Below are 127,844 nucleotides of genomic sequence, written 5' to 3'. Positions count from 1 at the left end.
GATAGTGATTACGGGTATCGATCCACAGGGATTGGGGTACAGTTGTTTTCTTAAAAAAATATTTAAAAAAAAATTTGTGAAGACTTTTAAACTAAGCAATTTAATAAGAAATGCAATTAAAATGATATCAGTTTGAGAGAACCTAGGGTAAGGAATTCACCACTAACATCGGAACAAGGGTTATTTGTAATTTATTTCATTCTTAGATTATTATGCAAATTGGCTACAAGCCTAATAAGCATTCGAATAAAATTTCACAAAAGTAATTTAGGCATAATCCATCTTTAGTTAGCATGAAAGTCTACCCTAATCTAAGGTGGCAGCACATCGCATCTTTCTTAAGCATGAACTATCTTATTTTTACTTCAATGATCATGAAAAACTTTTGTATAGACTTCATACTTAAAATCATAGAATTTAAGCATGAGGTGAAAGATATTTATTAAGAACAAGAATATCTATACAATTCCAAGAACATGAGATTAAATAAACAAAAACCCGTCTTCCTTTGTTAGGGCTGCATCCAGCTCTAGTGCAGAGCTTAGCCTTCCATGGAGTCGTGGGTGACAGCAGCAGTGGTACAGCAGTGGGCTTCCATTTCTTCCTTCATTATTTCTTCCTTTGGGAAATATTCCCAAAATACCCAAACTCTTCTCTCACTTGGTTCTTCGGTGGGAATTTAACCTGAGAACCCCCCGCTTCATCCGATCAACCGGCTCCCTTCGATGGGGAAGAAGGCCTCTCCTAGCTTGCTCTCTCCCGGTGAAGCTCCCTCCTTTTATAGCCTTAGGATAAGGTTGATTGAGCTGATCCGCCGTTGGGAAGATAAGCTGGGATTTTTGATTGCGTGACTGCTTGCTCTCATCCGGCCGCAGAGAAAAACTCGGAACATGGGATACAGATGGGACAAGGCAGAGAGGACGCGTGCTGGATGAAGAGTTGGAACTCGTCGTGGATGGAGGGTTGTCCGTGATGCTCGGGATGCTATGAACAGATGCCTGGGACCTCTCCCATGGATCTTGGATGCTCATCATGAACGGGATGTCGCTTGGGACTCAGCTAGCAGCTGGATAAGGATAATCATGCTGAGATGTATAGAGGAAGCGGAAGGGGTCATGAAAAAATTGCTGGGCTGCGATCTGGACGGTTCGGACGCTGCTGAAACACGGAATGGCTTGCGGATGAGGTTGATCCGGAAGCAGAGGAGATGAAGATGAATCGTGGGGTTGCTAGGATTTTGTGGAATGACTGGAATGTGAACGTGGGATAATCTATGATGACGCGGAGATGAAGATGCTGGGAACAAACACGGACGGTGGCTGGCTTGATTCGGCTGGGAGGGAATCGTTGCTCACGAAGTTTGCTGGGGTCAATCTGACGGAAGAGGATGGGTTGGTTGGCTGGGATGTGATCCACGGAATGGGAAGATGACTTTGTTCTATTTCTGAAACAGGGGAGGATACGTTTGGTTGCCGTGAAGCTCGCAAGGATGGAGCTGATCCGTAGGATATTGGGAAAGAAAAGGGTCTCGGCTGATGGCTAGGGGGTTTGGGATGCTCACGGGATGAGGATGACTCCCAGGGATCAAGCCGGAAGATGGGATTTGGGTTCATCCCGTGGATCATGGGACTCTGTTTTGGGATGCAGGGAATCCGGAAGAAGATTGCTGGGAGTCTGGTTCTATTCTGTGAAGCTTGGAACCAATCCGAACGGGAAGTGAATTTATCGAGAAGAAGAGCTAATGCCATGTCATCGTGGAGGAAATACGGAAGAAATTCTTGGACATGGGAGATCTCTTGCAGATGGAGTTGGATCACGGAAGAAGAGGGAATGAGCTGGAGCTTTATTCTGAAGGAAGAGGATGCTGGGATCTAGCGGAAGAAGCTGGATTTTTGAATCCATCCCGTGGATCATGCGGGAAGTCCTGTTTTGGTTTTGTTCGTGGGACTCGGGAACTGAGAAGGACGTGGAGGAGTCTGGAAAATAGCTTTGTTTTGAAGCTGGGAAGCTTGCGGACGCGGGATGGATTTCGTGGTAGAAGCTCATGGCTAGGGACTCGGAAGGATGAGATGATGTGAATTTAATTTGGCTGGGTTGGTTCGGAAGAGGGAAGACACTTGGAAAATGCGGGCGTGGGAAGTATGGCAAGGCGTGAACAGGAAAGTTGGTTGTTGAGCTCAATGTTGGGAAAGAAATAAGAGAATTGGAATGGACGACTGAATCAAAATATGGGAGGATCTGATTCGTGGGGTGCATGCGATTTGGGTTCAGGATTTATCTCGAATGAGTTTGACTTGACCTGCATAGATTAGATTCGACCAAAATAATTAAACCAATACTCGAATTTCCTAATAATTTATTAAAATGTAATGATGAAGGGAAACATATTTTCTTATGTTTAGATATAAAGTATGTGCATTAAAATGATGATAAGTGCTATGAAAGAGAAGTTAATTTATGCATTATTTAGCACTTATCACACCCCCCAACCTACATTTTGCTAGTCCTCAAGCAAAATAAAAACTAACTCACTTTCGCAGGATCGCGATTGCATTTACCGTATGCAATAAGGATTTAAACCCTTAGGTGGCACTAGTGGACGAGTTTGGTCTCGTGAGGGTTTCCGGCTCAGATTCCCACAAACTGCTGTCTCTACCCAAAAGATTTTATTTTATCGTTTCATAAAATCTAATTTCAAATGCATAAGTGCCAATAATTTCAAAAGCACACAAAGTTTTAATTACTAAGTCAGCCCAAATCCAAGGTCAGTACGCAACTTAAGTTGAAATTATTAAGTTTCTGTTAGAGAGTTGTAATACTTATTTATACTTGGGTGCTCGGTGATATCTGGACCATACACAAGCTAAGACTTTAGATCTCCCAAAATACTGCTAAAGCTAGTAGTTTCCAAGAATTGCTCAGATAAGACCTAATCACTGATTCAAAATCATCCTATCTTGCAGAATTTCGAGAGTTGTGGATGTTTACTTTAATATCTTATGGGCTTTATCTGTAATATTCCAGTTTACTCGAATTTTTACAACGATGGTTTTCATACTATCGTCTTTTTTTCAAGGTCAATATTATTTTCTCTTTTTTTTGTATTTATAAATTACGCACTTTTACTCTTGTAATGATTCCTCCGTATAGCAAGCATTCAGTCAACACTCCCATACCAGATGGCATAAGGTGCATTAAGACTTTCCTACGGACCTATGCTCGGGTTCATCATACAAGCCCGCTGACCTTTAACAAGAAGTAGCCCTTTTCGATGTATCTGACTAACTTCACTTTTTTTTTAATAAAAATAGGATAATAGTGAATTAGATAGGAATGATTCATCAGGACTCAAGGTTGCTACCAGACTTAACAATATAATATTGAACCTAACTCTTAGAAGTGCAGGCCATGTGTGCTGTGAAATTCCAAAGTAAAAATTATCTTACAACTCACTAAAAGAACTTTTAATGAAAAGAACTCAAATTGCCTCCACCTGTGCCTAGCCTGCGCGCCCGTGTGCGTTTACTGTAGCCACGGCAAAAGGCTCGGCCGCATTTGACCAGGCGCGCCCTGCGCGCGTTCCGCCGAGCCTGCGCGCGCCTTGCGCGCGTCTGGCCATTGTCAGCCGGCCGTGCGCCCACCTGGGCCCGGCCTTCTCTTGCGCGCGCGCGCTCTGCGCCTGGCCCGAACTCGGCACAGCCTCTGCCGCTGCGCACCCGCCTGCGCACCATTGCTCTGCGCACGGCCCGGCCGCGCACTGCCTGCGCATGGTCCGCGCAGGGTCAAGCGCCTGGCCCTCGGCATGGCCAGTCCATCGCGGGCGCCTGGCCTGTGCCCAAGCCAACGCCCGTGCCTACTGTGTGCGCACAGCCTGTGCCGCGCCCGGCCCTGCCGTGCCTCCTGCGCACGGCCGAAGCATGGTTCGAGCATCCCTGCGCGCGTGCCCGCGCGCGCTAGGCCTGGTGGCATGACAATCCTCCTCCGACTGAAGAGGTCGACGCCCTCGTCGACTCCTCCTGCAAGAAAGAAAAAATCCGCTCCTCAAATTGCCACAAGTCAGCCGCTTGCTCCCATATAGCCTCCACCATGCCTTCGCTTTGCCATTGCACCAAAAATTCTGTGTTTCTCCCCACCTTGCGACGCTCAAGTATCCTACGGATGGCTTTAGGATACTCTTTCCCAATAGTTGGTGGTACCCTCCCTGGAACCACCCGGTCTTGATCATGACTTACATGGTAAGGCCGCAAGAAACTTACATGAAAAGTTATATCTTCAATCTTTCAAGCAATTTAAGCTTATAAGTCACTGTCCCAACTCTTGCCGACACCTTGAAAGGCCCGTCATACTTCGGCATAAGTCCTCAGTGAAGCTTGATCTTGCCCATTTTCTTCCAAATAGGTGATGTGATTTTCAACAACACAAGATCACCCACTTGAAATTCCAATGGCCTCCTCTTCCGATCAGCAAATTTTTTCATCCTCTGGATTGCCTTGGAAAGACTTTCCTTGGCATTCTCAATCCACTTCTCCTTGTCTTGGGCCATTCGATGAGCAGCTGGGCATTTGCTTGTCTCATCTTGCAGCACCACATCCAAGGGGGACATGGGCTGAAAACTCATGCTCAACTCGGCTGGGCTCATCCCCGTGGAGGAGGACCGGTTGATGTTGTAGCTGAATTGTGCCGGTTCCAACAAATCCACCCAATTCCTCTGGCTGGCTGTCACATAATGTCTTAAGTATTCTTCCAACAGCCCATTGATTCTCTTCGTTTGGCCATCTGTTTGGGGATTGTATGCGGTGGAAAAATGCAGCTAAGTGCCCATGGTTTTAAAGAGCTGCACCCAGAATTTTTCCGTGAACCTTGGGTCGCAGTCGCATACCACATCGCCCGGCACACCGAAGTACTTCACCACGCCATTGAAGAACAAGTTTGCTGCAACATCTACTGGGCATGGGAAAGGCACAGCCATAAAGACTGCATATTTAGAGAAGTGGTCGACCACCACAAAGATCGATCTCTTTCCCCTCACTTTCGGGAACCCGATGATGAAATCTATGGACAATGACACCCACGGCTTCACAGGGATAGGCAGTGGCTGCAACAGTCCGACGCTTCTTTTCCTCTCTACCTTGTCCATTTGGCACACATGGCAAGTCTTAACATAAAGCTCCACATCGGCCTCCATCCTTGGCCAGTAATAAGATCTTGCAAGCAGCACCGTCATGCGCTCCGCTCCTAGATGGCCTGCCCACTGTGGGTCATGGCTTTCCTTTAGCAAAGCTCTTCTAAGGCCACCACCCTTTGGCACAAACAGTCTCCTCCCACGAGCCAACAGCAGCCCGTCCTCAATCCAAAATTTCTGGATTGTGTCCGCCTGCACCTCTTGCAGCACCTTGGCACAATCTGCATCCTTGGCCGCTGCCTCCTTCAGTTGAGCCTTGAAAGTGCTGTGAAATGCAGTGAGGGCAGCAACATACCCTTCTGCATGCTTCCTGCTCAAGGCATTGGCAACAAGGTTTTGCTTGCCCGGTCGGTGCACCCAATCGAAACAAAACTCAGCGAGGTACTCTTGCCATCGGGCTTGCTTGGGGGTGAGCTTCTTTTGAGTGGCAAAATAAGTGTTTGCCACATTGTCGGTGATGATCTTGAAGCACGTCCCCAATAAGTAATGGCGCCATTTTTCCAAGCAATGGATCATGGTCGGCATCTCCTTCTCATGCACCGAATACTTTTGTTCCGTGGCATTGAGTCCGGCTCTCAAATGCCACCGGATGCCTATCCTACGTCAAAACACCTCCAATTGCAATATTAGAAGCATCGGTACTTACCTCGAATGGCTTATCAAAATCAGGGAGTGCAAGCACCGGTTCATGTGAGATTGAGGACTTCAACTCCTCAAAGGCTTCATTGCATTGGGTAGACCACGCCCAAGCCACATCCTTCTTTAGGAGATCAATGAGAGGACTCACGATCTTGCAATATCCTTTGATAAACTTCCGATAGTAGTTTGCAAGCCCCAAGAAGGCCCGCAAGTCACCAATTTTGGTTGGAGCTGGCCACTGTTGAATGGCCTTGATCTTGTCTTCCTCCATGTAAATCCGGCCCTTGCTAATTCAGTGTCCCAAGAAGGAAATCTCCTCTTGGCCAAATTGGCACTTTTCCCTCTTGAGATACAACTTGTTGTCCCTTAAAGCTTTGAATACATGATGCAAGTGTTCTAGATGTTCTTCCAAAGAATTGCTAAAAACAACAATGTCATCTAGATACACTACAACAAATTTATCTAAGAAAGGATAAAGCACATCGTTCATAAGATTGCAAAATGTGGCCGGTGCATTGGTTAGCCCAAAGGGCATTACCAAAAATTCAAAAGCTCCATACCTCGTGACGCATGTGGTCTTGGCTTCATCCCCTTCGGCAATTCTCACTTGCCAATAGCCGGATCGTAGGTCAAGCTTTGTGAAATAAGATGCCTTTGCCAACCTATCAAAAAGATCCGCTGCATTAGGGATGGGATAATGGTTCTTTACCGTAACCTTGTTGAGTACCCTATAATCGATGCACATCCTCAAGGATCCATCCTTCTTCCTTTGGAAGAGTACCAGCAGTCCAAATGGTGCTTTGGATGGTTGAATCAGCCCGGCTTCCAGCAACTCATCAAGCTGCTTCCTCAGCTCTGCCAGCTCCAAGGGAGCCATTCGGTAAGGGGCCTTAGCTGGTGGCACAGCCCCCGGCATCAGTTCGATCTGATGATCCACCGGCCGTCTTGGTGGAAGCACCTTTGGCAGCTCCGTTGGCATGATGTCAATGAAATCCCCCAACATTTCCTGGACTGCTGCAGGAATTTCCTGCGGTTCCTCAATCTGCACCTCCCGCAAGGCAGCAAGGAAAGTGCTCTCGCCTTGCTTCAAGCCTTTCTTGGCTTGCTTGGCTGTGATCATAGCACTCTTGCCCTTGTCAGCCGGCACCCATGCTTCGGTTGGGACAAAGCATGGTGCCCTCTCGTCACCCAACATGACGCCCCTCAAATGAGGCATCAAGCATGCCTTAGCCGACAGGAAAAACTCCATTCCAAGTATCAAGTCGAAGTCGTCAAGAAGTACCACCATCCAAGAACATGTCCCCTTCCAAGACCCAAGCTCAAGGGTGCATTCGGCCACTCCCTTGACCGGCATAGCCCCCGAATTCACTGCTTTGATCTTGCTGGGACAGTCGGCCACTTTCAGCCGCATCAACTCCGCTTGCCGCTGCGACATGAAGTTATTGATCGCGCCGGTGTCCAGCATGGCTCGGACCTTCACCCCATTAATCTTCACCTGGGTATACATCAAGCCTGAGTAAAGAGGGGGTACCTTTCAGCAGGGAGCGCGCTGACCACTTGCAGTGGGTTCACTCTCGGCGTGCTCCCCTCATCCGGCGCTGCCGAATCCTGCACCGGCAAGGCATTGACAGTCTTTTTCTTCGGGCAGTTCCTTGCAAGATGAGGCTCGCCACATATGAAACATCCCCATGGAGTCTTGCCCTTCTCGTGCTGCTGCTTTCGGTTCGGCCCAGCAGCAGGTGCCTTGTTCTTTTTGGCAGCAAAAGGCTTCTTCTGTTTTGGCCATACCTTGGCCGGCTTGGCGCCTGTGTCCTTTGCCTTCTTCGGCCCGCTGTTAGAGTTGGAAGCTCGGTAGTCCACCAGCCCCTCAGCAACCACCATGGCCGAAGGAATGTCCCGAACTCCTTGGCGTCGGAGTTCGGTTTGAGCCCATGGTTGCAAATCGCTTAAGAAGTTAAACAACTTATCCTCTTCAGACATGTTAGTAATGTCAAGCACGAGTGAACTAAAGTCCTTGACATACTCCCTTGTAGATCCGGTCATCCGAAGCTTTTTGAGGTTCTCTCTTGCAATCCATGAGGTATTGCAAGACAAGAGTTGGTCCCTCAACTCTTTCTTCAAGGCTGCCCAAGAATCGACGTGTGGACGCCCCGCGCCCATGTCATCGGCCACACGAGTCCGCCACCATAGTTTGGCATCCGAGCTTAGGTACATAGTGGCCTATACAGAAACGTAGTAACAATTTTATATTCTATGGCAAGAGATCTACCCATGACAGATTTTGTTAAAGATTCAAGGCTCAATAATGAATAATACAAGCAGAACATCAGTGAACAATGCCATTTCTCACTGGTTCGACCATGTTTAAATGATGGATCCCATGTTGAGTGGGTTGGCTGTTACTAAAAAAGAATCAGATTTCGTAAACAACATAGAGGAAGAATGAAGAAAATATCTTGTCAAGGCAACCATATTTATACGCTCTTTTTAACCAATAGCTACATAAACACATTAAAGACTTTGTAATCTCGATATCTTTATTAATGAAGTATGTGCATATATATAGTGGAAGGAACAACTGAATAGGAGTGATCGAAGGGATAAACAATTAGTCATATCCTTGTAGATATACATGAGCAACGAACCATATACAGGAAGATCGGATGAGAGTGTGGAAGTTAAAATATCATTCGATATCTCTGTTACGCCCCCGCGAGATGTGTGTACCTTCAGTTACACCGATTTTGGAACTGAGTAGCTAAAACCGTCGACGGGGAAGAACCTTGGTGAGCAGATCAACCAACTGATCAACTGTGCTGATGTGAGAGACGACCATGATGCCCTTGGAAACGAGATCACGAACAAAATGAAGGTCGATAGCAATATGTTTCATGCGAGAGTGCATGATAGGATTGAGACTGAGTTGAGTGGCACCGATGTTATCACAGAATATCGTTGGTTTGGCGGGAAGCTGTTGTCTGAGCTCTGAAAGAAGAGACCTTATCCAGACTAGTTCAGAAGAAGTAGTAGCTAGTGTGTGGAGTGATTGATTAAAACCCCATTTGATTTTGATGAGCTCAAAGCATTTGAGTATATCTTTTGATTACTAATGAATTCAATTGAGTGTTTCAGTGAAAATCCTGTCTAAGTGTCCCAAGACTTGGTTCATAATTTTTGGATAAGTTAAGGAGTCTGTTTGAACCAATGTCTGAGACTCGAGTCGACTCCCGAGTATCACGAGTCGACTCCAAGCATATCAAGTTCACTGGCACGAGCTCGAGTCGACTCCAGATATGTACGAGTCGACTCCGACTGAGAACAGACAGAAGGACAGAAAGCTTCAACTCAAAACCTGTCAGCGAGTCGACTCCCGAAGTGCGCGAGTCGACTCCGATGTTCACCGAGTCGACTCCAAGGAAGTAAGAGTCGACTCCAAGCAGTCACAGGCAGAAAAGTCAGAGAACAGTTTTCGGGTCTGAGATTCGAGTCGACTCCAGTAGAACGCGAGTCGACTCCGATAGGTGGCAAGTCGACCCCAGAGAAAGCAAGAGTCGACTCTCAGCGGTACACAAAGAAAAAGTCAGAGAGCATTTTATGGACTCTGAGATTCGAGTCGACTCCCGCAATACGCGAGTCGACTCCAAGACACCGCGACCCCAAGACAGACAGAAAACCAAGTTACTGCCTCTGAGATTCGAGTCGACTCCCAGACAGCTCGAGTCGACTCCAAGACAGCTTCACGTCAAAAGGCAGAAGACCATCTTTCGGAAACTGAGAGCCGAGTCGACTCCAAGGAAGTTCGAGTCGACTCCAAGACTGGACGAGCCAAAAGACAGAGGATCGGGAGTTCGGGCTCTGAGATTCGAGTCGACTCCCAGGACAGTCGAGTCGACTCGAGTGGACAAAATTCAAAATTGGATCCACGGACTTCAGTGGATGAGCCGACTCCAAAATTGCCAAGTCAGCTCCAGAAGTTGACGAGTCGACTCCAGGTCAAGACGAGTCGACTCCCAGTCGTGAAGGCAACTTTAATTCAAATTTGGAACAGTTGCCGAGTCGACTCCGGAAAAGCTTGAGTCGACTCCCGCTACAGCCGAGTCGACTCCTGATCGCACGAGTCGACTCCAACCCACCAACGGTCATATTGTCAGGCTGCGCAGAGTGTTCAGAACGGGCAGAAAAAGCACTCTAACGGCTAGTTTCCGTGGGGGTTGGCTTAAATAGCCACAGAGGACTGTAGCAAGGTAGAGAACAACCATTCCACTCCAACTAATCAAGCATTCAAGCTCTGCAACGTACTCTTCAACGAAAAAGAGGAAGATCTGCATTTACTGCTTCCAACTACATCTTCCCAGCAATTAAAGCCTCCTTCTCCTGCATTCAAGTCGACTACTCTTTCAAGAGGAGACCAGAAGTTTAAGAAGCCATTCCTCATCTCCAATCTAAAAGCGTTTGAGGCTTCTTAACTTCATTTATTGTTCATATTGTTTTCATCTGCTTTTTGAGAAGCTCATTTTCTGTTTTCTTTCTACAACTTGTATTTACTTGGTTCAATCGGGGATTGAATCAAGGGGATTGAGGTTGGTTGGTGAGCCGAGTTAAAACCAACGTGTGTAAGTGTTGCTGAAAATTGGACCCGGGGGCCGCCGTGAAGCCGGGTAAGGAGGAGCTCCGCTGCTGCAGGGGGCGGACGGCGGTGCGCCGGCCGGCTGCGTCCTCCGCCGCGGGGGGTGTGCGAGTCCGAAGAGGGGTGGGCGTCCAGTCCTGTCCTGTCCTGCAAAAAAGTCGGTGGCCGGGCTCCCCGGCGCCGGCCCTCCGATGCCTAAGTCAGAGGGGGCAAATATGTGGAGAGAGCAGGGGAGAGTATGTGGAGAAGACAAAAAGAATCCCGTGTTCAATTGTGTCTGTGCTGTTTTCTTCCTTTTTCCCCCGGTCTAGGAGGGTTCTCTCCAGCTCCGGGTTTTTTCTCTGGTTTTTTGGTCCTCTCTCCCTTTTCCCTCCAGGTTTCCTTTTATAGGAGGATTTTTGTTACCTGGGAGGTGACAGGAGGTTTGTCCTGTTTTGTAATAATTGGGCACCATGTGGCCCATTAATGGCGTAATGGAGAACGGGACCGGATCAGACCGGAATCAGGGAGTTGTCACGGTCGATCGGACCTGTTGGAGTGGTTGAACCGTCGGCTGCGGTGGGCCTGGGGTCCGTAGATGGTAAGTGCATTTATTACCGAATGAACCGGCGGTCAGGGAGAGCCATACGTTCTGATGGTTCAGTGATCCGGAGATCGTCTTGGGCCGTGTTCATTAAATGCCTGAGTGCATCGGAGACTTGAGGGAGTCTCATGCATTAATGGCAGGTCGTGCCGAACGCCTGAGGAGATCTTATGCCTTGATGGCTTGGAGATAGTGACAGGTCGCAAGCCGTAGGAGTTGTCAAGTCCCTTGGACTTTAGGCGGAGGTTGAACATTTGGTTAAGGCATCGGCTCGGCGAGGGTGCCGAGCCGAGCTGATCGCCCAATGGGGCGCCCTGTGGCGGGGCTGCTTTGAGTACTCCTGGTCGGCGCCCTTTAGGCGAGCACCTTCTAGCAGAGCGCCTCGACGCTGTCTTTGGTCGGCACTTTCTAACCGAGCAGCTTATTTTGGTTGGGCACCTCTTGGCGCGCACTCTGGTCGGCGCCTTCTAGTCGAGCGCCTTCCTGGTCGGCATCCTTTGGCCGAGCAGCTTTCTGGTCGGCGCTCTTTGGCCGAGCGCCTTTTCGGTCGGCGCTCTCTAGCCGAGCGCCTCCGTGGCGGTATGACTTGGGGTTTTTCCCCCAACACTACCCCCCGACTTCCGAGTTCCAGTTGGCTACCAGCTGGAGCGTGGGAAGTGGTTTTAGTTGGGGCATTACGGATTCCGAAAATTTTAATTTGTTGCGCGTTTTGAATTATCGAGCGCTTCGAGGTGCCTTTAATAGGCGACGTCTCTTCCTTCCCGAAAAGCCTCATTATTGGGACACTTTTTGCGAAGCGTCCTCGCGTCGTGGGCTCATGATGGGGCCGCACGATCTTCGATTGCGGACGCCTTTCCGCACGATCCGATGGGGCGCTTCAATGTTCAAAGCGTTAGCCCTAATTAAATGCGTCGTTCTGTCTTTTAGACCGACACGTGTTATCATCTAACCGGGACGCAGCGTTTTCTTCGCTGATCCGGGCCGTTGGGGAGGTCTATATAAACTCTCCCCCGGCCCCCTGTCCTCTTTCTATCGCTTTCTGCTTCCAGCTTCCTATTCTTCCAGTCTTCCTCAGACCGAAGTCCCTTTTCTCCGGCATCTTCCCCAGGTCCCCCTTCTTTTTGACTTCTCTTTCTTGCAATGGGTTCTTTGCCTAGTGAAGTAGTGTCCACCATGAGTGTCCTGGAGGTCGAGATGACCGAAGAGTGGTTTTTCCCTCTTCACGGGTTCCGTTTGGAACCCGCCAGGCGAAGGGATCGGATAACCGATCCTCCGGTGGGCCGGATCGGAGTGCACTCGGAGTCACTCTGGGCCGGCCTCCGGTTTCCTCTTCACAGTTTCGTGAATGAGTTGCTGGCGGTATGGCAGTTGGTTCCGGCGCAACTTACTCCGAACGCTTGGAGGACAGTGATGGGCTTCCTATCACTGTGTTTACTGCAGGGGATTCCTACCTCTGTCAACGTCTTTCGGCGACTTTTTATTTTTAAGTCGAATCCGGGGGACGGGGAGTGGCTCTACATTGCCCTTCGGGCGGGTCGGCCACTCTTCCATGGTGCCCCCTCATCCATTCATGGTTGGAAGGAGAAATTCTTCTTCCTGGGTTCTGAACGGTCCTGGGGGTTTGACCCCAGGTGGAGGCCGGCCCAGCTTAAGTCCATCAACAGGCTCCCCTAGCTTTCTCCGCGTGAGCAGGAGATCCTCGACACCATCCGCAGCCTTGGGGACGGGATTTTGCTGAACGGCCTCATTAGCGAGGACGCTCTGGTGAACGTGGGCCTGAGCTCGGCACGTCCTCAGAGTAAGGATAATTACAGCAACCTTTTATTTCCTTAATTGTTCTAATGTTCTAATTTTGTTCGTCTTTGCAGACATCGCAAAGATGGTGACGAAGAGCGAAGTTCTTTATGCTCGCTTCCAGAAGAGAGCGGCCGAGCTCTCAGGAGAGCCCGCCGAGTCGAGAAAGAAGCAGAAGGTCTCGGCAACCTCGACTCCCTCGGCGGCGGTGGTGGCCGAGGCGGGTCCTTCTCGCCCCGCGCATCCCGAGGCGGGGCCTTCTCGCCCTGCGCATCCCGAGGCAGGGCCTTCTCGCCCCGCTGACTCCGAGGCGGGGCCTTCTCAGCCCGCGCGCCCTGAGGCTGATCGGAGAGAGGGCGCGGGCTCCGGGGGCTCGGGCTCCAGAGCCCCGATGGCGCCCCTATGCCCGGCGCCCTTGGCGCAGGTCCCTGGTCGGCAGGACGCTCCAGTTGCCGACCAGGGGAGGAGTTCAGCGGGTCCCGTGCTTGCACGCCCCGCTATAGTTGTGCGGCGGTCAGATCGGCCGCTCATCCGACCCCAGCCCCCTAGCTCCGCGGCGGGGAGCAGTCAGGGAGCCCCGGGGTCGACTCTGCCTAGGCCAGCCGATGCTGGCCTTCCGGGCCTATCAGGCTCGGAGGAACGGGTGCCCTATGCACCCGCCTGGTCAGTGTTCGAGGGTGACTCAGCCCTCGAAAACCCACAAGTGGCGCGCGAGGTATTTCGGCTCGCGCTGCTCCCGGCTGACCGGGCCATGATGCAGTCCATGAGCTACAACACTTTCATGGACTTTACCCGCTGCAATACCGTCCGGGTGAGTAAAATTTTCCTCTTACGTGATTTGTAGAGATTTTTTACTCGTGGCGCCTTACGTCTCTCTTTTACAGCACTTGCACGAGACGGAGATGCTGATGCACCTGGTTCAAGAGTACCGGGAGAAAGCCCGGAGGTGCCAGCGCAACTACGAGGAGGCCCAGAAGAGGTACATGGCCGCCGAGGCGAAGTACCTGGCCTCCGAGGAGAAATACCAAGCCTCTGAGGCCGAACAGCAGGTGCTCCAAGGGAAAGTCGGAGCATCTGATGAAAAGATTCGAGCTCTGACCGCTGAGCTCGATGAAGAGAAGGGCGCGCACGCATTGGCGAGGTCCGAGCTGCGCGCCGCAGAGGCTCGATTGGCCAAAGCCGAGCAGGCGTTGGCCTCCCGCGAGCAGGAGGTGGGGGATGCCCGCCTCCGACATTCGGAGCTCGAGCAGGAGCTGAGGGGCCTCGAGCGGAAAGCCGCGTACCACGAGGCCCGGGAGATAGAGGCCCGGGAGAACGCCCAAAACGCAGTGAAGCTCTTCCGCGAGTCGGAGGAGTTTTGCGAACTCATGGCAGAGGAGGGCGTGAACGGGCTGATCCAAGGCTTCCGGGATTTCCGCAACCAGTTGCGGCGGCTTCTCCCGGACTTCGATGTAAACCTGCTCAAGCCGGGAGCAGGGGTCGAAAGGCCGGGGGCGGAGGCGGAGGCAGAAACTCCGGAAGTCGACCAGAGAGGTCTGGCCGAGGCGGCCGAAGCCGTCCCCGAAGTTGCCGAGGTCGCCTCCGAGGCTACCCCCATTGCTGCCGAGGCCACCGAAGAGGTCCCGGGTGCTGAGCCAACCAGTCCCGGTACTGCCGAGGCCGAGGTGGTCGAGCTCGAGCCTTCGATGTAATTTTGGTTATTTCTTGTAAAGTCGGGATGGCCTCCCATACTTGTAAGGGCCAAACCCGAATTTTGTACTTAGCCTACGGGCCTTTTTGAAATGAATATACATTTCTTTTTGGAAACTCGTCTGTCATAATCCAAAGTTTTTCTGCTCGGATCCGTTTTAGGTTCTGAAGATATAGGCTCTAGGGCCTCAGCTTTTCCCGCCACAGGGTTTGAGTTTAAGTTTGGCTTGCCGAGCCCCATTGCTCGGTCCTTCAACTAATGGTGTAGCAACGCTTGTGCTTATACCAAGGGTTTGGGCTCGGAACGTTTTTCCGAGCCTAGTCCAGAATTCGACTAAGCCCTAGGGCGGTCGTTAGGACTTGGGACTTCTTAATGCGACGAATTTCGAATCCGAGCCTCGGGTTGCCGGGGCGAACCGGATTCTTTTCTTACAAATGGACTGCATACCCGTCAGCCCGTGACGGGGATTCACCGGACTTGCAACAATGTGTCGGTGTCATGAGCATCCAATAATGGGTAATGTAAAAACATTAAATAAATGGGTACCTTGTACCGTATGCGTCCTTGCGCCGAGGCGACTGAAGACGCTTCTCTGCTCGGACTCCGTTCTTCGAGGATGTCGGCAGAGAAATCCAATAATGCGTAATGTAAAAACATTAAATAAATGGGTACCTTGTACCGTATGCGTCCTTGCACCGAGGCGACTGAAGACGCTTCTCTGCTCGGACTCCGTTCTTCGAGGACGTCGGCAGAGAAATCCAATAATGCGTAATGTAAAAATATTAAATAAATGGGTACCTTGTACCGTATGCGTCCTTGCGCCAAGGCGACTAAAGACGCTTCTCTGCTCGGACTCCGTTCTTCGAGGACGTCGGCAGAGAAATCCAATAATGCGTAATGTAAAAACATTAAATAAATGGGTACCTTGTACCGTATGCGTCCTTGCGCCGAGGCGACTGAAGACGCTTCTCTGCTCGGACTCCGTTCTTCGAGGACGTCGGCAGAGAAATCCAATAATGCGTAATGTAAAAACATTAAATAAATGGGTACCTTGTACCGTATGCGTCCTTGCGCCGAGGCGACTGAAGACGCTTCTCTGCTCGGACTCCGTTCTTCGAGGACGTCGGCAGAGAAATCCAATAATGCGTAATGTAAAAACATTAAATAAATGGGTACCTTGTACCGTATGCGTCCTTGCGCCGAGGCGACTGAAGCGCTTCTCTGCTCGGACTCCGTTCTTCGAGGACGTCGGCAGAGAAATCCAATAATGCGTAATGTAAAAATATTAAATAAATGGGTACCTTGTACCGTATGCGTCCTTGCGCCAAGGCGACTAAAGACGCTTCTCTGCTCGGACTCCGTTCTTCGAGGACGTCGGCAGAGAAATCCAATAATGTGTAATGTAAAAATATTAAATAAATGGGTACCTTGTACCGTATGCATCCTTGCGCCGAGGCGACTGAAGACGCTTCTCTGCTCGGACTCCGTTCTTCGAGGACGTCGGCAGAGAAATCCAATAATGCGTAATGTAAAAACATTAAATAAATGGGTACCTTGTACCGTATGCGTCCTTGCGCCAAGGCGACTAAAGACGCTTCTTTGCTCGGACTCCGTTCTTCCAGGACGTCGGCAGAGAAATCCAATAATGCGTAATGTACAAACATTAAATAAATGGGTACCTTGTACCGTATGCGTCCTTGCGCCAAGGCGACTAAAGACGCTTCTCTGCTCGGACTCCGTTCTTCGAGGACGTCGGCAGAGAAATCCAATAATGCGTAATGTAAAAACATTAAATAAATGGGTACCTTGTACCGTATGTGTCCTTGCGCCAAGGCGACTAAAGACGCTTCTCTGCTCGGACTCCGTTCTTCGAGGACATCGGCAGAGAAATCCAATAATGCGTAATGTAAAAACATTAAATAAATGGGTACCTTGTACCGTATGCGTCCTTGCGCCAAGGCGACTAAAGACGCTTCTCTGCTCGGACTCCGTTCTTCGAGGACGTCGGTAGAGAAATCCAATAATGCGTAATGTAAAAACATTAAATAAATGGGTACCTTGTACCGTATGCGTCCTTGCGCCGAGGCGACTGAAGACGCTTCTCTGCTCGGACTCCGTTTTTGGAGGTCGTTTGACAGAGAAATCCATCGATGAAGGGACGAGCCGAGCTCATTGGTTGAAGCTGGTAAAGAATGAGTCGTGCTCGTTTGGCCAATAAAGACAACATCCCAACATATCGGGGCATCCCGATGAACCGGGGCGTCTCGACGTCTCGAGGCATCCCGGCCGAGGTCGGGGTAGGAGCACGAGCCGAGCTCAACAATCGATGGAGCACGAGCCGAGCTCGTCCGGTCAGAGAGGACCGCTACTCAATAGTCGATGGAGCACGAGCCGAGCTCGTCCGGTCAGAGAGGGCCGCTACTCAATAATCGATGGAGCACGAGCCGAGCTCGTCCGGTCAGAGAGGACCGCTACTCAATAGTCGATGGAGCACGAGCCGAGCTCGTCCGGTCAGAGAGGGCCGCTACTCAATAATCGATGGAGCACGAGCCGAGCTCGTCCGGTCAGAGAGGACCGCTACTCAATAGTCGATGGAGCACGAGCCGAGCTCGTCCGGTCAGAGAGGACCGCTACTCAATAATCGATGGAGCACGAGCCGAGCTCGTCCGGTCAGAGAGGACCGCTACTCAGTCGATGGAGCACGAGCCGAGCTCGTCCGGTCAGAGAGGACCGCTACTCAATAGTCGATGGAGCACGAGCCGAGCTCGTCCGGTCAGAGAGGACCGCTACTCAATAGTCGATGGAGCACGAGCCGAGCTCGTCCGATCAGAGAGGACCGCTACTCAATAGTCGATGGAGCACGAGCCGAGCTCGTCCGGTCAGAGAGGACCGCTACTCAATAATCGATGGAGCACGAGCCGAGCTCGTCCGGTCAGAGAGGACCGCTACTCTAATCGATGGAGCACGAGCCGAGCTCGTCCGGTCAGAGAGGACCGCTACTCAGTCGATGGAGCACGAGCCGAGCTCATCCGGTCAGAGAGGACCGCTACTCAATAGTCGATGGAGCACGAGCCGAGCTCGTCCGGTCAGAGAGGACCGCTACTCAATAATCGATGGAGCACGAGCCGAGCTCGTCCGGTCAGAGAGGACCGCTACTCATGTCTCGACGCCTCGAGCTTCCCGGTAACCGGGGCGTCCCGACGTTTCGGGGCATCCTGACCGTGGCCAGGGTAGGAGAACGAGTCGAGCTCGCTGATGGAGAGCGCACCATAAACTCATGGACATCTTCAGGGAGTCCACGCAGGTACTCCATCCCGAGGTATCAGGGCATCCCAACCGTGGTTAGGGAAGAAGAATAAACCTGATGCCATGGGATAATCAAGAAAATTGGTGAGCTCGGAATAAGTCCGCAAACCATCCGTTTATCGTGAAATGAAATTCATAGAGTGAAATTCATAGAATGGAATTTAATGGTTGAATAATGAGGGACCCCTTAGGGTTCTACTGGTGGTACACGCGGAGATTTTCAGAGCTCCAGCTCCGCGGAATGGGAGTCCCATTTAGAGACTCCAATTGATAAGTTCCGGGTCGGCGAATGCGCGTGACTCGGTATGGTCCCTCCCAATTCGGGGCCAGCTTCCCTCGCTCAGTTGGTCGGGAGGTTTCAGCTCTTCTTAGGACAAGGTCCCCTGGTCTGAAAGATTTGACTTTGACCCTGGCGTTGTAGTACTGAGCTGTCTTTTGTTGGTACCTCCCAGATGGCGTTGTAGTACTGAGCTGGCGTTGTAGTCTGGAGTGTCGGCCAATAATATCCTTGGCGCAGAATTTTATGGGCCAAGGCTCGTCCTCCCAGATGGTTTCCACAAATTCCTTCGTGGACTTCGCGCAGGGCATAATTAGCTTCCGTTGGGCGAAGGCATCTGAGAAGGGGAGAGGTGAAGGATTTCCGATAGAGCTTTCCCTCGTATAGTATGTATCGGGTGGCGAGGCGCTTGATTCGGCGAGCCTCTCGTACATCAGCAGGGAGGGTTTCGTCTTGCAGATAGCTGATGAGTTCATCCATCCAGCTTGGCTCGAGCTCGGTGCAGAGGGTCTGCTCGGGCTCGTCTGTGCTGGGCTTTTGGAGATATTCCAGGACTGCCTCTTTGGGAAGCTCGCTCATGCGAGAGGATGCCAGCTTTGATAGCTGGTCGGCCCTGAGATTCTCCGACCTGGCAATATGTTGAATGTGGAAAAAGTCCAAGGTCGAGGCGAGATCCCGTACCTTCTGGAGATACTTCTGCATGGTCGGGTCTCTAGCTTCGAAGTCGCCCACAATTTGGTTGACGACGAGCTGAGAATCACTGAAGGCCTTCAAGTCTTTCACTCCTAGCTCTTTGGCTAGCTTAAGCCCGGCGACGAGCGCTTCATACTCCGCCATATTATTGGAAGCAGAAAACTCGAGGCGCAGGGCCTACTCGGCGACCACCCCCTCCGGGCTGGTGAGAATAAATCCTGCTCCACTACCCTCCGAGTTTGAAGAGCCATCGACATGTAGAGTCCATGTCAAACTTGGGGTCTGTTCCAACGGTGGCTCAGGTTCAGGCTCGACCTCATCTGGTATGGTGCACTCGGCTATAAAGTCTGCGAGTGCTTGTGCTTTGATCGCCGGTCTGGGCCGGTACTCAATGTCGAATTCCCCAAGCTCAATGGCCCATTTAGTGATCCGACCCGCACGATCTGATCTCTGCAGGATCTGCTTGATCGGCTGGTCAGTCAGCACAGCCACTGTGTGAGCTTGGAAGTAGGGTCGGAGCCTCCGAGCTGAGATGACCAAAGCGTAGGCGGTCTTCTCAAGCTTGGAGTATCGGGTCTCAGCATCTCTTAAGACCCGGCTGGTGTAGTACACCGGTTTCTGAAGTTTTCCCTCCTCTCGAACCAGGACCGAGCTTACTGCTACAGGGGAGACAGCTAAATACAAGTAGAGGAGCTCACCCTGTCGAGGCTTCGTGAGTAGGGGAGGGGAAGCCAGCAAGTGCTTGAGCTCTTCAAAAGATTGCTGGCACTCGTCCGACCACAAAAAGTTCTTCGGCTTCTTGAGGGCTGCAAAGAATGGAAGGCAGCGCTCGGCTGAGCGGGAGATAAACCTCCCGAGGGCTGCCACTCGGCCCGTGAGCCGCTGTACCTCCTTGACCGTCCTGGGAGGCGTCATCCTTTGGAGGGCTCGGATCTTCTCTGGATTGGCCTCGATTCCTCGTTGTGTAATGATGAAGCCGAGGAATTTGCCGGAGGTGACCCCGAATGCACATTTAGCTGGGTTGAGCTTCATCTGATACTTTCGGAGTGTGGAGAATGCTTCATTGAGGTCGGCTATGTGGTCTTGCGCCGCCTTGCTTTTCACCAGCATATCATCCACGTAGACCTCCATGTTTCGGCCTATTTGGTCTTTGAAGATCCGGCTGACCAGCCTTTGATAAGTCGCCCCGGCATTTTTTAGACCGAATGGCATCACTTTATAGCAGTAGGTTCCCCCGTCGGTGATGAAGGCTATTTTTTCCTCGTCTTCTGGCGCCATGCGGATCTGGTTATATCCGGAAAAGGCGTCCATGAATGCCAGCAGCTCGTGACCCGAGGTGGAGTCCACGAGCTGGTCAATGCTGGGAAGTGGAAAGCTGTCCTTCGGGCAGGCTTTATTTAGGTCGGTGTAGTCCACGCACATACGCCACTTTCCGCTAGCTTTTTTGACGAGGACCACATTGGCGAGCCATTCCGGGTAGGATATCTCCCGGATGAAACCGGCTTCAAGGAGCTTGCCGGCCTCCTCGGCTGCTGCTCGTTGTCGTTCAGGGGCGGCGCCTCGCTTCTTTTGCCGCACGGGCTTGCAGGTCGGCTTCACCTGAAGCCGGTGGACCATGACCTCCGGGTCTATCCCCGGCATATCTACAGGCGACCAGGCGAAGACATCCATATTGTCCCGTAGGAAGTCGACGAGGCGACTCCTCTCGTTTTCGCCAAGGCCAGAGCCGATCTGCACGGTTAGCTCGGAAAAGTTCTCTCGTAAGGGAACTTGAATTAACAACTCACCAGGCTCTACCCGCTCTTTCTGGGGGTTGACCCGTGCCTCCATAACTTCAGTTGAGGGCTGGTCAGTCATTGGGGCGGGCACCTCGGCTGGTCGTCTTGCCTCGTGGGTCGCTAGGTAGCATCGCCTTGCCACCATTTGGTCCCCTCGGACTTCACCGACTCCCTGGCTGGTGGAGAATCGCATCAGCAGGTGGTGAGTTGAGACCGCTGCTCGGAGGGCGTTGAGTCCTGGCCTTCCAAGGATGGCGTTGTAAACCGAGGGCAGGCGTATCACAAGGAAGCTCATACCCACGGTACTTTCACGAGGGGCGAGCCCGGCTGTGACCAGAAGGTCGATCTCGCCCTCTACTGGGACTGAATCCCCAGTGAATCCAACTAGCGGAGCATTCATCCTCCGTAGCTGTTCTTTTGTCATCCCCATTTTACAATAAGCATCAAAATACAAAACATTCGCCGAGCTTCCATTATCAACCAGGATGCGTTTTACATCAAATTTATTTATGATCATGGAGATGACCATGGCATCATCATGGGGAGTTTCGACTCCCTCTAGATCGTCATCTGAGAAGGAGATGGCTTCAGAGGTGCGCGGGCGCTTCGAGGAGGCTCCTTCCCCTGAGGCTTCCCCAGCCGAGGTCCCTCCTCGGATAGTGTTGATGACGCCGGCGATGGGCCTGTTGGCATTAGAACCTTCAGGCTGTGCTGCTCCTTTGGCTGGCTTCTTTCCTTCACGCCAGCCTTGTACAAACCGATCGAGCACCCCTCGGCGAATGAGTGCTTCGATCTCATTTCGGAGCTGATAACAATCCTCGGTATCATGGCCGTGATCCCGGTGAAAACGGCAATACTTCCGGAGATCACGCCGGATTCTGGTGTCTGGCTTTGGAGGGGGGAGCCGGATGCAATCCCGACTCTCAATCTCCATGAGGATTTCAGCCCGAGGAGCATTGAGGGGAGTATACTCTTCATACCTCCCTTCAGGTGCACGGGCCTGCAGTGGGAACCTCGGGCGGAGTGACCTCTGCTGCGGCGGTCCTCTCAACCGGGGTGGACTTTTCGGGCGGGGCGGATTCTTAGCTCGTCGTGGAGACGGGCTTCTGGGTCGGCTGCGTTCCTCACGGCGCCTCTTCTTGGGGTTCTGCTCGGTCCCGCCCCGCCTGACGGCCACGGCTTCCTCAGCCTTGGCATACTTCCGGGCTCGAGCGAACATTTCTGTAAGGTCCGCGGGAAAATTCTTCTCAATCGAGAAGAGGAATCTGTAGGACCGGGCTCCAGTCTTCAGCGCCGACATGGCGATTGACTGGTCAAGCTCCCGGACTTCCCATGTTGCGGCGGTGAACCGGTCCAAGTACTCCTTGAAGGATTCTCCCTCCTTTTGTTTGATGTCAAGGAGGGAGTCAGATGTCCGCCGCTGGGGCTGGCTGGCGGCAAAGTTGCCAGCAAATTGTCTGCCGAGCTGCTCAAAGGAAGAGACAGTACTCGGCTTCAGCCCGGTAAACCAAAGCCGGGCTGGTCCTCGGAGTGTCGCCGGGAAAGCCTTGCACATCATGGCTTCCGAGGCTCCTTGTAGGGCCATTAAGACTCGGTAACTCTCCAGGTGGTCAAAGGGATCTGCCTTGCCGTTGTAAGGCTCCATCTGGGGCATCTTGAACCGGAGGGGAACTGGTTCATCTTCAATCTCCTGGGAGAAGGGCGACTTCGTATTGAACTCGAAGTCGCCGTTACGTCCCGATTTTCTCCCGTGGAGTGCCTGGATTTGGCGCTCCAGCTTTTCGACCTTCTTGTCGAGTTCATCATTCTGGAGGATCGCTACAGCGGTTCCTCCGGGTGCAGGTTGCCCTGGAACCGACTCAGCTTCTGAAGGCTGTGGCCAGCCTCCGTGATTTCTGACTGGGTGCTCTCTCCAGAGGGAGGCCTGGACTTGAAAGTCCTGACCTCGAAGAGGAAGCCCGCTTGTAGGGGGCTCCGGTTGAACTGGAGCCGGGGGAGGCGGCGCTGCTGGGATGCCCCTGGGTTGCAAACTTTGGACGGCGGTAGCCAACGTCTGCACTTGCTGCACCAGGGCATCAAATTGTTCCGGTTGAACTTGAGGTGCTGGCTCAACCGGGGGTGGTGAGTTCCAAACGGAACATTCTGGGCTTGGTGGAGGACGTCGAGAGGCGTTGGAAGCCCCTTTGCTTCTTAGCTTCATGGTAGCGAACTCGGTCCCTTCCTCTAGTGCCAACTGTTGCTGGAAATTGGACCCGGGGGCCGCCGTGAAGCCGGGGAAGGAGGAGCTCCGCTGCTGCAGGGGGCGGACGGCGGTGCGCCGGCCGGCTGCGTCCTCCGCCGCGGGGGGTGTGCGAGTCCGAAGAGGGGTGGGCGTCCAGTCCTGTCCTGTCCTGCAAAAAAGCCGGTGGCCGGGCTCTCCGGCGCCGGCCCTCCGATGCCTAAGTCAGAGGGGGCAAATATGTGGAGAGAGCAGGGGAGAGTATGTGGAGAAGACAAAAAGAATCCCGTGTTCAATTGTGTCTGTGCTGTTTTCTTCCTTTTTCCCCCGGTCTAGGAGGGTTCTCTCCAGCTCCGGGTTTTTTCTCTGGTTTTTTGGTCCTCTCTCCCTTTTCCCTCCAGGTTTCCTTTTATAGGAGGATTTTTGTTACCTGGGAGGTGACAGGAGGTTTGTCCTGTTTTGTAATAATTGGGCACCATGTGGCCCATTAATGGCGTAATGGAGAACGGGATCGGATCAGACCGGAATCAGGGAGTTGTCAGTCGATCGGACCTGTTGGAGTGGTTGAACCGTCGGCTGCGGTGGGCCTGGGGTCCGTAGATGGTAAGTGCATTTATTACCGAATGAACCGGCGGTCAGGGAGAGCCATACGTTTTGATGGTTCAGTGATCCGGAGATCGTCTTGGGCCGTGTTCATTAAATGCCTGAGTGCATCGGAGACTTGAGGGAGTCTCATGCATTAATGGCAGGTCGTGCCGAACGCCTGAGGAGATCTTATGCCTTGATGGCTTGGAGATAGTGACAGGTCGCAAGCCGTAGGAGTTGTCAAGTCCCTTGGACTTTAGGCGGAGGTTGAACATTTGGTTAAGGCATCGGCTCGGCGAGGGTGCCGAGCCGAGCTGATCGCCCAATGGGGCGCTCTGTGGCGGGGCTGCTTTGAGTACTCCTGGTCGGCGCCCTTTAGGCGAGCACCTTCTAGCAGAGCGCCTCGGCGCTGTCTTTGGTCGGCACTTTCTAACCGAGCAGCTTATTTTGGTTGGGCACCTCTTGGCGCGCACTCTGGTCGGCGCCTTCTAGTCGAGCGCCTTCCTGGTCGGCATCCTTTGGCCGAGCAGCTTTCTGGTCGGCGCTCTTTGGCTGAGCGCCTTTCCGGTCGGCGCTCTCTAGCCGAGCGCCTCCGTGGCGGTATGACTTGGGGTTTTTCCCCCAATAGTAAGGATTTGATTGTGATCCCGGAAAAACAATCGGGGCGGTTCTAGTCGGTGAGCCTGGGAAAACCGACCGAGTTCGTTGTGAGCTCGTAAAACAACAAGTTTGGTTGTGGGCTTGGAAAACAACCGACTGTAATCCAAGGGGGTTATAGTGAATTCCCAAGTGAGACTTGGGGAGTGGACGTAGGAGCAAAGGTTAGCTCCGAACCACTATAAAACCTTATGTTTGTGTTGGATTGTCTCTCTTCTTCTTCCCCTCACATCACTCACAGCACTTAGCATTAATTAAATAACTTGCAATAGTTTTTAATTAGTCAACCACATCGTTTTAATTATTCAAATTATTTTAAAACCCAATTCACCCCCCCCCCCTTGGGTTGTCTATCTGGGCAACAAGTGGTATCAGAGCCTAAACTCTTCCACCCAGGAGTTAAAAGATCAAAATGACAACCCCATTTGGATCTTTCCACATTGAGGGTCAGTCCACCCAAAGACCTCCTTTCTTTAATGGATCCGACTACTCATACTGGAAGGCTAGGATGAGAATATTCATCCAAGCCCAAGACTATGAGATGTGGACCATTGTAGTAAATGGCCCATACATCCCATCCATATATGTAGAGGGTATCAAGGTACCCAAACTAGAAAAGGATTGGGATGAACATGATATGAGGAAGGCACAACTAAACTCTAAAGCTATGAATGTGTTTTATTGTGCCTTGGATAGGAATGAATTCAATAGGGTCTCTACTTGCAACTCTGCAAAAGAGATTTGGGATAGACTTGAAGTGACCCATGAGGGCACGAATCAAGTTAAAGAATCCAAAATTAATATATTGGTTCATAAGTATGAACTATTTAAAATGGATTCTAATGAGACAATCACTAGCATGTTCACTAGGTTTACTGACATTGTCAATGGCCTAAAAAGCCTTGGCAAGAGCTATACTAACAGTAATCTTGTCAGGAAAATACTTCGCTGCCTACCAAGGTCATGGGAAGCCAAGGTGACGGCAATCCAAGAAGCTAAAGACTTGAACAAGCTTCCACTTGAAGAGCTCCTTGGATCCCTAATGACTCACGAGCTAACCATGAAGCAACACAGCGAAGAGGAGTCCTTCCACAAGAAAAAGGTAATAGCTCTTAAGTCTACTTCATCTAACAAGGACTTGTCTTGCAGTAGCAGCAGTGACGAAGAAGAGAATGAGGAAGATGATGGTAAGGCTCTTCTTGTGCGCAAGTTCAAGAAATTCATCAACCACAAGAAGTCCTATCATTAAAGGAGAGGCCCCTCAAATTCCTACCGCAAGGACAAAGGTAAGGAAAGGGAAAATGAGGGGATTGGGTGTTACGAGTGCAAGAAGCCGGGTCACATAAGAGCTGAGTGCCCCTTACTGAAGAAGGGGAGTAAGTACAAGAAGAAGAAGGCTCTTGTCACAACACTATCCGACTCCGACTCATCATCCTCCTCATCAGATGATGAACAAGAAGAGAAGGCCAATTTCTGCTTCATGGCCAATGAAAACGAGGTAACTTCCGATACGCATCCTGATTTTTCTTTTGATGAACTTTATGATGCATTTAATGAATTAATGGTAGAATATAAGGCCATAAATCTTAAGAATAAAGAACTAAAAATAGCTAATCAATCATACCTACATAAATACGATAAATTAGTTAAGGATAAGGATTTAATCATCAAAGAAAATATAGAACTTAAGACAAGCAACCAACTTTTAACTCAAAAGACTAGTACCTTAACTAAAGATAATGAAAAACTAACTAAGGAACTTTCAGAACTTAAAAATCATAAACAAATCTTAAATAAGGATCTCACAAAAGAACTTAATGACCTAAAAGCAGAAAATCAAACTCTAACTAAAGAACTTAACAAATACAAACCCTTAGTTGAAAAATTTACATATAGTTCTGAAAAATTAAACATGATACTTAATAGTCAACGAGCCGTATTTAATAAAGCGGGTTTAGGGTATAAACCAAGAAATAAACAAAAACTTCTTAGTAACTTCTTTGTTAAAGCTGGGGAAACTAAAACTAAGAAAATAACTTGCTTTTGCTGTGGTACTATAGGTCATAAAGCGAATGTGTGTAATTTTAGGAAAAATAAAACAAAAAGAAAAATTAAAAGGGTATGGGTTCCAAAAGGAACCAACTTGACTAACCATGAAGGACCCAAGAAAACTTGGGTACCTAAGATGACATGATTTGCTTGTGTAGGAGTGTCTTGCAGCCAAGGTCAACAAAAACTGCTGGTACTTGGATAGTGGCTGCTCAAGGCACATGACGGGTGACAAAGATCAATTTTTCACCCTTGAAGCTAAGAAGGGAGGTGCTGTGACTTTTGGAGACAACAACCAAGGTCACATCATTGGTATTGGTAAAGTTCAAATCACTCCTTCTACTTTTATTGATAATGTTAGATATGTTGATGGTCTTAAGCATAACTTATTAAGCATTAGTCAATTATGTGATAAAGGGTATGATGTTATGTTTAAGCCATCACTATGCATTATAACAAACCCTAATGATAATAGTTTAGTTTTTAAAGGGATTAGACGTGAAAATGTATATGTTGTAGACCTAGAAGATCTTGCAAAACATAACCAATGTTTAGTTGTAAATGAAACTAAAGATAATGATGCTAGTTGGTTATGGCACCGTAAGTTAGGTCATGCAAGCATGGACACAATAACTAAACTAGTTAAAAGAGACTCCGTGATAGGTTTGCCAAAATTAAAATTTGAAAAGAACAAAATATGTGAAGCATGTCAATTTGGCAAACAATCTAGGAACTCTTTTAAATCCATAAAATGTGTCTCTACCTCTAGGCCTCTAGAATTATTACACATGGACCTATTTGGTCCAACTAGAACAACAAGCCTAGGTGAAAATAAATATGGTCTAGTTATAGTAGATGATTACTCTAGGTACACATGGGTCATGTTTCTAGTGCATAAGGATCAAGCATTTTCTATGTTTAAGAAGTTCCATAAGGAAGTAACAAATGCTAGAGAGTCTTCAGTCATAGCCATTAGAAGTGACCATGGTACCGAATTCGAAAATCAGTCATTTAATGAATTTTGTAGTAAGAAGGGGATAACCCATAATTTCTCAGCACCTAGGACACCACAACAAAATGGAGTGGTGGAAAGGAAGAATAGAACACTAGAGGAAATGGCTAGAACTATGTTATGTGAAAGTAACCTCCCTAAGTACTTTTGGGGAGAAGCCATTAATACCTCTTGTCACATACTAAATAGAGTTCTATTGAGACCCATTATAAAGAAAACACCTTATGAACTGTGGAAAAACAGAAAACCAAAGGTTAATTATTTTCATGTGTTTGGATGTAGGTGTTTTGTGCATAATAATGGGAAAGATAATCTAGGAAAATTGACCCTAAATCTGATGAAGGAATATTCTTAGGTTATTCTACAACTAGTAAAGCCTATAGAGTCTTTAATAAAAGAACCTTAGTTATAGAAGAATCTATACATGTTGTTTTTGATGACTCTAGTGACATCTCATCTAGTAAGAAGGTTAATTTTGATGATGATATGGAAATACTTGAAGAAAAGATAGATGAGATGGGATTACAAGATGATAATCAAAAGTTGATTGAAGGAGAATCATCAAGCCAAGAGGCTATTATGGATCATGGGCTAACTAAAGCTTGGAGGTATGCTCATGGGCATCCTAAGGAACTAATTCTAGATGATCCATCTCAACCCGTTAGGACTAGAGCATCCCTTAGGAATTTGAATAACCATCTAGCTTTTGTTTCACACTTTGAGCCCAAACATATAGAAGAAGCCGAAAATGATGTAAATTGGATAAATGCAATGCAACAAGAACTAAACCAATTTACTAGAAACAAAGTGTGGAATCTAGTAGAGAGACCTTCTGAATATCCAATTATTGGTACTAAATGGATTTATAAAAATAAACTTGATGAAAATGGAATTGTTATAAGGAATAAGGCTAGACTAGTAGCAAAGGGGTATAATCAAGAAGAAGGTATAGATTTTGATGAAACCTTTGCTCCCGTAGCTAGACTTGAGGCGATTAGACTACTATTAGCATATGCATGCTCTAAGGACTTCAAATTATTTCAAATGGATGTAAAAAGTGCATTTTTAAATGGGTATATTAATGAGGAGGTATATGTAGAACAACCTCCTGGTTTTGAAAATCATCAATACCCCAATCATGTATATAAGCTAAATAAAGCACTTTATGGTTTAAAACAAGCACCTAGAGCATGGTATGAGAGGCTTAGCAAATTTCTATTAGAACATGAATTCTCTAGGGGAAATGTAGATACAACACTATTTCTGAAAAAGCAAAATAAGGATATGTTATTAGCACAGATTTATGTTGTTGATATCATTTTCGGTGCTACTAACAATCGCCTCTGCGAGGAATTTGCTGATTTGATGCAGAGTGAGTTTGAGATGAGCATGATGGGAGAGCTGAACTACTTTCTCGGGCTTCAAATCAAACAGTCTGAAGGAGGCATCTTCATCAATCAAGCCAAATATATCAAGGAGATGCTCAAGAAGTTTGACATGGAGGGAAACAAGTCAATCAGCACCCCCATGAGCTCATCATGCAAGTTAGACCAAGATGAATCAGGTAAATCTGTAGATCAAAAACTTTATAGAGGTATGATAGGATCTTTACTGTATCTTACTGCAAGTAGACCTGATATTATGTTTAGTGTGTGCATGTGTGCTAGATATCAGGCTAATCCTAAAGAATCACATCTAGTTGCAGTTAAGAGAATTTTTAAATACTTAATAGGAACTAAGAACATAGGGCTATGGTACTCTAAAGAATCTAGCCTAAACTTAATAGGGTACACAGATTCAGACTTCGCTGGATGTAAGCTTGATAGAAAAAGTACCAGCGGGTCGTGTCAATTTCTAGGAGAAAACCTTATCTCATGGTTTAGCAAGAAACAAAACTCGGTTGCATTATCCACTGCAGAAGCTGAATATGTTGCAGCCGGGAGTTGTTGTGCTCAAATCTTATGGATTAAACAACAATTAGAAGATTATGGCATTAAACAAGATAAAATTCCCATTAATTGTGATAATACAAGTGCCATAAACCTAACTAAAAATCCAATTCAACATTCAAGAACTAAACACATTGAGATAAGACATCACTTCATAAGAGATCATGTATTGAATGGTGATGTGACACTCCAATTTGTTTGTACTGATAATCAATTAGCAGATATTTTTACAAAACCCCTAAGTGAAGAGAGGTTTAGTGTGCTTAGGAGGGGATTAGGAGTGATTGATCCATCCTAGTGGTTCCACTAGATACATTGATTTTGATGATTACAATGTGGTTCAAAATAGAGTTTCTTTCCAATGATCATCAAATCAGATCTTAATTAAGTGATTTTCCGTCATTCGGCACGATTATAGCATGAGTTTTAGGTGTGTGCCAAAGTTAGAGACGACTCGAGTAAGTTTCAGAGCTGGCTCCTAAGGGGGAGTCGACTCGCGCATTGGCGGGAGTCGACTCGCAAAGATGGCAGCAGAGGGGGAGTCGACTCGCATACTATCGGGAGTCGACTCGAGGTCCACAGGCGCATAAGGAGAGTCGACTCGCGCATATTCTGGAGTCGACTCGAGGTCGAGTCGACTCGCGACTCAGTGGAGTCGACTCGCAGTCGGGATCCGACTTTTTAACCCTAGATTTGTCGTTTCGAAAACACTTTTCTTTCAAGCCGCCACTGTTCAAAAAGCCCTAGAGCCGACTCCTAGGTCATCCCCGATCGTCTCCAAGCCATTTTTCCGTCGATTCTTCGCCGGACATTGAGTTCTCCTCCCTTCCTAGGTCATTCCCGGTCGGTTCCGAGTCTTTTCCGTCGGTCCTTCACCGTCCTCTAGGTTTTTCCTCTCAGTTTAGGTCAAAATGCCGCGTAAGACCGTAGTTAGGAAGAGGTCCCGACCCGAGGCCGGTCCCGAGCGGCGCTCCAAGGCGCGGCACGATCCCGCGAGGCAACCACCTCCAGCTCGTTCCCCGCCTAGGGCGGTTCCCGCGAGGCCATTGGCCGGGAAGGTCGTCTCCACCGGGAGGTATGTCGATTTCGACTTCCTCTCCCGGGAAGGGTTCACCATAGGTGATAGACTTAGGGCCCAGGGCCTAGAGTACTTCCTTACACTGGACCTCCCCACATACCCGGGCCTTATTAGAGAGTTCTATGGTACCGTCCATCGGGAAGATGGAGGTATCGAGGGCACAGTAGCCGGTGTCCCTTTGCGTGTCACGGAGGATCTTATTGCCCACATCCTCCACCTTCCATTAGCAGGGGTGGCTCCCGTACACCCTGAGGATAGGGTTGAGGCCCTTACGGCCGTTCTAGGACATCCACCCCAGTCACCTCTAGACGAGGTATCCGCGAGCTCACTACCGATTGAGGTGCGGATCCTCTTGAGTATTTTGTCTAGATCCATCTTCCCTAAGACAGGGAGATTTGATTTTGTAAATGAGAGAGACCTAGCTCTTATGTTCTATATCCTTCAGGACACCCCAATCAACTTTCCTAAGCTCATCTATAGGTATATGTGTGAGCCCCTAGATAGACCTAGGCTCACCCTCCCATACGGCATGATTTTCACCCTTCTTTTTAGGGAGTACGAGGTTTCCATTCCTGAGGGGGAGCCCTTTCGCGCTTTGCGATGGACTGATCGCACGCGTGTGGGGACCCTACACAGGATGGGGTTTCGGAAGAGAGAGGGGGTATGGGTTAGGAAGTCTACCCTCACCGCTCAGACCACCAGACCTTCACCCAGTCCTGAGCCCGATTCAGACTACCCAGACCTTCCAGACCATCCAGACCTTCCATCCACTCCTCCTGCTACTACCACCTCCGCCGGACCTTCCTCCTCGGCTCCACCATCCATGGAGGTCCGGATTGATCCTGAGCAGCTCCGGGAGCTGCGACAGGAGATAGTCAGAGATGTGAGGGATGAGCTGCTTCGGGAGCTCCGAGGTGCGGTGCCTGCTCCCACTCCTGCACCCGTATCTTCTCAGTTGGTCCCTTCCTTGACAGCCGTGACTGACATGACGGCTCATGTATGGGAAGAGATCTACAATGTCCGGAGTTTGGTCCAGGCCCAGTTCCACAGCATGAGTGAGGTCACGAGCACCACTCGACAGATGCGAGAGGACATAGATCGTGACATGCACACCACCACCGAGGGGGCCGAGCGCTTGTCGAATGTACTCATCGACAAGCTGGACGCACTTCAGACGTCGGTGACTGAGCTCTCCACTACACATAGCAGAGCCACTACGTCTATTATCACGCAGCTTGGCCATGTTACAGATGCAGTCACCCTCCTCATGGAGCAGAGCCGATTGAGAGGAGGAGCCACATCCACGAGAGGAGGACCCACATCCTCGAGAGGAGGTGCCTCATCCTCGAGGAGGCCATAGATGTTTTTGTGTTTTGTCTTGTTTTACTTTACTTATTGTATTCTCACATGTATTCACATTCATATCAATACAATGAGTAGACATTTTATCTTCAATTATGTGCCATTTGATGATTGGTTGTGCCATTGATTGTGTGTGATTGCCTCTTTTTTGATATGATGACAAAAAGGGGGAGAAATAAAATATGTAAAAAAAAAAAGGAGAGAAATATGTATAAAGTATGTAAAAGGGGCGAAATATGTAAAAGAAATCAATGGAAATCAATAAAAACATAAAACTCTTAAAAACACACAAATTTGTTCTAAGTGGATTCGGTACCTCGAGGCTCATTATCTCTCTTTTGGGGCTCCTAATGGAGTAATCTCCAGAATCTATTCAAGGGATATTCGGAGATTAGCTGAATCCTACACAAGAACAAATTGACAAATTTTCCCTCTAAATACAAAAAATTCAGTTCAAAAACTTCAAAGCATTAAAAGGAAATTCAGAGAATCAAAACATAGTTGAATGCATATGTTGAGGGGGAGAATCTGAATTTTAATCAAACTAAATCATTAATGACATATAAGCCAAACAATTGATTGCATAATATGAAGGCTTATATAATTCCAAATGAAAGGGGGAGCTTTAACTCCGAAATTTATTGTTTCACTCCTTTCAAGCTTGGATAAATTGAATTACCAGACATTTGAATTCATTTATGGATTTTATTTCATTATTTATTGAGCAATTCATTTTACATATACTCAAAGTTTTGTCATCATCAAAAAGGGGGAGATTGTGGAGTGATTGATTAAAACCCCATTTGATTTTGATGAGCTCAAAGCATTTGAGTATATCTTTTGATTACTAATGAATTCAATTGAGTGTTTCAGTGAAAATCCTGTCTAAGTGTCCCAAGACTTGGTTCATAATTTTTGGATAAGTTAAGGAGTCTGTTTGAACCAATGTCTGAGACTCGAGTCGACTCCCGAGTATCACGAGTCGACTCCAAGCGTATCAAGTTCACTGGCACGAGCTCGAGTCGACTCCAGATAAGTACGAGTCGACTCCGACTGAGAACAGACAGAAGGACAGAAAGCTTCAACTCAAAACCTGTCAGCGAGTCGACTCCCGAAGTGCGCGAGTCGACTCCGATGTTCACTGAGTCGACTCCAAGGAAGTAAGAGTCGACTCCAAGCAGTCACAGGCAGAAAAGTCAGAGAACAGTTTTCGGGTCTGAGATTCGAGTCGACTCCAGTGGAACGCGAGTCGACTCCGATAGGTGGCAAGTCGACCCCAGAGAAAGCAAGAGTCGACTCTCAGCGGTACACAAAGAAAAAGTCAGAGAGCATTTTATGGACTCTGAGATTCGAGTCGACTCCCGCAATACGCGAGTCGACTCCAAGACACCGCGACCCTAAGACAGACAGAAAACCAAGTTACTGCCTCTGAGATTCGAGTCGACTCCTAGACAGCTCGAGTCGACTCCAAGACAGCTTCACGTCAAAAGGCAGAAGACCATCTTTCGGAAACTGAGAGCCGAGTCGACTCCAAGGAAGTTCGAGTCGACTCCAAGACTGGACGAGCCAAAAGACAGAGGATCGGGAGTTCGGGCTCTGAGATTCGAGTCGACTCCCAGGACAGTCGAGTCGACTCGAGTGGACAAAATTCAAAATTGGATCCACGGACTTGAGTGGATGAGCCGACTCCAAAATTGCCAAGTCAGCTCCAGAAGTTGACGAGTCGACTCCAGGTCAAGACGAGTCGACTCCCAGTCGTGAAGGCAACTTTAATTCAAATTTGGAACAGTTGCCGAGTCGACTCCGGAAAAGCTTGAGTCGACTCCCGCTACAGCCGAGTCGACTCCTGATCGCGCGAGTCGACTCCAACCCACCAACGGTCATATTGTCAGGCTGCGCAGAGTGTTCAGAACGGGCAGAAAAAGCACTCTAACGGCTAGTTTCTGTGGGGGTTGGCTTAAATAGCCACAGAGGACTGTAGCAAGGTAGAGAACAACCATTCCACTCCAACTAATCAAGCATTCAAGCTCTGCAATGTGCTCTTCAACGAAAAAGAGGAAGATCTGCATTTACTGCTTCCAACTACATCTTCCCAGCAATTAAAGCCTCCTTCTCCTGCATTCAAGTCGACTACTCTTTCAAGAGGAGACCAGAAGTTTAAGAAGCCATTCCTCATCTCCAATCTAAAAGCGTTTGAGGCTTCTTAACTTCATTTATTGTTCATATTGTTTTCATCTGCTTTTTGAGAAGCTCATTTTCTGTTTTCTTTCTACAACTTGTATTTACTTGGTTCAATCGGGGATTGAATCAAGGGGATTGAGGTTGGTTGGTGAGCCGAGTTAAAACCAACGTATGTAAGGGTTTGATTGTGATCCCGGAAAAACAATCGGGGCGGTTCTAGTCGGTGAGCCTGGGAAAACCGACCGAGTTCGTTGTGAGCTCGTAAAACAACAAGTTTGGTTGTGAGCTTGGAAAACAACCGGCTGTAATCCAAGGGGGTTATAGTGAATTCCCAAGTGAGACTTGGGGAGTGGACGTAGGAGCAAGGGTTAGCTCCGAACCACTATAAAACCTTATGTTTGTGTTGGATTGTCTCTCTTCTTCTTCCCCTCACATCACTCACAGCACTTAGCATTAATTAAATAACTTGCAATAGTTTTTAATTAGTCAACCACATCGTTTTAATTATTCAAATTATTTTAAAACCCAATTCACCCCCCCCCCTCTTGGGTTGTCTATCTGGGCAACATAGTGCCCGATATTCGGCCTCAGTCGAGGATCTCGCCACAACGCGTTGCTTCCGTGTACTCTAGGAGATTGGGCAGTCGCCAAGGAAGATGAGATAAGCAGACGTGGACGTCCGATCATCCCGATCGCCAGCCCAGTCGGCATCTGAATAAGCTCGAAGATGGAGAACGTTTTTTGCGACGAAGAAGAATGCCGTGATCAATGGTGTGTTTCAGATAGCGTAAGACGCGTTTCATGGCTGTCCAATGCTGTTGGGTGGGTTTGTGCATGAACTGAGCCAGCTTATTCAAGGCAAAGGCAATGTCAAGTCTGGTGAAGGCAAGGTATTGAAGAGCGCCAATGATGCGATGATACATAGTGCCGTCTACTGCTCGAGACCCATCATCCAGCACAAGACTCTCCTTCGTGCCAAGAGGAGTAGTGATGGCCTTAGCACCACTCGTGAGAACGATTCAAAAGGTCCCGAATATATTTGTGCTGAGAGAGAAACAAACCTTGTGGAGTGGGAAGAACTTCCACCCCAAGAAAGTAATGCAGGGACCCTAAGTCTTTGAGGGAGAAACGGGCGCGTAGCTTGGTGACAACATGAGAGACTGCAGCCAAATTACTCCTAGTGATGATACGATCATCAACATACACAAGAAAGTAGATAAAGATGGAGTCCTTGTGATAAATAAACAGAGAGGAATCCGCTTTGGAATTGAAGAAGCCAAGTTCCAGAAGATATGAGCATAGTTTCTGGTACCAAGCACGTGGAGCCTGCTTCAACCCATAGATAGATTTCTTCAGCCTATAGACATGGGAAAGAGAAGCCGGATCGATAAAACCGGGAGGTTGAGCCATGTAAACAGATTCAGTGAGAGTCCCATGAAGAAAAGTATTGTTGACATCCAGTTGCCATAAACTCCAGCCCCGGGAGACAGCGATGGCGAGCACACTGCGAACCGTGACCGGCTTTACAACTGGACTAAATGTTTCAGCATAATCAATCCCCGGACGTTGATGAAACCCCTTTGCAACTAGCCTGGTCTTGTACCATGCAATAGTTCCATCTGGGTGTCGTTTGATTCGGAACACCCACTTACAACCAACTAGGTTACCAGATTTCGGGCGCGGTACTAGGTCCCAGGTCCCATGACGAAGTAAGGCATTAAACTCTTCAGACATGGCATGTCGCTAGTGAGGATCTTTAAGGGCTTGGGAAACACAGGTGGGCTCTACTGACGGAGAAAGAGGATGTTTGGTTACAAGATAAAGATGCTTAGGTTTGAAGATATTGTTGCGAGATCGTGTAACCATGGGATGCAGGCGAGTTGGTTCTAGAGGTGGAGAGGCAGCAACAGGAATTAAAGCTGTGGGCACGGTGGAAGGTGGGGAAGCAGAAGAAGGCAATGACTCATGTAGTCATGGAGAGGTGTCTGAAAGGATCGGTAGATGAGGACCTACAAGAGAAGACACGTCATGAGGAGAAATAACTATAGGTGGTACCGGTGGGATCATGAAGTTTGCTACTACTGCACTAGATGGAGAGGAAGAGGAGTTAGTTTTGGTGGCGAAAGAAAATAGAGACTCATCAAAGACCATGTGCTGAGAGATGTAAATTTTAGAAGATTCAAGATCCATGCACTTATAGGCACTCTGAGACGTGGAGTAACCAAGGAAAAGACATGGCTTTGACCTGGGTTGAAGTTTGTGAGAGAGGTAAGGTTTTAGCCATGGGTAACATTGACAGCCGAAAACCTTGAGCTTTGCATGAGTGGGTGGTCGTCCAAAGAGCACTTCAAAAGGACAATGATTGTGAAGAAGGGGTGTAGGCAAGCGGTTAATGAGATAAACGACGGTTTGAAAAGCATGAGACCAGAAGGATGGTGGTAGAGAGGCCTGATAAAGAAGGGTAAGACCTGTTTCGACAATATGTCGATGACGCCGTTCACTCGTTCCATTTTGTTGAGGAGTATGTGGTGCGGTGGAATACCAGCTTATGCCATGTTGGAGAAGATAAGAGTGGAGCTTTACAAATTCACCCCCGTTATCAAAGTAAAGATTTCTGATTGGGAGACCGAACTGTTTTTCAAGCATGGGTTTCAGGTGCTGGAAGATAGACAGAACATCAGATTTGCAAGCGAGAGAAAAAAAATCAGCAATATTTCATAAAGTGATCAATAAAGATCACATAGTAACGATGACCATCAATGGAGTTGTGCTTTGTTGGTCTCCAAACATCAGTGTACAAATATTCTAAAGCACTCGTAAGAGAAGTGGATCGAAAAGGAAGACGATGACTCTTAGTGCATTGACAGAAAACACATAAAGAGTTTTCACCCGACGAAGATCGTCGAAAGGGAAGAGAGGAATGACGAAGGACATATGAAACTGTTTTATTTGAGGGATGGCCTAGGCAACGGTGCCAGACAGCAGTGGTGGTTCGTTGATGGATGAGTGAAAGTAGCATAGGCAGAAGACACAGGTGCCGATAGTGGATAAACACCATCCTGACAGCTACCTTGAAGGAGTGTCGCCCCCGTTCTCCGATCCTTCACCAAAAAATGAAACGGATGAAATTCTAAGAAAACATCATTCTCCTTGGTGAAGCTATGAACAGAAATTAAATTCTTATGAATGGACGGAACACATAGAATGTTAGATAAGTTGAAGGAACGAGTGGGATGAAAAATAGTTGTAGAGCCAACATGGGTTACGCGCAAACCTGATCCATCACCGATGACAACCTCATCTGTACCATCATACTCCGAATGAATCGAGAGATTAGAGAGGTCAGAAGTTACATTGTGAGATGCTGCCGAGTCAACAAGCCATTGTTGGTTCGAAGAGGAATTGGGAGAAGCACAGTTGACAAAGACGCTATGCTTCGGCTTCACTCGACAGGTTTTGGCTGAATGGCCATGGAGATCACAGAGTTGGCAAATAATGGACGCCTTGTCATGACAAGAAGCATTTCTAGGCCTTCCAGAGGGAGAATGAGAGCTCTTGTTATGGAAAAACTGTTTGGAGTTGGGGTTTCGACGTTGAGAAGAGTTTGCAGTTGCAACCAAGGTTGCAGTAGATGCTTCCAGGCGATGGATATAGGTATCATGACCGAGGAGCAAATCATGAAGTTCCTTAAAGGTGAGAGGAGTCTCACGTGCTCGGATTGGTGCAGCATTATCCCGATAGTCAGAGCTGAGTCCATTAAGGACATGAAGTGTAACATCGTCTGCTGAGAGGGGAGTGTCAATAACAGCGAGCTCATTAGCAATGATCTTCACAGCATGGAGAAAGTCCGTCACGGAACGAGAACCATGTTGGATGTAGGTAAGCTCCTCTTTCAGCTGCATGACTCTGGTACGAGAGCGGTTGGCATAGAGCCGAGTAAGTTTCGACCAGGCTGTATGAGAGGTTTCCGACGTTGCAATCAGTGGGATAATTGCTTCGGAAATAGATGCTAGGATTGCATGAAGTAGAAGCTTGTCCTGTCGGAACTAGAGAAGATACACCGGCGAAAGAGACGGCGAAGCTGAGGAGGATGAAGCGGACGCATCTTCCTTTGACGGACACGGGGTTGTACCGTCGACATAACCCATTAGGTCATAGCCAATAAGAAGGGAAACAAATTGTGCACGCCATGAAGCGAAGTTGGACGATGAGAGCTTCAATGGAAGTTGGGTGGCTGCGTTGATCGAGATTAGCTGAGACATGGTGGTGGTGGGACTGGTAACCACAACAAGGGTAGCACTGGATGAATCACTAGAGGCCATGAGAGGAGATCGATTTCTTCTCGTTGGAGGAAAAAAACGTGCTCTGATACCATAAAGACTTTGTAATTTCGATATCTTTATTAATGAAGTATGTGCAGATATATAGTGGAGAGAACAACTGAATGGGAGTAATCGAAGAGATACACAGTTAGTCATATCCCTGTAGATATACATGAGCAACGGACCATATACAGGAAGATCGGATGAGAGTGTGGAAGTTAAAATATCATCCGATATCTCTGTTACACATACCACAGTATGTCTTTCTCAAATAATTAATTCTCAATGATGGATCCTTAGTTCCTAAAACTGCTTTTGCAAGCACAGGGTTGATTGTTTGCGACAAAAGCACGCAACAAACTAAGGCAGAGCCAGGGGCAACGGCAATTTCAACAATCAATGCTTTATGCAAGGAGGCTTAGGCTCTCCAACTCCTAATTAAGGAAAGGAATATTACAAGAGTCATCCTGATAGATTATAAGTACGAGTTGATAAAGCTAGCATACGTTGTGCATGCTCTCTTTTTTTTTTCCCTCGAGCAAAAGGGTGAAAAGCTTGCACCTTTCGTTTGCTTGTTTTCTTATCATTGCAAAATCAAATTAGTTTATAGATCAAACTTAGGTTTTACCATCACTTGGTCTCTTTAGAGATATCCGATAAAACAAAAATTTTCTAGCGCGTGGTGTTTGTGCTCACATTCCAATAACCCACGAAGCTATAAACGGATGGCTCCATGATCATTAAACTAGATATTTGCACAATCCATGCATGCAAGTATTTGATATCGAATGGTTGCAACTACACATTAAAAGTTCACACCGAGGTGTACTATATCTCAACGAAGCTGCAATACATGCTATATTGGTATTTACTTAGCAACAGGTGGAGTGTAGCCAAATCAATGCCTTCCACGGTTCCACCCGCATAAATGTTTACGTTCTTGTAGATGGATTGTAAAGCTTTTATAGTCACGGAGAGATCAACTTGAATGATGCGATGTGGCTCGAGATTATAAGCTTGTATTAGTCCGGGCCAGGTGAGGCTGCAAACGACGGCTAACTTCTAGAGCCATTTTTCATTTTTTTCTTTAGAACTTGATTGGTCAATGAAATATTTTTTTTAGAAAGCTGATATTTGGATATATGCTAATGAGTAGCTTTATAATGCTAAACCTCCGAATCAGGACTGTCCCAACTAGTTAGATAAGTTATCCGAGTATATAGTATTGCACGAGAAATAAATAGTTGAGTATACTTTATTCACTGCCTAGTTCTGACGCGCTGTATAAACTGATGTCAAGTTTAAAGAATCTCTCCCAAAGGAAGTGCTTTTATTATTGTTTAATAGGTGTCATAGAGAATCTCTAAGCCATCTCCTACCCTAGGTTGAACATTGGACTATACCTCTTACCAGTCTTGATGGGCGAGGGCAGCCAACCAGCTCTAGCCTTCCACTAGTATAGTTGTATGGAGCCTTTTTCCATAAAAAAAGCCAAACTAAGTGATAAGATACCCCATATCACATTCTATTGAAAAGAGTTGGAGCAGCCTAGATAAGAAAACCCAGAAGCCACAATTTGATCTCTATACGAGAATGTTCATCTTTGGTGGAGGGTAACTCGAGCATGAGAAAGTAACTTTTACATATATGTTTGGCTGAAAAAAATAATATATTTTAGAGTAGCTTATGCTGGGTTGAGCATATATATATATATATATACATATATACTTTCGTAGAAAAATTTATAGGACATCTATTATATTTTTAATAAAAAAATTTGTTCTATTCTATCTAAAAAGTTAAATATTTTAAAAAAAATACTTTAATTTTTCTTCCTCATGAAATAAAAAATTTGATTTTTATAAAAAATATTTTTTAAAAAATTAATTATATATATATATATATATTCTTATTTTCCATCGATCTAGCCAACCAGACGAGTCCTTGGCGGTCCACAGTCCGAAAAACTAATCGACCAGCCTGAGTTTCCAGCATACCGTCAGCTGAAACCAAGGGGCGGCTCAATACATCGCAACTCCACAATGTGCAAATTATTTACTCTCCAGTGTATATAAATCATTCTATGCGGATGCGTAGCATTACCGTCCACGTAGCTCTCGAACTCATCTCATCCGCTTATGCTCCGAATTTGTCTACCCGCTTAGGATTTTCTACGCGTCGCATTTGGACATCTCCGTGCTCAAAACGGGGGCTAAAAACCAGCAGCCTCTCCACTTCCTTCTTTCTTTGTTTTCTTTTTTTTAAAAAAAATACGTAGGGCCCACAAAGTCCTTTCCAAATACAAACCAGTTGGTCCTCTCAATGGCTTCACGTCAGGGAAGGGATGCCGGATGGGTATTCCTTCGGAGTTGAGAGACGCTTGGGCGAGCAGGAGGAAACCTTCTGCGATCGCTTCTCCTAACGAGCCGACTGCCCTCCATTCCAAGAGCTCCGTAAGAGGTCGGTCGGTCGCATAAATTTCTCTATTATTTTCTTTTTTGGGGATGAAAAATAAAGTTCTCTATTCATTAAAACAAAAATTGTCCTGATCCTTTTGCTTTCCATTCTCCAATTTGGTAAATCGAATTCTACTTTGCCCGGAGAAATCACTGTAAAGTTCCTCCGTTTTGCTAATAAAACCAAAATAATCGTATTTCAAATATTGATCTGATCTTAAGATCAGAGGATTACTAAATTCGATGCTAAATCCGTTTTTAATGTCGTCCCCTCCATCAAATCTCTGTCACAAACAGCACTTCCTTTTACGCCTGTTATTAGCTATTAACCTCGTGATCAAAGCCAAACGATTAGGCATAGCAACATGAGTCACTACATAACATGAAAAAGGGGGAAAAAAGGATCATATTTCCTTTTGAACGGAATGGATAAGGGTGTTCCCCGCCATTTTTTTTAAAAAACTATAATGCCATGGATTGCTGCTGCAAATTTCATCTCTTGTTTAATTCTTTGTTCCACAGAAGCCGTTCGGTCAGGAATTAAGACAGCCTTAATTACAGGTGCTGTAGCTGCAGTGCCAACGGTAAGCTTTTTCCTCTCCTATTCATGTCATGTTAGTTGTTAAGGAATATGTGATCTCTAGTTTTCCTTGCTTTCAATTCGATCATTGTCACAAATATTGGAGTATAAGGCAGCGAGGAAACGGGTTTCACTTTGGCTATTCAGGCTCTTTTTCTGAAAGAAATAATTCTGGCATGAAGGTTTTTGATTTTTAATAGGCTGCTGCAATCTTTGTTTTACTTGTATCTAATTCTATTATATGTTTCAGTTGGTTGGCTGTCGTGTTATTCCATGGGCTAAAGCTAACCTTAATTACACTGCACAAGCGCTCATCATATCATCAGGTAAGTTGCGCTGGAGATACTTGAGTTTTTTCCTGGCATGATTTGTCAACACCTTCAGTGTAATGTGATTTAAAGCATGATTGTTTCGGAAAGTTAAAAAGAGTAGGAATGCCACCATTTGCTGTCATGTTGTTGGCTAGTTATCTTCCATTATTTCTTACTTTGATTAAAACATAATGAATGTGCTTGCTTTTGCATTTTTGACGTATGCGAAGCTATTTTGTGTTGGCTGTATGTCTCTTCTGACTATCAGCAAGATTTGGATGGATAGGATGGAGCCATGTCAATGTCCTCCAAATATGTCTCCTTTCATTCCAGACATACTAAGGAACCTGGTTTTTATCTTAATTGTGGTGTCATATGTTTGACGGCTAAGGTTTATGATGTATCATTTGATGCCGGCAAAATCTGGAAAATTGATATCTGCTGAATGACCCCAAAAAGATTCAAGGCAAAGTAGAATCTGAGTACCAAACCAAGAAACAAGCCTAGAAGGTGGTCCTGTTGATCAGTGAAAGCTCCTGAAGCTTAGGAACACCAATAGATCCTCATAAATATGTCAAGCCCTTTAGGCTATTAAAAATGTCCCTTTTGCTTTTTCCTAAAACTCCTGCGGCTATTTAATTGACCATGATTAATTTTTTATCTAGCTAACCTTCAAAGCCATTCTTTCTGTGAAAAAAATAAATATTGCTTAACTGTCCAACCCAAAGAATGGCTGTCTGCAGAACTTTGCTCCAGATTATATAGGGTCTTAACTTCAGACAGCCCTCCAACTCCATTTTGAATGAACCTCAAATTACGGGTCACTCAAATTGGAATGCCAGGAGGTTTGCAACAGTGACTTGATGGGTGATTTATTTATATAGAGTCTACCAGTGAGCCATTTAGCCTTCTACTGTATATCTTCACCACCAGACTTCAATAGAAAATTATCAAATACCTTGTCATTCACATAGTAATTCTAAGTAAACAAAGTGTATTTCTAACAAAAAGAGTTTAAAATGTTTGGCATGTTAAAATAACTCAAGGATTTGAAATAATATTTATTTGCAACAAAACACCCATTTAACTTGAAGTGATCATTGACATAGCTAGGTTTCATTTTGAGTTCATGAATTTCTATTTTCACTGGAAAGGACAGATTTACCTTTTCAGCTTGAGCTGAATCATCTGTGAATTTTAGAGATACATGTCTGCCTGTACAGCGAGTCCTGTTCTGTCTCTCATGCTAAGATATTAACCTAAGAATTGTTTCAATGTACTGAGTTCTGTTCTCTCTATCATGTTAAGATATCACCCTAAAGCATTGTTTCCATGTTACTGTTAGTTGGCGAGTATACTGATTGCTGTACGTTAATATCGATGTTTAAGTCTTACCTTTAGCACCATAAGTCCACGTGTTAGGTTTCCCCAAGTTTGCATGCTTTCTTATTGAAGTGTGTTAAAGACTATTCCTGCATCTATTCATGTCCAAGCACTTGCAAAACTATGCTTTAATCCGAAAGCAGAATGTTATGGAGCTTACTTGAAACTCTCGTTATGCAGCTTCCATTGCTGGATTCTTCATTGCTGCTGATCAGACTATTCTAGAGAGTGCAAGGGAAAATTCATTCCAGAAGTATGATAAAACAACTTGATGGGTTCTCTTTCCCCTTGGTGTGGTCGTTACTGCTCGGAGAATCGACCTGTTTTCTCAGTTTCAATGCATTTCATATCTAAGCTTGTGTCTGAGATTATGCTTCAACCAAACCAGTTGCTGTTCATATCCTTACCCTCTGAATAACTATAATAATCATATGAATTATGCTGCCTTATGTTTCTTTCTATCTTTTCTTTTTGGTTACTGTATTTGGCTCTTAATCGACCACCTTTGTTTATTCATTTTTGTGAGTTTCTTTTGTTTTCTCTTCCTCTTTACACCAGGTTGTTGGATGGTAAACGAAGATTTTTGTCTTCATCAAGTACAGTGATATTCTGCTGTCTGCTAAATATATGTATGCTAATATGCACATATGTCATCTTGTTGTCAGGACTGCTGATTTCTTTAGTTATAGTCAAGTTGTTTAACTTCCATTTGCTGTCTGAGGCTGATATTTGGGATAATGGGAAGAATTCATTAATCCGTGGCCGTAATAATGGTGAGCTTTGTTAGTTTATCAAGTAGTGATGGTCATCCTATGTATCCACAGATGCAACAAGGCCGAAAAAATTCTTTAAAATGTTAAAAAGATGCCATGGTCACATCGGATTAGGTATTACAAAGCATAATCTAAGAGGGTTAGAGGCGCTGGATGGGATTCAATGTTCTTGTGTATTGTAGTGTGTTGGAGCAGGAAAAGTGAGTTGCGTCCCATCCAGAGATATTGTCCGTTTTGAAAAAGAGCTCTCACTTTTTCAGGATGGTGTTCCTCTTCACGGCTTTGCCTTTTAAAAGGCGCCTCTAGGAGGAAGGGGTGTTACTTCTTCATTTAAGGTATAATCCTTTCCACTACTCCATCGATGTGGGACTAAAAATTTGTGGCCCCTCTTTACACCCCTAACACTACCCCCCGAGTGGGAAGGATTGTGCGGGGGGAGGTCCACGCACCCAGGGGCGCCTTATCTATTGGAGCAGGAAAAGTGAGTTGCGTCCCATCCAGAGGTATTGTTCGTTTTGGAGAAGAGCACCACCTTTTCAGAGCGGTGTTCCCTCTCACGGCTTTGCCCTTCAAAAGGCGTCTCTGAGAGGAAGGGGTGTTGTCCCTCCATTTAAGGCACAATTTGTTCCACTCGGAAGGTAATATTAGGGGTGTAAAGGGAGTCCACAAACCTTTAGTCCCATATCGGTTGAGTAGTGAAAAGAATTGTGCCTTAAATAAAGGAACAACATCCCTTCCTCCCAGAGGCGCTTTTTGAAGGACAAAACCGTGAGGAGGAACACTATCCTGAAAAGGTGGGCGCTCTTTTCCAAAGCGGACAATATCTTTGGGTGAGACGCAACTCACTTTTTCTGCTCCAACACAATATATCTAAATCTTGATTGAAGCATGGGACCCCTAATCCTTGTGGCCTCTCCTCTGACCCCTACTAACCCATCGGCTCCAATGGCACCCCCGCCCTCACCCTGAAATCCTTGTCTTGTCCTTGGCCCTCGCCTTCCTACATCTGCCGTCTCCTCTGCCTTCGCCTCTCCACCATCAAGTAGCTCCTCTTATCCAATTTTGACCTTGCCCTCGCCGCTATCCTTTATGGATCTAACACCATCACTAGATCCGCCACCGTTGCTGATATCTCCCTCCTACCTTTCTACCAAGGAAAGGGGACCACCACCACCACCACCGTCCCGGCGCACCTGCTGGCAGTGGGCGAGCATGTTGAGGATCATCGCCGGTCACAGTTGCAAATATGATGTTATTAACTTTTACGTTAGGGTTTCGGCCTGGATTAGGTTGCGGACTGGAGTAGGTAGTGGTGGTGGGGCGTTAACCATTGTTTAGTAATTTATTTTAATACCCTTTCCAAAGGAATGCCAGGATCCATCCTAATGTCTTGATAAAAATACTGTAAAAGTGCACCCCAGCAAGATCCATAAAGATTTCGTTGCTTTTATGTCAAAATGAAATCAAGAAATGATAAATTTTACGTGCAAAATGCTAAGATAAAAGACGTAAACAACAGCAGTACCCAACATGGGCTTTATTAATTATGATTTTCGTGCTATTTGGCATTTTCGTTAACCCCATTGACCGATGGGGGCGGTGTGTTAGGCGTACGGTGACCGGAGGTGAAATTTAAAAGAGCGAACTGCCGTTAGGAGTCTCTTCCAACCAACGGTGGTGATGGTGGTGGGGCCGCTTGCGTGACACGTACGGCTGCCAGCTAATCTTTCTCTTGGACAAGAGTTAAGAAACGGATCCGTTAGGTCTGGTGGTTTTGAAATCCGGACAGCTTGTAAGGAGTTTGCTTCCGAGGCATCAGCTTGATGGACGTGTGGCTCAAGGAAGAACAAGCGGCAACCCAACTAAGCTCCTATTTACCCCCTAACAAGCAGATCATCACTTGGGAACCCCAACTCCTGGTCATTTCTAAGTGAATTACGATGGTAGTGTGCTAATAGAAGGAGATATCCGCGAGCACAACTTCAGATTGATTGCCGCAGGAAAGCGTTGCATATGTGGTACGACAGTTATATGAGCGAAGCTTAGAGCGGCATGAAAAAGCATCACCCATGCGAGAAGTATTTTTAGAGCTAGAGAGATCACTCTGAAAAAAGACTTTGCTATAGTGATCAATTGGATTTGGGATGCTGAGCGATAAGCCGACGGCTATTCTCTCCTTAGAGATATACAATAGATAGTAAGAAACTGTGATTCTTTTCGGGCTACTTATATGTACTAGAAGACGAACAAAGCAACTGATTGAGTTATCTTCTTTGTTGTCCATTACTGCGAATAGGTCTCATAGACATAAACTGATACTGCACCTAATCTTTATGCCATGTAATATATCTTGACTTCGAAGAGGTCACATAGTTGTGAACTGATTGGTTAAGGTGAGGGTGCAACTGTTGGAAAACATAATAAAAATAATAATAAAAATACCGGGTCAGATCCAACCCGGACCTAACTTAGCTCCTACTTACACAAGTCTGCCACGTGTCCAAGATCCGGCGGTGGCCAAACCCAACGGATCCGGGTTTTATGCATTTATTTTAATTTTTCGTTGCCAGGGGAAGTATTTTATCAGGGAACAAAGGACTGGGGTCATCGGTAGTTTGAATTTATTATCGAGCTGTCTCTCTTCGTCGAAAAGTCGCTGCTTCCTCCTTTATTTATCTTTTAAAATTTCTCTTCAGCTTTTCCGGTTTTTCCAATCCCAGTCTCCTCCGTCTGCACGCGCTCTCTAGTGCCCCCCCCCCCTCTCTCCTCGATTAAACCCTAGAAAAATAGCCAGGATTCGACGCCCTCGCGAAATCCTAGATCATGAAGGGCCCGAAGCCGTTGAAGCAGCTCAAGGTCGCCGTGCCGGCTCAAGAAACCGCTGTCGACAAGTTCTTGTAAGCATTCCTCCAAGATTCTTCTCTTCCTCCGTTTCTTTCGAGAGATCCAAGTTAAGTTTTTTTTCCCTCCCTTCCGAGTTTTTGTTGGCTGAAATTGGCGTTCAAAATCGAGTCGAAGCTACTCTGTTCTTTCAGGATTCTTTAATGGCTTTCCAAATATGGCCCGATCAATTTTTCAAGATTCTTTATGGGTTTGATCGTGAGAAAATTGGGGATTTTGGGATTTCAGGACAGCGAGCGGGACTTTCACGGACGGTGACTTGCGGCTCAATCAGAAAGGGTTGCGGTTGATCTCTGAACAACCCGAGAGTCGCGTAAGCTCATCTTGATTTCTTTTTTCTTTTCCTGAATTATACTTGAATTATCTTTTTTATTGTTTAACTTTCAGTGCTGCAGCAGCATAGAGAGAAGTTTGTGCTTTGAAATTATTACATTAGATTCTCAAGTCCTACAGAGTTCTTTATGCCGACATCACGATTTACAAGCACTTTTAACTATGTTATCAGCTCGATCGTAGGAATCAGCACAAATCTTGAAGTTTTATGTATTCTTCCTAGACCTTCTTCTCATTTTTGATTTTCCTCAAGCGCTGTCAAGACTAGTTTATAACTAGTAATTTAGCAAAGAATAGTATAGGTTATAAGAAAACAGCATGCTCTGGACTAGTTGCATGAAAAAATTGAATAATGGTGAGACGGTATCAGGATTGTAAAGAAGCAAGTGAGAGAATTTCAGGTTATGATCATACTGACGAACTATCCTTTTGCACGTTTGGAGTACAAAGATGTTAGGTAGAGTCCAAATGAAGAAAAAATGATGCCTAGAGAAGATTATATGATAAAAATAAAACCAGATAAAATAACAAACTGTTGAAGGTTGGTTACTGAGAGCAAAACTTTATGTGGATAATGGCTGAACCAAATCAATGTCTGCTGAAAGAAAAGGCAAGGGATGGAAGTTCAGTTATAATCATATCTACTGGTAAGCAATACTTTTGGTGGATTCCAGAATGCAAAGCATCGAGAGAAGAATACAGAAAAACTCACACTATATACTTATTTTTGATATGAGACAACTAGAGAATTGTATAAGAGAGTACCCATTGCTTCGTTCATATTGGAAATCTTAATATCAATATTAACAAATTTTTTAACATATAGAATTTGACACCAATTAAATTTACTTATCTATTTTTTTGGGATAATATGCTACATAATATGCTCCAATTTAATTTACTTATCTGAATCTTTTTGGATATTATGCTTCACAATATCTTGCATTTGCTTTATTATTGGGTACTTCTGAAGAGCGAATTTGGAGAAGAATAATGTGCTTAGTACATGGCTATTATTGCCTCTATTTTTATGTTATTTGTGGTTGCTAAAGAAAACAATAAAGTTTAGACTTTTATATCATGCCTGTTGAGTGCAATGTAGGTAACAGCATAAAAATCCCAAAATTTTAGGACTAGGAGCGATGGGGGCCTCTTTGATCCTCTAGAGCTATGATCCTGTCCTTTAGCATAATACCATAATTAATGCATTGATTTCATTTTGTTCTCTGAACTTGATTTTTTATCATTGATAGCTGGTTTCAGAAGTCAATTTCTTGTGATGCTTGGAGTCTTCAAAGATAAACTAAAAATTGCTAACTGGTGCATGTTGCTGGATCATCTAAATTGGCTGGCAGGATGTTGTATCAATATGACCGAGACAGATACTAACATTCATCTATTTTTGAACCTTGCCATCATTCATACTGTAGATTATGGTACGTTGTACTGGCCCAAATCGGACGGTATAGGATGTATCGTACTGGTTTGGTACCGGTACTTGGTATGGATGGCATACCGAGTGACAGTATAGGGTGTACAGTACTGGTTTCATATCAGTACCTGGTACGGGTGGCGTACCGACACTCGGTACGTCAAAAAAAAAAATCGTACCATACCATACCGACACTGTGCTAGTGTGGCACCAGTATGGGGTTCGGTACCGAGATGGCGAACCTTACTACAAACACTGCAATTTTAGTTTGATTTGCTTTGGTAAAAAGTGGATGAAACATCTTCATATTGACCATGTCTTTTTGAAACTTGAACATTAAAGTAATCAAGCTTAAAAGGGTTTTTGGTTGATCTTTTATTTTTCTTCCTTCTCTATTTTCTATTGTGCTTTGTAGCCTTTAGATTCTGATTCTGTGACTCTCTAGCTACTTAGTTTTTCTTTAACTTATATTTTTGTTACGATGATAGTTATATATGTTCTACAAATGTCTAGTGCATAGAGTAGTGCCAATGATGTGTAAAGAGCTTTCTCTTATTAGATAATTGACTAAATTTGTACAAAATGATGATTCAAGGCTACATCAATGTCAGAGGAAGATTGTATAAGCCCGATGATTTGATTCTTTTGAGCTCTTCTATCAGATTTACTCTTTAAATGCCACCTTTGACATTATGCTTACAGGTGTCACTGATTCTGGCTTAGCAACTTCTCCGCCTATCTTTTCTTAGTAAAAATATGCACTTCCAAATTTTATAGTTTTAAATTTTAATGCTATTTTTACAATGCATGGATAGTTGGATAATAAATAGAGTTCAGGATAATATGTTTACTGTAGCAAAGTGGGAATGTTAAAATGGATGTGTTAATAGAATAGATTGAGAAATTAGTGTACTAGAGGAGCTGTTGGAGTTGCAAAAATTAAGGATGAAGTGATGGAGAATCTGTTTAAAAGTTATGGGTGCATACAGTGAAGATTTAAGATGGCTCCAATAAGAAGAGGAACTTTAGTTTGGAAGGATGTAGGAGAAGAGAAGGTTGTTTGAAGGATGTAGGAGGGAAGATCTAATGTTACATGGATGGAGATTGTGAAAAAGGATATGAAAAGCTTGAAACAAAATTAGAGGTGCCCCTAGATAGGAAATCTTGGTGAATAAAGATCCAAAAAGGAGACACAAAATAATTGGAATAAGGCTTGATGGGTATGGTTATGACTTTATGCATGCATAGATGCAGGTTCGATGTTAACTTGGTAGCTTTCTTGTTTCGGTTCAAGTGAAATTTCTAGTTATCCATAATTTTACAATTAAAAAAGGTGTTCCAGTGCACGAGGCTTTTGCCGTGGTGGGGTCTGAGGAGGGTCAGATGTGCGAAGCCTTTCTCCCTCATGTGGAGAGTCTATTTCCATGTTTCGAACCCACGATCTCCATGTCACAATGGAGTAACCATATTGTTGTGCGAAGGCTCATCCTCATCCATAGTTATAGATAAAATATTTCCAAAATCAATTAAATTGTATTTGGCACGGGCTTCAATCTTTATTAAGCTTGAACTCTTCGTTTTACTTTTTTTAGATCCTATCCATAACATTTATCACTTGTATCTATCTATTCTGAAGCAATCTTTCATTTTTCTTTTCTTTGTCCTTTTGCTGATGTTTATCTTTATGGCCGGTTTTTACCTTCTCAGATGCGGCAACCAGATGTTAAGGAGGAGGATATGCAGTTCTTGTTGGAAGACCTTGAGGCCATTAAAGTTATTGGGAAGGGGAGTGGAGGTGTTGTTCAGCTTGTGCGGCACAAATGGTTGGGAACACTGTATGCCCTAAAGGTATAGAAGTAATAATGATGTTTATATCTAATATCTTGTTTACCTGTTTCATGTATATTGGAAGAGAGCGTGTAACTTTATAGGAAAATAAGAATAAGGGAAGGATTAGTAGATTCTCATCTGAAGGCATTAATCAGTTCATTCTCATCCCTGTCTTTCTGCAATATTCGGTCTCTCATTATTTACAGAGTGAGATTGAGCTAACCATGGGGTATATTCTTGTATATATTATAACTCTGTGGCCAGACAATTTTACTAAAGCAATAACATCCTTTATCTCAGTATTCTTAATTCCAGCCAACCAAATCTATCGGTATCTTCTATCTTTCAAGAAAAGGCTTCCTTTTAGAAGGGTAAACTGGATGAGGTTCATGAAGTCCTGACAAATAATAGGACTGGTCAGCAGCTAGATGGAGGGTAAGACCTGCAAGATTTTTCCGGACGCTGTTACAGTGGATTTCAAACTGCTGCTCTCATGCAATTCTGCCACAATATCTCTTTGTAGAGTGGAAGAATATGTAGAATATTAATCTTGGTATGATTTGAATGTGGAATTACCTATTAGCCCTCTTGGCTCTATCCTTAGTTCATTAACAAAGGATATGCAAACGCACTAGGAGACAGTGCTTGCCTGACACTTGCACGTATTATGGCTGCTTTAAAGATTTCTGGCTGGTCTTAGTAATCAGTGGGAAATTAAGGCCTTGAATCCATATTTGTTTTTCCCAAATAGCATTATGTAGGACACAATGAATTGATGGTAAGACATTGCATTTTGCAGGGCATTCAGATGAATATTCAAGAGCCAGTTCGTAAACTAATAGTTCAAGAGCTTAAAATAAATAAAGCATCACAGTGTCCGCATGTTGTTGTTTGTTACCATTCTTTCTACCGTAATGGCGTAATTTCTCTTGTCTTGGAATACATGGATCGAGGATCTCTGGCTGATGTAATTAAACAAGTGAAAACAATCCTTGAGCCATATCTTGCAGTTGTTTGCAGACAGGCAAGGATAATTTACAGAACTACAATATGTATGCTTCTATGCAGCTGGTGGCTCATAATGTGTTCAATAACAGCATGTTTTCTCTTTGGCGTTCAGGTTTTGAAGGGTTTAGTATATCTGCACCATGAAAGACATGTGATTCACAGGGACATAAAGCCATCAAACTTGTTAGTAAATCACAAAGGTGAGGTAAAGATAACGGATTTTGGAGTGAGCGCGGTGCTTGCTAACTCCATGGGTCAGCGAGATACATTTGTAGGCACCTACAATTATATGTCGGTATGTTGATCTGCTATCTGATAATCCTCTTGTTAATTCCATGATATGACTATTTTATCACTTCTATTAACTTTAATCATTCTAGTATTTTGTTGCCTTTTCCTTCAAAACATAGTTGACCTTAGAAACTGATATTACATCATTGTTTTCCATTTTTGCTACCAGCCTGAGCGGATCAGTGGAAGCTCATATGATTATAAGAGTGATATATGGAGTTTGGGCTTGGTAATACTCGAGTGTGCTATAGGCCGCTTTCCTTATATACCATCTGAACAAGAGGAAGGTTGGCCCAGCTTTTATGAGCTTTTGGAGGCTATTGTAGATCAGCCACCACCTTCTGCCCCATTGGATCAATTTTCTCCAGAGTTTTGTTCGTTTATATCAGCTTGGTATGTCAGTGTTCTTGTATCAAGCCGTTTTATTGCTTTTATTGCATTGTCGCATGCTATCATATGGCTGATCCTTTTACATTCATATTATAATAAAATTTTACTACTATGGAGCATGTTAATTTTCGCTTTTCAGTTTTTACAAATTATTCTTGTAGAGTTTTTCTTCTGCTGATTTTAACTTTTAAAAAAAGAATAGAAGCATGCACCTAAAAAATTTCAATGATTGGTCATATCACATTTTCTTTATTTTATTACTACTTGTTTCTTTTTTTTCTTTTTTAAATGTCAGGCGTCATCATAGCTGATGAACATCAATTGAATCTTATCTCTCATTTTCTTTGAGAATCATTATATGTTTGTTTTCTTTTTTGATATGGAAAATGGAATTAAAGTCTGTTTGTAAAATGGGATGAATGTTAGACATATTGGTAGTAAAGGCATTTTTTAATCTACAGAGGACCATATCTTTCTGTTGAAATTATTGCTACATGCTCTATCAGTTAAAAATCTTAGGGCTCGTTTGGTTCGCGGGAAGCATTTTTCCTCCTAAGAATATGATTCCTGGGAAACAAATTCCTAGGAAGAGGATGCCTAGAAAAGTACTTTTGGCATGTTTGGTTGACTATAGGAAAGTGACAAATTTCCAAAGTGCTTATGTTTGGTTGGCCATCCACTTTTCTGGGAAAGTTATGTATAGTTCCTACTATGCCCTTAATAAAAATTAGGTCTTTAATGCCTCTTTAATGCTTCTTTAATGCTGAAGGGCTTTTTTGGAAAAAAATAAAAAGGAAGTGATTTCCGCCTCATGAAAAAGTAACTTTTTCATGTTTCTCATGGGAAAGACTTTTCCATGAAATGTGGGAATCATATTTTCATGGGAATACAACTTTTCCGTCTTTCCCCTTTGAAAACTCCAACCAAATAAGAGGCATCTCATTACTTTCCCGTTGACCACACTTTCCCCCCTTCTTTTCCCGCGAACCAAACAAGCCCTTATAGACATCTACCAAAAAAGAAATGCACTTAAAAGGATTTACCAAGTTTCCATGATATACGCCTGCCACCTTCATTTTACTCTGCATGCTTAGAGATTAGTGGAAATGATGGCTCTTCAAAGGCAATGTTTTGCTATATAAAGAAGATGTTTTCAGCATATTAATATTGAAGGCTCTTCACATCCTCTCTGATCAATGATCTCTTGCTCTGCGACATTTGGATTGCTCCATTGCTCCATAACGACATTGTTTTTCTTCAGGCTTCACTAAATCTGCAAACACTGTCAGATTTTATCCCTTGTATGTTTTATAAGGCGAGTTGAAAAGGGTAGCGGTCCTGCCTGTACATTCTTCTGATTTAAATTGCTCATCTTGATTGTCCGTAAGCCTGTTTTCCTCGTGGAGCTCTGAATGCCATCTGTTCGAACCATGATCATGGCAAAAAATCCTTTCATCTCTTATTAAGTACCCTTAACTGTCGGGTTATACCATTATGCAAGTTGAGCCTCTTCTTGAAATCCTGAGGTCTTGGGCATACTTGAATTGATCTGGTACTTCAAAGATTTGATTCAGACATAGAAGAGCAGATTTTAGAATATGTTCGTACTGTTTTTTGATGATGGCAATAGAAGCAAATACAAGAATACAGCCACACTGAGGTAGCTCATATTTTTATGTGACTTAGGGTTACAATTTTGCACTTCACACTTTTAATTAACACTTAATATATTATAATACTTCTTCCTAATTCCATTTATAGAAACCCTCCAATAGTTTGGAATCCATATGATCCTTGGCATCTATCTAGTCTTGGGCTATGGTGATCAAATATGTCTTGTTGTATTTGTTTAAATAATCAACTTCCTCTCTAAATGAGGGATTTAATATATTTATAAATATAAAGCATCCTATCAGATTCTGTTGTCGAGGGATTTGAGCCATTCAACCTCATAATGTTTACCATATTATTAGATGACAAGCTTGAAACCCTTGTTGAAACATACTTGGAAACTGACTCAAATGCAACCTGTGATAAATATTTATGAGATGCTCTGGAGTCCCCTATCTCCTTTTAGCAGTATATCTGAATTTTTTTTTAAAAAATTCTCATAAGATACACGAAGTCATTTCATAGAGTGCAGCTCTTGGTGGTCTCTCAAAGAATCATCTTAGTGATGCGATTAGACATTTAAGAGTCCTTGCACGTGGACAACCATTTACTGAAAGTTTCATACGAGTACACATCATCTAATGAGTTAATCTTTTCTGACTTAGACCTGTCATAATGCCTTTTAAAATAATCTAGGAATAATATATCTGTTATTTTATCAGTTTTGTGGACTCATTTATTTAAGAAATTTTTGTCGTATTATTGTCTGTCTTGACTCGTGACTAGCTTCTCTCAATTATAGGTAGTTAATGAAATTAAAACAGTTAAATTTACAACTCTACTATCTTGACTGTGTGCTTGCGCGTGCATGTGTTTATATGCCCTTTTTGTGTTTTTTTTTTATCAGCATGCATGCATGGGCCTGTCAGTGTGTGTGGCTACTCAGTTACTTGAATCAACACCATACATATGTCTTTTAATTTATCTGCATTTAAATTAAATATTCCGAACCAGATTCCTGCAGATGTCTATGAAGTACTTTTGGGTCGTCAACATGCATACTTATTTCTCTCAATTTAAATCAAATGTACTGAATTTGATTCATCTGGATGTTTTTGCAATTTGTGATGTTTGCTGAATCTGCACCCTTTTTTTTCATAAATGCAAGTTTAATTTATAAACTTCTACACAGTTTTTTCTTTGGATCATCACCTGTGGCAGCAACATTTAACTAGCAGGACTTACCCCATACATATGGGTTGGCTTAATTGATCATCGTTAGGAGACGTATCTCAAAACTTAGAAAAACTGTGGCTTTTTGGCAAATCTTAATATGCTTAAGTTATATCAATCATACTCTTGCTGTGCTCTATCTAATTGGACATTGTAGATTCAAATGAAGTAGTTGTTATTGCTTTTTTTATTCTGTTTTTGTGCTGCAAGTTCTACCACAGTATATTTAACACCTCATTGAAGGCATATGATGTGGGGAAAAAAAAATTATTCCTTCTGTTCTGTCTCGTGTGCAGCATACAAAAGGATCCTCATGAAAGAATGTCGTCTTTGGAGCTCCTGGTTAGTATCATTTTCAGTTTTTTTGGCAATTTTTATCTTAACAATTTTAGTGTGCTTCTTACTGAATCGCTTCACCTGGTTCCAGAGTCATCCATTCATCAAAAAGTTTGAGGACAAAGACATCGATCTAGCAATCCTTGTTGGCAGCTTAGATTCTCCTGTAAATTTACCTGGTGATGTGTAATTATGTGATGGTCTCTACATACGCATTAAAGGTAAAATAAAAACCGGGAGCTAAAGATGCTGCAAGTTCACTTTGCCCTCCTTCAGTCTCTGGTTTGTTGCTGCTCCAGTCAAAATCATGCATATACTTAGTTTTCCTCCAGCAAAAAGCTATTAAAATCCATACTGCAATTTATGCGGATCGAGCCATGGTCGAGACCGGCAATTTATATTCCAATCAAACGCAAAACATCCGAGCAGTGGTGTATTAATTTATCAGACTGGAACTTCTGAGTGCGGCATAAGAAATTTTTCATGTTTCTTGTTGCGCTGAACTTGTTTCCTAATCTATTATCTAAAATCCCACCATTTGGTTGTATCAGGATTATTTCATGCGTGGATCATACTCAGCTGCACCAGCTGAATGTTTTTTCGGGTGATGATTTCTTAGTTGCTAAATCATTCTATTACTGGCCTTTGTCTCCTGCTAAATTACATCTAGGAGAATGGTAACTTAAGGCAGGCGATACAGCGAAACCATTTCCAATGAACAAAAGGCGATCCTATGAGCTCGTGAATTGTTGGCCCATCCCTAGACATTACGGTAACCTGGACTGAGATGGGGGATTCAATATGGTCGGTACTCCTTTCATTTATGGTCCTACCGCCAGGGAAAAAGTTCTTGCTTTTGGAAAATTTACCAAGATTCAAGATGATAACATCATCCTCAGGAGATCCCCCTGGAAACTATGGCTCCTGCAGCTGGAGGGAAGTAGCACCAACTATTTATCAGCATCATCGTTAGAGTATCAAACTATTTTGTAAGTTATTGTCAACTTATGGGCTATTCACATTGACTAAGCTATTTGCAGATTACTCAAGAATATTTTATGAATGATTCCGTTGGCCAAGAAATTAATCTAAAGTAGCATTTGGCTCAAAGCTTACCTTATCCTCCCGCCCGGCTGATGTCAAGATTAGAGTTCACATGTATTTAAGAAGGGTGATTAAGCTTTGAATCCCACTAACAAAAATATTCATCAAATTATCTAAAAATGATTAAATTTTTTTTTTGGCTGACCAAATGCCTCTCGTTTATTCTTTGTAAAATAATTGACGAATAATAATTTAAAATTGTTCATGGGGTTCAAGAGATCTTCATGCATTGATAATTAATGATGCTACGTATATATTTTTTTTCAAAGTTTGAATGCCCTTAGGCTAGTTTCATTCTATTAAATGTCCTCGGCATAGGAAAAGTGGTTCATATCCTTTTTAATTATAAAAGTTAAAAATTGGGGACGAGAGAAAATAAGAAGAGATACCACAATTTTTGGTGGCATAGTTGCTAATAGATGAGCATAATTGTTGTGGTGCGCAGGGAGTATAAGAGATCAGAAAATGACGTGAATTTTGGAGGAGACTTTTGCAATTGATGATAACATAAGAAATTCACCAAGAAAGATTGCTAGATGCCGTCGATAAAAGCTGAACCGTTAATGATAGTGCGTCTCCTTAGAAAATGGTATGTAATAATTAGATCCCCTCTTTCAAGGCATAAGCTTCAGCTTTTTCAGCAGAGGAAGGTGGAAAGTAAATAAAATGGCTAATCATGATATGATCACCACCAGAGTTTCTCATAATTATTACTACATTGGATCCCATATGATGTGCTACTGCATCCCACATTATGTGGCATCTAACCCTTAGGAGAGGCTACTATAAGCAACCATGCATTGAATTTTGTACAGTAGAATTTTTTGATGCATGGCCATCAAATATTTTTGAATTTCTAGCTTTTTGTATATGCCAAAAAATTATAGCTGTTGAAATGAAAGGAGAATGATTTGTTTGAAAAAAAGGCAATAAGCATGAAGAAATCTTGTCTTTGAAAGATTTGGAAGCTCCTTGACTACGGACAATGAGTAGGGAAGAAAATCACACTGTTCATGCAAAATGACACTCAAAAAATAGATGCTCCTAAGTTTCCTCAAAAGTGGAAATTCTTTGTAAACCTAGGCTTCGGGAAGAACAGCCATATCTTTCCACCATATGAAAATTGTTATTTGAGGTGTCGAGTCTTTGATCTTCCATGACAATCGCTATAGTGGATCGCATGCTAGAGAGTGTCAAAAAGATGCAAGATAGATGCTATCCCTGATCACTTTATAGATAGAGTTAACAATGAAGCTACCTTATCCATTTTTAGTTTTTCCCAAATCCATGAACCCTTAACCGTCAATAATTAAATTTTAGTCCTGCACATACTTAACAAATTTTTGGACACTTCCACTTGCAGGTTGCATGCTTATAATAGTTTTTGTTCATAATTATAATATCCACATATATAGTTATATTATCTGCATATACTTAAATTTATGTGTTCAGAATTATGTGTGCATATTTTTCCTGTAAAAACAAAAAAACTGCATACATATTGAGGTACGAGCGTGCATAGTAATTAAGGATTTAGAATTAACAAAAATTTGAAACTTGAAATGGGTCTTAAAGTCCCAATCAACAACAGGAACTAAAAGTTGTAATTTGGTCCATAAAAGGACCAGCTATTAAAATACGTGAAAGATATATACCTAGGTGTTTATATTATTGTATAACTTTCAAATTTTTTCTACTAAACTTTAATTTCTGATTTCATCCGATACTTTTATTGTGCGCGCACTTCCCGATTGAGGTTTTAGATAAGAACGCATGGAAAACCAGATTTCTTTTTTATCCCTTCCGAGTCCCAAATGCCCACCGTCCACGCCATGTGATCCAGTGGACCCACGGGTCAAAGTAAGCACGCACCTGTAGCAATCTATTCCATTTAGCGATTTTTTTTTTTTTTTGGTACAATTGGGTGTGATATGAATGCGGCCAACGAAATCAGAAAGCAACAAAGCATATAAGAAGCTCAGTACCCTGTCGCGCTCGATCCATACCAAGCTTCTGGAGTGGTGGGCCGCATAGAATACAACCCAACAAAAAATTAGTTTCATTATTTGTTATTTTATTTCTGCTCCCTTCTCTCTCCCTCCCATCGATCCTTATCCACGCCGGACCAACCATGGAAACGATTCCATATTCCAAAATGACATGCTAGGCTCGGGTCTTTTGTGTTCCCACGCGTTATGAACAAGTCCTCGTAAAAGCAAGGGGACGCAAATCTCGGCCGTGGACTTTCTGTCGGTCCCCCCTGCCACAGGAAATTGAGAGGTCCGAAAGCCTAACATGCGACCGTATAAAATCTATCCGGGATCATGTTAGATTTTATTTGTTAGTTTCCTTGTGAATCCCTTGGTCCACCAAAGTTGCCTCTAGATTTGTTTTGTTCCACTACAATCATACACGTGAGAGATTCCACCGAAAAACCGACGACACATGCGTTGAACGGGTTATGGAAGAAAGATAGAAGCATGATATGGATGAACCCCAAGCTTGGACCTTATCCGTTACAGCTCCACAAAACAGTTTTTTTACAGATATACCCTTGGAATGGAGGGAACAGAAAGAGCCAATGGAAAGGCCAAAAAGTTAACCATCCTCTAGCTCTTTTGTTTTTTATCGAATATATTAAATTAAATTAAATATAAAAACTGAACAGAAGGATCAGTACAAAAATCTCATAAAATTGATTCCATATGGTTATTATCTGGACATCAACACTATTAGTTTCTCTACAAAGACATAAAATATCTACATAATGTAGCGATGAGCACATCGTTCTCCGACAATCTTGTAATAATAATGGAGAAGTCTGAAAATAATAATTTGATAACCAACGTAGATTTTTTGTTTCAAAAAAAATAATTTTTACCATCGAGGTGGTAGTACGATGGGAACAGAACTTTGATTTCACCGGAGTGGTCCAGGTTCGAAACGCGCGGGCGTGTCGATTAAATGCGGAAACCGGATGCTCTCCGTCTGGTTTGTTCGGTGAAGTCGCTATCCGGTCTACCGTTACTTAGATGGTGCTGGTGTGACCTACTTACACAGAAGTAGGCCTGTCACGCTAGTGAGGCTATGCTACGGATAGGAAAGATGTGAGTAAAAAATATTCCATCTGTATCAAATATTTTTAGAAGGCGGGGGTTGCTACGCGGGTCAAAAATGATTTTTAAGCACTTTAAGAACAACTATGGACCAACATTGCACACAATATATATATTAAGAACTAGCGGCCTCGTAACGTACACATAAATAAGAGCCCCCATTAGAGTCCCCAAGACTTGAAGCTAGAATGGGCGAAGAGCTGAACCAAATGTGTCGTTGGTTTCCATCTGGTGACGAAGATGACGTCAAGCTACGCCAATCTTCCTCCTCCAGCGACTCCGACGAGGACTCTCCTCCATCGAAATTCAGAGAGGAGGAAGCAGCTTCTCCGGACTCTCCCCGTCCTTTGGCCGAGACGACCTTCTTGCCGCCAAAATTCGATTCCGAGAGGCCTCTCGACGGATTATCCCCCCTCATGGCGCAACTTCCTGTCAAGTGAGTATTCCTCCAGCATGAATTTATTTATTTATCCGTGATCGCAGCTCAACCAAATACAATTTCCCACCATTGCGTCTCAAGAAATTAGTTCGCCATCCTAACCTCTATTTCATTTCACCGATCGGCCAAGAAGCACCATAATCCTAAAAAAAATTTATATTAAAAAGATATTTCATAGAGTGAATGGAAGGGCCTTTGTTGATATATAAGATTGCAGGCTTTAACTCTTCTTTTGCTTCCAAAAATATCTCATTTATAACTGCATGGAGGATTGCTATTGCTGTTGCTATCTATAATCATGAATTCGTTTGATAAATATTGACTGTGGGTGCTGCAGGAGAGGGTTATCCAAGTACTATCAAGGGAAGTCCCAGTCCTACTCATCCCTGTCCGATGTGAGATGCCTCGCGGATCTGCCAAAGAAAGAAACACCCTACGAAAGGAGAACGAAGTCATGCAAGAGCTATGAAGGAGGGCTGGATGGAAGCCCCAAATCTAATCATATTCCGGGAACTTCCCGCAAGACCGTATCAAAGAATTCCTGTGCTTCTTCAATTGCAAGAAGCAGCAGCAAACCACCACCTCTTCCTGTACAGAAGAATTTATGTCTTCACTAAATTACATGAAGACAAAAAAGCTTGAAGAGTTTCGTCACCAGAATATCTTTAGATTTTGGAGAGAGAATTAATGATGGAGCATGTGCTGAATTTATTTGTTCTGCAATCATCATATTGTAGCTCCTTTTTTTGATTTTTTCTTTCTGTAGGTGGGGGAGAGGTAAGAATTTTATGATAGAAGTTTTTGAACAGCTTAATATGCCTTAATCCGAGAAAATGTAGAGATGAAGAATCTTTTGCAAACGTTTCCTTCAGCAAAATTAATCTAAAAATCGCCTTAATTCTAAGCAACTTCAAACTCCAAAATTCAATGCTTCCTATCGGGTTTCCCATAGTCAACGAAATAGTTAAAAATCCTGGATGGATTAGGACTTGGTAGTGCTTTTTTTTCTCTCTTTTCAATTAAGTCATACCTTTCCATCCTGGGGGATTAAATAAGTCATACTTGTGTTAGGTATTAATTAAGTTTCCTACTCTTGGTAGGTGGAGCTTTAGCTTTTTCTAGAGAAGAGAATCTTGCTCATTGTGACTCTAAATCTTATCCGAACACGCACACGCGCGCCCTTGTTGCGGAGTCGAGAAAATAAAATCTTAAAAGAAGAGAGAAGAGAACACTGTATACGAGAAAATAGAATCCATTTTCTCATTGAACTCTTTGATTTTTTTTTTTTTTTTGAAATGACCAAATTTTCACTTCTTCTCCTTTATTTTTCTTTTTTCCTTCCAAAAAATGGCTCTCTCTCTCATCTAGATTGGAGAAATATCCCGGGTCATAGTTGTTAATCTATCATGCGACCCCATCTAATTGGGCAGGGCTCACGTTGTATGTGGGGCAGTGTTATTGGGTATAATAGTCTTGTCAATCAACTATCATTGATCAATAGATAGGATTGGACCTCTCCGATTTTTTGATTTTTTAAATATCTAAAGATAATTTAAACTTTTCTTCTCCCTTTCACCAACCAACCAATCAAATTAAGAATTGATTGCTCTCTCTCTCTCTTTCTAGGTCTCTCGATCCAAATAAAATATTATATATTTTTGTTGGATACACTCTACCCAACTTATTGATTACTCTTTTATAATTTTGATATTAAAATAATATTTGATAAATAAAATATAAATAAAAATTTCATCCTACAATAAGTGAGCTTACTTTATTGAAAAAGCATATTGTGAATTATAAGTCAAATTTCAAGCCAAACAAACAAATAACACTTATTGGCATAACATCCATACTAGCTTTTCGTAATAAATTTACTTTATTGAAAGAACATGGCATTTAGTTTTTATACCTATTTTTCTGAAAAACAGCTCTTTTTAGAATCTTGATTTGTATGCATTATTTTTGCATATAACATGTTGATAAAAAGAAAGAAAATTATTTTTTAACATTTTATTTTTCTATAGATTGGAACGATAGATCGCATTAGAACTTAAATCTCCTATTCGAATTTAGTTTATTATGCAAATATATATATGCACCTATTCTATTATATGGTATGAACTCCTCCAATATGTCTCTTTGTGAGGCTTATCTACACTCTCCATATGCACCTATACAAATATACATAAGCTTTTTTCTTTTGTTTTCCTTTTTTTTTTTTGGTAATCACACGTATCACGTGGTTCGGCAGAATCAGTTTAGTCCCATATCGGCTGGGATGACGAGTGGAAGCAGGATCGGTCCAAATAAAAGAGAGGAACGGGCGGCGAACAAAATCATACCTTTCTCGGCCTTTTGGCTAAGATCAAGTGTAGTATCTGTTCTTATCAGTTTAATATCTGATACGTGGGCCATCGGCCCACCATGGTATTAAATTAATTTCTTGTGGGGAAGGGCCCATCTGCAGGGGCTTGCCGCTGCGGTCCTTGCGGGTCGCCCATGCGTTGCACTACCGCACGGGCCCGGCCCACCCCTACCAAAACAAAGACTTAAGCTTCTTTATTTTATCTCTGACAGGATCTCATCCATTTTTTTCTGTTATAAAGGAATTTGTTCGAAGATAGAAATACGTATTTCAACGCGTTTTTCCATAAAGTTTCACTCGCTTAATAGCTGTCCTTTATGGCTGGTCTTGAACCATGACAACGGAGACCTGGATATTATAATTTTTTTCTCCTTGGGCAGATTAAAATTTTATTATAATTGCCTAGTTCTTTTGGGCTAGTGAGCCGGCCTGAAGAGGCCAGACCTATTAGCATTCAAGCATGTCGAGAAAATAACTTTAAGAGTCGTTGCCGATCTCGATTCTAATTCAAGTTCTTTGTTTCTTTATTGGAAACACCACCAAGGAACCTCGGCAGACCGATGTTAGCGTTCTATATTGTCTTCTCTTTCTTTTATAATTTTTTAGCCATCATTTGGCTCAAACTGAGCTGATGAATCATCAGAAAACTACCAGAAATAGGGGTGCTCTATTTTGGTTGTTTGTCTCTTATTGACCATTGCCGATCACCGGATCTGGTCGAGTTTCACCTCTCTTGGAATTTTTGGAATGGTATGACCAATTGTTGGAAAAATCGGCGATGGTTTAGGCCGAGTTTGGTAGATTCGAGAGCTTCCTTTGTGTTTCTTCCTCTCTTCTTTTTTGTGATGGTCTATTGCTATCGCCAGTGATGATTGAGGTTATGGGTTGCTTATAGCCGCCTTTGGGTGGGGGGCTGGGCCATTGTAGCTGCCACTCTTTTTGACCCGAAGGGGGAAGGGGAAAAGGAAGATGAACTTTCCCATTCATGAAAAGAGAAGAGAGAGAGAGGTTTCTCTCTTCTTCCCTCTCTTCTCTCATTCTCTTTCCTCTCTTTATCTCTCGCTTTCCTTCCTATCTCTTTTTTCTATCATTGATTCTTCTCTCCCTTTCTCTCTCTAATTACCCAAGCAATTGGTAGAAATGATTCAATGGATTTAGTGATGGACCCTAGTAGATGCCGGTAGGCAATCTAGGTTCCTAGTCCACTGTATAATTTTTTTTTTTGATAATTGAGTTTGATGCTATAGACAAAAAGTCATCTGCGCAAGAAAGTTTTGATTGGGTTACCCTGCACCCCAGCTTGTAGATCATGAAGTGGGTCAGTGATTATTGTATTTAGTTATTTTCGATAAAGATAAAAATCTCTATACTTGATCACCAATATGTATATAACATGTTTGTTAATTTATACCGTTGGTTTTGCATCGTGAGGTTTGTATTTATGGATTTGGTTTTGCAAAAGATAATATATTTTATATGATTTTCGATATGAACATATTTGTATGATCATTATACGTATTAGATATTGAAAAATAACTACATGAATGATGATCATAAGTACCTTGAAATTGTGCAAAATATACTATATAATTGGAATCAATTTGATAAGGATAACATGTAAATCAAATAAAAAAAATATGATTTGGACTAACTTCGTCATGAGATAGCATCCATAAGCTTATGCATGGCATAGCTCTATAGGCTTATGCATGGGATAGCCTCCACAGGCTTGTGTGTGGAATTTTATTTAGCAGTCTTGGATTTGGGTCATGATCTTGGTTTGTCCAAAATCAGAAAAATATTGATATGAAACCTGGAAATCAAGTTAATGAAAAAGAAATGACATAGCATAAGAAACTATTGTTAAACAATTATAATACATATGTACATACATACATACATACGAATCCCATGCATATCGTATGCACATCGAGTGGCACAAATTGCATAGTATCATAAATGGCTATTGCTGGTATTACCCATTCGCCGAGAGAGTTTATAAATAAATAAAGATCCTTAGTATCATCTTCTATATGTACGTATGTATGTATGTATGGTAAGATAATAATGAGGGCATATGTGCATGCTATTTGAACGAGCTTTCCAAATATTGATATAATATTCATTTTATCTGGTATTGTTTATTTAATTATTTTTTTATTACTTATGGTGTAGCGGTTCGAAATTTTTACTGGGCTAAAAAAAACTCATATTTTTCTTTTTTTTTTTTTTATAGTCACAGTGTGCGTAGTTTCAGATGTGTAGGATGAGCAGCAATTAATTAGTTAGTTAGTCAAGTCTATTTTTTTCTGATACCGATGAACATTTGAAATTTTATAATTGAGCTGGTTGATTATTTAATGATAGTGGTTTTATTGGATTGAATTGATTATAATTGTTGGTATTACATAGATATTGTTCGTCTTAGGCCTTGCATAATCTCTAGGGCTTCACTTTAAGGATTATATGGCCAGGTCATATGGTCGACCCGGTAACGGGGTTGTGGCATGGCACAAGCAAATATATCAAACTAAATAGCTGAGATAAGAAATCATTAAATATAGCTTAGAATTTTGTTTAATAAAAATATAGATTTTGCGGTTACCTTCTGGATGGATACGAGGGACTCAATTATAGAATAAACAGAATGCTTCTAATGTCATCCAAGTAAGGGTGATGAAAGATGAGACATCATCACAAGTTGAGGCCAAGTCAAGAAACCCTAAACTGAAACTGATTATGTTTTATTTGTGTAGCTTTAACTCTGTAGCTAGTTTTGGTATAATAGTAGATGATATGCGCAATATTGATTTAGTATTCATGGTTTCTAATAAAAATTAAATATGCCAGCATCAGGAGTGAATTTCCCGCACTTGAGTCAGAGCAGGTTGCGTGCGGTTACCAGTCCGAGCATTGGAACTGCCGGTACTAGCTTAGACTTTGACCTAGTAGAGTCCTGTTTAATATTTTTCTTCTATAGGTTGGTAAGCATGATTCAATTCAAATTTTTTGAGCTCGGGTTGGTTCAATTAACATGATGCTTGTTTTTAAAGACCTGAACGAGTCTAAGCGCACATATCCGTGCCGGGACTAGTTCAAATTTGCACAGAAGTGAAATTTGATGCAGGATCCTAGAGGGCTATAGTATCAAATCCAGGTATCAGGATTTTCCCCTTTATCTCTATTATAAATCGATCCAGATAAACATAATTATATATAAGCAAGCATGATTCAATTCAAATAGCTCTCCGTCCCGTGCTCTACTGCCCCCTTGTCCTACACAGCGCCAAATTCGACTCCGACGGCTTTCCTGCCGCCACCGCCGTTAGTGATCTCGTCTTTCTCCCTTCGCCCCTCCGGCATGACACGGAGGGCCGAAAGGTGGCTCCAACCGTGATCCTGACTGTTCCCCTGCTTGAGAGTTTATTTATTCTTATCTTGCCCCTGTTGGCATTTGTTCCGCTGCTCGCCCCCGGCACCGGTGACGGTGAAGCCGACAACGATCTGCTGGGACGAAATCCAATGGAGATCTGCTAGGAGGGTCGAAGGAGATGTCGAACCGGACCGAGGCCGGAGAGCCAATTACTCTCGAGATAGGGCGACCGAAGGTGGGCGAGGTTGTTAGAACCCAATTGGCGAGAATGAGTTGAAGCGGAGGGAAAACAAGAAGCCGGCGGGGATTTTCGAGGGTCCACCTCAAGCATGCCGGTGGGAAGCAAGGCATTATCTGCGATTTGCTGACAGAACCTTAACCCAAGGACTGTTTTGCAAATACAATTAAATCTATTTGAGTTGATTTATGAACAAAAATAAGTGAAGGTCTTGTACATAATATTGACAAAATCTGATATTAAAAAAAATAAAAAACTCTATAAATTTAGGATCGATCAATTATTGCAGCACTAGAAACTCAGCAGTTTAACCTGGATCGTGCATAGCCTGGCGTTGTAAAATGCTCGGAAATCTGAAAAAGCTGGCATCTACTTGCCTCACAACATCACGCAAAGAGCGTCGTTCAAAGTCAAATGTATGGAATTCTTCCTCTATTCTCGAACATGATACATGTTTGGCAACAACAATAAAGCCCATTAATCATGCAGAAACAGAATAATAAAAACCTTGGAAACAAAAGGGTGATCTGGCTTCTCCAGCTCAAAACAATGGTCCTAACTTCAAGAGCTATAGTCATTATATGCCCAACCAATGAAAGGGACTTTTGCTTGGCTCATCTGCTTGCAATAATCATTGCACCAGATATAAAAGAATAAAAAACTAGCATGGGCTGAATCCTGCGTATCATTGAAAAAATCGAATCAGACTGCTGTTCTGTATCTTGCCGTCAAATTGCATGTTAGAAAGCATATTCGTATATAGCCTTTGCCACACCATCTTCATCATTTGTGGCTCCAATCACGTTGGCTACAGCTTTAGCCTTCTCCGACCCATTTGCAAGTGCGACCCCTAGTGATGCTAATTGAAGCATCTCAACATCATTTTCGCCATCGCCAATAGCCATGACCTGCAAGGAAATATTGTACCCCTATAATCCCAAAGAAGCATGGAGAGAGAGAGAGAGAGAGAGAGAGAGAGAGAGACCTTTGGTTTCAATCAGCCTATACAGTTTAGAACACAGAAAAATCTGACGAGGAAAAAAAAAACAGTGCAGCATATTTTTCTAGGATTTCTGTATGTTTCTGCTATATTTATCAAATTTATGTGCTAGATATTCAGTATAAATAGGGGGATGACAAAAGCACAAAAAATGAGCACATCATGGTAATAAACTCATGCAAAACGCCAATCACATTTGTCATGGTGAAAAGTAAGGATGTTACTGCCAGCACCAAGCCTATCAACCAATCAGGATTCTGCTGTCCTCTCATCATTGAAAAAAGTGATTAAAACATTATGTCTTGAACCAACCAATTATCTATCACCTACAAACCATTCATATCACTTGATAATCAACATAGGCTTAAAGCCACTAGGGCATGAAATTACATGATTTTCACATGATAAAAAAAGACCATTCAGTTAAAAGCCTCGCCATTACTGAAATCTGATGCCGTTTTACCAATTTTCATAATTGCTTTTTATTATTAGAAAGGTGGAGGTTAGAAAAAAAATGAAGGCATCTTGTACCTCTTTTCTGGTAACCCCCAGGTGATCTAGCAGCATTTTCATCCCATTTCCTTTTGAGGTCCCATCTGGGACAATTTCAAGCATATCTGGCACTGCCTGCACAACACCTGCTCGGCCTATGGTTGCTTCTGCCCAATGCGGTCGCAAAGTAGAAGAAACCCCTTCAGCAGTGTCGAGAAAAATTAATTTCTGCAAACACAGAGAGGTTGCCTATAAGACTTATCCACACCTCTGCCTTATTATAGTCAAGAATCTACAGAGCCCAATATAGAAAGAACACTTCATTCCATTTAACAAAAAGATTATGTGCCTGCCTCCCTAGAATATTTTCAATATGATCGATTTTCTACAACCACTTGTGAAAGGGCAAACATCAGGACCAGAATGGTAAGCTCAACATTACAGAGCACATTAAGATGAATCCAAAAAAATGGAGCTATCAGCCATCAGGAATGGATATCAAGATAAATTTATTTCTCAATGTAAGATTTGCCTCATATCACTTGAAGTATCAAAATGTCATAAACAAACCGGACTATTTTGGTTATTCCATCCATGACAATAATCATGAGATATTCGAACAGCACATAAGCTGCTGAAGACAGAATACTAACTTTAGCACTTCACAAGCATAAAGTTATTTGAACGTATTGGCACCATGCTTAAACCACCTAGGAACATCTTATATAAATGTTTGGAAAAGGCAGCTATACTTTTGTCAAATTTCAAAAGCAGCTTACCTGTACTTCAGCAGCTGCTAGGAGGTGCTCAACTGAAGGCATGACCTCCGCCTGCATAGCCAAATTTAGCTTAATCCACCTAAACTTTTAGATAGACACACACACACACACACACACACACACACACACACACAGAGAGAGAGAGAGAGAGAGAGAGTTCTCGTATGCTAATACCTTTGGCTCATGATATACCGTATGCACGGAATCAACCAAAGGATGTTCGAACAATGTGAAACATCGGTCTTGGCAAAATGCAATTAGAGGAACCTCATGTTTCAAAGAATATAAACATGCCTGCAGTTCAAAAAAAACAAGAAGATTCACTTTGCATGTTACATTTGACATTTTCAAGAAAAGCAAGGCAAGGCCGTTAGTTATATCACTACTTCACAATATGGACAAATAAGTTTCAAATCGGTGGAGATATCTCCAAGATTTTACTTGTAATATGTCTTTGAATATTAGGCTTTGTAATCATGTTGAAACAACATTGTATTGCAGACTTAGATACTGATATAATACTAACAACAATGAGCTATGCTATGAAAGAACATCTGTTTGAAAGAACAATGAGCTATAATATCAGATGACAAACTCAATGCCATCAACAGCAAGCAATATGAAAGACTAGATTTGTTGTAACCCTCTTCAGGGGTGATGAAAATAATTTGCTAATGTTTTCATTTTCCTCCTATTTTAATTAGTTGAATTTCTTTTCACACAACAAAATCCAGATAAATACTTAGGAAAGCTAAATGGAGATAGAGTCTGTAAAATATGCAAGACAAAGATAAAGAGATCAATTAATATATGAAAATCACTTTAACAAGTACAGACAGCTATCTACCTCTCTACAAACATCTTGATCTAAGTTTCTTCTACATATTTCTCTACCTTGTCTCCCATAAACAAGCAATCCCTGAAACCAAATTTACATCAAATAAGAATATAAAAACTGCTTAGTCAGTCATAAATAACCGAGAATGTGAAATCAGAAACTTGAACTTGTAAGGTAGAAATTTCTTTACAGATTTGAAGAATATAGAATATGATTCGGAAACTACCATGACCAATAAACTGAACAGTTATTGCAATTTGTTAAATTGGTTACTGATAATCAGTTTCTCCATCCAATACAAATGCTTCTTCATATGCCCCCATTGTTTGATGTAAGATTTCATTCTGTTGACTGTTCTAAGTCTTTTTTTTATGTAATGAATAACAATATGGAGTCCATATATTATTCAAACAATGTTTAATGAATTCCATTAAAGACGTGTATCATTGCATTTTGACGAATAATGCATTTCTGAAACTTAGGCCTCCCATTTCTATATTACATAAATTTTCTCTTTCAGAATTCTTAAAAATGCAAAATTTGTTCCTACTTCTAAATATAATCAGTCTTACTGTGTTTTTGCTACTTTAAATTCTGTAGAATGTGTATACTTCTTTAGACCCATATCCACTAAGTGTATTTAAAATTAAAGAACATCTTAAAAGGATTATACCTATCCATTGTTCCTACCAATATAGCAGTATGCCAATTTCCTTTCTAAAGGCCCCCGAAGATTAATGCTTTTAGACAAGATTTTTGGATCCTATGAGAACCATAAATTTGCAGAGACATGTCCACCTTCCAGATATCAGATTAATAACTATTAGCATTGAGATTCTGTGCTTTGTAGTGTATATGTAACAAAAATGTGCACAATATTGCCAGAACATGTTTGTCATAATTATAAGCAGTCAAGCATAAGTCAAACAAAGAAACCTGGACAAATATCCCTGGCGAAAATTCCGAAACAACACCATGCTTTCCAGCCAAACCAACCATCTTCAAAGCAGTTATAGCAGCTGGACGAGTCTGTTTTAAACATCAAACAAATAATTGAAATCAACATCGGTCTACTTCTGTAGTGAAAAGCATTACATAGCAGTGAATATCAAATTACATATCCAAACCAGAAATATTTAACAGTAGTCATTCTCCGGCAAGGTCTGCCGTACTGGTACTGCCCTGAACCGATACCGGATCAGCGTGGAATCCGATACCGAAAGCTTATCGTTCGAGAATCGGTACGGGGCCGGTATGTGACTGGTATGTGACCGGTATGGGCCGGTACGGGACCGGTATGTGGAACCCCAAAACTCGGCCGTTTAACAGGACCGGTACAGGCTGGTACGGAACCGGTATGGACCGGTACCATCCGCCACCGGTACGCCGACCAGTACCGGTACGGCGGACCTTGATTTTTTCTTTTTCTCTTTTAAGTTGCTTTATTTTTTACTTAAAAGGGTATTTCTGCAAGGCCAAATATTTTCTCCCAATGAAGGGGTAGTATGTTCACCACCGAAAAAAAGCCATTTATGTTAGGCAAGTACTCATTAATAATATGAAGGTGACGGCTTTTGGGATCTAAAGCTCACCTAACACGTGTATCCCAGTAATGTGAAGAGCCAGATTATTATAGAGTGGTTTTTCTCACCTTTCCAGTAGCAATGACTATGTTCACTCCTCTTGATATTGCTTCTCTGATAGCTTCTGCTGTCATTGGAGTAATTTGACTTGTACTGTTCAAAAGTGTACCTTGTTCAGACAAGTACTGTCAGCATAAGTACAATAAAGAGATGACAGATACAAACTAAGTAAAAACTACTGCAGCTTACCATCCATATCACAAAAAATGTAGCTAAATTTTGGTCTATAAAACCGCAAGCTGCCCGCTTTCTTCAGACTTTTAATAACTGCTCCTGCAGAAAATTTTGAACTGCTAGGATGAGCTTAGAAGTATCTTACAGCTTAAAGTGAACTATAGAATGAATGCTTCCAGGATGATACAATTCACATGCGATGACACCGAAATTTGTAATAGTGGAATGATTATTAAGAACAATTTACCATCTGAATTTTCTGCCTGAAGCCTGCCATCACTTACAGTATCATATGCACTCTTAATTAAACCTTTTCCTTTCCATCCAAGACTCTTCAAAACTAGCTCCTCCTCCTTCTGCATCTCTGCTTCAGCCTCATCATTAATCTCATGATCAAAGCCCAGAAGATGCAACAAACCATGAACCTAGATGTCAAATTAAGCAGTCATATCATTTAAACAATTCACTGGTTTGCCTACAATTGGAAAGAAAAGATCATAATACTGCTTAGACCATTTTCATTCCATCCATTTTTCAGACTAGCCCTCCTCTCCATTTCTTGTTCAGTGAAATCACATATGTCATAAATTCTGGAAAATGATAAAGAAGAAGATGTTGGCTTTCTATAAGCAAGGAACTTTGCTTCTGCATTACATTGTAACCTCCTGTATGACCAAAACTTTGGAGGAGTGATGCAGAACAACGTCCCGGACAATGCAAATACTAGGAATCCACCAATAGGGCGTCCGGAATCCACCGAACAAGGGTAACTAAACCCGTGGAATCCATCAACGGAGTGTCGGAATCCACCCACAAAAGAAAATATGAGGAAGCTCTCAAAATTAATCATCCCTTTAACAAAGCCTTACAAGCCTGTATATAGGCAAAAACTAAAAAGAAAAGGCAAACCAAAATACCCCTACAGAAAAGACCAAAGTACCCAACACATAAAACATAAGAACTCTCTCATAATCTGTCACCTAGTCAAAGTGTCACTGGGTGGGCTACCCTCTTGTGCCTGCGATTGTACACGTGTCTGATCGATGATCTGGGACTGGTGTCCGCACCAACTCTTCCGAGGTGGGAGAAACTCGACTCAGTTGAGTGGGATTGCGGGCGGCTCTGGTAGCACTCCAATATGTCTGGATCAATCTGTTGTAGCTCATCACGAGTAATCCACATGCTATCAGAATTTGGATGGTCTCTCCATCGGACTAGGAAACGGTGAGCTCCTCCTTTAGTAGTAGATATTATCTGTTCATCCAAAATAGTATCTATCTTTTCCTTTCACGTGGGTGGAAAAAGGGAAGTGTTAGGTTCAAAAGCAAGCATATCTGGTGGAGTAGGTGTGTCATATGGGCCATCTGGGATAGGCAAAGGAGTCTTGTAAGCAACTAGGTCCTCAATATTAAAAGTGGAACTAATGCCGTAATCAGAAGGGATGTCAATGACAAATGCATTTAATCCTACCCGTCTCAATACTTGGAAAGGTCCAGCACTATGAGCTTGCAATTTTCTCGTGGTTCCAGATGGAAACTGCTCGGGTCTGATGCGAATCATGACATAGTCTCCAACATGAAACTCCTTAGCACGCCTATGCAAATCAGCCTATAGTTTACACTGAAGATTACTAGTTTCAATTCGCTTACTGATCTCTTGATGCAACAAATGGACATGATGTGGAAATGCTTTTGCAGACTCAGAGACCCTAGCATGTGGTGACATAGGAAGAAGGTCTAAAGGTTTACGAGCTCTAAATCCATGAACAACCTCAAATGGACTCATGCCTATAGAACTATTAATAGAATTGTTGTATGCAAACTGAACCATAGGGAGGATGGAACCCCAGTTCCTGCTATGGTCACGCACTAAACATCATAAAAGATTTCCAAGACTACGATTGACAACCTCTGTCTGACCATCTCTGAGGGTGGTAAGCTGTCGAGAACTTTAATTTCGTGCCCACCATGTGCCATAGAGTCTTCCAAAAGTAACTCATAAATCAAACATCCCGATCTGACACGATAGTTTTAGGCAAGCCATACAGCTTGACTAAATAATCGAAATATAGCCTGGCAACGTTTGAGGCATCAGAAGTTTTAGCGCAGGAAATAAAATGAGCCATTTTGGAAAAACGGTCTACGACCACAAAGATAGAGTCATGCTTACAGAAGGTACGTGGCAAACCAAGTACAAAATCCATGATCACATCTTGCCAGGGACGATCTGACACAGGTAGCGGAGTGTACGGGCCAGTGTTTTGCTTGCGATGCTTGGCCAATTGACACGTCCGACATTGTCCAATTAACTTGGCTACATCACGTTTGAGGCTCAACTAATAAAATTGACGCTTAATCTTCTCGATGGTTTTATCTCATCCGAAATGACCAGAAAGGCCACCAACATAAATTTTTCATACTAAAAAGTCATGTACAGATGTACGAGGTATGCAGAGTTTGTTGGCCTTAAATAAGTACCCTTCTTGGAGGGAATAGCTGTCAAGAGAGATATTCGTGTCATTTAACAGAACGAGGTAAGCTTCTCCAAAGTCAGGGCAGGATGCGTAATCTTCCTTCAGTCTGTCAAATCCAGTGACTTTGATACTTATTGTGGAGAAAGATTAACTCTTCAACTGAGCGCATCAGCTGCTTTGTTTTCGATCCCAGCTCTATGCCTGAGAACAAAAGTGTATTCTTGTAAGAATTCAATCCAACGACCATGCCTGCCATTGAGCTTTTTTTAAGAATTGCGATATCGAAGAGCTTCATGGTCGGAGTCTAGCATGAATTCATGCGGAAGCAAATAATGACGCCAATAGCGCAAAGCTTGAATAACCGCATAGAACTCTGTCATATATGGAATACCTTTGTTTGGCTTCATTTAGCTTCTCGCTAAAATAGGCAACAAGATGGCGTTCTTAGCTAAGGACGCCACCTATTCCAATCCCGGAGGCGTCACATTCTACCCCGAATGCCTTAGAAAAGTCAGAAAGGCGCATCACAGGGGCTTCTATCATTCTTTTCTTAACCTCCTCAAATGCTCTAGTTGCAGACCGCATCCATTGGAAGTCATCTTTCTTGAGGCAGTGAGTATTTGGAGACATAATTGTGCTGAACCCACGGATAAAACGTTGATAAAAAGTAGCGAGCCCACGAAAACTGCAGACCTCATGGATGTTTTGCGGCTCCGGCCAGTCGACAATTGCTTTGATCTTTGGGGGGTCAGCATAGGCTCCCTCAGACGATACCACAAATCCTAAAAAAATGACTCGATCAACGAGGAATGAGCACTTTTTTCCGTTGGCGTAGAGGTTTGCAGTACAAAGAGTGAGGCAAACTTGTCGAAGACGATCCAAATATTGCTCTCTCGACTGACTATAAATTAAGATGTCATCAAAGTATACCACTAAAAATTTACTCATGAACGGTCGAAGTACCTGCGTCATGACTCGCATAAATGTGCTTGGAGCATTAGAAAGCCCAAAAGGCATCACCAACCATTCATACAGACCATCCTTAGTCTTGAATGCAGTTTTCCATTCATCTCCTAGGCGGATTCTAATTTGATGATAGCCACTTTTTAAGTCAATCTTGGAGAAAATCGTGGCTCCAACCATCATATCTAGCATGTCATCAAGTCGAGAAATTGGAAAACGATATTTAATCGTTATTCTATTGATAGCTCGACGATCAACACACATGCGCCACGAGCCATCCTTCTTAGATGTGAGCAAATCAGGAACAACACAAGGGCTCAAGCTTTCGCGAATGAATCCTTTCTTTAATAGCTCATGTACCGGGCGTTGTAACTCGGCATGTTCGGTTGGACTCATCCGATAGTGCGGCAAGTTGGGAAGAGATGCTCCAGGAACTAGATCAATAGCGTGTTGTATATGGCGCATAGGTGGTAAATGATCTAAAAGATCCTTAGAAAAAACATCTTGAAATTCTTCCAGTAAAGGACCCACTTCTTCAGAAGGTTGGTCAATGGTGGTATTCTCAACTTCGTGAGCTAGTAAGGCAAACACGATGGACTCTTGGTTTGCCTCTTTCTCAAATTTCTTTGGATTTATGATGTGTAATCAGTCGCATCTTTCTTGTTACCCTTGTTGGCTGGTTTAGGACGCAAAGGATTTAACTTGATTTTTGTGCCTTCAAAGACGAAAGAGCATGAGTTCGAGTGTCCAAAAATAGTCACGTCTCGATCGAAGAGCCATGGGCGGCCTAAGATAATGTGATTGGTACAATGTCGCACCAAATGTCATCCTTATAAGAAAGGAATTGGATAGGAACAAGATACCTTTCGTTGATAGCAATAGAAGTATCAACCCTAGATACTTTGTCAGGATTTGGATGAGGAGTTGGTTTCAACCCTATGCAGGACACAACGCTAGATGAAATTTGCTGTTGCAGAAATTTCTGCGGTGACAAAAGTTGCTGGTGCAGAATTAGGTTCTTCCGAAGCAGCCCTCTGCTGGTTGGTCTCTTCGTGAATTGCTGCTGCATACTCAATTGCAGCAGCAGGTTGTTGCAGGTTGGGCACTGCAAAGTCAGCTTCAGCATCATGGTTTTGGCTGTCGACGTCAAGAATGAGTGCTTGGCTGACCTCCCGCTGCTCGGACTTGCTGCTGCGGGAATCTGAAATCGCAGCAACTTCATCATCCCTCCGAGTAGTCCTCGGTTGCAAGGTGGTGCTGCCCTTGCTGCTGAAGTTTGGGAAGGCAATTGTAGGTTTTCTTGCCCCCTCTCTTGAAGCCGTGAACCCCCAAAAACTTCCTCACCATAGTCATCACCAATCAGCCCTTTCTTCCTCCTATCTATGTGTCCTCTCCGGTCTTCAAGCCTTCGAGCATGGAAAGGCTCTTCTTCGGGCTCTGTCCCCTCATCATAGTATCCCCTATGCCTCTCACCATACTGGTCTCCTTCTAACCATCTTTCTGGCACAACTCTTTGGCCCTCTAATCTTCCTCCTCGACTCATGTTCTCCCTCATATTTTTCCTCATGTTTTGCTTAGGGTCATCATCATCATCATTGTCGCTCTCATACCATACCCGGTTTCTTTGTCCTCCTATCCTCATGATCCCTTCGACCTAGAGGCCTCCGAGCTTGAGGATATCTCTCGGGCTCACTATCCTCCTCGTATAAACCCTTGGACCGATCCTCCTCATGGATACCATTGGCCCATCTATCAACCACTACATTTCCTCTTTCAACTCTTCCTCCTCTCCTTGTCTCCCTCATTTTTTTCCTCAACCCATCATTTGCATCACTCCCTTTTTCAGCAAATCTTCTTTCTAATCTCTCCATATTAGCATTACTTTCTTGCCTTATATCGGCCAAAATAGTGATCATATTTTCTAATACCTTGTCGAGTTGGGCATTGCTACTTTCAAGAGCTTCAACTATCCTTTGTTGGGTGTCAAAATCACCTCCCGACTCCATGATCTATCTATGTAAAATAAGCCCCAACAAACACAAACCCCAATCCTCCTGTGGCCGTCACCCAAGGGATGATCTAGCCCTCCTCTTTAATAAGCATTACCCCACTCAATCAATCGCCAATATCCCACGGATGGGTTTTACAAAAGGAGATTACAAGATGAAAAATCTCTCAACCCAAAGAGGTCTTTGATGCACTACTTATTTTCTAAAGCATTGTAATTGAGAAAGGCACACAAGGTACTACCAGTAGCCTCCCCGTTGCATTATCCCTAGATTGAACAAGATAGAGACAAAGATAACTCTTTTTTCCTTACAAAGAAAAGTGCTCACAATACATCAATAGACCAATATTCCCCACAATATTCAGATCTCTCCAAAGAATACAATAAAAATTCAGACCAGAATTTAAATTTCAGATCTCATAAACATATATACAAAGAAAATTCAGATCTGAAAATTAATTCCATAAAGGAATAGATTAGTGCGTTACCTCTTTAGATCGCCCTTCCTTGGACCTCAACCTAGTCGAGTGCCCGACGATCTCAACGAAATCTCGAAGTAGAGTCTTCGACGGAGCTTCTCTTGGAACTTCTCCCGACGAAGATCTCAATGAAAGCACCAGTGTTGGCGGGGTCGGCTATGCACGGTCCAAGAGCCCCACGCCAATGATCCTACACTTGAGGAATTGTCGATGTCGATTGTGTAGGACCGATTTGTGGGTAACGCGACTATCTCTTGCTGCTTGAAACTCTCACCTATTCGCCTAAAATCCTATTCTAGCGCTCGACTTGAAACACACACCATGCAATGAACTCGGATGGAAGAAAAGGATGTGGCTTCGAATTCCAATAACAACGAAAGAAAAAGAGATGCTAGTAAGGTCGGGAAGGGACCATCTAGCATTTACAATCTAGAGAGGATTGATTTATCCTACACTCTAGCCTAAGCCTTGCGGCCGACTCCCTAAGGGACTTACAACTCAAAAGAGCTAAATGATAATTGATCAAAGATTTATGCCTCACAAAAGGCCTAGGACTTCCTTATATAGACCTAAGACTCATACGCCATACATGGCTTATTGGCGGGATAATTAAAACTACTTCCTAATCAGCCGCATGGGGAGAAAATTCAAATTCAAACTTCTCCCATGCGGGTCAGATGCTGAAAATCAAATGGGGAAGGTGAGCATGAAATACGTTTCTAATCAACCACATGGAGAAAAATTCAAATTCTAATTCAAACTTCTCCCATGCGAGTCACATGCTGAAATGCAAAGGGGGAAGCGCTCTCGGGATGCACGTGTGATCTTCTTAGGCCGTGACATATGTCCTTCATGCGGATTGTTGATGTGTCGCGCCTAGGAGAAATCCTTCAGTTGCACTTGAGCGTATGAAGATTTTCTTCCTTGTTTGGCGCATGCCCTTGGTTGGCATCCCGCAGATTGTTCCTTATTTGAAATCTCCCATGTGCTGCACATAGGCTCTAATCTTTGGCCCGCTGAATCTGGGCCTTTGCTCTCCCGGATCGAATGGCCATGGAAGAGTCCTGGGACTCCTCCACGGATTGCTGATGTGGGCATTCCCGGAATAGGGGGCTTTCCCGTTATGCCCCCACGCATGGGGCCTTCCGATGGTTGCCACTTGGCTCCATTTGCTACTGCCCGCGGCTGGCCTTGATGCACGCTGCGACAAGTGTCAAATAGAAACCCCCGAAAACAGCATAGCCATGGCACTCAGCCAGGCGAGGTCCAGGCAACACTCGAGAACCAGATCGGGCAGCTGTTGAGCCTAGAGGCTGACCAAGCCTTAGGCAGCCAAATGAGTAAAAGCAAACAGGCACACACACAGGCCAAGACTCGCGCTAATGCGCGGCAACAACACCAGCAGCAACGCGCAGGCTGGTCCTACGCGCCAGAATTCACCCCATCAACACAACGGGCGTCAACCGAGCAAGGCAGAGGTCGAGCGCGCTACGCACCAGCGTTTGCACGCCCGCCCAGCCGCGCAGGCTACGCACCAATGTTTGCGCGCCTACCCAGCCGTGCGCGCCAGCCAAACAAAGCAACGGCCGAGCGCGCAATCCACAAGCTTCTGCGCGCCCAACCAGCCGCGCGCGCCCTTGCGCGCGCTCTTGTCCGAGCACACAACCCACAAGCTTCTGCGTACCCGCCCAGCCGCGTGCGCTAGCCAAACAAGGCAATAGCCGAGCGCAACCTACAAGCTTCTGCGAGCCCGTCCAGCCTTGTGCGCACTCTTATTTGACCCCAACAGGGCATTCCTTTCCTACTACCCCAGTAGGGCATCCGGCCAAAGCTCACCCCGAAGGTTCCTAAGTACCGAGAAGCATTGCAAATAGAGCGACAGCAGCTCACGGCAGCAATTTTCCCTACTACCCCAGCAGGGCATCTAGCCAAAGCCCATCCCGAGGGTTCCAAAGACAGAGGAGCATTGCAAATGGATTTAGCCTGAGCCAAATTGCACCGTGGCCTTGGCCGTGTGTGGGTGCGTGGCACAGAAGATGCATCATAGCAGCGGCCTCCTACTAACCCAGCAGGGCATTTGCCCAAAGCCCACCCCGAGGGTTCCAAAGACTGAGGAGCATTGCAAATGGATCTAGCCGAGCCATGCCCTTGGCCGGGCGTGGGCGCCCGTGGCCATGGTCGTGGCCATGTGCGGGTGCGCGTGGCACAGAAGACGCACCGCAACAACGGCCCCCTACTATACCAGCAGGGCATCCGCCCAAATCCCACCCCGGGGGTTCCAAAAGACCGAGGAGCATTGCATGAACCTCGCTGGATGCATGCTCAGTTTCTCAGGATGCGCGGCCCGGTCAGCCAGATCTTGCGAGCGAACTGTAGCCAACCGCAACCAAGAGCAACTGCATCCCAGCAACCGTATCCAACCTTGCAGTCTATAAATAGCCTTGAAAGGCAGAAGTGCGGGGCATCCCGAGTGTGAAGAAACCATGGAGAGTCCATTTGTAAGATTCAGCCTTAGAGCTTGGGCTTGGGAGAACCACATCAAGTTCTCACTAGATTAGGCTAGCAAGATAAATGTCTTCCTCTGCTAGATTGGGCTATTAGGGATTCCTTCCGAATCTTTAGTAGATTGGGCTAGTGCAGGTGCCTTGTTATGCCCCACTAGATTTATTTGTCCACACTTGTACTTTGTAATCCTCATTTCAGTTCAAATGAATAGCCATTGTGCAATCAATTTCCATCCATCTGAGTGTGTGTTCCAACCAATTTAGGCGTAGGAATTTGCTGCCACTTCCAATTCCTACGAGCAAAACCTTGGCGCTTACCTTTCTATCGGTCCACGGCAGCATTGCAACCCGGCAAGAAGCCAAGAGGCAATAGAAGGCAATGGTGTGGGGCTTGGGGACCGAGAGCTCCCATCATTATTGGTGCTTTCATTGAGATAGATATCTCAAGAGGTAACGCCATACTTGAACTTCCTTTTCTTTAAATTTCAGCCTTGTAAAGATGGAGTCCGGAGGAAACTCAAATGACCACCAGCAAAGAAGTGAGGCCTTGGAAGGCCACTCGGTGCAGCCTAGCAGGGCATTGGAAACCCTATCCAATACCTTGGCCGAGATGAGAAGAGGAGTGGAGATGAGAAGGGAGACGAATGCTAACTTAGAAAGATTGGAAAGAAGAATGGAAGAGCGAGGGGGAGAAAAAAAAATCAGAGGGAGAGGCCTAGGTCGCATGCCTCAAGGCAGGCCAGGCAAGAGAAGATGGGGAGAGTGAAGGAGGCAGTTGGGGCTATGGTATGAGAGAAAACAGGAGACTGAGGAGTAGAATAGAAGGCCCCGAGGTAGTGTTGGAGAGAGGGGTTGAAGAAAATAGAGCAAGTGTGAGGCAAGAAGACTATTATGGGGAGGAAATTATGGCAGAAGAAGAGTCCTTCCCTGCTCAAAGGCCTTATGGCCGAAGGGAAAATAGGAAAAGAAGAATGAGAGGAGGTCAGGATGAAGACTTTGGTGAGGGGGATCCTTAGTCAAGGGAGCGAGGGCTTAAGACACCCAAAATAGATTTTTCAAAGTTCAGCTGGGGAGACCCACATGTAAGGTCCGCCGTACCGGTACCGGTGGCGGCCCGGACCGGTACGAACCGGTTCCGTACCGGTCGCGAACCGGTCCCGTATCGGTCCGAACCGGGCCGAACCGGTCCCGTACCGGTTCTCCAACAATAAACTACCGGTACCGGATTCCACGCTGATCCGGTACCGATTCCAGGCCGGACCGGTACGGCAGACCATGCCCACATGAATGGTTAAGCAAGACATATCAGTACTTTGATGTGTATGAAGTGCCAAAATTTGATCGAGTGACCTTTGCAAGTTTCTACCTAGAAAGCAGGGCAAACCGGTGGTGGAGGTGGATCCGGGCCTTGTATGAGAAGGAAGGTAGGAGAATAGGATGGTCAGCCTTTGTTGATGAATTCATGAAGCAATGGGGACCTTCTCCCGTTATCAATCATCACGGCCAACTTGCCAAACTCAAACAAGAAGGCAAGGTCCGTGGCTACATCGATGAGTTTCGGCAGCTGCAAACATTGGTCAGCGGATGGTTCGAGGAAGCCTTGCTTGGGACCTTCGTTGACGGTCTCAAACCATGGCTGGCCAAAGAGATAAAGCTCAAACAGCCGACTAGGCTGCAGGAGGCAATGCGCATGGCGGAGATTCTTGATCAAAGCTACCACCCGGAGCGACGAATGGCCAAGGAAGAGTCCGACAGCAAGATCAAATTCCTACCACCCAAGACATTTCAGAGGAAAAGAGGCCGCTGCATCCAGCAGCAAGCCGCAGCCCGCCAAGAAACTCACCTAAGAGGAGCTTCAAGACTGCATCAAGCTCGGCCTATGTTTCAAGTGCGGCGACAAATGGAGCCGCGAGCATCACTGCAAGTCCGGCCAAGCATACTTGCTAGACGTGGGCAGTGAGGAAGAAGCCGAAGATGCTGCAGAAACAGATGATAGCAGCAGTAGCCCAAAAACTACCGAAGAATCTGAGGAGACCAAAGAGGGATATGAAGTCGAGTTATTCCTGCACGCATTGTCGGGTGTGCAGCAGCTTTCAACCATGAGGCTCATGGCATGGATTAGCAAGCATGAGGTATCACTGCTAGTCGACAATGAGTCTTCTCATAATTTTATTAATTTTGGAATACTCAGGAGAGTAAGCTTGAAAGAAGAAGCCATAGAGCCATTTGATGTAAAAGTGGCCAGCAGCGAAAAGCTTACTTGGGAGGAGGTCGTCTAAGAAGTCAGGCTAAATGTACAAGGGGTCCGAATCAAAGCGGACCTGCATGTGCTTTAGCTTGTCGGACTAGATATAGTCCTGGGCAACACACGGCTATGGAGTTTGGACAAAGTAGTCACTGGCTACGGCTCCATGACCATGGAGTTCAAGATCGAAGGACAAAAGAAGCGGTGGACAGCAACTTGCAGCAAAGAGATGCGGCCTTGCGAGGCCAATGTGCTGGAGCGATGGTACAGAGGCGGAGCCAACTGCTTTGCTGTATTACTGACCAACCACGGCCAAGAGGAACCCAACTCTTGGCTACAGCTGGACATGAAACTCGAGGCATTGCCTTTACCAATTCGGAGCTTACTGGAGGCACATCGGGGCATCCTGGAGGAGCCCACATCCTTACCACCACAGCGGACCTTCGACCAGCCTATCAAGTTGTCAACGTTCCACCATATCGGTATGCACATTGTCAAAAGAAAGAAATCGAAAGGCAAGTGGACACCATGTTGAAACAAGGGCTAATCTGCCACAGTTCAAGTCCTTTTTCTTCACCAGTCCTTCTAGTGAGGAAGAAAGATGGAACATGGCGCTTCTACACCAACTACAGGGCCTTAAACGAGACCACTATCAAGGATTGATTCCCTATCCCGACCGTGGATGAAATGCTCGATTAATTGCATGGAGCAAAGTACTTCACACGGTTGGATCTGAGGGCCGGTTACCATTAGATACGGATGTGGAAAGAAGACGTCCACAAGACAGCCTTCCATACTCACTCGGGGCACTACGAATACTTAGTCATGCCGTTTGGCCTGTGCAATGCACCGTTAACTTTCCAAGCGGCTATGAATGAAGTGTTCCGACCATATTTACGAAGGTTCGTAATAGTTTTCTTCGATGATATTTTGATCTATTCTAAAACCATGGATAAGCACTTGCAGCACCTGAAGTGAGTCCTACAATTCTTGGAAGAGAACCACTTTCATATCAAGCCTTCCAAGTGTGGCTTCATTTAAAAAGAATTGGAGTACCTTGGGCACATTGTCTGCAGAGACGGTGTGCAAGTTGATTAAAGGAAGATCGAGACTATGACTGACTGGCCTCTACCGAAGGACATCTCAGCTTTAAGGGGATTTCTTGGGCTAACTGGATACTACCGGCGATTTGTACAACACTATAGGTTGATCGCAAAGCCACTGACCAACATGTTAAAGAAGGGCAAATTCCAATGGTCCGATGCAGCAAGAGAGGCCTTCGACAATCTTAAGAGAGCCATGATGCAGACCCTGGTGCTAGCCCTACCAGACTTCAACAAAACATTTGAAGTGTATACCGATGCTAGCAGCGAAGGTATTGGGGTTGTTCTTGTGCAGGAGAAGAGACCGCTGGCCTACATCTCCAAAGCTTTAGGGCCAAGGAAGAGGGCCTGGAGCACCTATGCAAGGAAACTACTGGCGGTAGTTCATGCAGTAAAGGCATGGCGTTCCTATCTCTTGGGCAGGCGCTTTACCATCATCACAAACCAACAGGCACCACGACATCTCCTACACCAAAAGATTGTAACACCAAAGCAGCAGAAGTTCCTTGTCAAGCTGCTAGGGTTCGAATACGATATTGTCTATCAGTTGGGCAAAGAGAACAAGGTTGTGGATGCACTGTCTCGGAAAGAAAGCAACCAAGTTCTATGGGTCGCTGAAGAAGTTGAACAGCCGATTTGTGTTGCCATCAGTGGAGTAGATTGGCGGATTTAGGACCAGATCCGCGAAGCCACTAAGTTGGATGCTCGAGCCCAGGAGATCCAACAAAAAATTGAAGCATCCATCGGTGGTGTTGCTAATTTCAAGCTAAGAGACGGGCTGATCTACTACAAAGGTAACATTTATATTCCTGACGTCCCTAATTTGAGACAAAGCATCTTAAACCACTTCCATAATAGTAAGGAAGGGGGCCATTCCGACTGGCTTCGCACCTATTTGCGTGTGAAGCATTTTTTCTTTTGGGAGGGACTGAAGCAACAGGTCAAAACTCTAGTGGCCGCATGTGACACATGCTAAAGGATCAAATATGACTCAAAAGCACCTCCGGGACTACTGCACCCACTTCCCATCCAAAGCCTTATTTGGGAAGATTTGACCATGGACTTCGTAGATGGATCGCCGGCAAGTAGGGGCTACGAAGTGATCATGGTGGTGGTAGATCGGCTGAGTAAGTATGCACATTTCATTCCACTCAAACATCCTTACATAGCAAAATCAGTAGCCAAAGTATTTGTGAAGATGATAGTACGGTTACATGGAGTGCCACGAAGCATCATCACAGACCGGGACAAGGTCTTCATGAGTACCTTTTGGAAGGAACTGTTCATGCTACAAAGGAGCAAGCTAAAATACAGTTCCTCATACCACCCGTAGACCGATGGTCAGATAGAGGTCATCAACCGAATTCTAGAATAGTATCTGCGCTATTTTTTCCATGAGCAACTATTACGATGGAAAGAATATCTTACATGGGCTAAATTCTGGTACAACACTTTCCACCACTCTTCTATTAAAATGAGTCCTTTTGAGCTAGTGTATGGCAGGCCTCCCCCCAATTTTAACTTCTTATGAGAGAGGCACGACCAAAAGCATCAAAGTTGAGAAGGAATTAATGACACGAGACACGAGACAAAGTCCTTGCAAATGTTAAAAGGGAGCTTCAGAAGGTGCAAGAAAGAATGAAAAGATACTGCACCAAGGGTCGAAGAGAAGTCATCTTCGAACCAGGCCAGTATGTCTATCTAAAGTTAAAGCCTTTCGAGCAACAATTAGTCAAGGACAAGTTCAGCCACAAGCTATCTCAAAGATATTACGGGCCGTTCAAGATGTTAGAACGCATTGGAGAAGTTGCCTACTGATTGAAATTGCCAGCCACATCACGACTTCATCCAGTCTTTCATATATCAAAACTGAAAGAAAAGGTAGATAACCCGACTTTGATTGAGCAGAAACTACCATCCTTTGACGAGGAGGGCCGACTGCTTCTTCAACCAATCGAAGCCCTCGAAAACCGAATACAGCGAAGAGGATGAATTCACCAAAAGGTATGGCAAGTCCTTATCCTGTGGGACAGATTACTGAAAGAGAAGGCTACATGGAAGGATTACGATGAGGTAGCCCGGACATACCCAAATTTCATCCTTGAGAACAAGGATGTTCTTGAAGGGAGGGAGATTGATGGAAACCCCCAAAAACAGCACAACCATGACACTCAGCCAGGCGAGGTCCAGGCAACACTCGGGGACCAGATCGGGCAGTTGTTGAGCCTAGAGGCTGACCAAGCCTTAGGCGACCAAAAGGGGCAAAAGCAAACAAGCGCACACACATGCCAAGACCCGCGCCAGCGCGCGGCAACAACACCAGCAGTAGCGCGCAAGACTAGCCCGTGCGCCAGAATTCGCCCCATCAGCACAACGGGCGTCAATTGAGCAAGGCAAAGGCCGAGTGCGCTACGCACCAGTGTTTGCATGCCCGCCCAGCCGCGCGCGCCAGCCAAACAAGGCAACGGCCGAGCGCGCAATCCACAAGCTTCTGCGCACCCATCCAGCCGCATGCGCAAAGGCGCGCACTCTTGTCCGAGCGCCCAACCCACAAGCTTCTGCGCGCCCGCCCAGCCGTGCGCACAACCCACAAGCGTCTGCGCGCCCGTCCAGCCGCGCGCTCTTGTCCGACCCCTACGGGGCATTCCTTTCCTACTACCCCAGCGAGGCATCCAGCAAAGCTGACCCCGAAGGTTCCAAAGTACCGAGGAGCATTGCAAATGGGGCAACAGTAGCTCACGGGAGCAATTTTTTCTACTACTCAGCAGGGCATCCGGCCAAAGCCCACCCTGAGAGTTCCAAAGATTGAGGAGCATTGCAAATGGATATGGCCTGAGCCAGATCGCACCATGGCTTTGGCCGTGCGCGGGCGCCCGTGGCCGTAGCCGTGCACGGGCGCGTGCGGCATGGAAGATGCACCGCAGCGGCAGCCTCCTACTAACCCAGCAGGGCATCCGCCCAAAGCCCACCCCGAGAGTTCCAAAGACTGAAGAGCATTGCAAATGGATCTGGACGAGTCGTGGCCTTGGCCGTGTGCGGGCGCACGTGGCACGGAATACGCACCGCAACAACGGCTCACTACTATACCAACAAAGCATCCGCCTAAATCCCAACCCAAGGGTTCCAAAAGACCGAGGAGTATTGCATGAACCTCGCCTGGATGCGCGCCCAATTTCTCAGGATGCGTGGCCCAGTCAGCCGAATCCAGCGAGCCAACTGCAGCCAACCCCACCAACTGCAACCAACTACAGCCAACCGCAACCAACTGTAGCCAACCGTAGCCAAGAGCAGCTACATCTCAACAACCGTATCCAACCTTGCAGTCTATAAATAGCCTTGAAAGGCAGAAGTGTGGGACATCCCGAGTGTGAAAAGACCTGTAGAAAGTCCACTTGTAAGATTCAACCTTAGGGCTTGGGCTAGGAAGAACCACATTAAGTTCTCACTAGATTAGGCTAGCGAGAAGAATGTCTTCCTCTACTAGATTGGGCTATTAGGGATTCCTTCCGAATCCTTAGTAGATTGGGCTAGTGCGGGTGCCTTGTTATACCCCATTAGATTTATTTGTCTGCACTTGTACTTTGTAATCCTCATTTCAGTTCAAATGAATAGCCACTATGCAATCAATTTTCATCCATCCGAGTGTGTGTTCAAACCAATTTAGGCGGGGAATATGCTGCCACTTCCAATTCCTACGAGCAAAACTTTGGTGCTTACCTTCCTATCGGTCCATGGCAGCATTGCAACCCGACAAGAAGTCAAGAGGCAACGAAAGGCAATGGTGTGGGGCTTAGGAACCAAGAGCTCCCATCAGTGTCCTTCCTTGTTTGGCCATGCACATGGATTGCTGAAGTGGCGCATGCATGGCTTGATGATCATTGGCCTGCTGAATCCAGGCCCTTGCAATTCCGGGGTCGGATAGATATGGAAGAGCCCTTGCTTGGTAGGGACTCCTCCACGATTTGGCTGCTTGACTTGTGTCTAATCCTTCTTTGGAAGGAATTTTGCTGCTGCATTTGCGCCTCCATGTTGGACGCCCTTGATGCTCGCCATGTGGCACACAGATGGCCTGATGTCTCCTAGTCCCATGGGGGCTCTAGGGTCGTTGGATGGCTTCCACTTGTCTTGGCCTTTGGGCATGCTTGCTAGCCGTGTGCTGGATGTGGGCACATGCATTCGGGTGTGCACGAGCTGATGGACTCGGCCCTGTTGGTCGGGTCCCTCCACTCGCACCCAAGTGTGAATAGGCTTCATTGGATGCGCTCGAGTGTGAATAGGCTTGACCGGATGCGCTCGGGTGTGGATGGGCTTGGTCAAATGTGCACAGTCAATGTGAACAGGCTTGACTCGTTTGGGTGCAACCGCTGGCTGCAGGGCGCATGTGCGCGCGGGCGCTGGGCTGGGCGTCACACGCTGGCCTCTTGCTGTGGTCCTGGGCCTCGCGCAGACGTTGGGCATGGCCTGCGCGGGGTTGGATTTGCTATCGAAGTGCTTGGCCAACGGCTAAACATGCCTCCAAGCATTGGATTTGGCCCGTCCTTGGGCCGTGGTTAGTTCACGCCAACGTGCCAAGATCTTGGCTTGGCGGAGCGGGGTCCTCAACATTGAGTCCATCCATGAAGCTTTCCAGATGCAGTGTTTTCACAATTCTCCATACATGCATTGCATGTATCACATTCTAGCATACAGACATACAGATAAGACATTGGAAAAATAGTTGTGCTTGCTATTCAGATTCCACTGGTTCTATTAGTCAAAGTTCATAACCTTGACAAGTGCAACCCAACCATCTTGGTGTTGTGACTTCATTAAGGCCTCTTTCACAACCTGGTACTTGGAAAACACTCTTGAATGTGTGCTGAGTGGTAAATTGTAATGATTCTGCGACCATATATGAAAAACAAGAATAACAAGCATAAAGGAAATTATTCTATGCATAATTTCCATGCAAAATGCTGAAAAATAAAATAGAGTGATAACCTACCATGAGGATTCGTATTTCATCGAGAAGTGTATGGCCTCTCTCCTTTGCTTGCCTGGCAGCTGTCTCAACGGAAATTACTATATCACCCAGCATTAGCTGTGTGGGTGAAAAAGCATGTCAAATGTAGCCGATAAATAGTCGATGAGGCTAATCAACAAATTAGACCTTTCAACTCAAAGATAAGTTCTTACAATGGGAAGATCAAGTTCAGGTATATGCTGTGACATGGACAGAACATCCGTAGCATGGTCCTCGCCTCTCCAATCTTTATTGAGCTTTTGAATGTAATCATCATTGCAAAGCAGCACAGACAGCTCAATTTTTTCAAATTTACCAACATCATCAATAGAAGATTCTCTGGTTTTATACTCTGAATCCTTGAGACCATCAAATGCAATTTTCATTGCCATGGGAATATTCAATTTTAGCATTTCTGCAATACTCTGCAAAACACCAGGAAACAAAGCATAAAGGAAAACAGATAAATGCAACTGACTACTTTAACTATATTTCAAGGCAGTATGCTAAAATGTCAAGTTCGAAGTATATCTATAGTCCTCAACTAATGTGCCATTTAACCGGTACCAAATATGGCTTAGTTCTTTCCTATATTTTGGCCTGTGAATATTATTTTTATAAGTTAAAAATGTTTCAGCATTGAGGGATGGTGATGTCTTCATCCCAAGGAAGGCCAGCCCATGCAAAAGCAGCTTAGTATAGTGCGCTCAAGTTATACATGGTAGAAGAGAAGGCTCAACAGATTTTTAGACTGGAGTATATTAGGTTGTCTCAAATTTATTGCATGAACAAATTTAGAAAAGGGAATTCAGGTGTCAGTGGCATAAAGATTTGTCCAGATAAGTTGGAGGCAGCCACCCGTGGACGCAGAACATAAGGAACATAACAATTAAAAGGATGGTCCAAATATACAGAGAACAAAGCACACTGCACACCAGCAGAGTAGCAGGAAAGTTTCCAAGATTTTATAAAGTTCGTGCAGCACACAACCGTAGGACCTAACTGATACACCAGAAAACCAGGAGAGTTATCTTTTCCTAATGTAGTCTCCATCTATGAAAAGGGAGTTACTTAAAGCTCTAACATCGCTAATCAATCATGCAGAAGAATCTGTTCTTCTAAAACATTTCTCAATTTTGATAAATCAACAGCCCCTATCCACTTAAAACAATCAAGGACCTATCAATTTAACAAATACACTTAACCCTGGGACTCCCTACCTCAGAAAAACCATTTAATCCAACCAAAACATATCCTTTACAGAATAAAGCATCGCTTTCCCATCTAAACCTTTTGCAGATTTGCAAAACAAGTTATGTATTGAAGCAGAAGCCGTGTTTCAACAAATGCAAACCAGTACCTAATAGTTGCTCTCTCAAGATTACAGAACAACAAATTGTTATAATATAAGTCAACATTATCACAAAATTGCAACAACTAAGGAAAAAGCAGACTAATAAAGCTTCTCATTAAGCTGCATCAAAAATACTACCTAGCAACGGCAAAAGTTCACCAAACTTTTCCGAAACCTAGAACTACAGGAGTCTCATGAATCATAAGAAATTTCATAAACCATTGAACCCCAAATATCAGGCAACGTCCATGAAATCAAGAACTCCCCTCAAGAATATACTTTCATCACCTTAAAAACCTAAATATCAATAAGAAGCAAATCTAGAAGTCCATTATTCCTCAACCGCAGATAATCTAAGAGAAAAAAAGAATCAATTCCGTATTACCAAAACTTCGGGATCGTTGGGCATTTCTTCTTCGATGCTGATGTTGACGTCGAGCTCTAGCTGCTTCTCCTTGGGACCCTGCTTCTTGGCCGCCAGCCTGCGCCTCGTCTTCCGAAATCCTCTCAGCGACCCGAAGAACCCCCCGAAGGGCACCGGTGAGCGCGAACACCGAGACGAGACATGAAAGCCCCTTCTCTGAGAATCGGAAGAGAAAGGCGAACAAAGAACGGAAGCAGAGAGATGAGGCGAGGCCGTCGGACCACCCGGCGGCCGCCGCCGCCGCCACCGAAGAGCGGCGGCGATCGGCGGCGGAGGAGGACGGACGAGGAATCTAGTGGCGAGAGGGAGAGCTCGGCCGACGATCCTCGCCATGGATACGGATTCCGGCGACGGATCGCCGGAAAGTGGGAAGAGGAGGAGCGATTGGGTCCAATAAGAGAGGAGAGGGGGCGGTAGGGGACTCCGTTGGACCGCAAAAAATGTGGTACTGGAAAGGATTTTAAGCCTAGGAGTGCCGGCGGAGTATCTGGAACGCCATCGCTGTTTCTCCGCCGTCCGTCTGCAATGAAGCAAGGAGAAAGATGGCCCGGTCTCTCGAGCCGGCCGTGGTTGGGTGAAAGTGAACCGGGTTTCAATCTCAGAGGCTACATATACGCGGAGTTACCTATTTATATAGCCTATAGACTAAACCTGGTCCTAAAGTCATCGAACTCGGTGCATCGCTGAAAACGTTACTCCTTTTTAGCTTTTTAACGGCCATTTCACATGGATCATCAGAGATGGTTAGCAAGTAAATATCAGCCTTGGTTGTCACCTGCACCACGCTCACAGGCCTGCACCTTTCAACGTTGACGAGTTAGATGGCAATATCTGAGTTTCTGACCTTATGACTTGTAATCTCAATTGGTATAGTGGAGAAATTCTTGTTGTGTTTCCTCCTGGCATTAATTCTTTAATCATGACAGCAGGAATTCCATTACTGGCTCCACCTGATATGCCGGGATGGGGTCAGCAAACTTCCGCAAAAATTCAGCTCTCTAAAATAGCAGTCATGGTAAGATCTTTAAGAATGTCTACCAATTGCTGTCTTATGCTGAGCTCTTCCCTAATGAATTTTCATGGAAGTGTAAGGTAGCTTCCGGGTTGGTTTCTTCTGGTGGAAAATTGCAAGGAGAATGCTAATGTGAAAAGACTATTTGGCTCATTTTGGTGCTCTATACCAACAGCATGCCTACCGTTGTAACCTGTGTCTTGATGTTGAGGAGAAAATCAATCATGTGATCTCTGAGCATTCATTTTTTAGATCTGTTTGGGAGCATGCAACACAATTGGTCTATCCTTTCTACACCGGCAAGTCCTCTCTCTCTCTCGCGCGCGCGCGCGCTCGCACACAGAGAGAGAGAGGGCATATACTTTTGTTCTTCCTGATTCCGTGTAAATTTTCAATCATTTCACTTTACTCCGTATTTCAATCAGCCTTCAAAACGATCTGATTTACTTTGTTCCATACATCAATCAGCCTTCAAAGATGTTACCTCAGCAAAAAAAAAAAAAAAAGATGTTACCTCGTGTTCAAATAAACAGCGCTATGTGAATCGCTGTGGCAATACTTCTTACCGTCTGTGTTCTTTCATCATCCATCATACCGAGGTAAGGATCTACCACTTAATATGGTACCTGGCATCCCAACAAGCCTTTAACAGTGATTCCTCTGACCACGCTTAGCATTCGCAACTTTATGTCAGAAGATTAAAGACCACCTGATTAAGTTTTGCTTTTATTACTTTCTAATCTTGCACAGGCTGGGAGAATAGAGAGATGAGAAAAGTGAAAAACATATATTCAGAAACGTGCGTAGGGAAGTGGATTCAATCCCCGACTCACTCTCAGAGAAACAGGTCACGGTGAATACAGAGACAGCCCTCAAACAAAGGGTCAAAGCCTTGAGAAATGGATCTATCACGAGTATTGGAAAAGGCCTGTTTACATAAACTTTGGTAGCAGAAAATCATGGATCAACAAATAAAACCAATAGAATAAACTGAATTGACAAAAGTAACATTCTAGTTTTTGTTTAAAATGGCAGTGACTTGGCCACCATTGCCCGAAAAATGGCTGAACAATAATAATCAGGTTAGCCTCCTGGACCTGCAAAACAAGCTAGCAGAACATTGTAGCATCTCTTGGTGACAAAATTATTAAAACCTAATGACAGAATACATTGAAAAAACAAAAAAACAACAAAAATCCACATTGAATTGATAATGAGATTTACAGAAATTATCTTAAAGTCAAAAAAAATCTGGGCAACCAGAAACAGAATTCCAGACACAGTGGTCACCTCCATCCTCCTCTTAGTAAATCTGCCATTACGACAGAAAAACTTACATTCCTGCTCTATATTCTTCTCTCTTCCTACAACCTCCTTACAGAAACTCCGGATAGGTGTTGGTGTTTGTACCTAGCAAGCACGAACCTCAGCAAACTGGCTCGCAGCTGGCTGGCAACTCCCAGAAAACTTGGATGCAAAGAGGCAAGATAGCCTCTTAATCATTGGACTCATCTGAACAATCCCATTTGACGAGACACTTGTATCTTTATAAGCATCTGCATAGGTGTCATACCCTTCTAGATCTGCCTCGGTTACCAAAACTTCATCCTCCCTGAGAGGGCTTGTTGGCATGGACCTTGCAGTCATGGATCTGGTTCGAATGATCCTACACAATGGGAGGCTGGGATCATTGCTAGCATCCTCACTCATCCCATACCCTTCTAGATCTGCTGCAGTAATTAAAACTTCATCGCCTGCGAGCGAACATACTGGCCTTGGACTTCGAATTGCAGGGAATTCTAATTTGCGCTTGCTGTATTCCTGGACAACCTGCATAAGTTACATGCACACAAGTTAAAAGATAAACCCAGCCACTGCTTCTGCTGTACATAAATGACAGCCTGTGGTTTCAGTGTTGGTTACAGAGAAGCAGCACAAAAATCAAAGGAAAAAGACTATTAAAAATATTTTGGTTGAATAATATCCAATCCATTCCATCCCAGTCACTCCGTCTCTGCCAACAAATCGGACCCCTACATTCAGCCAGCTAAATGGCCTATCAAATATTTTTCTTGTCAGGAAATCACACATATCGCATGTCTACAACACATTACCAAGCTTAAGGCCATTTAAGGTCTGTTCACATATCCACATATATTTAAGCAATCAAAAGAGAGTTCTGGCCTGTGCAAAAGAGTCCTAAGGCAATTGCAATCTAGAGTAGGGAAATAATTAGACAGAGAAGTGGATACCTCCTTTATTTTTCTTGTTACAGTATGACAATTATTTTGATGAATGGATTTGATAATTCAATGTGGTAGGCGATGCACAAACAGCAAGACTTATCACCATATGACGTAGAATCACGAAGATGTTGTATCTTCTAATAAGGAGAGCTGATATCTCACGAATAAGCCGAGAAAAGGATGCAGAATACATAAGCACCGTTGTTCTTTTTTGTTTTTCAAGAGAAGGCGGAAAATCCCACCAATAAAGCCCTCTGAAAGAAAGCCCTCTGAAATAATGAAGAAAGGCATGCAACAGTAGAGGCAAGAAAGCCCTCTGAACGGGGAGGGCATAAGTCAGAGAGCTGCCATTAGAGAAAACCAGTCTCTGGCATGTGCTGTGCACGTGATAGCATATGTATCAAAAACCTTAGAAATATGGACGGTTATGATTATTTATCATCTTACTTTTCCATAACTCCTTGAAGAAGAAATTTTTTGAATTTATTAAGAGATAACAACTATGTCGATTGAGATGCACAGAAAAGTTAGGATATCTATGATGGGAAGAAAATCAGGACTCATGATAAAAGCCAAAAAAACAAAAGAGGAGGAATACAAAGAGATGGATGTTGGTTTTTCTCCCACATGTTATGAGCACACGTCCCACACCATTAGTGAAGGCTTCATCCTTCAGAACACAGCTTCCTGTGTCCAACTCTTTAAGAGTTGTTACACTATAACAGATGGATGCAGGAAAAATTGCAAACGTGAGTAACAGGAAATGATGGTCAAGAAAGACCCTAATGTATGAAATGGGAAATGTGATCATAAAGAAAGCAAAAGTGGATGCAAACAATAAGTGAAAAATGCACAGAAATCATAGGAAAACCACCAATGAAGTAGTTTTAAATGGATTTCCACTAAATTCTCAAGATGGGCAAATTGATTTATGACAACATTTTTCTATCAAGGCTATCAAGGAGAATTTTTGCTTAGATCTTCTTTCCTTAATGTTGTTATGGATAAGTATGAGGGAGTTAAGAAAAAATGACTGGACTAGAACTGAATCAAAGTATCCTTATTTGAATGCCTCCCATCAAATAAGAATAACAATAACACAAAGAAGAATTTGGAAGTTAAGGAAAGCAGGAAAAGATTCCCAAAGTAAAGACCTACAGATAGGGCCCTTGCATATATTGATGTAATATGATCGCAAAGTTGAGGTCATCCATGCACTCCAGTTGCCCGTAGGATTCTTTAATTATTATATACGAATTTACTATTTTACTCCACCAAAAATGAAAATGACAAATGAGAAAAAGCACACTGCTGGATATAAAGACTTGCTAAACAAAAAGAAGCAATAATAACATAATTTATACTTCATTTAACTATTCTATCACGAAACAAAAGTTATTTTCCTTACTCGCCATTGTGCGGGAGCCAAAAGCACTCGAGGCCTTCTCGATCGCACATACTCCAGAGCAGCTGTGGGTGTCATGAGCTTATACTCCACCTTTAAATTTTATAAAATTAAAATGTATTAGAACACTTTCTAGAAGGTTAGCACCCATGACATCATGCTTTATTAATAGCGTTGGACTGGCTGATCTACACCTGTCAACTTGCACAATTCAGAAATGTGTTATAAGCAAATGCATAAGAGCGTACCAGATAGCATAGAACAATAGTTGTGCTACGTCCCCTTCCAGCTTTACAGTGTACATATGTAATTCTCCCATGGGATGCATTCCCTATAAATAATAATAAATAAAGTTTTAAATGTGTTATTCAACTTTAAAGGAAAGAAGAAAGAACCCATTTCAGACTCTGAATATGACAATCTGTAAAAAGGGTGTTCACATCATCAATAGTTTTTGATGGACCACATAGTGAAATGTAAATTCAGAAAAACTAAACCAGTTGGTATGGTTTGGTCTAATAAAAAAGAAACAGGATAAATGATCCATTCTGAAAAATTCTGGTTAACTAACACCCAAATTTTCTACCAGCTATGCTACCATTTTTAAGCTTCTAGAGCCAATTGAATAATTTTTAATCTTATTGATTATTCAGAAAAGAAATTTATGATTTTCTTGCTTTTTCTTTATTTTCTTGAAAAACAAAAAATTGCAGAAACTCGAAGTACTTCTACCTACAGATCACAGATGTACATATATGATACCAGATATGCCGACAACCAACATGCTTACCTAACCAATAATGCAGATACATGATCGGTCAACATATTTAAATGTTAAGAACCGTTTTACAGATCTGTATCCACATCAAACCAATTTGCATCTTAACCATACTGTTGCTCATCTTGGCCCTTCATAATTGATCTACCATTGGTCGTTATTGCACATGCTCATAGAGCCACACCATCTTATTCGGATCCCTGAAAAAAATTATCCTCTATCGATCGCGCATTGGTCATAACTGCACATGCTTATGCTGTCTTAGTTAAATTGGCAAAAATTATCCTCTAATTTTGCATCTCCTGTTCTTATCAGATCATGACAAATTTCTAGGTTTGTTTGTCTTGCCGTACATTTGCCACACCAGTCCCCTTTCAACACTAGTCCCCTTTGTTACAACATTTGTTTCTTTCAGCAGATATACAGGCAACAGCGCCTCTCAGCATCATTTCCTACATGCTGATTCTACCATAAATAACCTTATCAAAGATAAGTACTGCTAATGAGGCAATATTTTTCTTTCACTTATTTGTGATCATCTCCAGGATAAGTAGTTACAACTACCTACAACTTCATCATTCCTGTAAGACACATGCCTTATAAAAGTTATGCTTATTTATATTATCCTTAATTATGTCCTGGTGCATCTCGTTTTCTCAAATTTTCCATGTCCAACTGTCTCCAATATTTTGCACAAAAGAAGTACCCAGAACTATAGACAGAACTAAATTATTTTGAAGCTCCCCATAACCAAATAATTATGTGGTCGCAGCCCTAAAACTGTCTCTATGAATTTGATACACTTTGTTTTTTTTCTCTCTTTTTGAAAAGTGATTTGATACACTTGCTGAAGCTCTCCAGATCATAAAATATGTACTGCAGTGCTAGCCATCTCTGTGAACTGGATCACCAGTTTCGCATTTCGTCTCTAAAATTCATGCATTGAAAAGTAGGGAAAGTGGAAAAATGAACATGCAATTACAAATCCTAGTAGGCTGAATATGCCAAAGATGTCATCGACATGGTGCCCATGGGTATCATGGACTTTCATGTCACAGAAACCAATGAGACGTAACATGTCACTCAATCTAAAAATCATGACATAATATAAGAAGAAGCTAGACTAAGTCAAAGTTGTCAATGGTCCCAACCTGTACACAGTTATTATTTATAGAATTTAGTGGCTTGCAATAAAGAGAGAGAGAGAGAGAGAGAGAGAGGAGAGAGAGAGCACATATTAATTGCATCACGCTAAGGAGAATCATCTATATTAAACTCCTGAGTCATAAGTATTCTGAATTATACAAATGCTACAAAGTAACAATCATCTTGAGCTCTTGGCTGGCCCTGCATCTGCGGTGTAAGGCTGAATTGGTAAGTTTTTATCATGATATATCATAAGATCTGATGGCTACGACCAAGGAAAGAAACAATTTATGTAGCACGTGGTTCAATATTGTATTCATAAATGCTATACATGGCACTAATCGAAATCCACTGATTGGACACATGATTAAATGGTGTGTGTTAATACATGTTAAACACCACCAAATCAACATGTGGATCTTCTAACACTGTGGGGACTCCAAGATGTAAAACCTAAATAATATTGTGTTAAATCGATGCCACCCATAACTCAGGCAGAAGTACTCTTAAGCTGAGAACTCCCAAATATAAAAACACCTACTAAATAAGCATTCTAAAAGGCATGATCTGTGTGCATCACAACAAGAATGCAGTACAATGCCATTCAGTTTTCAGCTAAAGTTGCTACTGGCTTCATTTGTAGTTCCTCAAGCCAATAAGCAGTGGAAAAGACGGGTCTAGAATACCTTTCATTATCATTGATACTTTTGATAGATATCCTCAAGCTACATATAAGGCAAGATTTAGTACCTTGTATATACTAATACATATCTCTACTATTATATTGCAAACTCTCAGATGGACAAGTCTCCACCACAAAACATGGAATCTTTATGATCAAGAAAGGAGAAGGAGAGAGCATGCCTCTTATCCTGCATGCCAACTGCGATGAAGTGGCTCTACCCATCTAGAGGCTGTGATTGGAATTTTACTCTCCTTTCAAGACCCTCATTGTTTTACCAATAGGAAAAAGATAGAGAAAGAGCACTAGAGCCATGGTTTCAAAACTGCTGGAATGAGACAGTATAGTTGGTATCTTACCATTCCGATGCAAAATTGGCACTAATATTGGTGTCTGGATGCTGAAATCCTATGTATCGATCTGTACCAATGCATATCAACAATACCATACTGACCATACTGGTACGTACTAACTTTTCACTTTTGGGAAGCTGTTAGATTCGATTCATGTCATCAGTACTAGTAGTCTAGTACCATATCAATACCATACCATTTCAATGGAAAAATATTCCAGGGTTTCATACCAATATTTAAAACCTTAATTAGAGCGCTTGTCACCACGTGTGCCCTACCATGATTGAGTACCGCTAGAAATCTAGAGCCGCAATTGGAACTTTACTCTCCTTCCAAGACCAACATAAGATTCGTCCTGAGAGTACAGGACACTAATAGAATCTATGCAGCTGACCATGTTCATCTCATGTGCAAGATGCTAGCGAATATTCCCAAGCCTTATTTTGTTTAAGAAAAGACACTAGCTTTTCTTTAAATGTAAAATTAACCATCAACTAAAAAATTGACGAGATTCACCTTAGTTTTTAACTTGAACACAAACTCAAAAAATACCCGGTTTTCTCAATTAAGCACTTTTAAGCCCAGCATTACAGATTCATCAAACTCAATTTTCAAAATTTGTTTTTTTATTTGAGATGCAAACAGCACCAGATATATTTTATTTGTTTCTCTATTCATATCCATATTTATGAATCTAGATATTTAAGTTATATAATCTAATTGGAAACAGACACAAAATTCTGCAAGTGTAAATAAAGTTTCGACCTTAGGTAAATTCTGCACATGAGGATAAAACAAAAACCAAAAACAAATTTGAAATGTTGTAGGTAATAACGTATCCTAAAATAAATATCATACAGAACTTCAAATTTTGGCCAAAAAACTTCTTTTTCAGCTCCCTATTTCTTTAAGGACTTCATCCAGCTTACAAGCCTCGAATCTATAAATGTTATGTTAAATATGAAAATTATCCATATTTGATTTTTCTTTATAATGACACTCGCTATGCAAATAATAAACTCATATGATCAATAATGGATATAACTTCCAACTTTTGCTTCAATGATTGTACTCCACATCTAACAACAAAAGGCAGGTATTAACAATTATAACTCTTCTGCATCGGATTCAATTACAACACCTGGTACACACAAGCCTAAAAGTAAGACTGGTACACCAAAATAAGCCCCCACCAAGCAACCAACACTGGAAGTAACCTGAGCTGTGCAGTTAACTTGCAGTGCTTCACTATTAGGTTCCTGATACATTAGAAATCAAGTTTCATTCATTATTATGGTACAATCAGTTATAATATTCTCAGATCCAGCATTCTGCTTTTATTGGTGATAGATCAATCTAGGACCAGTAAATTGCTGTATGATACAGCAATCTTCAAACTTGTGATCACATTACAAGTAGCACCCTTCTTACCTTCTATCTGCATAAAAGTTCCTGACATGGATCACCAGAGTACAAATTATGCTTTTTCAGAGGTTCCCAATCAATTTATACTGTTGGTCATATAACTGAAGTGCTAAAATACTAATATATATAGATAGCTGAAAGTGTAGAACATTAAACGAATGGTAAATTGAACTCCTTAGTTGCTCCACAGGTTACTTGTTTTATCAGCAAAAGCAACAGAATCTACTGGTAAAGAGACACATACATGATCCAAGAGAGGCCAAGCGAAAACATACATCTAACCATATGATAATGTATGGCCACAAAAACCAACAAAAAATAAATGCTTTGAATGGACAACCCATAACTAGAACACAAAACAAAATTAACATTGTCATTATACAGTCATTTTTTTTCCGAAAACACCATGACATGCAAGCCCAGCCACAATAGAACTAAATTACTACTTGAAATACCTCAAGATCACCCAACCCTCCTCTCATCCTCTAAACCTTCCTCTTAGTAAGGTACCTTGGTTTTAAGCATTACTCATATAAACAAGAAATATGTAAACCATGGTTATGGTACATAAGTGTATTTTTCGATCTTATTCAGAACAATGCAGAAACACTCAAATATAATATCAGTCAGACAGCCAATAACCAGATTTCATTGTAATCCCTCTAGGTATCATGCCTTATTTATCTCTGTGAATAAGGGAATAAGGGATTTTTGGGAATATAGTAACAAGATCATGTATCCATCCATGCTTTCCTTGCATGCCATATATAAACAAACCTAACTAAATTTCACACAAACAGAAAATAAATCTATCCACTGCCACCATGAATCTTTTGAAGGATGGCTTGTATAAGTGGAGTCCACTCATATGCACATATGAGAACAGAAAACTTTAGATCTAGGTCAGCATTAACCTAAATATTTTGTAAGAAGCAGGAAAACAAATCCAACCATTACTGAATGGATAGGTAGGTACATAGATATTACATGAAGCTAGGTTCTATAAAGCAAATTATCAAAAAATAATGAAAACAACTCTAAATCCACCTACTTTATACAAATTAATTTCAATTAATATGATGCATTTTGAGAGATCAAGTAATTTTGTTATAATGAAATATTAAAGGCATGGAAGAATGGCAATCTAAGAGGCATGGAAGAAAAACTACTACGGCCCTGTTTGGGGGAGCTGTTGACAGTAGAGCTGTTGGAAGTAGAGCTGTTGGAAGTAGAGCTGTCTGAAGTAGAGCTGTTATAAAAAGTTGTTTGCTGTTTGGTAACTACATTCGTAAAGTGCTGTAGTACTTTGTTTTGTGTTTGGTAAACAAACTGGGAAAGTACTTTTGTATAACAAAATTACCATAAAGGACATTGCATAGTATTATACAACAGAATATAATAAAACATAACATATATTAATACATAAATATACGATATAGTATAATATTTTTGTAATATAAAATAATATTATTATAATATAGCATAATAGTAATATAATTATTAGAGTAAATTAATATTTGGTAATATAACATAATATTAAATTATTTAACATAACATATTAATGTATTATAATGTAATGTAATATAATATAATATTTATAGTATAATACAATAATAAAGGTATAAAATATTATAATTATTAGTGTAAATAATTAATAATGTTGAAATATATTTATTTATTATCTTATTTATTCATTCATTCATTTATATAAATATTTATTTATTTATTTATTTTATTTTTTAAATTTTCTTTTCTTTTCTTTTCTTTTCCTTTTCTTTTTCTTTTCTTTTTTTTTCTTCTCTTCTTCTCCTTCCTTCCTCTCCCCCGTTCTCCTTTCTTCTCCTCCCGCGCGGCCGGCGGCGCCGGAAGGGGGCCAGGCCGCCGCGGCCGCGGGAGGGGGCCGGGCCGGGGCCGGCGGCCGGCGGCGGCCGCGGGAGGGGGCCGGGTCGTGGCCGGCGGCGGCCACGGCGGGCCCCCTGGGAAGTGCTCTCTCGCGAGGCCGACAGCGCCGGGCCGGGCCGTGGCGGACGCGAGAGGGGGGCGGGTCGTGACCGCCGGCGGCCGCAGGAAGGGGGAGAGGGAGGGGGTGCGACGGCGGGGCCTCGCAGACGCGGGAGGGGGGCCGTGGGACCTCCTTCTTCGGCACCGTCCCTTTCCGTGACGGGGACATCATCGCCGGCGGCGGCCGCGGGAAGGGGAAGACCACCTGTCTTCCTCTTCTTCGGCACCTCCCCACCATGGGGGCGGGGGAGAGGGAGGGGGTGCGACGGCGGGGCCTCGCAGACGCGGGAGGGGGGCCGTGGGACCTCCTTCTTCTTCGGCACCGTCCCTTTCCGTGACGGGGATATCATCGCCGGCGGCGGCCGCGGGAAGGGGAAGACCACCTGTCTTCCTCTTCTTCGGCACCTCCCCACCATGGGGGCGGGGGAGAGGGAGGGGGTGCGACGGCGGGGCAGAGGGAGAGGGTGCGGCGGCGGGGGAGAGGGAATGGGGTTGGGTGGGAGAGGAAGAGACCGTGAGAATGTGAGAGAGAGGTTTTTGGGAGGAATTTTTTTTTTTAAATGGGGGTATTTTGGTCAAAAATACAGCTTTCCGAAAAAGCTGAAAACAGCATTTTCGGAAAGCTCCAAATTGGAGCTTCCCCCCAAAAGCTGTTTTCAGCTTCCCGCAAAAGCTGAAACAGCTTTTCAGAAAATTTACCAAACACCATTTTTTAGCTAAAAGTACTTTTGGAGAGCCAGAAAGTGCTTTTTGGCTCTCCAAAAGCTCCCCCAAACAGGGCCTACATTTGTTGAAATAGAGGTCAGATAAGATTCTTACTGTGGATGAAATCTACAGCTCGGCTGATATCCACAAGTGAAGGGGCAAAAAGATAATCTCTTGTTGGAATCACTAGATGATCAATCCCATGAGCCTGTAAACAGAAAAACCAGGTATGAGCCATACATTGACAAGAAAAAATGGCAGACTCTTTTATACAAACAGAAGACACCCGATAATCTAACATCAGAACCTTCTATTTATGTATTGAATTAGTTGATCTTTACCCGGGCTCTTGTCTGAAGCAATGATTATTACAATACATGCATAAACTTGGAACGTTACCTAAAATTATTTCATCAACATGGCCACATGTTTTTTCTTTCTCAGTGAGCCCCTTGACTGACAAGGGGTGACTAGTCACATCACCCTCTTCATAAAGGCAGAGCTCTATATGGCACAGCATTGCAACAGAGAATGCCATTAAAAGAAGATTTGCTATGCAACCTATCCTATATGCAGAGTGTCAAAAATATTATGAAGAATTAATGTTATGAGTGTTCACGCACACAAATTCATAAATTGTTGGTAAGTGATTAACTTAATATTAAACACTAAAGGAAAACATTTACCTGATACAAGGATGATGGAACTAGGGTCTCATATGGTTCATTTAGGGTGATGACTCCTCGAACCCCAAGCTGTTGAAGGCGGGGTACATCTTTGGGAAATGGAACAGCGCCAAGCAAAATAAACTAGAAAAATAGAGGGAAAACCAGATTTGGTGAACATCAGCTTATCTAGACCTTTGTGCATATGCAGCAATGAGTATAATAGATAAAATCACCATCGCACCAGCATGAAATCAAGGGCATGACAATACTAAAAATGCATTTGCTTGGCGGTCAACTGATTGACTTCCAATAAACATATTAACTAAGACGCTCTACTAAAAGACGTGTTTCATGAAGAAGTAGCCGTTGAACCTTCTTTGTTTACTAGCAGATCAATTACAAATACCTATCTGGAATTCATAATCCTACAAAAAAAGCCAAAAAGATAATAGACAAAAACATCAAGTAGAGAATATGTCTAGATGCATGGCATTATGTGCATCTATAGTAGTTTTTTGATTTGTTAAGCCTTACAAGAAGAAGTTACTGAAGTTGGCATTTTGCGTAGTGTTTGTTATTGCACACCCATTTTGAAATAAAGCAAGATATGCAAGTAGGATTTTGCACTTATCATTGTAATCTGGATGAAGTTTTAAACAGAAATAAAGGAAAGATAATGCCAAGAGTTGTTATCGGGAATATTTGAAGTGAAGGATGAAAATGATCTAGATTAGTTGATTAGATGAAGATATTCCAGGAGGCCTATCACCAACCAACATGCCCTTTTTGTCTTTTTTCTTTTTTCCTACTTCTGTGTTTTTCCTTTCACAGCTCACAGGATAGATACCTGCGTTGGGATGAATAAGTGATATCAGCGCCACGGCAATGGAGAAAATAATCAATCAATAGAAGGCTTAACCTCAAACAGCCCACCATACACCAACCAATGGGGCCAGCTCCGTGGATCTAGCAGTGATCCATTTGTTTTGTGAACTAGCAGCCATGGATGAGAGACATCAACAAACAGTCACAAGCTTTGGGCGAAACTTTATAATTTGCTTAAAAAGGAAATGTTGCTAGGAACTATGTTACATCAGATCATCATCGAGGGGTTACGAAAGTATCTATGGCATGCATAGTCCATTAACTTTACAATCGAGCTGGCACTTGTAACTATATCAAATAGAAACAGAACAGCAAGAGATAAAGATTGACTATCTGGAAGGTTTCAGGTAAGTAATCATCCGCTAGCAAGGAATTCCAAAGCATGCATGGATAATGCTATCAAAGTGAAACAAGTTTTGCAGAATGCATTGATAATGCTGTCAGAAGTGAAACAAGTTTTATTTTGCAGAGCAATATGATGCCGTAAAACTGAATTGATATTACTTGTGGTGGCCCCTCGTCAAATATCAATATGTCAATCAGGCTCAAAATTGTGCATATCATTAACTCAGGCATAAACATCTTATCACCCAAACATAATTATTATCATTAATTTTTTTGAAGCAAAAGGGGCGTTGTGTCACTGATGCCTCTCATCATCACACGAAAAAAATTTGAAATTCAAAACATAATTTATCATTAGCATTAAAGGATTGCACTGTGACACAAAGAATCTTCCTAACATGGATGAGGGAAACCACTAAATTAATAGGCACTCAAAAATTGGTTCATATGGAGCAATATAATCATTTTTTTTTTTGCTGTCACAATAGTTTCATGCACAACCTAACCCCATGCACCAGGCGAATTTTTATCAGAATATTAAATAAGCAACCTACGAGGCTACGACGTTGTTAATATGTTTACGAAGCCAAATATAAAGAAAAAGCCAGAAATATCTTCCGGCATGTCAAAGCTACCAAAATCTTATCCAAAAAACAACATGATTTCAGCACCACTGGAATTTTGCAGCAATCAAATTTATCCCGTCAAAAGAAGCCCACGTTAAAAAAAATTAAAAAACAAAAATAAAAACAAAAAAAAGTTAAGGAGAAATCGATACCTGATCGACTTCGTCCCACCACCGGAACTCCGCCTCCATCTTGTTCCGGAAGACATTGTAGAGAAGTGTCGGATAGAAGAGAATCCTACCTCCCGCCCCAACCAGCACCCTCTTCGCCTTGACGGGAACGAGCTCCCGACCACCAGAATCCTCAGATCCCCCGTCGTCCAATACCGTGATTCTCATGATAGGTTATCCAAAATCGAACCCCTAAAAATCACGATTCCTCCTCCAAAATCGATCCAATGGCGCACCAGCACCAGCAAGAAAAGACGACCCTTCTGGAACAAGAATCTAGTCAGAAAATCTCTAATCGTTGGAAAAAAAAGCCGATGTAAGGAAAGTCTCGTCGGACGAAGCCACGGCGAGACGACCGCCACTCTAGAACCGAAATCTAAACGGATTCGAGCAGAAATTACCTCGATCGCGAGCTCGTCGAGAGCAAATTCCTTTTCCGACCACGGATTCCAACGATTCCTCCAAAAATCCTCTAGAAATTGGGGGAAACTCTCTAAAATCTCTCTCACTCCTCTCTTGAAACCCTACGATCTCGGCCACTCGGACGACAAGAACGATGGGGAACAAAGAAAGCCGACTGGTAAGAAAGCCGACCGCCAATAGGAGACGCATCGTATAAACGCCGTTCCCTCCTTGCCAAAAATACTCCACGATCAAATGCTCCTACAGAAGAGTTTAATTAACATATGCACTCCCCCTCGCTATCGTAGACTTTAATCTGGACCGTCTACGATTATCCAGTTGTAAACGTGTCTCGCGGGACACGTAAACGGATCCTCTAAGTTTAAAGCTCGATCTTGACCGTTGAGAAAAGATCTAAGGGCATACAATGGTTCTTACGAGACCGCAGAGCGGTCAAAGCTTCGATATTATCGCGTTAGCTGGGGCACCACGTCAGCCGTTACCGCAGCTGACGCTGGAGCTCTCTCACGATCAGGGCGCGGGGCCCGCGGGTGGGCCACCGCGTCGCCTACGCGTACCTTCGGCTGTGGAAAGGGGGAACTTGTGGGGCCACCGAGCCTTTCGTGTGGTTTCGCCAACCGGGGCCCACAGGCCACGGATTATGTCGCTGTGGGCCCACTAAAAATCCAGTTCAAACCAACACATAAAGTAACGGCCGTTAAGTTCTATGAGGACATTAGATACAATTTTTTCTTGGAAACTGACATTAGTTTGTCTTGAAATTAAAAACATTGGTTGTCCTTTCCGTCACCGTGTAATAAAGGATGGATTTTATTTGACCCCAATTTAATACTCGAACTTCCTCAGCATGGCAACAAATACTGTTATAACAAAAAAAATTAACAGTTTCCGAATTTATTTATTTATTTATTTTTGACACATCCTTATTGTGTTTGGTCCCAATTACGGAAAAAGTTGCAGGTATAGGGTTGGATTGGTCCGTTCGAGAGCGATGGTAGCCCGGATGGGGCGCTTTCGGATAAGGACGCACCGAGACCGGTTTCACCGGCGTCGGAAAAATCGGCGAGCGGTGATAGGTTTGAAGCCTTGAAACGACTCCGTCTGCTCTCTTGCCGAAAAGCTAACTCCGGCTACGGTGCTTTTTATGACGGTACAAAGTGGTGGCTCACGAGCCGAGACTCTCCAGGACCCGTTAAAGCAATATTATCTGCTGCCGCCAGGTGGCATCCATCTGGTTGTCCCCGGTGCAGTCCTCTTTTTGTTAGGTAGTAGAGCATTGTTCCCGCATGATGCTAACACGTGGCCACTGTGCTCATCTGTCCGTCCGACATGGCGCTGGTGGAGCACTCCACTGAATCTTACCAATTGGATCCTGCCACGTTTGAATGGTAAAGAGATCTATCCAAATAATGCTACACGTGACCACTTTGTTCCAGGGCGAGGCTGATGCTGCGTCCAATTATTTACCAGCCTTCGTGAATTGTACGAACCGACATGTATCACATCAATTGCATGGTGCCATATTTCAGTGGGCAGGAGACCGGTGAATAGCGGCAATGTCTCGTATTAACCATCCAAGTAGAATTAGTACGGATGAGATTTCATTTGCATGATCCCTTTCAAATCGGGGTCATGATCCGATTGGAGAGGCATGTCATTTTCCAGAGAAAGCAATGCATGCATCAACTTTTGTTTTTCTTTAAGGACATGTGGGGTTTGGATAGGACTATGGTGACATATCATTTTTCTGGGTAAGGAGGAGGCATATATCAACTTTATAGGATTGCATCGAACTAGGGCAACCACATTTGGTTGGAAAAATTATATGCTACATAGTGTGCACCATATGGTCGTCTATACAGCCAATCACAGTCGCTCATTTTTGTAACACTTTTTGTATAAACACTCATCTCGGTGAACTGTTGCAAAAACAAATGGTTATGATTGGTACGAATAGGATGTAATTTCTCATTTGATTGGAAGTAATCTAGCATGAAAAATTAATTTTCGTATTAGTTTATTATGTTTTGTACGAAAGGTGAATGAAATACGGTAAAATAAATAGTGCATCCCACTTCTATTTTCATAAGAAAGAAGGTAATGGATTACTAAATGGAGGTAATCTCGAATTATCATGTCTTGATAGAAATGCCCTCAATTATATCATATTAATATATATGAGTATATTATAAAAATATTAATATATTAATTAATAAATATGTATAAATAGTAATATATTTAATATATTAGATATATTTATTAATGAATATATTTATTAATAAATAACTAATAAATTAATTTTTGAATATCAATAAATCTAACATAGGATTTACTCATATTTAATACATTTATTTATATACTAAAAAATACTACAATTTATTTATAATGAGAAATATATTTTTTAATATATATAATTAAATTTAAAAAATTTATTAACTCATGTAAATATATTTCGATATTCGAAATAGTGACACCATTTGTGTAAGTGGGTTATAAATCACTAATAAATTGATTGAAAAAATATTATTACTTGAATTATTTGTTCAAAGATATTATTAAAAATTTGGTAATATTTTCGTATAAGATTACTTCTAACGATATATGGTAATCCTTTTCCAATACTATTTTTCTGAGTATTTTTTTTAAAAAACCAAATATTGTAAATTTATTTTTTTCCCCAATCATTTTTTTAGATAAATAATTTTTAGGAATCATTGGATTATCTTAAAATCTAGTATACCCTACCCAAACGAACCTTCAAGTTATATTTTTTCTGTTATTCATTATGTTTTTAATCCAAAAAAGCTCAAATCTTTGCAGTTTATTATATTTTATAAAAGTGTTGATTCACAATCACCACGGACTGAAAAGTTTTTCTTGTCTTCTTAATTAACTAGCAAAGCGGTGACGCCGGCAATGCTCTCAAAGAATGATCAAGCGCATGCTATTGATGCCAACTACCATAAATAAATTATTTAGGGACCATTCGGTTCGCGGCTAGAATCAAAATCGAAATTGAAATCGGAACGAAAATCGGAATTGCTATATCCCGATGCACTTGGTTTGTGAACTGAATCGGAATGAGTTTTTATTGTGAGGGAAGAGTAAGAATTGGAGCATTTTTATTTCTCTCTAAAAGTAGAATAGAAATAAAACTCTAATCAACCAAAGTCCCACATTTCCCAACTAAATATATCTTAATATAGTTGTCGACAGTGATTGCTCTAATTTGGGCCATGAGTTGTAATTTATTTATTGCATTATTGTGAACTTCGGTAACAAGGTTTGTCCTTGATTCTGGTTATAGAAAGGTTACAGGTTTATCTCATTCATTATCGGTAAAATGAAACAAGTTGTATTTTCCTTCTATTTGCTTATTTATCGAAGCATAGTCTTCAATCACTACTACTTCAGAGGAGACAGATGATTCAAGAACCGAGACCTAACTTTGATACATCAACAGAGATGATTATTACATGGACCATTTAGATCTGTCAATATTCTGGAGCTAATTAACCCAGCTTCTTACTCTCCTTCTTAGCCTAACCATAATAGCAACCAAGGATTTTCTCAGGGTATATTCAGGGCCAGTAGCCAGTAATAACCATCTGGAGTCCATAGCTTCCCTAGCACCAAGTGGAACAAACAAGACAACTGTTTTTTTTTGCTCTTCAGTGTTCTTTCATTTTTTTTTTATAAAAAAAAGGCTTTCAAGTTCATGGTACAGAGAAGCCACAGGCATTGCTAAATCCCATCATTTGGATTATATTTCATGACGACAATTATTGGCATGAAAAACTCTGCTCAAAAAAGAACTCACCTAAAAACATGTGTGAGGGAAGCTCTGCTTGACTTGACACGAATATTGATGAAACTTCAAGATTTTTTTCAGCACTAAAATCAGGAAGACATATTTGTGATCAACTCTTTTTAAGAATTATATAGTTTGAGGAATGGCTTCCCGAATAGGACCGAACTGCCTGATTTATTTCTTACCGAACCGAACCAACACAGAATCGGTATGGTTTGGTGTTATTTTTTGAAAAATAACATAAACTACATAGAATCGGACGCTTCAACGCAGAACTGGTGTGGACTGCACAATATACATTAGTTTGAACGGGTTCGGATCCTGCTCTTCCTCTTTCAACATCTCAAAAAGTTTGAATCATAATATATTGAATTAAGATGAACCACTTGGTTCATCCCGTACCGAACCAGTAACTGACCGGTATGAGTTTCGATACCAGTTTGACTAATCATAGTTAGTGGTCTTGTGCATGGTATATTGTGGTGTATAGTATAAGCATTGCATTTATGCATAACAACTTTTACCTTAAGAATTACAAAGGGCTATGACCTAATGTTCTAATCAAGGAGGAAATTACTCTAGAAACATTTTCCTCACATTTATATTTTTGCTCGCTCCACAGTTCCACTTCCTATTGTTTTCACTAATTTAATCATAGCTGAACCTGTCATCGTTCTCAACAAAGATAAATTATTTCTAAGATGCCAATTAGTCTCATCAGAGAAGAGCAATGCACTAAAGCCTGTACCAATAATTTTTCTTAGTACTAGCTTAGATTTTTCTGATTGTCGTGATCAAACAAACCACCAATAATTGCACGCTATTGGATGTCCCCTTTCTGATGTTTTCCTCCTTTTGGTCCTTTCTTCTTACACACGATCCTTAGCCGGATACTGAGACGGACGCATCAGTGGAAGCTGAGAAGGACCGTGAACGGAGAGACTGGAACGGCCTCAAAAAAAAAGGTGGAGCACTAAAAAAACGCAGTTCCATGAAGAAGCTGTGGAGCAGGAAAAGATAGAAATATTGTACAATTAAGGCTCATTTGGTTCGTAGATAAGAATGAAAAAAAATATGACAAATAAAAAAATAAAAAATATCTTTTTTTTTTTGTTAGAGTTTTTAAAGGAGGGAGATGAGAAAATAGTTTTCATTCCCATATTTTATGAAAAAAAATTCATATCAAACATGGAAAAGTTCAATTCCCACCGGCAAGAAGCTAAATCTTTTTTTCCAACAATGCTTTCAAGCTTTTGGATAGAACGCTAACCTAATAGCCGTCCACTGTGCTCCGACTGCTCCTCCGGCCACTGCTATTGGTCCTCCGGCTGTGCCGATGTCGGGTTGGAGGCCTCCTCCTCCCTTCCCCTGTCTCTCGGTGGGGTGTGCTCTCGCCCCCGACCCTTGTTTCGCGATGAAGAGAGGAAAGCAATAGAGAAAAAAAAATGAAAAGAAGAAAAGAAAAGAAAAAAATAGAAAGAAAGAAAAAAGAAAGAGAAAATGAAAAAGAGAAAGGGAGAAAAATTAAATAAATAAATAAATCGAGAGAGAGGTCCCATTCTTGGTTTAATTTTTCTCTTTCTACTTGATTTGTAGATCCTAGACCAATTTATCCAGTTGGGACTTGAAGTCTGCTCAACTCCATTTGTGGGTTGCTTAGAGCTTTTTAATTTGTATTTAGATTTTTAAATAGTGAATAGCACGTAATTTATTCTTCTTAAAAGAATTTTATAGATGCAGCTGATTTGTCCAATTGAACCTAGTGATCTATATCTCTGGGCGAACAGAGGTAAGTGATCGTGGCACAAATCTTATTAATTTTAAATTACTGATCAATTTTAAGTATAAAATTATGAATTATATTTGACATGATTGATCCTATATTTTTTAAAAAAATTTAGGATCAAGCATATAATTGTAAATGTTTCATATTTTTGGCCAAATAGTATCATTACTGAATACTTTATTATAAATGATTTATATATGAATTATGATTATAAAAACTTGCATGTTACTATGAAAATGATATATATGGCATGATTATGCACTTTAAACTTTTACCATGTCATTTAGTATTTTCAATATATTTATAAAGGTATGATTTATAAAAAATGTGAAATATTTTACGAGCTCTTAGATAGTCATGACCGCCTCTAAAAATGGAGGCTAATCGACACCTTGGAGATAACATCCAACGAAAATGGCTCTCTACCAACGGGCTAAAATTGGTAACGAATGCGAACTATGATATCTTGTTGATTACGAAGATGCCCTATCACAGGCAAAAATATGACTGTAGCTTGAAAAAAATATGTGAGCACTGTTTTAAATAAAAGTATAAATAAAAGGCAAACATTTGACGATTATGAATATGTTAAATTGCACTTTTAGTTTAACGAACTTGCATAATTTATGTATACATAATTGGTTTGCTACGACACAATTTGTTATTATGTTTATGAAATATTTACTTTACAATATAATTTTACTATTCAAATGATGCATTGAACCATATAAAAATTTATGCTTGATCCGGTAAGGTGGTGCATGGTTACTTACTGAGGCACTAAGCTCATTTGTCTCTTTATATTTTTTTTCAGATAATTAATGTTGCTAGGAGAGAGGAAGAATAAATAAATGAAGGACGAAAGAATAAAGCTCGAAGCACAGTTATAAGCTATCAATAAATATAGTTATGACTATAAAGTTTGGGTTATGTAGTCTTCAATATTTAGAAGTTCGATTTAGATGCTTTGTACTCGTTTCTCCTTATTTAGCAAATGAAATTGGACTAATTTTATTATTCTATAATTTTTTTTATGAAGCTTTTTTTTTAATGTGGGCTCCATGTTGTTGTGGGCAAAACCCTACGGTAGCACAGTCATATCATGCTCTAGATCTGGGGTGTGACACAAGGGCTTAAATGGGAGGAGAGTTCCACATCGGCTATGTATCGGATAAATCTTGGATAATTTTATAGGATTAAGAAACCCAAATAATATTTTTCGACTAGCTTTTTTTAAGTGAGGTTCTAGATTGTTACAATCAAATTATCACCAAAACCAAAGTAACCTTAATAAATTATTCAATCTCAATATCTTCCTATCTTGCATGCTTTATTAACCCATTACATGCTCACAGACTGAGGATCAATAATATTAGTTCCATGCCTTCCACTCAGGTAGCCAACGGATATAGTCATAGTCAGTGGAACTATCTCAAACCACTCAGTTTGGGACGTATCGAGCCGTACCGATGATAAATCAAGATAATTCCGGCAACCAAAATGAGAAACCACCAATGGAGGGAGAGAAGGTGAAGGAGAGAGAGGAATAGAGAGAGAGGCGGAAGGGAGAGTGAGATGAAGGACGGGAGTGGAAGGTGGAGGCCTGCTGACGGAGGGTTGCGTAGAGCCGAGGAGCCGTACGGAGGAGGCAGAGGAGGGGCTCTACCTCTGGTTTTTCTGTTTCTTTTGAAATAGGGGTTAGGGGTCTCGGAGGGGGCTCTGTTTTACTTTCACGATTTTTAAGTGAAGTCAATACGGCTCGTCGCGAAAATAAAAAGGTCCCCTTCGGAACCTCTAGTTCAAACAAAACAGGGAAACCAGAGGCGAAGCCCCTCATCCACCCCTTCTTGCGGCTTGTCGGCCCTTTGCTGGCCTCCATCCTTCTTCTCTCTCACAGACACATTTTCTCTCTCCTATTCTCTCTCTCCTCCACTCCCTTTAATGTGTCGGTAACTCGGTATAGGCCCAACATAGAATGGCATAGGGTTGCACCAACTCATGCCACCAGGCAACTGGTCTAGGCTCTGTTTCTGGCACAACAGTCCTTGAATATAGTATTCAAGGAGGACATTTTTAGTTAGCAGGAAGTGGAAGGCTTGAATTCGTGTGTTCCGATCCCATGTATTTGGTCAGCGAAGTGGGGATTGAATTTAGAAACTCAAGCATTGAACTCCTCAGAAATCATCTAAAATCTGAGAAAAGGTGTCGAACATCAAAAAGGAAATAATGTCGAGGAGCAAATATGACTGTTAGAATCCATTGATTGATTGATTGTGCCAAACCTAGTCAGCCTTACCAAACTAAACATTGATTGATTTGTGATTGATTGTACTAAACTTAGTTGGCCTTACCAAACTTCATCAGCCTCGTAGTTTATATAAAGGTTGCTTCTGTATATTATAACAGGTTGGCAGAAATGCAATTCTCTTTTCTTTTTGTCTTATATTTCTCTTCTTTTCCAAATATTTCAACATGGTATCAGAGCCACCGATGACATAACCTATTGTCGTCCTCTCTTCTGCCTTTCCTGTGGTCGTCGTCGCTCGTTTCTATTTCTTTTACCTCATTTGGGGTGGTAGCCGGGGCTCCAGCCTCAGCGGCTTGCAAAGCCTCCTTCTTCTCATCGAGATCCTGATAAAATCTTAACCTTCTTTCTTTCTTCTTTTTCTCTTTAATTATTTTTTGTTATTTTCTCATTATTTTTTGTTTGACTTTCAATTAAAAAAAAATTGTTGGGCTGCCGTGGGTGTTTTCTTCATGTGGCGGGGAAGATTTTTCTTTTTTTTGGCGTCTTTCTTCTCTGGTATCCCGTTTGCATGATCTTCTCTACATCTCATTTCTCTTAGTTTGGTTGGCATGCCTTTCCACAGTGATCGCTGGTTTATGGGTCCTTTCTATTAGTGGGACCTGCTGCAATTTCTTGATCTTGTTTTATATATTATTTGTTTCGCCGCACATGATTCCTGTTCCTTCGGAGATGAGGGAGTTAAGCTCTCTGAGTACTAGTACTCCTGTTGAGGGAGTTAAGCTCCTTGAACACCCGCTTTCAGTACTCCTGTTCCTTCGTATTGGTGAACTCCAAATATCAGTGGCGCGTCAAACCGTACCGTTAGAAGCTTGATGGGTAAACTTGGTAGGCACGGTCCCGCTCCAAACCCCTACAGCAGTGCGTCAAACCGTACCGTCAGAAGTTTGGCGGTTAAACTTAACAGGCGCGGTCTCGCTCCAAACCCTAATAGCAGCGCATCAAACCGTACCGTCAAAAATCTGGCGGTAAACTTGGCAGGCGTGGTCTCGCTCCAAACCCCAGCAACAACGCATCAAACCGTATCGTCAAAAGCTTGGCAAGTAAACTTGGCAGGCACGGTTTTACTTCAAACCCCAGCAGCAACGCGTCAAATCATACCGTCAGAATCTTGGCGAGTAGACTTGGCAGGCACATCTCGCTCCAAATTCCAGCAGCAGCACGTCAAACCGTACTGTTAGAAGCTTGGCGGGTAAATTTAGCAAACACGGTCGTGCTCCAAACCTTAGCAACTCCTACTGGTACTCTTGATCTAGTACATTAGTTTTTTAGTACATTTGTGATCCGGTTTCCACGGCTGATCAGCTTACGGACGTCTTCGCCAAAGCTCATCCTCCTGGTATCTTTCGATCTCTTGTTTCCAAACTTAAGTTGGTGTCTACTTTACCACCTTAAGTTGAGAAAGGATGTTAGAATCCATTGATTGATTGGTTGTGCCAAACTTAGTCGGTCTTACCAAACTTTATCTTGATTGATTTATGATTGATTGTACCAAACTTAGTCGATCTTACCAAACTTCGTCAGCTTCCTAGTTTATATAAATGTTGTTCTTGTATATTATAACAGAGATACAGAAATACAATTCTCTTTTCTTTTTCTTCTATTTCAACAATGACCATGTCAAATTTCATAACAAACTAAAGGTCTGCCTTCGCTTGTGGCACTAGGAATCTGCCTTCGCTTGTGTTACTAGGAAATTCTTACTCCGAGTGGACTAGAAAATCCTAGCATATAAGTTGGTCCACGCAAGACTCACTCGAGAAGAAAGGTGAGCCAAGAGCCTATCTACATATTTTTGCACTATCGGTTAACCAATTCGCTATTAGTTCTCGTTACATAAGTTAGAGTGGACGATGGGGGAATAGTTGAGCTTATCTCTCTTGGATCAGCTATGGTTCTTTGAAGATAGAACGGTACATAGGATCTCTCTCTTATATTGGGATGGATGGTCTTGATGCGTCTCAAGACCATCTTAAGGCCCTCTTCCATATCTCTTTCCTCTACCATCAAAATTTTGGAACCCTGTACAAATCTGTAGATTTTAAAAACATTAACATAGGCTTGCCTTGATCAGCTCACAGTATACCGCCAATCTAACTTTCACCATTGGATGCCAACCAATAAACAAGCTTCTTGTAATGAGCACCATTTTAGCATGAATCTGGCATCTTTATTGATGAAAACTTCCGTCCCTTGGAGACCACAAATATATTCAAATGAATGTGACCATACATGATTACCAGGAGGGTAACTAGTATACAAATTATTTTGTTAGCAGGGGAATTAGAGTGCCATAAGGGTTAACATTTTCTCTGCAAATTATTTTCTCAGGTTCCCAAGCTTTAAGCACTCTTCCAAGAGAAAGATTGTTTTTACCAAAAAAAGAGAGAGATTGTTTAAATAAAATTCCATCATAAAATATTTTAATATAAGTTAAGTTAGAAGCTTATTTTAAATTATAAGTATGACATGGTATAAGAAGCCTTATAGGAGGAAGGCGAGCCAAGGGACTACGGAATATGGTACATGGGGTTTGGTAACTTAAAGGATCGCTTGGCCATTGGTGGACCCAGAAGATCACTCCACTGGTCTCCAGAGCTCCCGTGAATCCTGTACCCTTCAGCCTCTAACTCTGCTCGCTTCTCTGATTTATATGTCATAGCTGTCTTGGTGGCATCCAAGGATTCCCTGCCTCACCAGAAACACCATCAATTAGCTAATATTTTTGATAGAAGATCCATCAAGTAGATAACATTGTCTCCATACACATATCTACAACAAATATACATACATTTAGTTTCAAACAAGCAGTGAAAGAACATTTTTCTCATGAAGAGGGTTCAATATATCATAAGGTAGTATCTGTTCATATTAATGGGAAAACACATAACAAATTGCCAGAAAGTATTCAAAATTTAGAACTTGTTTTTCAATTATTTTTCTTCAAAATGGCATGGTAAGTTCAAAATGATGCAGCAAATTCTTTATATATACATATGTTTGGAATGTTCGTCGACTATACACCCTTCTGGTCTACTATATCCCCACTTTTATTCCAAGCTTATATCTCAAGCTTGCATCTTTTCCCTTTTGCATGAGCCTAACTCCCCCCTTTCTCAAAATAAATTACAATCAATGTTCATACATGTCTTGCTTTTCTGTATTCCACTGCAAATCAAATACTTCAAACTCACTCATTATCTCATATTACCAAATAACAATTAAACCGTTAAAGTGCCATTTATTGACATAATGAAAAAAAATCATCTCTTTTTTATTAAATATTTTCATCTCTTTACTGCCATAAAAAGAACAATGAGATATATCAACAAATGTCTAGAAAGGAAGATACATGATCAAAGCTAGCGAGCCCAATGTATATTACCTCAAGATAAGTTTTTTCCATGAACGATAGCCAACAGCCATCAAATTCTGCTCGGTGGAGTTGCGATGATGCTCCTTCCGACCCGTCAAGAGAACCAACTGAAATCCAAGACTCTGGAGCTTTCTGTAGAGCCACAAGCTCCACGGCAATGCCGTCGCCTTCCCCGAATTGACCCATTGATCGTATGCCGCCGTCTCATTAGACATTCTCGAGCTATGAGACAGAGATACAAACGTGAAAAATTTGTGCAAGTCCTACATATATATATACGCAATTACAATGGGAGCTTTGATCCAATTTTTCTGAAAATTGTGTTTGCTAAACTTGTAAGACATATCCACTTTAATCTATCTACCAGCCAGGGTATGATAGGATGCAAGATAAAACATCAACCCATCAAGCACTAACTAGCAGCAAAAAATGGTCAATGACGAGCCCAAAGACCACCGAACCTGACCACTTGTTTTCTGCATGAAAAACCAATCGGCCATGCAGTTTCCCAGTCAAACAAGGCTTTTAAAACCCCATTATCCCAGCCATCTAGCTAGGTATATGTGGGTGGCCCGTGATTCTTTTCGAGAGAAGAAACATGTGAAATTTTATAATAGTAGTAATTAATTATAATGATACGCTTACTCATATCCATGCATGGTGTAGTGCAGGAAATTAGAGATCAGAGTCTCGTCGACGTCAAAGACCCAGAGGTCCTTGCCATCGCCGGCAAGCTTGACAGTCTTGGCATAGGCGTGGGATAGGCGGGCGACCATCTTGGAATCTATCAAGTACTGGGGTCCTTTGATGTAGTCCGCTACGACGTCGACGCACCGAGATGGCACCTTCTTCCACTCGCCGGCGTTGTTGGTCTCCACCGCCAGCCGCCAGCTCTCGCAGTACTGGACTTTTGGATCCTCCGCCAAACCATCGATCGGGTCCTCCGCCACCGTCTTCAGGTAGGTTTGGGATGCAGCAGCAGAGGCAACGAGAGAGAAGAGGAGAAGATGATGGAATTGTGGCATTATTTGTTCTTTGGGTGAATGACAGTCGATTGATGAGGTTGGCTTAGCTCCGATTGGAAGCTAACTGTTGGAAGTTTTCTTAAGAGCTGGAGGTAATGGAGAGCTTTAGAGTTCCAAGAATGTTTTTATAAGCCTGGGAAGGCCTGGCATTTTTGGTAATCCGGTGTAAGTAGTGGTTATTAGTTGGAGCGATGAGAATGGAACGTGTTATGCGTTTAGTTCAAGCTTGGTGAAGTGTAGGTGGTGCTATTCATGTGTCCGTACATGTATGTTTCAATTAATTCATCTTTTCTTTTATATATATATATATATATATAAGGAGTGTTATAATAAAAAATGAAGAAGCATTTGTTTCATGAGGAGCATACCATTCTTTATATATATAATATATGTATCTATATATTATATGTTGTTAGCTTTTTCTTATATGATCACATCCATTCATACCATCTTCACGTAATATAAAAGCCGGATATTACACTACTCGAAACTGAGATGAGATTGCATGATACGAGCCTGATCTGAAATATTATTTATTGGATTAGAGATTCACGATCACAATATTTTCCTTATTATGTTTTGATTGTACCATGCGATGGTTGCAGCTGAAGGTGGTTTATATGTAGTCACTGCTTTAAAATATTCATAAAATTCATAATTTGCCATGTTAATGCATAATGATGGTGCTATTTAGTTTAAAAGGAAAAAAATTGTCTTTAGGCAATCGTGGCCACATTCATGCTCAAGTGCAGAAAAATAGAACTATGCATACGTAAAAGATATTGGGCTCGTTTGGTTCGCGGGAAGCATTTTCTCTCCTACGAATATGATTCCTAGAAAGCAGATTACTGGAAAGAGGATGCCTAAAAAAGTACTTTTAGTATGTTTGGTTGATAATGGAAAAGTGACAAATTTATAGAGTGCTTATGTTTGGTTAACCATCCACTTTTCTGAAACAGTTATGTGCAAATTCTATTATACCCTTAATAAAAATTAGGCCTTTAATGCTTCTTTAATGCTAAAGGGCTTTTTTGAAAAAAAAAATTAAAATGGAGTGATTTCCAGCTAACGAAAAAGTAACTTTTCCATGTTTTTCATAGAAAAGATTTTTCCATGAAGCGTGGAAATCATATTCCTATGGAAATACAACTTTTCCGTCTCTTTTCTTTGAAAACTCCAACCAAATAAGAAGCATCTCATTACTTTTTCGTTGACCACACTTTTTTCCCTTCTTTTTCTGCGAACCAAACGAGCCCATAGTTAAACAAGAGTTTAAGATGCTTGCAACGGCAATTAAGTGAGAATGAGAGTTTATGGAACAACTGCAAAGAATAAAATATGGTATATGTCGTTGACAAACACCAAATTTAAATCCTGCCACTAATCCAACTACATAATTTAAACCACATGGTGAAGATTTTTTTGAAAAAATAGAGAAGAACTGGATGCATAAATCAGGTCAAGTTCCGAGTGACTTCCTGCACTAGTAGAGTTACCTTATTCCGGCCACGTACGTTCACCTTGAGAGCTACGGATGGAAGGCCAATAGATGGTTCAAGCAGTACTGCAGAGTAGTCGTCGGCTCGTTTAGGTTATTTTGAAAACTCGCGTAAAGCAAAGACCTTCAGAAAAATGTGTGTAGGCCATCCTTCCTAATGCCAGCATTATAATTTTTTTTGTTTTGATAGAAGGTTATTAGAATACTTTTTGTTCTCTTGTGTGGGTTCTCCATACCTCTTCTTACTGAAATATTTATTCTTAGAAGCTAATGCTTGATATATGATACATAGAAAAATAGTTTTTTGATTATGAAAAAATGACATATTTCAAAGTAGCTTATATTTGGTTGAATAACTACTTCCTTAAAAAAATTGTGCAAAATACCTATTATGCCTTTAATAAAGAGAAAAATCTAACTCATTATATTTAAAAACTTAAGAGTATTTTTGAAAAGAAAAATTATGTACCTCATTTACAACGGTGAGAATTTTCCCATATCCCTTCTTTCTCATAAAATATGAGAATCTAATTTTCATGGAAACGCGACTTCTTCATCTCTCTCATTTGAAAACTTCAACTAAATCTAAAGTATTTTTTCTATTTTTTTATTGAATATACTTTCTTCCTCTGCTTTTCGCAAACCAAATGAGTCATTAGTGTTAGACAAGCCATTGCAAGTATAAGGAACATCTTCAGAAAACATGAGCATATGGAGTATCACTTGACCCATGAAGAGGTCTTTCCTATGGAGACTACAATTGATAGGTGATTGCCTCGACAACTAGCTAGCTTGCAGGCTTACCTACATCCTTATTTGCCTCGCTATCCCAGGGCCTTGAGCAACTTAGAAGATGTCAAGGAAGATGGAGTGGTAGGTGTAATATTTTTCCACTTTGGCTTGTTCGTCCAAATTGTTGGAAAATAATCTATCTGCTAAAATCATATAAATCTCTTATATATAATTTTATTATTTTATCTTCAATATTTAATTAATGGCTTTCCGCACATATTAAACAAATAAATTAAGTTTTGATGTTATCCGGTACAAGGCATGCTATGAAAGGCGCTTCCTTTAGAGTATAATTCATCCTGCCCAGGTGCAAAACCGCTTCATGTTCTTTTTGAAGTATAATTTAACAAAAGAGAATCGGGGTCAAACCCGATCTAGCCAAATTCAGATGCATTGAAAATCAACAAATTTAATTGAAGCAATTTCTCTCAATCTCTTATATATGGATACAATCCTTTTCTCAAATGCTTTTTGAATGCATTTGTGTTCACTTGCTTAGTACTCTCAATTCTCTTCTCTAATTTGGAGTTATCTAGATAGAACGAAGATGTTCTGATGGATGAAAAGTACGATCCCTTTTATATTTATAGATATGCAAGAAAGTATTATTAGATGTATAAGCATCTCGTTGAATGCATCCTTTCACATAATCTATCAATTCATCAAAGTTGTGTCTCTTGGGATCACCATCGGATGAGATGTATTTTTTTGTGAGAATGCATCATTTCATCTACGAAAGTCTCCGAAGAGTTTCTTTGCAAAGCATCCCTTCGGGATGTCTTGTGAGAAGAGAAAATATTTCTATGCTTCTTTTTAAGATACCGCATGAGAAATAATTAGAAATGTATTTGTAGAATTTTAAGAGATGAGAGGGATAAAGATAGAAAATTAAATCGTATCTATTCAGAAAATTAAGTTATTTGGAAGTCTAACATAAGTTTTTATATTTAACTAGGTCTATGTTTTGATAAATACAAAATCTCAAAATTTTGAATTAAATATTTTATTAATAAACCAATACAAGTAATGCCCACTGTATATCTGGACCAGGATCTGCTATAGCCTTAGAAAATGGGCCGGAACCAAGCAGTTCCACTTTCGTATCGGTGCGAATCGGTTCGATTGGCACCGGTACTAGCCCGGTACCGGTGCGAACTAGGCCGGTACCGGGCTCATCTTCTTCCTCTTCGGTGGAGGGAAGGTGGAGGTGGCGAGGTGATCGTAGCGGCACGAGGGCCCAAAACCCTCCTCCTCTCTCCGAGAATGGTAAGGAGCGGCCTGTCGCTGGGGCCCCCGGTGACGGCACCTCCTTCGGTATATGGGGAGGCGGCCCCACCACTAGCGAAGAAGGCTCCGGACGGAGTGGACGCTTCGGAGGAGATGAGCTGGGGCAGGGGAGGCGATGATGCAAAGGAGAAGGGAAGATGATGTGGTTCCCCACGGTCACGCGTGGTTCCAGCGCTAGGAACCACCCTCGCGCGGGGAAGAACTCCCACGCGCCTAGTTCGAGCCCGCATGCAGTTTCCCACGCAGGGAACTGTGCCCGCGCCTGGTTCTCCGCACGGGGCCGCGCGCCCATGCGGGGCATCCCACTCGAGCCATTTAATGCCATAGAGTGGCATTTAACGTGGATGCACGCGCGTCTGCACATTGTTTTTTTTTTTTGCTTTCGACTTTGCTGCTCCATTGGCCCGATACGGCACCGATTCGATCCGGTTCGATACTGTATCGGTATTGGTACCTATCGATATGTCGGTATGATCGGTACGACAAAACTTAATTTGGACACTGCTCAAGTCCAATATTCGAAGAAACTCTCAGTCATGGCACATTGATACTGGCAGCATGTCTTTAGATCCATGTATGTTTAATTATATAATCGCTTTGGAGTTCACCTTAGGCATTTAATACACGTCATACATTAAATGATCTTTTTTACAAAAAAAAAATTGAAGTACAAATGTACAACAGATGTCTGTTATAACTTCAATCTGTGTCAATGTATACTATAGAGTCTAGACTTGACCACAGTTCTGGAACCGCCGGTTCCGGTTCCACAAAAACCTAGAACCTTAACCGGAACCGAAAATAGTTGGTTCGGTTCCGGTTCCGATTCTAGACGGTTCCGGTTCTAAACGGTTCTGATTCCAATTTTTCAACATAAATTATAATTTTTTTTAAAAAAATAGATTGTGTAATTAATTTGGAAAAAAATTTAAATACAAAAAGATTGTGTAATTAACACAAAATGATAATTTGTACCACATTTTATTATTTACTATCAAAATAAAATTTAATAATACAACTAGATAACATTATAAAAAAATAATAAGTTACATTAAATAAATCAGGAACTAATTTATTTTATTATAAATAAAAAAAAGAAAAAATTAGGCTTGAACTTAATTAAAATTAAGCTGTCTACGTATCCTCTTGGGGTTTAGAGGAATCAAATCCCTCATAGTTCACTTACCTTCATGGTTGAGCAATTAACCCCTTTACCTCAATGATCAATCACTATCATTGCTATCGGCTGTAGACGATCCGCTAGTTCGAATGTCAAATAAGTCTTCACTTGTCCTCAAATGGAGGATAATTTTTGTTTGGAAATATATAATGTTGGGGATAATTTTCGTTTTCCAAAATGCCCCTCAAAACTAATCGTTTTTTAGTTGTTAGGAGGGGTAAAATAGTTGTTTCCCAAAATGCCCCTCAAACTAGCCGTTTTTAGTTGTTAGGAGGGATAAAATAGTCGTTTTTTTTCGGTTAGAACCGGAACCGAACCGCCGGTTCCGATTCCGGTTTCGATTCCGGTTCCGGTTCCATCAAACCTGGAACCTTAACTGAACCGGAACCTTGTTCGGTTAAGAACCGTGAGACACGGTTCCGGTTCCGGTCCGGTTCTTTCCAATTCGGTGTAATAACCCCAAAATATTTTTTTTTATATAAAAAAAGGATAGAATAGTCCTTTAAAATTGATATAAGGGGTAAAATGGGAAGGAATCAAAAGATAATGGCATAATTGCAGATATATCGAAGTGGCAAGGGCAAAATGGGAAATTAATAATATTAAAAAAAGGGTGAATAGTGTTTTGATGTGATTTAATTGGAGGGTTTGAGCTGGCTCACGGGAGTGAAACAGAGAGAAGAGGGGAAGGGTTCTCAGACGACACAGGGAGAAAGAAAAAGAGAAGAAGAAGAAGAAAAAAAAGAAGAAGGAAGAGGGATTCGAGGTGGAAGGGAGTCCTGGTTGCACTTCCAGCTGAAGGGAAAAGTGTAGATCTCCTTCTCCTCTACGCAAGGACCTCGATTTCCAAAAAGAAAAAGGTAAATATCCGTCTCTATCTAGTCTTTTGATGACATTAGGCTATACAAAGGGTGGATATAGTCTAGAGGGGTCGGATAAGGGTTGTAGAGGCGGTTAAAAGAAGAAGAATCGGATTTTGACAAATTTTTCCGGCACTACGGAAAAACTGTGTCGAAGTCCCAACTTCGGCGAATTATTTAGGGGGTCAAACGGCCTCCGATGATGATGCATGTTATCTCTTTGGAATCCTCTATGAGTGTAGAATGTTAGGTAAAAATTTCATCAAATTTGGAGTTTGGAAAGTGGATCAAACCCAGGATGAAGTAACCGGCTGTCGGTTCGAGTTACTGTTCATCCGGGTGGAAAATAGGGGATTTCATGCTATAATAGGGTATTAAGCCTAGATCAAGCAAAAAGGGACCTTGTACTCATGCAAGGGAGTCCCTAATACATATAAATGGTAAGTTAATTAATTAAAAAGGAAAAGAAGAAAGAAAAGAAAAGATTTAGGGAACGGGGGAGTTGAATCAATTAAAGTTCCCTATATTATAAATGGCACGTAGATTATAGCCCTTGATACAGGACTAAATGTATTATAAATGCATGTCACAGTTGGGCAAGAAGCTAGAGAACAAGAGGAAGAAGTTCCCCACTGCCTGCTGTAGATTTTTGGAGGCGTATCAGGGCTGTGCCAGATTGACAGGTGAGTGGGAGTCATGTACTTTGCACCATGAGCATCCTTAATTCATTTTCATGAATGTCGCCAAGTGTGAATTGATTCCACTTGAGCATATTGATTGATATTGTAGTAGATTCCTCTATAATTTTGTTTCTCCATACTTGATTATCTTGTGCACGCATTTGAGGGAACATTGAGAGAAATTACGAGGGGTTGATGAGTAATCAAATTGATTCCGAATTGTGAAATGATTTCTTTTGTAAATTGATTTCATTTCCTCTATTTTAAAGACTTGTGAGTCGTAGCTTGATTATACTCCTTTATGAGTAATGAAATTGGATCTGAATTGTGAAATGATTTCTTTTGTAAATTGATTTCATTTCCTCTATTTCAAAGACTTGTACAGCCCTTCTCATGGTATATTGAGTTGCATTGTACTCCCGTGATTCCTCACTCCCAACCCTGATGTTAGTTTATGATTGGGTCATGATCGAGTGAGTGGTAATCTTGATTATACTCCTTTTTAGTAGAGTATTGGGAGGGTGCATTATGGCATTTATGCATGGCTTGGCAGTATCTGCAGGACACCTATAGTCGATGGGGTTGAACATCGGCCTTTGTGCACATAGTAGCCTTCTGGGTGGGCGGAGCCCAGTCCCTTCCTAGGGGGGACACGGCCCTAGGCGTAGGATCGGCCGGTCCTACGACTTATATTCTGCTTGCCGCCGGGCATAGTAAGACCCCGCGAGGTGCAGTATGGCTTTCCGCGGATGTAGAATTCCCGCGAGGTGCCGTTTAGTATGTAGATGTGAGATGGATTTCTGTTCTGGATACTGGCCAGCATTTACATGATCAGTGTGGTATCTTATCCTGCATATGCATGTGACAGTAGGGAGTTGTTGCTGGTTCGCCTGGGGCGTAAAACCCACCTCCCGATAGCTGTCTAGCATTTACATTATCGATATGGTGTCTTATCCTGCATATGCATGTGACAGTGGGGAGTTGTTGCTGGTTCGCCTGGGGCGTAAAACCCACCTCCCGACAGCTGTCTAGTGATGATTTACATATTGGTGTGGTGTCATATTCGATATATGCATATGGCAGTAGGGAGTTGTTGCTGGTTCGCCTGGGGCGTAAAACCCACCTCCCGATAGCTGTCTAGTGATGATTTCAGCATATTGACACCTGATTTGTATGTTCCAGCATTATGATCTGTTGAGCATATTCATGAGTAGCATATATGTTTACTTGATTATTCCATATATGCTTCAGATGAGTTGATATTGATTGTGGTGATATTGATGATTTACTCCATATTCTCTATGTTGAGATCATGTTCATCTTGTTATTGATCTTGAGATTTCATCTCGAGCCATGATTATATTCTGTCTCATGTGCATAGTACTCTCTACTCCACTCACTGAGTATTTATATACTCACTCCCCAGTTTTGTGTTTTTGATTGCAGGGCAGGTATTGTATAGAGAAGAGCAGGGTTAGAGATTGCCTGCTAGCTGTGCCGCTCCATAGTGTAGCATAGTATAATGTAGATAGAGGTTTATCCCCTTTTGGTGTATTATAAACCTTCTGTTGTATTTAGTGTATAGTTACAGTCATAGATCCTGTTGTGGATATGGGTTTGACCATGGATGAAATGGGAACCAGATTTTTATATAGATGAGTTATATGCCTGAGATGATGTATTGATATATATTGTCCAGGTTCATTATGTGACAGATTATGTGATTGCTGCTCTGACAGGTAGCATTGTTGTATGTAATGAGATAATCCTGACAGGTCACCATAGGAAAGGTGATCATTTTGTGCATGTATCATGCCAAAATTTTCAAGATTTATTGATGATTGATAGGTAGTAGGGTTCTACGCGGTAGCTGGTGGCCTTATGCCTACCCGCACCCTAGGACCGTCGCGGTGGCCCGCCGGGAACGGGGCGGGGGTCGTGACAGAGGTGGTATCAGAGCAAAGGTTAAGAAAAGTCCTGTCAGAGCAATAGGATGAGTCAGGATTAAGTATAGGATTATACTATGGAGCATAGGATTTTTCTGTATGTTATTTTATGAGTCATTTACAACTCAGTAAAATATATCATGACTCAGTGTGTAACGACCATCCTCTCTTTTTGACTTTTTTAGAGAGATATAAAGAATACCTCCAAGGAGAGGACCTACTCGTCCTGGAAAGAGGATGGAGCCAGATATAGCATTGGATGTGGGTTCTGCACATGTCGAGCCCCAAAGAGAAAAATCTCCTCCTGCTGATAGACGGAGGGTTGATGATCAAGGAGAGGTAGGAAGTAGAGATGCATTGATGGAACAGTTACTGGCGGAGAATCAGGCTCTGAAGGAGCAGATTGCTCGGGGGAAATCTCCTGCCCCGTCAGTAGTATCCATCCCACCTCCTGTAGTTGTGCCAAGAAGTTTGGCCAGGCGGGCTCTAGATGATGAGGGGATTACTGTACAGGAATTTCTGAGGCTCAGAACCCCGGAGTTTAAGGGGGAAGAAGGTGAAGATCCTCAGAGATTTCTGGAGGAGAATGAAAAGATGATACGGAGACTGCCCTGTTCTGATGCAAGAGTTATAGAACTTGTAGGGCTTACAATGAAGGAAGATGCCTGGGACTGGTACCAGAGACAAGTGGAGGACAGATTGTACAGTAGGAATCCTCCAACCTGGGAAGAGTTCAGGCAAGCAGTGATGGATGAGTTTTTGTCTCCGGCTGAGAGGCAAAATCGGGCTCTTCAGTTTGAGAGGCTGAAGCAGATGCCCGGAATGAGCGTATCTGAGTACGCTCGTGAGTTTACTAGATTGGGGAAGTATGCTCCTTACATCATCCCCACTGAAGCTGCCAGGATAGAAAGGTTCAGGCGGGGTCTGATTTCCCCGCTTTATAATGCAGTACTGGCAGTAGAGGTCCCCACCTTGTCTAGGCTGATTGATAAAGCAAAACAGTGGGAGACCAGAAACAAAGAGGAAAGAGCTGAAAGAGAACAGAGAAAAATGAGTATGGGGAAAGGGCAAAGCAGTAGAGATAGATCTGAGGGAGTAGATCTCTCGGAGGGCCCGATGGAGCAGTCTGTACGCTCAGCTCCACCTGCCCCACGTAAGAGGAAATGGAGGGAAAGAGGTCAATCACAAGATACTTTTCTACCATCAGTACCTCGTCCTCCAGTCACTATGGCCAGAACTGAATCTAGGTTCCAATCATGGCCAGTATGTGGCATATGTGGGAAGCAGCACCCTGGCAGATGCAGAATGGGTCAGGGAGTGTGCTACAGATGTGGACAGCCGGGTCATTTTGTCAGAGAATGCCCGCAGGGTGCCACCCAGCAGTTTGTGCCTTTGGCATCCTATCCTTCTGTGCAGATGGACAGGCCTAGTAGTAGGGAGCCTGTAGGCAGAGGTAGAGGTCAAGCACAAACATCACAACAGAGTGCTGGACCATCTCAACTGTCAGCTCCAGTAGGCAGAGGGCAAGGAAGGGTGTTCACGGTAAATCCACAGGAGGCATAGGCATCGAATGCAGCTGTGACAGGTATGCTCCTCATTGATAAGATTAAAGCTAGAGTGTTATTTGATTCTGGAGCTACCCATTCAGTCCCCTTATTTTGCTAAAAAGTTAGCTAAGGATAAGATATTAGTGCATATTCCCTTAGCTATTAGTACACATGTAGGGGATAGTATAAAAGCGAAGTATGTGTATCCTACCTGTGTGGTAGAGATAGAAAGTAAAACACTCCCAATTCATTTGATTTCCAATACCACACCGAGCAGAATATGAAGAGTAGATATACTCATCCCTTTGAGTAATCAGGTAATTTACTCTTTTAAATTCGAGGACGAATTTTATATAAGGGGGGGAGGATGTAATAACCCCAAAATATTTTTTTTTATATAAAAAAAGGATAGAATAGTCCTTTAAAATTGATATAAGGGGTAAAATGGGAAGGAATCAAAAGATAATGGCATAATTGCAGATATATCGAAGTGGCAAGGGCAAAATGGGAAATTAATAATATTAAAAAAAGGGTGAATAGTGTTTTGATGTGATTTAATTGGAGGGTTTGAGCTGGCTCACGGGAGTGAAACAGAGAGAAGAGGGGAAGGGTTCTCAGACGACACAGAGAGAAAGAAAAAGAGAAGAAGAAGAAGAAAAAAAAGAAGAAGGAAGAGGGATTCGAGGTGGAAGGGAGTCCTGGTTGCACTTCCAGCTGAAGGGAAAAGTGTAGATCTCCTTCTCCTCTACGCAAGGACCTCGATTTCCAAAAAGAAAAAGGTAAATATCCGTCTCTATCTAGTCTTTTGATGACATTAGGCTATACAAAGGGTGGATATAGTCTAGAGGGGTCGGATAAGGGTTGTAGAGGCGGTTAAAAGAAGAAGAATCGGATTTTGACAAATTTTTCCGGCACTACGGAAAAACTGTGTCGAAGTCCCAACTTCGGCGAATTATTTAGGGGGCCAAACGGCCTCCGATGATGATGCATGTTATCTCTTTGGAATCCTCTATGAGTGTAGAATGTTAGGTAAAAATTTCATCAAATTTGGAGTTTGGAAAGTGGATCAAACCCAGGATGAAGTAACCGGCTGTCGGTTCGAGTTACTGTTCATCCGGGTGGAAAATAGGGGATTTCATGCTATAATAGGGTATTAAGCCTAGATCAAGCAAAAAGGGACCTTGTACTCATGCAAGGGAGTCCCTAATACATATAAATGGTAAGTTAATTAATTAAAAAGGAAAAGAAGAAAGAAAAGAAAAGATTTAGGGAACGGGGGAGTTGAATCAATTAAAGTTCCCTATATTATAAATGGCACGTAGATTATAGCCCTTGATACAGGACTAAATGTATTATAAATGCATGTCACAGTTGGGCAAGAAGCTAGGGAACAAGAGGAAGAAGTTCCCCACTGCCTGCTGTAGATTTTTGGAGGCGTATCAGGGCTGTGCCAGATTGACAGGTGAGTGGGAGTCATGTACTTTGCACCATGAGCATCCTTAATTCATTTTCATGAATGTCGCCAAGTGTGAATTGATTCCACTTGAGCATATTGATTGATATTGTAGTAGATTCCTCTATAATTTTGTTTCTCCATACTTGATTATCTTGTGCACGCATTTGAGGGAACATTGAGAGAAATTACGAGGGGTTGATGAGTAATCAAATTGATTCCGAATTGTGAAATGATTTCTTTTGTAAATTGATTTCATTTCCTCTATTTTAAAGACTTGTGAGTCGTAGCTTGATTATACTCCTTTATGAGTAATGAAATTGGATCTGAATTGTGAAATGATTTCTTTTGTAAATTGATTTCATTTCCTCTATTTCAAAGACTTGTACAGCCCTTCTCATGGTATATTGAGTTGCATTGTACTCCCGTGATTCCTCACTCCCAACCCTGATGTTAGTT

At 42.8% G+C, this 127,844-nt stretch overlaps 5 protein-coding genes and 1 non-coding gene across 10 annotated transcripts; 3 read left to right on the top strand and 3 right to left on the bottom strand.

Moving 5' to 3' along the window:
• Nucleotides 1-40,308: 40,308 nt before the first annotated feature.
• On the top strand, nucleotides 40,309-43,228 carry LOC103714345 (early nodulin-93-like). Its single transcript, XM_039125366.3, has 4 exons — nucleotides 40,309-40,442; nucleotides 40,961-41,022; nucleotides 41,269-41,344; nucleotides 42,893-43,228. The coding sequence occupies exons 1-4, from the start codon at nucleotides 40,334-40,336 to the stop codon at nucleotides 42,982-42,984; spliced, it is 339 nt and encodes a 112-aa protein (XP_038981294.2). The 5' UTR covers nucleotides 40,309-40,333; the 3' UTR covers nucleotides 42,985-43,228.
• A 2,856-nt stretch (nucleotides 43,229-46,084) lies between these two features.
• LOC103714344 (mitogen-activated protein kinase kinase 1-like) lies at nucleotides 46,085-55,397 on the top strand. Of its 3 annotated transcripts, none has more exons than XM_008801551.6 (8): nucleotides 46,085-46,382; nucleotides 46,615-46,699; nucleotides 49,859-49,999; nucleotides 50,781-51,005; nucleotides 51,102-51,284; nucleotides 51,450-51,673; nucleotides 54,811-54,856; nucleotides 54,942-55,397. In XM_008801551.6, exons 1-8 carry the CDS (start codon nucleotides 46,309-46,311, stop codon nucleotides 55,038-55,040), a joined length of 1,077 nt encoding a protein of 358 aa, XP_008799773.3. In that variant the 5' UTR covers nucleotides 46,085-46,308; the 3' UTR covers nucleotides 55,041-55,397. The 3 variants fall into 3 exon arrangements, with proteins under 3 accessions (XP_008799773.3, XP_089782043.1, XP_089782042.1); XM_089925916.1 differs by having other exon boundaries at nucleotides 46,177-46,382; nucleotides 46,521-46,699; XM_089925917.1 differs by lacking the exon at nucleotides 50,781-51,005 and having other exon boundaries at nucleotides 46,095-46,382.
• A 6,453-nt stretch (nucleotides 55,398-61,850) lies between these two features.
• LOC113463201 (U2 spliceosomal RNA) lies at nucleotides 61,851-62,048 on the top strand. Its single transcript, XR_003387031.4, has one exon. It is a non-coding gene; the product is annotated as a U2 spliceosomal RNA (small nuclear RNA).
• A 3,843-nt stretch (nucleotides 62,049-65,891) lies between these two features.
• On the bottom strand, nucleotides 65,892-89,577 carry LOC103714342 (haloacid dehalogenase-like hydrolase family protein). Of its 2 annotated transcripts, XM_008801549.6 has the most exons (12): nucleotides 88,931-89,577; nucleotides 87,365-87,616; nucleotides 87,174-87,269; nucleotides 70,662-70,839; nucleotides 70,430-70,513; nucleotides 70,249-70,349; nucleotides 69,534-69,626; nucleotides 68,607-68,678; nucleotides 67,934-68,053; nucleotides 67,760-67,810; nucleotides 67,020-67,208; nucleotides 65,892-66,396 (listed from the first exon to the last, which is right to left on the bottom strand). In XM_008801549.6, the coding sequence occupies exons 1-12, from the start codon at nucleotides 89,300-89,302 to the stop codon at nucleotides 66,229-66,231; spliced, it is 1,776 nt and encodes a 591-aa protein (XP_008799771.2). In that variant the 5' UTR covers nucleotides 89,303-89,577; the 3' UTR covers nucleotides 65,892-66,228. The 2 variants fall into 2 exon arrangements, with proteins under 2 accessions (XP_008799771.2, XP_088563372.1); XM_088707246.2 differs by lacking the exons at nucleotides 67,760-67,810; nucleotides 67,934-68,053 and having other exon boundaries at nucleotides 88,931-89,563.
• Nucleotides 89,578-91,151: 1,574 nt separating this feature from the next.
• On the bottom strand, nucleotides 91,152-104,114 carry LOC103714340 (phosphatidylglycerophosphate phosphatase PTPMT2-like). 2 transcript variants are annotated; one of them, XM_008801547.5, is made up of 7 exons: nucleotides 103,818-104,114; nucleotides 103,399-103,676; nucleotides 101,409-101,531; nucleotides 100,837-100,930; nucleotides 93,881-93,963; nucleotides 93,636-93,725; nucleotides 91,152-91,811 (listed from the first exon to the last, which is right to left on the bottom strand). In XM_008801547.5, exons 2-7 carry the CDS (start codon nucleotides 103,582-103,584, stop codon nucleotides 91,392-91,394), a joined length of 996 nt encoding a protein of 331 aa, XP_008799769.3. In that variant the 5' UTR covers nucleotides 103,585-103,676; nucleotides 103,818-104,114; the 3' UTR covers nucleotides 91,152-91,391. The 2 variants fall into 2 exon arrangements, with proteins under 2 accessions (XP_008799769.3, XP_008799768.3); XM_008801546.5 differs by having other exon boundaries at nucleotides 103,399-103,679; nucleotides 103,818-104,101.
• A 10,098-nt stretch (nucleotides 104,115-114,212) lies between these two features.
• On the bottom strand, nucleotides 114,213-116,235 carry LOC103714339 (acid phosphatase 1-like). The gene is made up of 3 exons (XM_008801545.5): nucleotides 115,763-116,235; nucleotides 115,127-115,339; nucleotides 114,213-114,429 (listed from the first exon to the last, which is right to left on the bottom strand). The coding sequence occupies exons 1-3, from the start codon at nucleotides 116,140-116,142 to the stop codon at nucleotides 114,252-114,254; spliced, it is 771 nt and encodes a 256-aa protein (XP_008799767.3). The 5' UTR covers nucleotides 116,143-116,235; the 3' UTR covers nucleotides 114,213-114,251.
• Nucleotides 116,236-127,844: the final 11,609 nt, after the last annotated feature.

Source organism: Phoenix dactylifera, chromosome 1 (assembly GCF_051530095.1).
Source record: "Phoenix dactylifera cultivar Ajwa chromosome 1, Ajwa_hap1_PhDact_Kaust_v1.1, whole genome shotgun sequence".
Classification (NCBI taxonomy): Eukaryota; Viridiplantae; Streptophyta; class Magnoliopsida; order Arecales; family Arecaceae; genus Phoenix; species Phoenix dactylifera.
This window is presented reverse-complemented; position numbering and strand designations above follow the sequence as displayed.

Bases quoted from the DNA above. Each gene is read 5' to 3' on its own strand.
- LOC103714345 (XM_039125366.3), top strand. From the start codon at position 40,334: ATGGGTATTCCTTCGGAGTTGAGAGACGCTTGGGCGAGCAGGAGGAAA. The intron at 40,443-40,960 runs GTCGGTCGGTCG...TTTGTTCCACAG, and splicing joins TTCCAAGAGCTCCGTAAGAG to AAGCCGTTCGGTCAGGAATT. The intron at 41,345-42,892 runs GTAAGTTGCGCT...CTCGTTATGCAG, and splicing joins AGCGCTCATCATATCATCAG to CTTCCATTGCTGGATTCTTC.
- LOC103714339 (XM_008801545.5), bottom strand. From the start codon at position 116,142: ATGCCACAATTCCATCATCTTCTCCTCTTCTCTCTCGTTGCCTCTGCT. The intron at 115,340-115,762 runs GTAAGCGTATCA...TCTGTCTCATAG, and splicing joins TACACCATGCATGGATATGA to CTCGAGAATGTCTAATGAGA. The intron at 114,430-115,126 runs GTAATATACATT...CTGGTGAGGCAG, and splicing joins TGGAAAAAACTTATCTTGAG to GGAATCCTTGGATGCCACCA.
- LOC103714340 (XM_008801547.5), bottom strand. From the start codon at position 103,584: ATGAGAATCACGGTATTGGACGACGGGGGATCTGAGGATTCTGGTGGT. The intron at 93,726-93,880 runs GTACGCTCTTAT...TAAAATTTAAAG, and splicing joins CTATTGTTCTATGCTATCTG to GTGGAGTATAAGCTCATGAC. The intron at 91,812-93,635 runs GTAAGGAAAATA...TAACTTATGCAG, and splicing joins TGGCTCCCGCACAATGGCGA to GTTGTCCAGGAATACAGCAA.
- LOC103714342 (XM_008801549.6), bottom strand. From the start codon at position 89,302: ATGGCGAGGATCGTCGGCCGAGCTCTCCCTCTCGCCACTAGATTCCTC. The intron at 87,617-88,930 runs GTAATACGGAAT...GGTGTTTTGCAG, and splicing joins CCAACGATCCCGAAGTTTTG to AGTATTGCAGAAATGCTAAA. The intron at 69,627-70,248 runs GTGAGAAAAACC...TGTTTAAAACAG, and splicing joins TAGTCATTGCTACTGGAAAG to ACTCGTCCAGCTGCTATAAC.
- LOC103714344 (XM_008801551.6), top strand. From the start codon at position 46,309: ATGAAGGGCCCGAAGCCGTTGAAGCAGCTCAAGGTCGCCGTGCCGGCT. The intron at 46,383-46,614 runs GTAAGCATTCCT...TTGGGATTTCAG, and splicing joins ACCGCTGTCGACAAGTTCTT to GACAGCGAGCGGGACTTTCA. The intron at 50,000-50,780 runs GTATAGAAGTAA...TGCATTTTGCAG, and splicing joins GAACACTGTATGCCCTAAAG to GGCATTCAGATGAATATTCA.